This window comes from Salmo trutta, chromosome 25 (assembly GCF_901001165.1).
Source record: "Salmo trutta chromosome 25, fSalTru1.1, whole genome shotgun sequence".
NCBI lineage: Eukaryota > Metazoa > Chordata > Actinopteri > Salmoniformes > Salmonidae > Salmo > Salmo trutta.
The window spans coordinates 1-126,817 of NC_042981.1; the positions used below are offsets into that span (position 1 = coordinate 1).

The 126,817-nt window shown below is 44.0% G+C and overlaps 1 protein-coding gene and 1 long non-coding RNA gene across 3 annotated transcripts; both read right to left on the reverse strand.

The window, feature by feature from the left end:
- Positions 1 to 17,046: 17,046 nt before the first annotated feature.
- On the reverse strand, positions 17,047 to 18,326 carry LOC115161805 (uncharacterized). Its single transcript, XR_003869425.1, has 2 exons — positions 17,138 to 18,326; positions 17,047 to 17,100 (listed from the first exon to the last, which is right to left on the reverse strand). It is a non-coding gene; the product is annotated as an uncharacterized LOC115161805 (long non-coding RNA).
- A 24,064-nt stretch (positions 18,327 to 42,390) lies between these two features.
- asmt2 (acetylserotonin O-methyltransferase 2) lies at positions 42,391 to 101,383 on the reverse strand. 2 transcript variants are annotated; one of them, XM_029712580.1, is made up of 10 exons: positions 101,030 to 101,383; positions 83,901 to 83,923; positions 79,108 to 79,199; positions 78,734 to 78,908; positions 62,862 to 62,991; positions 62,528 to 62,596; positions 51,210 to 51,328; positions 49,880 to 50,017; positions 49,663 to 49,785; positions 42,391 to 43,066 (listed from the first exon to the last, which is right to left on the reverse strand). In XM_029712580.1, the coding sequence occupies exons 3-10, from the start codon at positions 79,186 to 79,188 to the stop codon at positions 42,855 to 42,857; spliced, it is 1,047 nt and encodes a 348-aa protein (XP_029568440.1). In that variant the 5' UTR covers positions 79,189 to 79,199; positions 83,901 to 83,923; positions 101,030 to 101,383; the 3' UTR covers positions 42,391 to 42,854. The 2 variants fall into 2 exon arrangements, with proteins under 2 accessions (XP_029568440.1, XP_029568439.1); XM_029712579.1 differs by lacking the exon at positions 83,901 to 83,923.
- Positions 101,384 to 126,817: the final 25,434 nt, after the last annotated feature.

Genomic DNA, 126,817 nt, shown 5'->3' on the forward strand with positions numbered 1-126,817 from the left:
CTGCTGATTATACTCCCTCTAGGTCATCAGGCTGCTGATGTACTCCCTCTAGGTCATCAGGCTGCTGATTATACTCCCTCTAGGTCATCAGACTGCTGATTATACTCCCTCTAGGTCATCAGGCTGCTGATGATCCTCCCTCTCCTCCCTCCTAGGTCACAGGCTTCTGATTATACTCCCTCTCCTGCCTCTAGGTCATCAGGCTGCTGATTATCCTCCCTCTCCGGCCTCTAGGTCATCAGACTGATGATTATCCTCCCTCTAGGTCATCAGGCTGATGATTATCCTCCCTCTCCTCCCTCTAGGTCATCAGGCTGCTGATTATTCTCCCTTTCCTCCCTCTAGGTAATCAGGCTGCTGATTTATCCTCCTCTCCTCCCTCTAGGTCATCAGACTGATGATTATCCTCCCTCTCATCCCTCTAGGTCATCAGGCTGCTGATTATTCTCCCTCTCCTCCCTCTAGGTCATCATTCTGCTGATTATCCTCCCTCTCCGGCCTCTAGGTCATCAGGCTGCTTATTATACTCCCTCTCCTCCCTCTAGGTCATCAGGCTGCTGATTATACTCCCTCTCCGGCCTCTAGGTCATCAGTCTGCTGATTATTCTCCCTCTAGGTCATCAGGCTGATGATTATACTCCCTCTCCGGTCTCTAGGTCATCAGGCTGCTGATAATACTCCCGCTAGGAAATCAGGCTGCTGATTATACTCCCTCTCCTGCCTCTAGGTCATCAGACTGCTGATTATCCTCCCTCTAGGTCATCAGGCTGCTGATTATACTCCCTCTAGGTCATCAGGCTGCTGATTATACTCCCTCTAGGTCATCAGGCTGCTGATTATACTCCCTCTAGGTCATCAGACTGCTGATTATACTCCCTCTAGGTCATCAGGCTGCTGATGATCCTCCCTCTCCTCCCTCTAGGTCATCAGGCTTCTGATTATACTCCCTCTCCTGCCTCTAGGTCATCAGGCTGCTGATTATCCTCCCTCTCCGGCCTCTAGGTCATCAGACTGATGATTATCCTCCCTCTAGGTCATCAGGCTGATGATTATCCTCCCTCTCCTCCCTCTAGGTCATCAGGCTGCTGATTATTCTCCCTTTCCTCCCTCTAGGTAATCAGGCTGCTGATTATCCTCCCTCTCCTCCCTCTAGGTCATCAGACTGATGATTATCCTCCCTCTCCTCCCTCTAGGTCATCAGGCTGCTGATTATTCTCCCTCTCCTCCCTCTAGGTCATCATTCTGCTGATTATCCTCCCTCTCCGGCCTCTAGGTCATCAGGCTGCTTATTATACTCCCTCTCCTCCCTCTAGGTCATCAGGCTGCTGATTATACTCCCTCTCCGGCCTCTAGGTCATCAGGCTGCTGATTATACTCCCTCTCCTCCCTCTAGGTCATCAGGCTGCTGATTATACTCCCTCTCCGGCCTCTAGGTCATCAGGCTGCTGATTATTCTCCCTCTAGGTCATCAGGCTGATGATTATACTCCCTCGCCGGCCTCTAGGTCATCAGGCTGCTGATTATTCTCCCTCTAGGTCATCAGGCTGCTGATTATCCTCCCTGTAGGTCATCAGGCTGATGATTATACTCCCTCTCCTGCCTCTAGGTCATCAGGCTGCTGATAAAACTCCCTCTCCGGCCTCTAGGTCATCAGGCTGCTGATTATCCTCCCTCTCCTCTTTCTAGGTCATCAGACTGATGATTATCCTCCCTCTCCTCCCTCTAGGTCATCAGGCTGCTGATTATTCTCCCTCTCCTCCCTCTAGGTCATCATTCTGCTGATTATCCTCCCTCTCCGGCCTCTAGGTCATCAGGCTGCTTATTATACTCCCTCTCCTCCCTCTAGGTCATCAGGCTGCTGATTATACTCCCTCTCCGGCCTCTAGGTCATCAGGCTGCTGATTATACTCCCTCTCCTCCCTCTAGGTCATCAGGCTGCTGATTATACTCCCTCTCCGGCCTCTAGGTCATCAGGCTGCTGATTATTCTCCCTCTAGGTCATCAGGCTGATGATTATACTCCCTCGCCGGCCTCTAGGTCATCAGGCTGCTGATTATTCTCCCTCTAGGTCATCAGGCTGCTGATTATCCTCCCTGTAGGTCATCAGGCTGATGATTATACTCCCTCTCCTGCCTCTAGGTCATCAGGCTGCTGATAAAACTCCCTCTCCGGCCTCTAGGTCATCAGGCTGCTGATTATCCTCCCTCTCCTCTTTCTAGGTCATCAGACTGATGATTATCCTCCCTCTCCTCCCTCTAGGTCATCAGGCTGCTGATTATACTCCCTCTCCTGCCTCTAGGTCATCAGGCTGCTGATTATCCTCCCTCTCCTCCCTCTAGGTCATCAGACAGATGATTATCCTCCCTCTCCTCCCTCTAGGTCATCAGGCTGCTGATTATCCTCCCTCTCCGGCCTCTAGGTCATCAGGCTGATGATTGTACTCCCTCTAGGTCATCAGGCTGCTGATTATATTCCCTCTCCGGCCTCTAGGTCATCAGGCTGCTGATTATTCTCGCTCTAGGTCATCAGGCTGATGATTATACTCCCTCTCCTGCCTCTAGGTCATCAGGCTGCTGATTATCCTCCCTCTCCGGCCTCTAGGTCATCAGGCTGATGATTATACTCCCTCTCCTCCCTCTAGGTCATCAGACTGCTGATTATACTCCCTCTCCGGCCTCTAGGTCATCAGGCTGCTGATTATTCTCCCTCTAGGTCATCAGGCTGCTGATTATACTCCCTCTAGGTCATCAGGCTGCTGATTATTCTCCCTCTAGGTCATCAGGCTGCTGATAAAACTCCCTCTCCAGCCTCTAGGTCATCAGGCTGCTGATTATCCTCCCTCTAGGTCATCAGGCTGATGATTATACTCCCTCTCCTGCCTCTAGGTCATCAGGCTGCTGATTATCCTCCCTCTCCTGCCTCTAGGTCATCAGGCTGCTGATTGTCCTCCCTCTAGGTCATCAGGCTGATGATTATACTCCCTCTCCTGCCTCTAGGTCATCAGGCTGCTGATTATACTCCCTCTAGGTCATCAGGCTGCTGATTATACTCCCTCTAGGTCATCAGGCTGCTGATTATACTCCCTCTCCTGCCTCTAGGTCATCAGGCTGCTGATTATACTCCCTCTAGGTCATCAGGCTGCTGATTATACTCCCTCTCCTCCCTCTAGGACATCAGGCTGCTGATTATACTCCCTCTCCTCCCTCTAGGTCATCAGGCTGCTGATTATACTCCCTCTAGGTCATCAGGCTGCTGATTATACTCCCTCTCCTCCCTCTAGGTCATCAGGCTGCTGATTATCCTCCCTCTCCTCCCTCTAGGTCATCAGGCTGCTGACTATACTCCCTCTCCTGCCTCTTGGTCATCAGACTGATGATTATCCTCCCTCTAGGTCATCAGGCTGCTGATTATCCTCCCTCTCCTCCCTCTAGGTCATCTGGCTGCTGATTATTCTCCCTTTCCTCCCTCTAGGTAATCAGGCTGCTGATTATCCTCCCTCTCCTGCCTCTAGGTCATCAGGCTGCTGATTATCCTCCCTCTCCGGCCTCTAGGTCATCAGGCTGCTGATTATCCTCCCTCTCCGGTCTCTAGGTCATCAGGCTGATGATTATACTCCCTCTAGGTCATCAGGCTGCTGATTATACTCCCTCTCCTCCCTCTAGGTCATCAGGCTGCTGATTATACTCCCTCTAGGTCATCAGGCTGCTGATTATACTCCCTCTAGGTCATCAGGCTGCTGATTATACTCCCTCTCCTGCCTCTAGGTCATCAGGCTGCTGATTATACTCCCTCTAGGTCATCAGGCTGCTTATAATACTCCCTCTAGGACATCAGGCTGCTGATTATACTCCCTCTCCTCCCTCTAGGTCATCAGGCTGCTGATTATACTCCCTCTCCTCCCTCTAGGACATCAGGCTGCTGATTATACTCCCTCTCCTCCCTCTAGGACATCAGGCTGCTGATTATACTCCCTCTCCTCCCTCTAGGTCATCAGGCTGCTGATTCTACTCCCTCTAGGTCATCAGACTGCGTATTATACTCCCTCTAGGTCATCAGGCTGCTGATTATACTCCCTCTAGGTCATCAGGCTGCTGATAATACTCCCGCTAGGACACCAGGCTGCTGATTATACTCCCTCTCCTCCCTCTAGGTCATCAGGCTGCTGATTATACTCCCTCTCCTGCCTCTAGGTCATCAGGCTGCTGATCATACTCCCTCTAGGTCATCAGGCTGCTGATTATACTCCCTCTAGGTCATGAGGCTGCTGATTATACTCCCTCTAGGTCATCAGGCTGCTGATTATTCTCCCTCTAGGTCATCAGGCTGCTGATTATACTCCCTCTCCTCCTTCTAGGTCATCAGACTGCTGATTATACTCCCTCTAGGTCATCAGGCTGCTGATTATCCTCCCTCTCCGGCCTCTAGGTCATCAGACTGATGATTATCCTCCCTCTAGGTCATCAGGCTGCTGATTATCCTCCCTCTCCTCCCTCTACGTCATCAGGCTGCTGATTATTCTCCCTTTCCTCCCTCTAGGTAATCAGGCTGCTGATTATCCTCCCTCTCCTCCCTCTAGGTCATCAGGCTGCTGATTATTCTCCCTCTCCTCCCTCTAGGTCATCATGCTGCTGATTATCCTCCCTCTCCGGCCTCTAGGTCATCAGGCTGCTGATTATACTCCCTCTCCGGCCTCTAGGTCATCAGGCTGCTGATTATTCTCCCTCTAGGTCATCAGGCTGATGATTATACTCCCTCTCCGGCCTCTAGGTCATCAGGCTGCTGATTATTCTCCCTCTAGGTCATCAGGCTGCTGATTATCCTCCCTGTAGGTCATCAGGCTGATGATTATACTCCCTCTCCTGCCTCTAGGTCATCAGGCTGCTGATAAAACTCCCTCTCCGGCCTCTAGGTCATCAGGCTGCTGATTATCCTCCCTCTCCTCCCTCTAGGTCATCAGACTGCTGATTATACTCCCTCTCCGGCCTCTAGGTCATCAGGCTGCTGATTATTCTCCCTCTAGGTCATCAGGCTGATGATTATACTCCCTCTCCGGACTCTAGGTCATCAGGCTGCTGATTATTCTCCCTCTAGGTCATCAGGCTGCTGATTATCCTCCCTGTAGGTCATCAGGCTGATGATTATACTCCCTCTCCTGCCTCTAGGTCATCAGGCTGCTGATAAAACTCCCTCTCCGGCCTCTAGGTCATCAGGCTGCTGATTATCCCCCCTCTCCTGCCTCTAGGTCATCAGGCTGCTGATTATCCTCCCTCTCCTCCCTCTAGGTCATCAGGCTGCTGATTATCCTCCCTCTAGGTCATCAGGCTGATGATTATACTCCCTCTCCTGCCTCTAGGTCATCAGGCTGCTGATTATTCTCCCTTTCCTCCCTCTAGGTAATCAGGCTGCTGATTATCCTCCCTCTCCTCCCTCTAGGTCATCAGACTGATGATTATCCCCCCTCTCCTCCCTCTAGGTCATCAGGCTGCTGATTATACTCCCTCTCCTGCCTGTAGGTCATCAGGCTGCGGATTATCCTCCCTTTCCTCCCTCTAGGTCATCAGACTGATGATTATCCTCCCTCTCCTCCCTCTAGGTCATCAGGCTGCTGATTATCCTCCCTCTCCGGCCTCTAGGTCATCAGGCTGATGATTGTACTCCCTCTAGGTCATCAGGCTGCTGATTATACTCCCTCTCCGGCCTCTAGGTCATCAGGCTGCTGATTATTCTCGCTCTAGGTCATCAGGCTGATGATTATACTCCCTCTCCTGCCTCTAGGTCATCAGGCTGCTGATTATCCTCCCTCTCCGGCCTCTAGGTCATCAGGCTGATGATTATACTCCCTCTCCTCCCTCTAGGTCATCAGACTGCTGATTATACTCCCTCTCCGGCCTCTAGGTCATCAGGCTGCTGATTATTCTCCCTCTAGGTCCTCAGGCTGATGATTATACTCCCTCTCCGGCCTCTAGGTCATCAGGCTGCTGATTATTCTCCCTCTAGGTCATCAGGCTGCTGATTATACTCCCTCTAGGTCATCAGGCTGCTGATTATTCTCCCTCTAGGTCATCAGACTGCTGATAAAACTCCCTCTCCAGCCTCTAGGTCATCAGGCTGCTGATTATCCTCCCTCTCCTGCCTCTAGGTCATCAGGCTGCTGATTATCCTCCCTCTAGGTCATCAGGCTGATGATTATACTCCCTCTCCTGCCTCTAGGTCATCAGGCTGCTGATTATCCTCCCTCTCCTGCCTCTAGGTCATCTGGCTGCTGATTGTCCTCCCTCTAGGTCATCAGGCTGATGATTATACTCCCTCTCCTGCCTCTAGGTCATCAGGCTGCTGATTATACTCCCTCTAGGTCATCAGGCTGCTGATTATACTCCCTATAGGTCATCAGGCTGCTGATTATACTCCCTCTCCTGCCTCTAGGTCATCAGGCTGCTGATTATACTCCCTCTAGGTCATCAGGCTGCTTATAATACTGCCTCTAGGACATCAGGCTGCTGATTATACTCCCTCTCCTCCCTCTAGGACATCAGGCTGCTGATTATACTCCCTCTCCTCCCTCTAGGTCATCAGGCTGCTGATTATACTCCCTCTAGGTCATCAGGCTGCTGATTATACTCCCTCTCCTCCCTCTAGGTCATCAGGCTGCTGATTATCCTCCCTCTCCTCCCTCTAGGTCATCAGGCTGCTGATTATACTCCCTCTCCTGCCTCTAGGTCATCAGGCTGCTGATTATCCTCCCTCTCCTCCCTCTAGGACATCAGGCTGCTGATTATACTCCCTCTCCTGCCTCTAGGTCATCAGGCTGCTGATTATCCTCCCTCTCCGGCCTCTAGGTCATCAGACTGATGATTATCCTCCCTCTAGGTCATCAGGCTGCTGATTATCCTCCCTCTCCTCCCTCTAGGTCATCAGGCTGCTGATTATTCTCCCTTTCCTCCCTCTAGGTAATCAGGCTGCTGATTATCCTCCCTCTCCTCCCTCTAGGTCATCAGACTGATGATTATCCTCCCTCTCCTCCCTCTAGGTCATCAGGCTGCTGATTATACTCCCTCTCCTGCCTCTAGGTCATCAGGCTGCTGATTATCCTCCCTCTCCTCCCTCTAGGTCATCAGACTGATGATTATCCTCCCTCTCCTCCCTCTAGGTCATCAGGCTGCTGATTATCCTCCCTCTCCGGTCTCTAGGTCATCAGGCTGATGATTATACTCCCTCTAGGTCATCAGGCTGCTGATTATCCTCCCTCTCCTCCCTCTAGGTCATCAGGCTGCTGATTATACTCCTTCTCCTCCCTCTAGGTCATCAGGCTAATGATTATACTCCCTCTCCTGCCTCTAGGTCATCAGGCTGCTGATTATCCTCCCTCTCCTGCCTCTAGGTCATCAGGCTGCTGATTATCCTCCCTCTCCGGCCTCTAGGTCATCAGGCTGCTGATTATCCTCCCTCTCCGGCCTCTAGGTCATCAGGCTGCTGATTATACTCCCTCTAGGTCATCAGGCTGCTGATTATACTCCCTCTAGGTCATCAGGCTGCTGATTATACTCCCTCTAGGTCATCAGGCTGCTGATTATACTCCTTCTCCTCCCTCTAGGTCATCAGGCTGCTGATTATACTCCTTCTCCTCCCTCTAGGTCATCAGGCTGCTGATTATACTCCCTCTAGGTCATCAGGCTGCTGATTATACTCCCTCTAGGTCATCAGGCTGCTGATTATACTCCCTCTAGGTCATCAGGCTGCTGATTATACTCCCTCTCCTGCCTCTAGGTCATCAGACTGCTGATTATACTCCCTCTAGGTCATCAGGCTGCTTATAATACTCCCTCTAGGACATCAGGCTGCTGATTATCCTCCCTCTCCTCCCTCTAGGTCATCAGGCTGCTGATTATACTCCCTCTCCTCCCTCTAGGACATCAGGCTGCTGATTATACTCCCTCTCCTCCCTCTAGGACATCAGGCTGCTGATTATACTCCCTCTCCTCCCTCTAGGTCATCAGGCTGCTGATTCTACTCCCTCTAGGTCATCAGACTGCGTATTATACTCCCTCTAGGTCATCAGGCTGCTGATTATACTCCCTCTAGGTCATCAGGCTGCTGATAATACTCCCGCTAGGACATCAGGCTGCTGATTTTACTCCCTCTCCTCCCTCTAGGTCATCAGGCTGCTGATTATACTCCCTCTCCTGCCTCTAGGTCATCAGGCTGCTGATTATATTCCCTCTAGGTCATCAGGCTGCTGATTATACTCCCTCTAGGTCATCAGGCTGCTGATTATACTCCCTCTAGGTCATCAGGCTGCTGATTATTCTCCCTCTAGGTCATCAGGCTGCTGATTATACTCCCTCTCCTCCTTCTAGGTCATCATGCTCCTAGATCTTAGTGCCGCTTTTGATACCATCGATCACCACATTCTTTTGGAGAGATTGGAAACCCAAATTGGTCTACATGGACAAGTTCTGGCCTGGTTTAGATCTTATCTGTCGGAAAGATATCAGTTTGTCTCTGTGAATGGTTCGTCCTCTGACAAATCAATTGTAAATTTCGGTGTTCCTCAAGGTTCCGTTCTAGGACCACTATTGTTTTCACTATATATTTTACCTCTTGGGGATGTCATTCGAAAACATAATGTTAAATTTCACTGCTATGCGGACGACACACAGCTGTACATTTCAATGAAACATGGTGAAGCCCCAAAATTGCTCTCGCTAGAAGCCTGTGTTTCAGACATAAGGAAGTGGATGGCTGCAAATTTTCTACTTTTAAACTCGGACAAAACAGAGATGCTTGTCCTAGGTCCCAAGAAACAAAGAGATCTTTTGTTGAATCTGACAATTAATCTGGATGGTTGTACAGTCGTCTCAAATAAAACTGTGAAGGACCTCGGCGTTACTCTGGACCCTGATCTCTCTTTTGAAGAACATATCAAGACTGCTTCAAGGACAGCTTTTTTCCATCTACGTAACATTGCAAAAATCAGAAACTTTCTGTCCAAAAATGACGCAGAAAAATTAATCCATGCTTTTGTTACTTCTAGGCTCGACTACTGCAATGCTCTACTTTCCGGCTACCCGGATAAAGCACTAAACAAACTTCAGTTAGTGCTAAATACGGCTGCTAGAATCCTGACTAGAACCAAAAAATTTGATCATATTACTCCAGTGCTAGCTTCCCTACACTGGCTTCCTGTTAAGGCAAGGGCTGATTTCAAGGTTTTACTGCTAACCTACAAAGCATTACATGGGCTTGCTCCTACCTATCTTTCCGATTTGGTCCTGCCGTACATACCTACACGTACGCTACGGTCACAAGACGCAGGCCTCCTAATTGTCCCTAGAATTTCTAAGCAAACGGCTGGAGGTAGGGCTTTCTCCTATAGAGCTCCATTTTTATGGAATGGTCTGCCTACCCATGTGAGAGACGCAGACTCAGTCTCAACCTTTAAGTCTTTACTGAAGACTTATCTCTTCAGTAGGTCCTATGATTAAGTATAGTCTGGCCCAGGAGTGTGAAGGTGAACGGAAAGGCTGGAGCAACGAACCGCCCTTGCTGTCTCTGCCTTGTCGGTTCCCCTCTTCCCACTGGGATTCTCTGCCTCTAACCCTTTTACAGGGGCTGAGTCACTGACTTACTGGTGTTCTTCCATGCCGTCCATGGGAGGGGTGCGTCACTTGAGTAGGTTGAGCCACTGACGTGGTCTTCCTGTCTGGGTTGGCGCCCCCCCCTTGGGTTGTGCCGTGGCGGACATCTTTGTGGGCTATACTCGGCCTTGTCTTCGGACGGTAAGTTGGTGGTTGTAGATATCCCTCTAGTGGTGTGGGGGCTGTGCTTTGGCAAAGTGGGTGGGGTTATATCCTGCCTGTTTGGCCCTGTCCGGGGGTATCATCGGATGGGGCCACAGTGTCTTCTGATCCCTCCTGTCTCAGCCTCCAGTATTTATGCTGCAGTAGTTTATGTGTCGGGGGGCTAGGGTCAGTCTGTTTCATCTGGAGTATTCTCTTGTCTTATCCGGTGTCCTGTGTGAATGTAAATATGCTCTCTCTAATTCTCTCTTTGTTTCTTTCTTTCTCTCGGAGGACCTGAGCCCTAGGACTACCTGGCATGATGACTCCTTGCTGTCCCCAGTCCACCTGGCCATGCTGCTGCTCCAGTTTCAACTGTTCTGCCTGCGGCTACGGAACCCTGACCTGTTCACCGGACGTGCTTCTTGCACCCTCGACAATTACTATGATTATTATTATTTGACCATGCTGGTCATTTACGAACATTTTAACATCTTGACCATGTTCTGTTATAATATCCACCCGGCACAGCCAGAAGAGGACTGGCCACCCCTCATAGCCTGGTTCCTCTCTAGGTTTCTTCCTAGGTTTTTGGCCTTTCTCAGGAGTTTTTCCTAGGGAGTTTTTCCCAGCCACCGTGCTTCTTTCACATGCATTGCTTGCTGTTTGGGGTTTTAGGCTGGGTTTCTGTACAGCACTTTGAGATTTCAGCTGATGTACGAAGGGCTATATAAATAAATTTGATTTGATTTGATTTGATCAGACTGCTGATTATACTCCCTCTAGGTCATCAGGCTGCTGATTATCCTCCCTCTCCTCCCTCTAGGTCATCAGGCTGCTGATTATACTCCCTCTCCTGCCTCTAGGTCATCAGGCTGCTGATTATCCTCCCTCTCCGGCCTCTAGGTCATCAGACTGATGATTATCCTCCCTCTAGGTCATCAGGCTGCTGATTATCCTCCCTCTAGGTCATCAGGCTGCTGATTATTCTCCCTTTCCTCCCTCTAGGTAATCAGGCTGCTGATTATCCTCCCTCTCCTCCCTCTAGGTCATCAGACTGATGATTATCCTCCCTCTCCTCCCTCTAGGTCATCAGGCTGCTGATTATACTCCCTCTCCTGCCTCTAGGTCATCAGGCTGCTGATTATCCTCCCTCTCCTCCCTCTAGGTCATCAGACTGATGATTATCCTCCCTCTCCTCCCTCTAGGTCATCAGGCTGCTGATTATCCTCCCTCTCCGGTCTCTAGGTCATCAGGCTGATGATTGTACTCCCTCTAGGTCATCAGGCTGCTGATTATCCTCCCTCTCCTCCCTCTAGGTCATCAGGCTGCTGATTATACTCCTTCTCCTCCCTCTAGGTCATCAGGCTGCTGATTATACTCCCTCTCCTGCCTCTAGGTCATCAGGCTGATGATTATACTCCTTCTCCTGCCTCTAGGTCATCAGGCTGCTGATTATACTCCCTCTAGGTCATCAGGCTGCTGATTATACTCCCTCTCCTCCCTCTAGGACATCAGGCTGCTGATTATACTCCCTCTCCTCCCTCTAGGTCATCAGGCTGCTGATTATACTCCCTCTCCTCCTTCTAGGTCATCAGGCTGCTGATTATACTCCCTCTAGGTCATCAGGCTGCTGATTATACTCCCTCTAGGTCATCAGGCTGCTGATTATTCTCCCTCTAGGTCATCAGGCTGCTGATTATACTCCCTCTAGGTCATCAGGCTGCTGATTATACTCCCTCTAGGTCATCAGGCTGCTGATTATTCTCATTCTAGGTCATCAGACTGATGATTATCCTCCCTCTCCTGCCTCTATGTCATCAGGCTGCTGATTATCCTCCCTCTCCTCCCTCTAGGTCATCAGGCTGCTGATTATCCTCCCTCTCCTGCCTCTAGGTCATCAGGCTGCTGATTTTCCTCCCTCTCCGGCCTCTAGGTCATCAGACTGATGATTATCCTCCCTCTAGGTCATCAGGCTGCTGATTATCCTCCCTCTCCTCCCTCTAGGTCATCAGGCTGCTGATTATCCTCCCTCTCCTCCCTCTAGGTCATCAGGCTGCTGATTATACTCCCTCTAGGTCATCAGGCTGCTGATTATACTCCCTCTCCTGCCTCTAGGTCATCAGGCTGCTGATTTTCCTCCCTCTCCGGCCTCTAGGTCATCAGGCTGCTGATTATTCTCCCTCTAGGTCATCAGGCTGATGATTATACTCCCTCTCCGGCCTCTAGGTCATCAGGCTGCTGTTTTTTGTCCCTCTAGGTCATCAGGCTGCTGATTAAACTCCCTCTAGGTCATCAGGCTGCTGATTATTCTCCCTCTAGGTCATCAGGCTGCTGATTATCCTCCCTCTCCTGCCTCTAGGTCATCAGGCTGCTGATTATTCTGCTCACCAGTGCCTCATGACCCTCACCTGGACTCCATCACCTCCTTGATTATCTTCCCTATATCTGTCACTCCCCTTGGTTCTCTCTTCAGGTGTTGATTCTGTTTTCGTCTTTATTTATTAAAACACTCACTCCCTCCCTGTACTTGCTTCCCGACTCTTAGTGCACTCGTTACAAATACCATAAGCACCAGGAGAGTGCCGGAATCTCCAGCTACTGTGTTTGTCATTATAGGCTTATTCTTCCCAGAATCCCACAGTGGCATCACTAGTAATTCCAATGATGTGTGTATATTTTCTATGATGTTGACATATAACCAGTCACATTTGCAAGCACATTATTTAACACTAACTGGTTGTACACATACTTTTGTGGTCATATGGGGTTATTGAAAATTAGTAGCCTAACAAGTCTCTACATGTCCTCAGTCACATTTACAACCAAATTACTTGAACCATTGCAAATACTGTTGTATGTCATTTGTAATTTAGTACTTTTTTGTACATGAAATATGACATTTGTTTCCACCACAAAGTGTATTACTTAATAGTATGCATTGTTTTCAGTATCGGCTTGTGAGCCAGCCAACCAAGTGAACGTGGTCACCATTTGATAGTCTTCCATATTGGCATTACCAGAGACGGGGAGGAATGAGTAGACTGTCCTTGTAAATAAGAATTTGTTCTTAACTGCTTCCATATATGTTATTTCATAGTTGTGATGTCTTCACTATTATTCTACAATGTAGAGGGTTCCAGAAAAATCCTGGAATGTGTAGGTGTCCAAACTTTTGACTGGTACCTGCTTAATTAATTTGATTAATGTTATGGTGTTTCTATTCCATGAAAAATGAAAAACCCTCTGGGTTTCTGTTACAATGGAACGGAAAATATGGCTCTGTACAATGTGACGCTCATAAATTCAGAGCGTTGTTAGATTGTCAGTTTGTACCTGTAGAGCCACAGAAATAGTTTCATGCATTTAGGACCATAGCAACAGACCTTGGCACTCTACAGAAATAACCAATACATGTCATCCTGCTAACTCCTCTAAAAGGGACACCCCTGTCCTGGAAAAGACCCAAGAGGTGTAACCATAGCAACAGTACATAGTTGGCCATAACAGTTCCAGGAATAACCAACAGGTGCATATCTAATGGTGTCCAATGACCTAGAGCACATATAGATTACTAGTTTTGCTGACTCCTTCTGAAATAAATAATTGCCATAGTCATACTGGAAAATTCACAATAATAGTTAATATACTGTCAAGTTTGATGTATAACTACTAACGTTAGGTAGATAGCTAACATACCGGTACATGCTGCTGTAATGATATGCTATGTGGTTCGTAAGGACAGCGTAGCTAACATACCGGTCCATACTGCTGTAATGATATGCTATGTGGTTCGTAAGGACAGCGTAGCTAACATACCGGTCCATACTGCTGTAATGATATGCTATGTGGTTCATAAGGATAGCGTAGCTAGCTAACATACCGGTCCATACTGCTGTAATGATATGCTATGTGGTTCATAAGGACAGCGTAGCTAACATACCGGTCCATACTGCTGTAATGATATGCTATGTGGTTCATAAGGACAGCGTAGCTAACATACCGGTCCATACTGCTGTAATGATATGCTATGTGGTTCATAAGGACAGCGTAGCTAACATACCGGTCCATACTGCTGTAATGATATGCTATGTGGTTCGTAAGGACAGCGTAGCTAGCTAACATACCGGTACATACTGCTGTAATGGTATGCTATGTGGTTCATAAGGACAGCGTAGCTAACATACCGGTCCATACTGCTGTAATGATATGGTATGTGGTTCGTAAGGACAGCGTAGCTAACATACCGGTCCATACTGCTGTAATGATATGCTATGTGGTTCATAAGGACAGCGTAGCTAACATACCGGTCCAAATCTGGTCTGTGATAGGACGGGGGTTTTCACATCTAGCTCGGCTATTAGACTTTTCTTTAGTGAAGGTTGAATAGTCTGTTGTTCAGCTATTAGCTCCCCTCCCCAACTTGCAACAAATGGATGTCTTTTTGTCGGGAGCAAAACTTTTTTATTTTCAATCAAAAATAATTGTTCTGAAAGCAAAAACGAGGCTTCAAAGTAAAAAAAAAATTGCAATCAAATATTTTGGAATAGATCACAAAAATGTATGCATTTTATTCCCCAAAAATATTTTCAACAAAAATGTATTTGAAAACATCAACCACTATCAACCACACTCCATTTTGGCAATTTTTTTGTGTCAGTTTGGCTACAACCAATACTGTTCAGCCTTTCTTTCCGACACAAAGGAAGTCATAGCGGACACCTACGAAGAAGGACTGTGTGATGATGTCATCTCAGGTCAGCAGTACTGGGCGTTCTTCCATCCAACACCAACGAAGAAGGACTGTGTGATGATGGTATCTCAGGTAAGCAGCACTGGGCGTTCTTCCATCCAACACCAACGAAGAAGGACTGTGTGATGATGTCATCTCAGGTAAGCAGTACTGGGCGTTCTTCCATCCAACACCAACGAAGAAGGACTGTGTGATGATGGTATCTCAGGTAAGCAGTACTGGGAGTTCTTCCATCCAACACCAACGAAGAAGGACTGTGTGATGATGGTATCTCAGGTAAGTGTCGTGGAAAATTGTCTTAAGAATAACACTTCTTACAAGAACTTGTAAATTCAATATAGACTTTAATACAGAGTAGTAAAGCCGAGTCGGTCCGCGGAAAAACAACTGCCTTCTTTTGGCCCCGGCTCTGCTTTTATGCATATACCAAACATAGGTCCATCCTTTATGCAAATGAAGTAAAACCCCCTATTCGATCTGCCATCTTTTTCTTTCCACCCAATGGACAACGCCCGTATCTTCTTTTAGCTCTAACATAGTATGGGCTAGCCTCCTCATATGGATATGAAATAATGCTTGCATTGCATGCTTACGCTTGGCATATATTTCGTCATGGTCATACATATAGCTTACCTAGCCTTTGCATGTTTTCTGTTTAGAGCAACATAACCACCTGTCACCTTCACTCAGAGCCTGCGGCCCGTCTCCTTTTCCGCTAGCCTATGTGCTTCTATTTTTTCCTCCCTCAGCAAGCCTTTCTCCCACATAATCCCTCCTCTGGGACTAAATAGTCCCACATCAAACATGATTAAACTAGAGACAATAAGGATGGACCCAAAATAATAGACACATAGAATAGTAAATGTGTTGAACGAAATGTGAACAGATAAAACATAGTCATATGCTGGACCAAACATCTCCAAAACGATAACATGGATAGGAGTAAAAGATCCAGTCACACTTATCAAATAGTGAACGAGGGTACATATAACAAATCAGTATACTATGAAGAAGTATGAACATGTAGTACATAGCCTTGCCTGTTATTTAAAACAAAGAAAATAAGAAAATCCTTATAATGTCATTCTAAATTTGACACTTAAACAAGATCCTTCCTTACAGACACCTCTGTAACAACAGTGAAATCACAAATGAAAACACCTGCTAAAGGACTAAGGACATGGTCCATGGACACTTGAAACCGGAATTTCCCCATTTCACCCACAAGTTTAAGTATACAAAATTCAGAAGTTCTAACTTAATTTATCCCTTGTCAAAGGTAGAAAGGTAATAGACAATACACTCCATAGTAAATGATTACCAGGTTATACATCTTTAATACTGCAAGAGATAGTGTTACTTGAGTTATATTAGCACATGTACCTTTGTAATCCATAATCATTCCTTTATCATCAAATTTACTAACTTCTGCAGTTTCTAACACCCAATAATTGTTAAACTAACTGTAGTGTTTCTCACATCTATCCCATTATCTCCACAGCTGTAGAAACATTCATATCTACTTTTTACCATAGTAAACCTATCATTATGAGGACCATCTAATTCAGTTCTCATGTCATATGTTGCACATTCATGTTCTTTCAACATATTTTGGTTTAATTCTCTTCTACCTTTAGTGCTACCTAATGCCAATCTGCATTCTATGTTACACAAAGGTATGTAGTATTGATTCTGAATACATTTAACATTTTCCATTTAACACATTCTTCAACAGATACAAGTTCAGGTATTAGTAAAATATCAGACAAATGTGATTTGCTAGACAAAATGCAATTGTCCATCCTATGTTTAGTTGCTTCTTACTGAGCCCACCTATACAAGCCATTTGTTATTGCTTTTCAAAATGTTTGATCAATGTTTGATTATTGGGTAGTTTCTTCATTGTAGCTACCCCAGTTGGTAACAGATGTCCAGATTTTCTGCATCAACCCACTTTCTTATGGTTTTTCTATTGTCTTAGTTGGTGTACTAGTCTCTGGTGGGAGGTAATTTTACAATTTCTTCTAGGTTTGTTGCTGTTGCTGTCAAGACCATTCTACCATTCTTCATCTATCCTGTTTCACTATCTGTTAAAAAGACCATGTGAGGACAGAGAAGTTGATAAGAAAGTCTCCTTTCCATTCTCCTGTCGTTGTTTCTCCGTCCCCTTGAACAACACCTCTATCAGGGGTATCTGCCAGAGTAGGTATGTCATCAGGAGCAACAGGCATGTCACTCCTCCCCATCCCTGGACTCTGGATATTCAGGAGAGAGTCTGTTGGCTGTTGAAAGTTGCTCCTCGATACACCTCCTCTTCGTCTCCTGCCTGGCTCCTGCCTGGCTCCTGCCTGGCTCCTGCCTGGCTCCTGCCTGGCTCCTGCCTGGCTCCTGCCTGGCTCCTGCCTGGCTCCTCCTTCCTGACGGGACTTTGGTACAGTGGTTTAGATGGTACCACGTGTTGCTTCCTTTCACCTGGATGGTAGTTAATATTTGTAGGGACCCTCCCTCCTTGGCTCATTCCTTTCTTCCGGAACACTCGGACCTGGTTTCTTGGATCATCAGACGTGGAACCTCTGGTCCTGGTTCCTTGGCTCACCAGACGTGGAACCTCTGGTCCTGGTTCAGGTTTCTGCCTTCTTTCTGTGAGGCATTCAAACTTAGAGACTTATGGCCTCTGTTTTATGATCACACCATACATCCACTTATTTCCATCACTCATCATACACCAACTAACATTCCAGCTGAAGCTGGCGACTCCTCTCCTTCTGGTTCCTAAGCATAAGACTTGGAAAGTGGAAAACAAAAACACAACAGTATTGACAATGTGATATGTCATGCATAAATATATTCATGGAAACTGAAATCTGAGACCATGACAATTCCCACTCTCTCTTCACCTGACTCTATGCCTCCAGGATACTTTTCTGCTGGGATCCACAAAAATAAAAGCACTAAAAAGCTTCCTCGTGCTTTCACCCAGTCTTCCCCTTTCGGCTCCAGGTTCTGAGAAGTGTTCCCAAATCATGTCATTTTCACTTTGTTTCCCATCTACTCCATTTCAACTGATAGGCATATCCCTAATAAACATCATATCTTCTTGAAGTAATTCAATACTGTATATGCTTTCACATTAATGCCTTCAACATGTTGTTTAGAGCACAATTACCCTAACATCTGTCCTTTTTTCATATGATGCATTAACCAATAAAATAAGTAGCTCCCAAACCCAACAACTGTATGTCTACAGTGGAATCTAGTCTCTCTCTCTCCGCGTCCTCTGTCATGGTGCTTTCAAGCTCACCCATTGTTCAGCTAGACCTTACTTCTTGTGAGAATTATGTGCCCACCGAAGAGAGACATGATGATCTTTACCACTGCAGGTGCTGTAAGAAGTATACCCCCAGCCTGGTGTATCTTGATGTACACTCAATCCTGAGGACATACACACTAACACATGGGTTATTTCCTGACAACAGATATATGCTTTCACATGTCAAGATCACTACCTTGTAATATTTAAATAACAGCCCTATTTAAACAGTGTCTCAATTACCTCGCCTCCTACCACAGATATTCTTATACATAATGATAGCCAAATTATGGTCCCTACAGCAACTGCTGTTGGAATAACATGTAATCAGTCAAGTGTCTTCCAGTTGGAAGACTATCCAACCTCTTAAAACTCCAAGTCATAACTCTCTTAAACACTTTTATTCTTCCCATAATCTAGGTATGTGTAATGTTCAATTTACTCAGAATTGTCCCTATGTTGTGCATTCCTATATATATATATATATATATATATATAGATATTTTTTATTTTATTTTTTTTTCTAAATATTTTTCACAGCCAGCTGTCCTTTCTCTTCTGTGAGTTCTCTCTTCTATTAATATACATAGTCTCTAGAAATAACACCCCTCTACTACCATTACCTTCATTTATGAGCCCCCTCAGATCCCCAATGCAGTCATAGTTTTTCTAACCCATAACACATAATTTACTACTAATTTCCTTCCACAGTTTGATACATACTTAAACATTCTCAAATCAATTTTAGTCAATTTATATCATTCCCTCCTCAGGAACAATAAACACACTTATGTTCCTTAAAACAAAAATAAATTGACCAGACAAGAAAAGAGCAAAATAAATTACAATAACTGCATATTTGTAATAAGTGACCACTACTCATAATGTATCTAAATCACTACTCATAATGTTGGTCTCCACCTTCATTCTTGTGTGTATCGCAAAACAGACTATAAACTTTTTATGCAATCAATTATATCAATACAGTTTAACATTACATTTCTAATGACATAATAAAACAAAAGAAACAAAAACCTTTAATATTCTGTAAGTTCTGTCAACCTCCCTGTCTCAGGATCTAGTTTCCAGAGCTTCCCTAGGCCTAGTAAATTTAAACAGTTCTATGTCCAAATCATAACTAAAACGTTTTATAAATTGTCCAACCCAAATCAGAATTCAGTTCTTAGTGCTTCATTCCCTTAAAAATTTACATTTATACTAAACTTGTAATACCAATACTATCTATTCATGTTACAACCCCCATTGCCTCTGTTTTTCTGTCATGAGAGGCCTGGTAATGAAAGGTCAGTAACCTATTCCCCTTTTAGTCTTCCTCCTCCAGCACATATCATTCCAGCATGTCTATTTCAGATACAGTTCACAGGTCATCAGACGCAGTTGTCCCTCACTCTTCCGCTGGTTAGGGAGAGTTCGAGCTTCACACACACTTGTTGTAAAAATATCTCTCCCATGCATTCTGACATCACCTTCCATTATAACTCCCTTATTCTACTGGTGATCTCTCAGACAAGTTACAGATAATTTAACAACATAACCTCTCGCAAACCTCAATATCCCAATGTTGCAAATGTTGTATTGAAACAAAAACACACAATGAAATCATCTTTACTTATATCATAATCTATTTGGAGTGGCTGTCATTCCTTGTTAACAGATATTTCCTTTCTATATGCAGACTGAACAAAGCACATGTGTATATTTACCCAAAGACAATAACCCCATGGAACTGCTCATTTTCCCTCTGAACACATGATTCAACAACAACATGTTAAATCAAAAAATACAATTATTTGAGTAACTAGTCAATTTAAGATTACAACTCTTCATCATTTTCATATGGAAATAATAGAATTTCAAAGTAAATGTACACTCTGAATAGAGACTGGTGTTTCTTATTCATTTTATATTTAAATCCCACCTGTTCCAATAATTTCTAGTGAAGTTGATCAGTCTTCACGGGAAATTATTAGGATTCAGGCCATTTGACACCATTAATTGTTTCCTCTCCCTTCTCTGTCCCTGTCCTTCAGAACCCATTTGGATATATTTCAAAACATTTCCATCTTCCTGTATACCCAGTTTAAAACTGAATTGAAAAAGGTCCATCCAAATTAAATCCCAGAGGTCCTTTCCAGTAATCTTATCATTTTAACCTGTGTCGTTAGTTCAGTATAATACAAAACCATTGGTTAACCACTGTAGAACCTTCAAGAAGTTGATGTTGTCTTATCATCTTGTTAGTCAATACGTCACATGGTTCTCAAACCCCCAAATATGTTGTAATGAACAGAGTTGAACCAAACTTTCTGAATCATTACTTCCTATTATTTTTCCCTATGACAGTCAAACACCCAAGCTAACGTTTAACTGTGCTGCTTGCAATCATTCTAATTACGTTTTTTCCCTGACATTTACTGACACCGGCAATATTCAATCAGACTTCAAGCATTTGTAAACTAATCCGTTGTTCTGCACTCTGGTATATCCATGCTAGTGCTTTTGGCATCCCACCAAAATAGCCTGAACAACATTTCCAAGCATCCCATTTTACACTATCTCTTTTCTAAATAAATCCACTAACGCATATTCTTTCCCGGTATGGTGTGTACTTGCTGGTATGTCAAGAACACACAGGAACCGGGCTTATCCGGAACTCCATTTATAGCCTAATCCAGATACTTTTACTCTTAAAACAGCCGACTATTACTGACTGCTTTTTTCCTTTTAAGTCTTGCTTTTAGAAATTGAAAACCTCAAATATTTTAAACTTTGCTTTGCCTGTTCCTCCAACTAATTTACTAAGGTGGTGATTTCTCATATAAGTTTATTTTCCGTTGTTTGACGCTAATAACAAATCATCCTCGTATTTTATCACCACAGAAACGATTGTTTCAAAGCAAAATGATACCAAGTGGAACCATTTGTAAATCCCTTCGGTGCTCTGATAACAGTCAGGCAGAACGTGATCTAACACGTCTTTCATCACATAGAAACTGTAATCTCTATTAATCACTCATTGATCGAACGGAGACCATACACCGCTATGTGAAAGTTCCATTCTTACTAACCTCAAAACGATTAGTTGTTGCTCTATTGAAAAGGATGCACACTCTTGTAAGCTGCATTTCCTGCCACTGCACCAGGCTTCAGTGTCTCCCTACTCACATTCTTCCCATAGTCCCATATCTAAAACAGGGAGCTATCTTCTTACGTTTTGATATTTTATGGCTTTTATGGCTCTACTCACCCCTCGCATGTCTGCGAGGCGAGCAGAGTCATATCTGGCCCCCATCGTAATGTATTTTCTGATGATAGAATGCTGATTTCAAAACAATGGTAAGTTGAGCTTCTTATTCTGGTTTTATTTGATTCTATTTATCCAGTTTACCGGGTAATGTTGCCCTACATTATCCAGTTTGCTCTTTCACATTCAAACCAAATTGGTGGAATTATTATGCGCTTCTCTCAGCGACTCCATGGCTTTACTAAATTCCATTACTTTAACTTTATTACATCCTATTTATCACACTTTCCCGTCTAATTCAGCTGTTGTTTATATCTACACTCTCTTATCTCTTTATATTTATTCACTTATGATATTCTATCCTACTGTTTCTTATATTCCTAATTTATCCTACCTATTTTCTATACTTGTAGAGTCTCTCCAGACCCACTCTGTCTCTCCTATATCATATATCAAGCGGCTGTCACAGCGGAGCCACACAGTTCCTTCTATGTCCCAAAATAGCGCACACACACACACACAATATTTCTCCTTCTTGCTCCACTCTTCTGGCTCGCTCTGATATACTTCCTCAACCTAGAGAAACTTTCACTCATTCAGTCTTTTATGGTACGACGGAAGTCCTGCCTAATCTGGTCAGTTTCCCTTCCTCTCCCATTTTCGTTCATACACAATATGACGGAAGTCCTGCCTAATCGAGTCAGTTTCCCTTCCTCTCCCATTTACGTTCATACACTCTTTATTCACATTCGTCCATTCACACCTCGCCTTTCCTAAAGCGACCTATAAACCTCAGTCTCTTCCTGATGCACTTTCTCAACACAGGATAACTTTGTATTCATAGGATTTTTGTAGTATGTCGGAAATTCTGCTTAATCGAGTCAGCTTCCCTTCACACCCTGTTCGCCCCCCCCCCCCCCTCGTACTGTTCTCTGTTCCTCAGAGCAGCTACGCGGTGCGCCTACTGATCTTCCGACCCCGTTAGCTAAGCGGAGCGTCATTATCTGTAGGGCTAGGTTTTCGCAGTTCACCATTCGTATATTTGGGGTTGAATCTCTCCTGCGTCCTAAATTACATTTTTGCAGTTGCTCTTAAAACTTGTCAAATCAATTTCTTCTGTATCCTAAATAAGTTTTTTTACAGTTACTCTTTAAACTTGTCAAATCAATTTCTCCTGTATCCTAAATAAGGTTTTTTACAGTTACTCTTTAAACTTGTCAAATCAATTTCTCCTGTATCCTAAATAAGGTTTTTTACAGTTACTCTTTAAATTTGTCAAATCAATTTCTCCTGTATCCTAAATAAGGTTTTTTACAGTTACTCTTTAAATTTGTCAAATCAATTTCTCCTGTATCCTAAATAAGTTTTTTTTTTTACAGTTACTCTTTAAATTTGTCAAATCAATTTCTCCTGTATCCTAAATAAGGTTTTTTACAGTTACTCTTTAAATTTGTCAAATCAATTTCTCCTGTATCCTAAATAAGGTTTTTTACAGTTACTCTTTAAATTTGTCAAATCAATTTCTCCTGTATCCTAAATAAGGTTTTTTACAGTTACTCTTTAAATTTGTCAAATCAATTTCTCCTGTATTTTAAATAGGTTTTTTACAGTTACTCTTTAAATTTGTCAAATCAATTTCTCCTGTATCCTAAATAAGGTTTTTTACAGTTACTCTTTAAATTTGTCAAATCAATTTCTCCTGTATCCTAAATAAGGTTTTTTACAGTTACTCTTTAAATTTGTCAAATCAATTTCTCCTGTATTTTAAATAGGTTTTTTACAGTTACTCTTTAAATTTGTCAAATCAATTTCTCCTGTATCCTAAATAAGGTTTTTTACAGTTACTCTTTAAATTTGTCAAATCAATTTCTCCTGTATTTTAAATAGGTTTTTTACAGTTACTCTTCAAATTTGTCAAATCAATTTCTCCTGTATCCTAAATAAGGTTTTTTACAGTTACTCTTTAAATTTGTCAAATCAATTTCTCCTGTATTTTAAATAGGTTTTTTACAGTTACTCTTTAAATTTGTCAAATCAATTTCTCCTGTATCCTAAATAAGGTTTTTTACAGTTACTCTTTAAATTTGTCAAATCAATTTCTCCTGTATCCTAAATAAGGTTTTTTACAGTTACTCTTTAAATTTGTCAAATCAATTTCTCCTGTATTTTAAATAGGTTTTTTACAGTTACTCTTTAAATTTGTCAAATCAATTTCTCCTGTATCCTAAATAAGGTTTTTTACAGTTACTCTTTAAATTTGTCAAATCAATTTCTCCTGTATCCTAAATAAGGTTTTTTACAGTTACTCTTTAAATTTGTCAAATCAATTTCTCCTGTATTTTAAATAGGTTTTTTACAGTTACTCTTTAAATTTGTCAAATCAATTTCTCCTGTATCCTAAATAAGGTTTTTTACAGTTACTCTTTAAATTTGTCAAATCAATTTCTCCTGTATTTTAAATAGGTTTTTTACAGTTACTCTTCAAATTTGTCAAATCAATTTCTCCTGTATCCTAAATAAGGTTTTTTACAGTTACTCTTTAAATTTGTCAAATCAATTTCTCCTGTATTTTAAATAGGTTTTTTACAGTTACTCTTTAAATTTGTCAAATCAATTTCTCCTGTATCCTAAATAAGGTTTTTTTTTTTTTTTTTTTTTTTTCCCAGTTACCATTAAAACCTGTCAGATCAATTTCTCCTGGCAAACCTTAATTGTTCACTGCATATAGATCCTCGTTCCTCGAGCGATATCGTGAGCAGCCCACCTAATCACGCCTTCTACTTTCCTCCTAGGCGCGATTGTGTAAGAATTCTATCTATTTATTTATTTGTTCTGATCACACGCGCGCAGTAGCGAATTTACTACGCATGTGATCCCAACAAAATGTCCACATATTATTTTTAACAATCCCCAATGCATGCATGCGTGCAGTTTTATTGAATTCAAAAGTTCTTTCAGTACTACTAGATTTTTAGGAGTTCTTAAATAGAGAGACCTACGTGGCGTCTTCTTTGTTGAGGCTGAATCTCTGAAGCAATCTACACAAACATTTCAACTATTGTAAGAACAAGCTTACCTTATTTATAGTTGGGTGGCCATTTGTTTGTGAGATTGTCCAGAGAAACCATCACCAACCAAAAAACGCCGTTATTTGAGGTCCCTGCAACTCCTGGCATGCTCGCCAAATATGTCGTGGAAAATTGTCTTAAGAATAACACTTCTTACAAGAACTTGTAAATTCAATATAGACTTTAATACAGAGTAGTAAAGCCGAGTCGGTCCGCGGAAAAACAACTGCCTTCTTTTGGCCCCGGCTCTGCTTTTATGCATATACCAAACATAGGTCCATCCTTTATGCAAATGAAGTAAAACCCCCTATTCGATCTGCCATCTTTTTCTTTCCACCCAATGGACAACGCCCGTATCTTCTTTTAGCTCTAACATAGTATGGGCTAGCCTCCTCATATGGATATGAAATAATGCTTGCATTGCATGCTTACGCTTGGCATATATTTCGTCATGGTCATACATATAGCTTACCTAGCCTTTGCATGTTTTCTGTTTAGAGCAACATAACCACCTGTCACCTTCACTCAGAGCCTGCGGCCCGTCTCCTTTTCCGCTAGCCTATGTGCTTCTATTTTTTCCTCCCTCAGCAAGCCTTTCTCCCACATAATCAGCACTGGGAGTTCTTCCATCCAACACCAACGAAGAAGGACTGTGTGATGATGGTATCTCAGGTAAGCAGCACTGGGCGTTCTTCCATCCAACACCAACGAAGAAGGACTGTGTGATGATGGTATCTCAGGTAAGCAGCACTGGGCGTTCTTCCATCCAACACCAACGAAGAAGGACTGTGTGATGATGTCATCTCAGGTCAGCAGCACTGGGCTTTCTTCCATCTAACACCAACGAAGAAGGACTGTGTGATGATGTCATCTCAGGTCAGCAGCACTGGGCGTTCTTCCATCCAACTTTTACATAGCTAGTAGTTAGCTACTACGATTCAGTGTCGGTTCATAACATTCTACTATATTACATACATACATACCGTAGAATGATAAATCATGCAATTATTATTCTCAAGCTAACCAAAAGCATTTAGCTACGAACGCCTGTTCTCGCCATTTTCAGTTGAATTAATCTAACTTTCTTTCATGGTAACTCATAAGCAGGCCACGTCCTATTTGTTTCATAGTCGATATATAATCATATTTCATGGCAACTCATAAGCAGGCCATGTCCTATTAGTTTCATAGTGGATATATAATCATATTTCATGGCAACTCATAAGCAGGCCATGTCCTATTAGTTTCATAGTGGATATATAATCATATTTCATGGCAACTCATAAGCAGGCCATGTCCTATTAGTTTCATAGTGGATATATAGTCATATTTCATGACAGTGTAACGGTTATCCTTTTTTACAGAAGGATGAAAGAACACAATATGTCTGTCAGGGAATGTTATTCTGATATGTCAGATGAAGAGTTAGACCAGAAAGTCAGCGCCAGTAAGACAAGGATGCCCCCATGCGGGCTTTAGAATGGTCAAAGGAAGTCTCAGAACAATGGGCAATCATGTACAATGGTGAAGAGTTAGGGAGTCTGCAGTGTTTAGATGGTGAAGAGTTAGGGAGTCTGCAGCGCTTAGATGGTGAAGAGTTAGGGAGTCTGCAGCGTTTAGATGGTGAAGAGTTAGGGAGTCTGCAGCGTTTAGATGGTGAAGAGTTAGGGAGTCTGCAGCGTTTAGATGGTGAAGAGTTAGGGAGTCTGCAGCGTTTAGATGGTGAAGAGTTAGGGAGTCTGCAGCGTTTAGATGGTGAAGAGTTAGGGAGTCTGCAGCGTTTAGATGGTGAAGAGTTAGGGAGTCTGCAGCGTTTAGATGGTGAAGAGTTAGGGAGTCTGCAGCGTTTAGATGGTGAAGAGTTAGGGAGTCTGCAGCGTTTAGATGGTGAAGAGTTAGGGAGTCTGCAGCGTTTAGATGGTGAAGAGTTAGGGAGTCTGCAGCGTTTAGATGGTGAAGAGTTAGGGAGTCTGCAGCGTTTAGATGGTGAAGAGTTAGGGAGTCTTTGCAGCGTTTAGATGGTGAAGAGTTAGGGAGTCTGCAGCGTTTAGATGGTGAAGAGTTAGGGAGTCTGCAGCGTTTAGATGGTGAAGAGTTAGGGAGTCTGCAGCGTTTAGATGCTACAGGTATCATTGCCAGAATGATCCAGCTTCGTTGCATTGCTCTGCAAAAATACTCTGTTCCTGCTCCCCTGTCTCTCATCCACATTGATACAAATCATAAATTGATAAGGTACTAAGATGTATAATGTCTCCATCAAATCTGATAAGTTATTTTTACTTTTTTTATTCTTACTTATTCCTAGACAAATGTTCAATGATGTATGAAATGGGAGTTGTTCTTCAACTGGTAATACATAAATAATGAAGCAGGTTAATAGGTTAAACATTTCACTTTTAATTACAATACTTTTTTTCAAGATACAACAGGTAAGTATATTATTTTGTATACATATTGCATATTTCCCTTCACTTAATGAACAACCACAATACCAGTCTGGTGTTAAGCTTTCTGTGCTGTATTGATGTATCCTGAAAATGACATCTGCTGCTTTAGATTGAACAGTCATATCTCAGTTATTGTTTTCATATCTACAAAAAAGAAGCTATTTTCTTTACTTTCCGAGTGCGAGCTGATCAAGAGGTCAAAAATGTAGATATTGCCAGATGTTCACTGTCCGAGGAACAGGCCGTGGAAGCTTCATTGCTGGCAAAAGTGTCCATAACCAGAGATAATTAAACTGTTCTGTGTTCTTTTTTCTCTCTTCCTCTCTGCCTGTCTTGTTGTACATAGAACCTGTCTCACATGCACCGTTTGGAGGAAGAGGAGACCTTGACCTGTCGAATTCTATCCACCTCTTCTGTGTGGGATATGTGTTCCTACCTCATCTGCGGGCAGATCTGCATCATTTCAGAGAGTTGGAATAATCACCCTTTAAGTACAGAGGCGAACCTGACACCTCACCAGCTGTTGCCTTAGCACTACACAATGGATTCAAATTATCAGGCTTCAAGTGGTATTTATGTATTCATTTGTGATCTGGTAATGTAAAAGTCTAATAATGACTGTCTTCTATTGTTTGTCCTCATGTGTCTGTTTTTCAGCATAAAGTACTCTGTAGCCACCTGGATACCAGGTGAGACCACACACAAAATAAGTCTCTCTCCTTCACTTCATCCCTCTCCCCCTTAATACCCCAGATTATATATATACACATTTTCTTACCTTTATTTAACTAGGCAAGTCAGTTAAGAACAAATTCTCATTTTCAATTACAGCCTAGGAACAGTGGGTTAACTACCTTGTTCAGAACGACAGATTTGTACCTTGTCAGCTTGGGGATTAGATTTTGCAACCTTTCGGTTACTAGTCTGACGCTCTAACTACTAGGCTACACTGCCACCCCATGTAAGCTGTGAACCCCTCCCGCACCTGAACTGGCTGACACAGAGGGCACAGCATGATCATAGGTGAGAGGTCACTTGGTCGGGCCAACAGGAAGAATTATTAAAGAGATGCTTTACATTGAAATACAGACAGAGATGTAGTTGGTCCCAGAGTTAATGATCCAAGGTCAGTTTATATTATACAGGAAGTATTATTAAAAGATGCTTTACATTGAAATACAGACAGCGATGTAGTTAGTCCCAGAGTTAATGATCCAAGGTCAGTTTATATTATACAGGAAGTATTATTAAAGAGATGCTTTACATTGAAATACAGACAGAGATGTAGTTAGTCCCAGAGTTAATGATCCAAGGTCAGTTTATATTATACAGGAAGTATTATTAAAGAGATGCTTTACATTGAAATACAGACAGAGATGTAGTTAGTCCCAGAGTTAATGATCCAAGGTCAGTTTATATTATACAGGAAGTATTATTAAAAGATGCTTTACATTGAAATACAGACAGAGATGTAGTAGTCCCAGAGTTAATGATCCGAGGTCAGTTTATATTATACAGGAAGTATTATTAAAAGATGCTTTACATTGAAATACAGACGGAGATGTAGTAGTCCCAGAGTTAATGATCCAAGGTCAGTTTATATTATACAGGAAGTATTATTAAAAGATGCTTTACATTGAAATACAGACAGAGATGTAGTTAGTCCCAGAGTTAATGATCCAAGGTCAGTTTATATTATACAGGAAGTATTATTAAAGAGATGCTTTACATTGAAATACAGACAGAGATGTAGTTAGTCCCAGAGTTAATGATCCAAGGTCAGTTTATATTATACAGGAAGTATTATTAAAGAGATGCTTTACATTGAAATACAGACAGAGATGTAGTTAGTCCCAGAGTTAATGATCCAAGGTCAGTTTATATTATACAGGAAGTATTATTAAAGAGATGCTTTACATTGAAATACAGACAGAGATGTAGTAGTCCCAGAGTTAATGATCCAAGGTCAGTTTATATTATACAGGAAGTATTATTAAAATATGCTTTACATTGAAATACAGACGGAGATGTAGTAGTCCCAGAGTTAATGATCCAAGGTCAGTTTATATTATACAGGAAGTATTATTAAAAGATGCTTTACATTGAAATACAGACAGAGATGTAGTAGTCCCAGAGTTAATGATCCGAGGTCAGTTTATATTATACAGGAAGTATTATTAAAGAGATGCTTTACATTGAAATACAGACAGAGATGTAGTTAGTCCCAGAGTTAATGATCCAAGGTCAGTTTATATTATACAGGAAGTATTATTAAAGAGATGCTTTACATTGAAATACAGTCAGAGATGTAGTAGTCCCAGAGTTAATGATCCGAGGTCAGTTTATATTATACAGGAAGTATTATTAAAGAGATGCTTTACATTGAAATACAGACAGAGATGTAGTTAGTCCCAGAGTTAATGATCCAAGGTCAGTTTATATTATACAGGAAGTATTATTAAAAGATGCTTTACATTGAAATACAGACAGAGATGTAGTTAGTCCCAGAGTTAATGATCCAAGGTCAGTTTATATTATACAGGAAGTATTATTAAAGAGATGCTTTACATTGAAATACAGACAGAGATGTAGTTAGTCCCAGAGTTAATGATCCAAGGTCAGTTTATATTATACAGGAAGTATTATTAAAGAGATGCTTTACATTGAAATACAGACAGAGATGTAGTTAGTCCCAGAGTTAATGATCCAAGGTCAGTTTATATTATACCGGAAGTATTATTAAAAGATGCTTTACATTGAAATACAGATATAGATGTAGTAGTCCCAGAGTTAATGATCCAAGGTCAGTTTATATTATACAGGAAGTATTATTAAAAGATGCTTTACATTGAAATACAGACAGAGATGTAGTTAGTCCCAGAGTTAATGATCCAAGGTCAGTTTATATTATACAGGAAGTATTATTAAAGAGATGCTTTACATTGAAATACAGACAGAGATGTAGTTAGTCCCAGAGTTAATGATCCAAGGTCAGTTTATATTATACAGGAAGTATTATTAAAGAGATGCTTTACATTGAAATACAGACAGAGATGTAGTAGTCCCAGAGTTAATGATCCGAGGTCAGTTTATATTATACAGGAAGTATTATTAAAGAGATGCTTTACATTGAAATACAGACAGAGATGTAGTTAGTCCCAGAGTTAATGATCCAAGGTCAGTTTATATTATACAGGAAGTATTATTAAAGAGATGCTTTACATTGAAATACAGACAGAGATGTAGTTAGTCCCAGAGTTAATGATCCAAGGTCAGTTTATATTATACAGGAAGTATTATTAAAGAGATGCTTTACATTGAAATACAGACAGAGATGTAGTTAGTCCCAGAGTTAATGATCCAAGGTCAGTTTATATTATACCGGAAGTATTATTAAAAGATGCTTTACATTGAAATACAGATATAGATGTAGTAGTCCCAGAGTTAATGATCCAAGGTCAGTTTTGCATTTCACCTCCTGATGATTATGATGATTGACCGTGTTAGAATAAAAAAACCACTTCATCATGCTCTCTCTCTATCCATGTATGTTCTGATGTGAGAGAGGAAGCCAGTCCCGTCATCGCCACCTCACGCGCTCTTAACATAAACTTCGGGCCAACTGGGGGCCCAAGGCTGGTTAGGAGACATCGCTAGAGACACTGTAATTGTGATGAACTGAGAGAATATTAGGGTAGGACTGTAATTCATTAATCATATGCTGTCTGCCTCTGTTCTTACCTCTTTCCCTTTCTGTCTTCTACACCTCTCTCCCCACCTCATCTTTCTTCCTCGTTTTATAATGCACACCATATGTGCATTGAAGTACAGATTGAACTTGTATTTATAATATAACATTACAATTATCATAATTATAGTGCATGCATTATGTATTTCTAACATTCGGATAATGAACTTCTTTCAAGAAAGCGTTTCACATTCTCCACTGGTTGAAATGAAGTATCTCATTGAAATACTATCCTGTGTCCTCAGATTAATGCAGATGAAGGGAGTTAGATATGCATAGGTTTTTTATTCTGTATATATGAATTACAAATCAGCCTTTACTTAAATCATGTTTCTAGTCTATTGCATAGTTACAATGTGTAATCATTGATGTCCCAGGAGCAGGAGTGGTAAACATAATTGTAATACATACATGCAGACACAGCATCATTCAAATAATGGAGTTTGATATTATTGAAAAAGAATGTCTCAGAGATTCATACCTGAACCTCACCTTTATTTGCATTTACATTTACATTTACGTCATTTAGCAGACACTCTTATCCAGAGCGACTTACAAATTGGTGCATTCACCTTATAATATCCAGTGGAACAACCACTTTACAATAGTACATCTATATATATTTTTTGGGGGGGGGGGGTTAGAAGGATTACTTTATCCTATCCCAGGTATTCCTTAAAGAGGTGGGGTTTCAGGTGTCTCCGGAAGGTGGTGATTGACTCCGCTGTCCTGGCGTCGTGAGGGAGCTTGTTCCACCATTGGAGTGCCAGAGCAGTGAACAGTTTTGACTGGGCTCAGCGGGAACTGTGCTTCCACAGAGGTAGGGGGGCCAGCAGGCCAGAGGTGGATGAACGTAGTGCCCTTGTTTGGGTGTAGGGACTCATCAGAGCCTGAAGGTACGGAGGTGCCGTTCCCCTCACAGCTCCATAGGCAAGCACCATGGTCTTGTAGCGGATGCGAGCTTCAACTGGAAGCCAGTGGAGTGTGCGGAGGAGCGGGGTGACGGGAGAGAACTTGGGAAGGTTGAACACCAGACGGGCTGCGGCATTCTGGATGAGTTGTAGGGGTTTAATGGCACAGGCAGGGAGCCCAGCCAACAGCGAGTTGCAGTAATCCAGACGTGAGATGACAAGTGCCTGGATTAGGATCTGCGCCGCGTCCTGTGTAAGGCAGGGTCATACTCTGCGAATGTTGTAGAGCATGAACCTACACGATCGGGTCACCGCCTTGATGTTAGTGGAGAACGACAGGGTGTTGTCCTGGGTCACGCAAAGGCTCTTAGCACTCTGGGAGGAGGACACAATGGAGTTTTCAACCGTGATGGCGAGATCATGGAACGGGCAGTCCTTCCCCGGGAGAAAGAGCAGCTCCGTCTTGCCGAGGTTCAGTTTGAGGTGGTGATCTGTCATCCACACTGATATGTCTGCCAGACATGCAGAGATGCGATTCGCCACCTGGTTATCAGAAGGGGGAAAGGAGAAGATGAATTGTGTGTCGTCTGCGTAGCAATGATAGGAGAGAGCATGTGAGGATATGACAGAGCCAAGTGACTTGGTGTATAGCGAGAATAGGAGAGGGCCTAGAACTGAGCCCTGGGGGACACCAGTGGTGAGAGCACGTGGTGCGGAGACAGATTCTTGCCACGCCACCTCGTAGGAGCGACCTGTCAGGTAGGACGCAATCCAAGAGTGAGCCGCGCCGGAGATGCCCAACTTGGAGAGGGTGGAGAGGAGGATCTGATAGTTCACAGTATCAAAGGCAGCAGATAGGTCTAGAAGGATGAGAGCAGAGGAGAGAGAGTTAGCTTTAGCAGTGCGGAGAGCCTCCGTAACACAGAGAAGAGCAGTCTCAGTTGAATGACCAGTCTTGAAACCTGACTGATTCTGAGAGCGATAGCAAGAGAGCTGGCCAAGGACGGCACGCTCAAGAGTTTTGGAGAGAAAAGAAAGAAGGGATACTGGTCTGTAGTTGTTGACATCGGAGGGATCGAGTGTAGGTTTTTTGAGAAGGGGTGCAACTCTCGCTCTCTTGAAGACGGAAGGGACGTAGCCAGCGGTCAAGGATGAGTTGATGAGCGAGGTGAGGTAAGGGAGAAGGTCTCCGGAAATGGTCTGGAGAAGGGAGGAGGGGATAGGGTCAAGCGGGCAGGTTGTTGGGCGGCCGGCCGTCACAAGTCACAAGATTTCATCTGGAGAGAGAGGGGAGAAAGAGGTCAAAGCATAGGGTAGGGCAATGTGAGCAGGACCAGCGGTGTCATTTGACTTAACACACGAGGATCGGATGTCGTCAACCTTCTTTTCAAAATGGTTGACGAAGTCATCCGCAGAGAGGGAGGAGGGGTGGGGGAGGATTCAGGAGGGAGGAGAAGGTGGCAAAGAGCTTCCTAGGGTTAGAGGCAGATGCTTGGAATTTAGAGTGGTAGAAAGTGGCTTTAGCAGCAGAAACAGAGGAAGAAAATGTAGAGAGGAGGGAGTGAAAAGATGCCAGGTCCGCAGGGAGGCTAGTTCTCCTCCATTTCCGCTCGGCTACCCGGAGCCCTGTTCTGTGAGCTCGCAATGAGTCGTCAAGCCACGGAGCAGGAGGCGAGGACTGAGCCGGCCGGGAGGATAGGGGACATAGAGAGTCAAAGGTTGCAGAAAGGGAGGAGAGGAGGGTTGAGGAGGCAGAATCAGGAGATAGGTTGGAGAAGGATTGAGCAGAGGGAAGAGATGATAGGATGGAAGAGGAGAGAGTAGCGGGAGAGAGAGAGCGAAGGTTGCGACGGCGCAATACCATCTGAGTAGGGGCAGAGTGAGTGGTGTTGGAGGAGAGCGAGAGGGAAAAGGATACAAGGTAGTGGGCGGAGACTTGGAGGGGAGTTGCAGTGAGATTAGTAGAAGAACAGCATCTAGTAAAGATGAGGTCAAGCGTATTGCCTGCCTTATGAGTAGGGGGGGACGGTGAGAGGGTGAGGTTAAAAGAGGAGAGGAGTGGAAAGAAGGAGGCAGAGAGAAATGAGTCAAAGGTAGACGTAGGGAGGTTAAAGTCACCAAGTCACCTGAGCCATCCTCAGGAAAGGAACTTATCAAGGCGTCAAGCTCATTGATGAACTCTCCAAGGGAACCTGGAGGTCGATAAATGATAAGGATGTTAAGCTTGAATTGGCTAGTGACTGTGACAGCATGGAATTCAAAGGAGGAGATAGACACATGGGTTAAGGGAGAAAGAGAGAATGTGCACTTGGGAGAGATGAGGATTCCAGTGCCACCACCCCGCTGACCAGATGCTCTCGGGGTGTGCAAGAACACGTGGTCAGACAAGGAGAGAGCAGTAGGAGTAGCAGTGTTTTCTGTGGTAATCCATGTGTCCGTCAGCGCCAAGAAGTCGAGGGACTGGAGGGTAGCATAGGCTGAGATGAACTGTGCCTTGAGACCTGGAACTCCACGTGGGTCGTCCCCCCTTGGACCACCAGGTTAGAGTGGCAGCAGCCACGCGGTGTGAAGCGTTTGTATGGCCTGTGCAGAGAGGAGAGAACAGGGATAGACAGACACATAGTTGACAGGCTACAGAAAAGGCTACGCTAATACAAAGGAGATTGGAATGAAAATTAACTAAACAACTGGGGAAGCGAGAGAGCAGGGCCTCCCTCACTAACCATTCACTGAAACACTCAGATATAACTCTTCCAACTTCCACTTTAGAAATGATAATTGATGTAAACTACAGTGGTTCAATGTTTCCAGGAATAGGCTCAAACTTAGTTTATTCAGCTAGATAACTTGGTACAGTATTCTTCCGTGAAACCCACCCAGTGCCCCGTATCCTATGACGCCGTAGCTAACTAGCATGCTAGCATCCAATAACACACGGTTAGCACCAATACTTGGTTACAACAAACTATTAATGGATCATACGTGTCCGTGTCTAGTTCCTTTCATAACGCAGAAGTAATTAAACATTGGCTAGCTAACACAAAGTCAGTCCTGCTGGCTACACAAGTGGACTACACATCTCGAAAGTTCAGAAAGTTAAGCTTACGTTGCAAAAATCTTATTGACTAAAATGATACAGTACTGCTCGCTGGTAGAGTTGGCTAGCTAGCAGTGGCTGCGTTGTTGACTTTGTTTGAAAATGTAGCTGGCTAGCTAACCTCGATAGTTTCTCTGTACTACACCTTTATCTTGATACAAAGACAACTATGTAGCTAGCTAACATTACACTAATCAAATCGTTCCGTTGTAATGTATTTAGTTTCTACAGTACTGCTAGTTGGTAAAGTTGGCTAGCTAGCAGTGGCTGTGGTGTTGACTTTGTTTGGAAAACGGCGTCGCCACGAACGAATATAGCTGGCTAGCTAACCTTGTTAGTTTCTCTAAACTACACCTTTATCTTTGATAGAAAGACAGCAAAGACAACTATGTAGCTAGCTAACATTACAATAATGAAATCGTTCTATTGTAATGTATTAAGTTTCTACAGTACTGCTAGTTGGTAAAGTTGGCTAGCTAGCAGTGGCTGTGGTGTTGACTTTGTTGACTTTGTTTTGGAAAACTGTGTCGCTGCGAACGAATATAGCTGGCTAGCTAACCTCGATAGTTACTCTAAACTATACATTTATCTTTGATACGAAGACAGCAAAGACAACTATGTAGCTAGCTAACATTACACTAATCAAATCGTTCCATTGTAATGTAATGTAATGTAATATTACCTGCGGAGCGAAGTACAGCACGACTACTCACTCCAGCTCCAGCACGCTCTTGGCATTTGCCAAGGAAGAGTATATGATCAGTGAATATATTCAATGTACAGGCTACAATGTGGGGATCTCATGCGTGGTAATAACTACAGTACATGTGTATATAGGACTTGCATCCTTGGCACAATAAAGTTATTATATTCTACTCTATCCATAGGCTTCATTAATGCCATTCAGACTTGAAGTTGATACAACAACTATGATAGCTGAGGTTCATAGATTGGTATCAAATCAAATCAAATGTATTTATATAGCCCTTCTTACATCAGCTGATATCTCAAAGTGCTGTACAGAAACCCAGCCTAAAACCCCAAACAGCAAGCAATGCAGGTGTAGAAGCACAGTGGCTAGGAAAGACTCCCTAGAAAGGCCAAAACCTAGGAAGAAACCTAGAGAGGAACCAGGCTATGAGGGGTGGCCAGTCCTCTTCTGGCTGTGCCGGGTGGAGATTATAACAGAACATGGCCAAGATGTTCAAATGTTCATAAATGACCAGCATGGTCAAATAATAATAATCACAGTTGTAGAGGGTACAACAAGTCAGCACCTCAAGAGTAAATGTCAGTTGTCTTTTCATAGCCAGTCATTGAGAGTATATCTACCGCTCCTGCTGTCTCTAGAGAGTTGAAAACAGCAGGTCTGGGACAGGTAGCACGTCCGGTGAACAGGTCCGGGTTCCATAGTCGCAGGCAGAACAGTTGAAACTGGAGCAGCATCACGGCCATGTGGACTGGGGACATGGATATTAGTATGAATATTAGTTCAGAACCTAACGTTTTAGGGTCCATACACAGATCGGCTACATACTGTGGCTAGCTACACATCCATAGGCATACAGTTATTTTTATCCTCCACTACACAATAAGGAAGTAAATAGTTAGCTAGCTATGTTACTTCAGCTATGTTACTTCAGCTTCAATCCTCAGGTTGTTTTTGTCATAAATAATCAATAATATTTCAACCAGACAAAAGCTTCATCAAAAGAAAAGGAGAAACAAGAAAGGTGCGCTCCCGGTCACACGCTGACTTCATGTCTGGAAATGTCCACTGTCCACTCATTGAAAGTGCTGTTTATCCCTCATTTTTCAGAGTAAAAGCCTGAAACAATGCCTTAAGACTGGCCACATGTTGTAGAAGGCATAGAGATCATGAACTGCGTCATAAGTCTTTGTATGGTGGATAGGCTTTCAATGGAAAAACAGGCATTTCAAAATAAAGGCACTTCTTGGATGGATTTTCCTCAGGTTTTCACCTGCCATATCAGTTCTGTTATACTCACAGACTCACAGTTTTGGAAACAATTTTAGAGTGTTTTCTATCCAAATATACCAATTATATGCATATCCTAGCTTCTGGACCTAAGTAGCAGGCAGTTATTTGACTTTGGGCATGCTTTTCATCCAAAATTCCGAATGCTGCCCCCTACCCTAGTGAGGATAACAGCCTTCACTCTCTTGGGTAGGCTTTCCACTAGATGTTTGTACATTACTGCAGGGACTTACTTCCATTCAGCCACAAGAGCATTAGTGAGGTCGGGCGTTGATGTTGGGCGATTAGGCCTGGCTCGCAGTCTGTGTTCCAATTCATCCCAAATGTGTTCGATGGGGTTGTGGTCAGGACGCTGTCAGTCAAGTTCTTCCACACCGACCTCGACAAACCATTTCTGTATGGACCTCGGTTTTTAGCACGGGGTATTGTCATGCTGAAACAGGAAAGGGCTTTCCCTAAACGGTTGCCACAAAGTTGGAAGCACAGAATCGTCTACAAAGTCAATGTATGCTGTAGCGTTAGTTCCAGTGAAGCAAAATCTTAAGGGGCCTAGTCCGAACCATGAAAAACAGCCCCAGACCAATATTCCTCCTCCACTTTACAGTTGGGACTTTACATTCGGGCAGGTAGCGTTCTCCTGGCATCCAGCAAACCCAGATTCGTCCATCGGACTGCCAGATGGTGAAGCGGGATTCATCACTCCAGAGAACACGTTTCCACTGCTCCAGAGTCCAATGGCGGCAAGCTTTACACCACTCCAGCCGACGCTTGGCATTGCACATGGTGATCTTAGGCTTGTGTGCGGCTGCTCGGCCATGGAAACCCATTTCAGGAAGCTCCCGATAAACAGTTATTGTGCTGATGTTGCTTTCAGGGGCAGTTTGGAACTTGGTAATGAGTGTTGCAACCGAGGACAGACAATTTATACTCACTTCAGCACTCGGTGGTCCCATTCTGTGTAATTGTGTGGCCTACCACTTCATGGCTGAGCCATTGTTTCTCCTAGATGTTTCCACTTCACAATGACAGCAGTTACAGTTGACTGGGGCAGCTCTAGCAGGGCAGAAATTTGGTAAAATGACTTGTTGGAAAGGTAGCATCCTATAACAGTGCCAAGTTGAAAGTCACTGAGCTCTTCATTAAGGCCATTCTACTGCCAATGTTTGTCTATGGAGATTGCATGGCTGTGTGCTTAATTTTATACACCTGTCAGCAACGGGTGTGACTGAAATAGTCGAATTCAGTAATTTGAAGGGGTGTCCACATACTGCTGTATATATAGTGTATGTCACCTTTAGGCCTAGTAAATGTACCATTAATCCCTCTTCATTTGGTTACATACATTTCTGTTAATGCATGTATTAATTTCAGTCATTTACCATTCTCTTTCTCAGAGTGGAAATGTTGTTTGTAGAGTTCACAACCTGCTACACTTGTGAGAGACAAGTTGTTGTTTATTTCATAACCAGCAATGAGAATGTGTCTGGTTTCTCCTGATAACATTGTGGGCGCATGCGCACATAAGCACACATAGAAGTAGCCCTACCAGGCCTGCTGCATGCAAATGTAGGAAAGTGCCCATTTGGCAATGTCTGATTTCTGATTGTCTTAACTCAACACGTCCACCACTAATAAGCTGAGCTTCTCAGGATTTTTTTCTTTACCTCACAAAGTTTGTTTTTTTAACATCCATTGCGAATGATAGTTCTATAGTATTTGAAAAATCTTTCCAACACACTTGGCTTTGAGAATCACCAAGCATCGGTGTGAAAGAGCAAACTATCATGATCTTATGATCCCATATATCCAGTGGAAACGTCATCAGTGGAAACGTCATCCCAAGCTCACTGGCACAGGAAACTTTAGGGCCTGGAATAAGCTAGTTGATACAATGTTGCAAGTTTGCTAGCAAGAGGTCAAGTCAATATATATAGAAAGGGAGATAGACAGGCGGAGCAGAGAGATGAATGTCATTGAAAGAATCATAATTTATCAGGATATTTTCTACTGTTTTTATTTGTCGGCTTTAGGCCTATGTATTTTACTTTGTTGACGATGGAAGTTATAGGCTTACTGCTGCATTGGCCTATAGGCTATCTCTGAGTTCTATGGAAGTTATAGACCTACTGCTGCATTGGCCCATAGGCTATCTCTGAGTTCTATGAAAATTATAGGCTTACTGCTGCATTGACCTATAAGCTATCTCTGAGTTCTATGGAAATTCTAGGTCTACTGCTGCATTGGCCTATAGGCTATCTCTGAGTTATATGCTCTCATTTCTTTAGCAGCCAATGGATCACAGTGTATAACTGTGTCCATATGCAGAGGCTCTCGCATTAGTTTCATTTAAACGTTTAGATTTTCATAATTTTACTTCAGATTTTTATGATTAACCACGTGACAATGATTTTGTCTCAGCCTTCGTCGCCGCATGCATGGTGTGTGCACAAAGCAAGACTCCGCGGCAAGCTCCATCTGGCCTCCTACAGCCACTCCCTGTCCCTCATCGCCCCTGGTCCCATATTTCCCTGGATTTTGTCACTGGGCTTTCTCCATCAGATGGCAACACCACCATCCTGACAGTGGTTGACAGATTCTCCATCCCTCTCCGAAGTTACCTTCAGACCAGGAGACGGCCCAGCTCATGGTGCAGCACATCTTCCGAATCCATGGACTTCCGGTCGACATTGTCTCAGATCGGGGTCCTCAGTTCTCGTCCCAATTCTGGAATGCGTTCTGCACTCTTATTGGGTCGTCAGCCAGCCTGTCCTCTGGGTTTCATCCCCAATCTAACGGCCAGTCGGAGCGAGTCAATCAAGATATGGAGACGGCACTCCGGTGTCTTGTTGCCAGTAACCCCACCACCTGGAGTCAGCAACTGGTCTGGATGGAATAAGCCAGGAACACTCTCCCCTGCTCGGCTACTGGACTATCCCCCTTCATATGCCCCATGGGGTATCAGCCCCCACTCTTTCCAGAGCAAGAAGTGGAGACAACATACTTTCAGCCCAGATGTTTGTGCGCCGCTGTCGGCATACCTGGAGAAGAACTCGGGTGGTTCTTCTCAAGACCACCTCCAGGTATCGTCAACAAGCTGAATGCCACCGGACTCTGGCTCCTCGCTATCGGGTCGGACAGAGGGTATGGTTGTCCACTCGGGACCTACTCCTCCGGGTAGAATCCCGTAAACTTTCCCCCCGTTGCATTGGTCCTTTCCCCATTTCTAAAGTCATTAGTCCCACTGCTGTCCGTCTGTGGTTGCCCCATACCCTCCGTGTTCACCCCACTTTTCATGTGTCCAGGATTAAGCCCTTGTCTCACAATCCTCTGTCTTCGGTTTCTAGGTCCATATTCTCACTCTCTCCCAGTTTTGACACTTGCCTGTTTTCTGGACTCTGTACCTGCCTGCCTGACCAGTCTGCCTGCCCTGACCTCGAACCTGCCTGCCGCTCTGTACCTCCTGAACTCTGATCTGGTATTGACCTTCTGCCTGTCCACCACTATTCTCTTGCCTACCCCTTTTGGAACTAATAAATATCAAACACTCAAACCATCTGCATCTGGGTCTGGCCCTGAGCTCTTATAGAAGGAGTGAGCCCATTCCAGGACCTGAGGCCAGGCCGAATCAGGAACGAACATCCGGTTAGCCGGGCCCCCCCAAGAAAGGAGAAATTGGGCATCTTTGTTTAATTCCACGTCTAATGTCGAATCTGTGAAGTTCTATGGGATAATTTAACAGAGCTGTTACTATTATTGTAAAGTGTCTTAATTACACTTTGAAAATATTGACCAAAACCAAAAAATCAAAGTCTCAAAAATAAAATAATATATAACTAGTAAATATATAGTTATTTTCTAGAAACATAGCTACAGTCCACTTAGCTAGCTAGCTAGCTAGCTTGCTACTTTATCAAATCAGATAGATAGCTAGCAAGAACATTTGTTTTCCACTTGCATCTAAAGCTGCCTGATATAGTTTGCTAGTAAAGTAGGATGGTTAGGTCAGAAGCCAGCTAGCAATGCCACGTTCATGCTTTTTACCCCGCAAAAAACATGCACACACAGTGGAGTAAAGTACTTAACTAGTACTTTAAAGTATTTTTACCTAAGAGAAAATCCCTGGTCATCCCTACTGCATCTGAACTGGAGGACTCACTAAACACAAGTGTTTTGTTTGTAAATTGTGTTGAAGTGTATCCCTGGCAATCTGTAAATTTAAAAAACAAGACAATCATGCCGCCTGGTTTGCTTAATATAAGGAATTTGAAATGATTCATCCAATCAAATCAAATTTATTTATAAAGCCTTTCTTACATCAGCTGATATCTCAAAGTGCTGTACAGAAACCCAGCCTAAAACCCCGAACAGCAAGCAATGCAGGTGTAGAAGCACAGTGTCTAGGAAAAAACTCCCTAGAAAGGCCAGAACCTAGGAAGAAACCTAGAGAGGAACCAGGCTATGAGGGGTGGCCAGTCCTCTTCTGGCTGTGCCAGGTGGAGATTATAACAGAACATGGCCAAGATGTTCAAATGTTCATAGATGACCAGCAGGGTCAAATAATAATAATCCCAGTGGCTGTAGAGCGTGCAACCGGTCAGCACCTCAGGAGTAAATGTCAGTTGGCTTTTCATAGCCGATCATTGAGAGTATCTCTACCGCTCCTGCTGTCTCTAGAGAGTTGAAAACAGCAGGTCTGGGACAGGTAGCACGCCCCAGACCTGGGACTTGCATTGATAGTTTTACTTTTGATACTTAAGTATATTTAAAGCCAAATACTTTTACTTTTACTCAAGTAGTATTTTACTGGGTGAAGTAAAGAAGAGTATCTGATTTTCACTTGAGTCATTTTCTATTATGTTATCTTTACTTTTTCTCAAGTATGAAAATTGGTTACAGGCTGAATCCCAGGGATGTTGTCCCCTTCAGCTCCAGAGTCTTCACCTGAACGAACGTCACAGGCTGAATCCCAGGGATGTTGTCCCCATCAGCTCCAGAGTCTTCACCTGAACGAACGTCACAGGCTGCATCCCAGGGATGTTGTCCCTCGTCAGCTCCAGAGTCTTCACCTGAACGAACGTCACAGGCTGCATCCCAGGGATGTTGTCCCTCGTCAGCTCCAGAGTCTTCACCTGAACGAACGTCACAGGCTGCATCCCAGGGATGTTGTCCCCCATCAGCTCCAGAGTCTTCACCTGAACGAACGTCACAGGCTGAATCACACACTTGAGGGGGTGTTGCTTACTAGCGCACATGCTTCACACGTTTTTCTCAAGCAACCTGAGGGGAAAATGAACTTTTTACGTTTTTTTATTGCCATCTGCAAGTGCTGTATATTCTATTTTTATTGGCAAATTTTACTTGCACTGGTGTATCAATCTAATTAACAGAATGAAAAAATGACCATCAAAATCTGTCAGTTTAAGCTAAAGATGTTTTTTTGCAAAGGCTGCATCTCAATCCACCGCATCCGTCTATAGCAGCCTTCCACATCTGCTGTGGAAGGAGGCCGAGCTACAGCTGAGTTGGTCAGAGCATGAGACATCACGAAAATCAGTCTTCTCACGAATATGGCTGTAGCGTCCGAACGGTTTGGCCAACAAACTACTCTCATGAACACGAGACTCTCACTACGACCCCCACAAGTGTCACCGGTTTAAAAAATCTATGGAAGTATGGAGGTAGTTTTGTGCCTACACAAAAAAAGGGGTTAGATATGGGTCCCAGAAAATATCTTTCTTAACTTGCAAAAACGCCTTCTCTTCTCCCTGGACATTGAACAGCAACCTACTTCAATAATTGTTCTTCAGGAATCGATGCACAGATGTGACACTAGATAGAGCAGGAGAGCTCTAACAGCAGAGACTGCCCACACACTGGTTGAATCAACGTTGTTTCCACAAAATTATGTTGAACCAACATGGAATAGACATTAAACTGACACCTGTGTCTAGTGTGTATCAGACCTCTGGTACCAGTGTACTCACTGTTTCCTGTAGAAACATAACTGTACGATGGGTTGTTGGTGAGAAAACTCCTTTAATAGGAAATTACTAACAGGTATAATATTACCAAGTTTAAAATGTAAGTTTACAGTTATGCCAACATTTTTCCTCGTATTTGAAGTGAGAATAACATCACTATGCCATAACATCTCAGATAATATACAGACTATATGCACGGAAAAAAAAAATATTTGCATTTGAGGGAGAAGACATGACCCTGAAAAAAATAGTAAAAACAATAACACTGTGATGTCATCTTAGCAAGCCAAAAACACTGTGATGTCATCTTAGCTAGCCAATAACAGAGTCACCAGGAGACTATCGGGTCCGCTGCATCTGAAGGGTGAGGTTCATGCAGACAGACTGCTAACAAGGAGGCTTCACACAAGATAGATACTTCCTAAGATATCCAGTCTGAACCATAGAGATTTCATTGTCTAAACCATAGAGATTTCATGGTCTAAACAGCCTGACAGGTTCATTTGATGGCCAGGATGGCATCGTAGGACTTCCCTGTCCGACAGACCTGGACGTTGTGGAAGCCAGCGAAGGAGAGCATGTTAGAGTACTGAGAGGGAGGATGCTCCTTCCCCTCCGTCTGGACCAACATGTTGAGGGAGAAGATCTGAGCCATGACCGGACCTCGACGGTTCTCAAACAGTAGAGCCTCCACTAACAGAACCCCACCACCTAGAGAGAGAGAGAGAGAGAGAGAGAGAGAGAGAGAGAGAGACATCTCACCTTCAGCCCTGAATGGAGGTTGCTGTGTTTACATACAGACCTTTTTGATTAACATTGCTACCTGCTGTGCATTTTTTTGTTTTGATTGTTGTGCGCTCTGTCAACAACTTGTGGTGCCTCCCCCATCTCATGCACAATTGGGAGCATACTGATATCTGATGTGAATCTGATATCTGAGGTCTGATGTGAATCTCTGCTTTGTCCCCATTTGTAAATTAAGTAATTTTTGTAGGTGGATCCTTAATTGCAGTTAATTATTGGATGTTTACTTCAGGTTCTTTGAATGCTCAAATTGACTTGTATAAAGAAACTAATCTACCCTCCACCCCATCACCTGGAGTGACCTGGGAGGCTCTAAAGGTCTTCATGAGGGGCCACATAACCCAACATGCCTCACACAAAAAGAAGGAGAGAGCTGCCAAACAAATGGAATTTATGAAGCAGATACAAATCAAATCAAACTAAACTTTATCAAATTAAACTTTATTTGTCACATGTGCCGAATACAACATGTGTAGACCTTACCGTGAAATGCTTACTTACCAACAGTGCAGTTCAAGAGAGTTAAGAAAATATTTACCAAATAAACTAAAATGACAATAATGAGGGTATATACAGGGGTTCCGCTACCGAGTCAATGTGTGGGGGTACAGGTTAGTGGAGGTCATTTGTACATGTAGGTAGGGGTGAAGTGACTATACATAGATAATAAACAGCGTAGCAGCAGTGTAAAAAAACGAATGGGGGTGGGGGGATGTCAATGTAAATAGTCCGTTGGCCATTTGATTAATTGTTCAGCAGTCTTATGGCTTAGGGGTAGAAGCTGTTAAGGAGCCTTTTGGCCTTACAGTCAGACGATGATCAGCTCCTTTGTATTGAACACATTAAGGGAGAGGTTGTTGTCCTGGCACCACACTGCCAGTTCTCTGACCTCCTCCCGATAGGCTGTCTCATCGTTGTCGGTGATCAGGCCTATTGTGTCATCAGCAAACTTAATGATGGTGTTGGAGTCGTGTTTGGCCATGCAGTCGTGGGTGAACAGGGAGTAGAAAAGGGGACTAAGCACACACCACTGAGGGGCCCCAGTATTGAAGATCAGCGTGGCAGATGTGTTGTTGCCTACCCTTTCCACCTGGGGGCGGCCTGTCAGGAAGTCCAGGATCCAGTTGCAGAGGGAGGTGCTTTTTTCCAGGGTCTTTAGCTTAGTGATGAGGTTTGTGGGCACTATGATGTTGAATACGGAGCTGTAGTCAATGAACATCATTCTCACATAGGTGTTCCTTTTGTCCAGGTGGGAAAGGGCAGTGTGGAGTGTGATTGAGATTGTGTCATCTGTGGATCTGTATGCAAATTGGGTACCCGCGAAGATGCTGTTGATGTGAGACATTACATTTACATTTACATTTACGTCATTTAGCAGACGCTCTTATCCAGAGCGACTTACAAATTAGTGCATTCACCTTATGATATCCAGTGGAACAACCACTTTACAATAGTACATCTATATATATTTTTTTTGGGGGGGGGGGGTTAGAAGGATTACTTTATCCTATCCCAGGTATTCCTTAAAGAGGTGGGGTTTCAGGTGTCTCTGGAAGGTGGTGATTGACTCCGCTGTCCTGGCGTCGTGAGGGAGCTTTTTCCACCATAGGGGTGCCAGAGCAGCGAACAGTTTTGGCTGGGCTGAGCGGGAACTGTGCTTCCGCAGAGGTAGGGGGGCCAACAGGCCAGAGGTGGATGAACGCAGTGCCCTTCTTTGGGTGTAGGGACTGATCAGAGCCTGAAGGTACGGAGGTTCCGTTCCCCTCACAGCTCCGTAGGCAAGCTGCGAGCTTCAACTGGAAGCCAGTGGAGTGTGCGGAGGAGCGGGGTGACTTGAGAGAACTTGGGAAGGTTGAACACCAGACGGGCTGCGGCTTTCTGGATGAGTTGTAGGGGTTTAACTTCTTTGGGATAGGGGGCAGTATTTTCACGGCTGGATAAAAAAACGTACCCGAATTAATCTGGTTACTACTCCTGCCCAGAAACAGGCCAAAACCTGAGAAGATTCCATGCAGGAAGTGCCCTGTCTGACAATTTGTTGTCCTTCTGTTACATCTCTATCAAAATTACAGCATCTGTGCTGTTACGTGACACTTTCTAAGGCTTCCATTGGCTCTCTAAAGCGTTCAGAAAGTGGAATGACGTGTCTCCTGTCTCTGGGCAAAGTACAGCAGCAGAGTTTGTAAGTGGCCTGCCTGGGGACAGTGAGACTGAGAGGCGCATTCACGAGACTTCTCCATTTTTTTCTTTCACTCTTTGAATGAATACAACGTTGTCCGGTTGGAATATTATCGTTATTTTACGAGACAAATAGCATAAAAATAGATTTTAAACAGCGTTTGACATGCTTCTAAGTACGGTAATGGAATATTTTGACATTTTTTGTCACGAAATGCGCTCGCGCGTTACCCTTTGGATAGTGACCTGAACGCACGAACAAAACGGAGGTATTTGGATATAACTATGGATTATTTGGAACCAAAACAACATTTGTTGTTGAAGTAGAAGTCCTGGGAGTGCATTCTGACGAAGAACAGCAAAGGTAATCCAATTTTTCTAATAGTAATTCTGAGTTTAGGTTGGCCCAAACTTGGTGGGTGTCAAATTAGCTAGCCTGTGATGGCCGAGCTATGTGCTCAGAATATTGCAAAATGTGCTTTCGCCAAAAAACAATTTTAAAATCTGACATAGCGTTTGCATAAAAGAGTTCTGTATCTATAATTCTTAAAATAATTGTTATGTATTTTGTCTACGTTTATCATGAGTAATTTAGTAAATATACCGGAAGTTTTCGGTGGGTATGCTAGTTCTGAACATCACATGCTAATGTAAAAAGCTGTTTTTTGATATAAATATGAACTTGATTGAACAAAACATGCATGTATTGTATAACATAATATCCTAGGAGTGTCATCTGATGAAGATCATCAAAGGTTAGTGCTGCATTTAGCTGTGGTTTTGGTTTTTGTGACATATATGCTTGCTTTGAAAATGGCTGTGTGATTATTTTGGGCTGGGTACGCTCCTGACATAATCAAATGTTTTGCTTTCGCTGTAAAGCCTTTTTGAAATCGGACAACGTGGTTGGATTAACGAGAGTCTTATCTTTAAAATGGTGTAAAATAGTCATATGTTTGAGAAATCTAAGTTATAGCATTTTTGAGGTATTTGTATTTCGCGCCACGCGATTTCACTGGCTGTTGAATAGAGTGGGACGCTAACGTCCCACTGGCCCAGAGAGGTTAACAAAGCAAATTTGAGAACAAGGCTACCAAAATTCTAACAGCATATTGATTGCACTACGCGCAGGGGTAATACACTGGACCACTGCTACTCTAACTTCCGCGATGCATACAAAGCCCTCCCCCACACTCCCTTCGGCAAATCCAACCACGACTCCATCTTGCTCCTACCGTCTTATAGGCAGAAACTCAAACAGGATGTACCAGTGACTAGAACCATTCAACGCTGGTCTGACCAATTGGAATCCACGCTTCAAGATTGTTTTGATCACGCGGACTGGGATATGTTCCGGTCAGCCTCAGAGAATAACATTGACCTATACGCTGACTCGGTGAGTGAATTTATAAGGAAGTGCATTGGAGATGTTGTACCCACTATGACTATTAAAACCAACCCTAACCAGAAACCGTGGATGGATGGCGGCATTCGCGCAAAACTGAATGCGTGAACCACCACATTCAACCATGGAAAGAGGTCTGAGAATATGGCTGAATATAAACAGTGTAGTTATTCCCTCTGCAAGGCAATCAAACAAGCAAAATGCCGGTACAGGGACAAAGTGGAGGCGCAATTCAACGGCTCAGACACGAGGCGCATGTTGCAGGGCCTACAGGAAATCATGGACTACAAAAAGAGAACCAGCCACATCACGGACACCTTCCTTGCCCGCTTTGAGGATAATACAGTGCCACCGTCGCAGCCGGCTAACAAGAACTGGGCCCCCCCTCTCTCCTTCTCGTCACCAACATGAGTAAAACATTTAAACGTGTTAACCCTCGCAAGGCTGCTGGCCCAGACGGCATACCTAGCTGCAACATCAGAGCATGCGCAGACCAGCTGGCTGGTGTGTTTACGGACATATTCAATCGCTCCCTATCCCAGTCTGCTGTCCCCACATGCTTCAAGATGACCACCATTGTTCCTGTACACAAGAAGGCAAAGATAACTGAACTAAATGACTCACTTCTGTCATCATTAAGTGCATTGAGAGACTAGACAAGGATCATATCACCTCCACCTTACCGGCCACCCTAGACCCACTTCAGTTTGCATCCTGCCCTAACAGGTCCACAGACGATGCAATACTTGTAAGAATGCTGTTCATTGACTACAGCTCAGCATTCAACACCATAGTACCCTCCAAGCTCATCATCAAGCTGGAGGCCCTGGACCTCAACCCCGCCCTGTGAAATTGGGTCCTGGACTTTCTGACGGGCCGCCCCCAGGTGGTGAAGGTAGGAAACAACATCTCCACCTCGCTGACCCTCAACACTGGGTCTCCACAAGGGTGCCTTCCAGCCCTCTCCTGTACTCCCTGTTCACCCATGACTGCGTGGCCATGCACGCCTCCGATTCAATCATCAAGTTTGCAGACAACACAACAGAAGGGGGCTTGATTACCAACAACAACGAGTCAGACTACAGGGAGGAGGTGAGGGCATTCGGAGTGTTGGGTCAGGAAAACAACCTCTCACTCAATGTCACCAAAACAAAGGACATGATTGTGGACTTCAGGAAACAGCAGAGGGAGCACCACCCTATCCACATCGATGGGACAGTAGTGGAGAAGGTGGAAAGTATTAAGTTCCTTGGCGTATACATCAATGACTAACTGAAATGGTCCACCCACACAGACCTCAGGAGGCTGAAGAAATTTGGCTTGTCACCCAAAACCCTGACTAACTTCTAGAGATCCACAATCGAGAGCATCCTGTTGGGCTGTATCACCGCCTGGTACAGTAACTGCTCCGCCCTCAACCGCAAGGCTCTCCAGAGAGTAGTGAGGTCTGCACAACGCATCACCGGGGGAAAACTACCTGCCCTCCATGACACCTATAGCACCCGATGTCACAGGAAGGCAAAAAAGATCATCAAGGATAACAACCACTCGAACCACTGCCTGTTCACAGCACTATCATCCAGAAGGCGAGGTCAGTACAGGTGCATCAAAGCTGGGACCGAGAGACTGAAAAACAGCTTCCATCTGAAGGCCATCAGACTGTTAAACAGCCATCACTAACTCAGAGAGACTGCTGCCAACATGGAGACCCAATCACTGGCCACTTTAATAAATGGATCACTAGTCACTTTAAATAATGCCACTTTAATAATGTTTACATATCTTACATTACTCATTTCATATGTATATACTGTATTTTATACCATCTAGTTGCACCTTGCCTATGCCTCTCGACCATCGCTCATCCATATATTTATATGTACATATTCTCATTCACCCCTTTAGATGTATGTATTAGGTAGTTGTTGGGGAATTGTTGTGAGATATTACTGCGCTGTCGGAACCAAAAGCACAAGCATTTCGCTACACTCGCATTAACATCTGCTAAACATGTGTATGTGACCAATACAATTTGATCTGAATTTGATTTGATTTGAACATGGAACTCACCTGGTTGACATTATGGAACACTTACCTGGTTGACATTATGGAACACTCACCTGGTTGACAACATGGAACACTCACCTGGTTGACAACATGGAACACTCACCTGGTTGACAACATGGAACACTCACCTGGTTGACATTATGGAACACTCACCTGGTTGACAACATGGAACACTCACCTGGTTGACAACATGGAACACTCACCTGGTTGACATTATGGAACACTCACCTGGTTGACATTATGGAACACTTACCTGGTTGACAACATGGAACACTCACCTGGTTGACATTATGGAACACTCACCTGGTTGACAACATGGAACACTCACCTGGTTGACATTATGGAACACTCACCTGGTTGACATTATGGAACACTCACCTGGTTGACAACATGGAACACTCACCTGGTTGACAACATAGAACACTCACCTGGTTGACAACATGGAACACTCACCTGGTTGACAACATGGAACACTCACCTGGTTGACAACATGGAACACTCACCTGGTTGACATTATGGAACACTCACCTGGTTGACATTATGGAACACTCACCTGGTTGACATTATGGAACACTCACCTGGTTGACATTATGGAACACTCACCTGGTTGACAACATGAAACACTCACCTGGTTGACATTATGGAACACTCACCTGGTTGACATTATGGAACACTCACCTGGTTGGCAACATAAATCACTCACCTGGTTGACAACATGGAACACTCACCTGGTTGACATTATGGAACACTCACCTGGTTGACATTATGGAACACTCACCTGGTTGGCAACATAAAACACTCACCTGGTTGGCAACATAAAACACTCACCTGGTTGACATTATGAAACACTCACCTGGTTGGCAACGTGCATGGATCTTCTTCAGCAGCTGAACACATTTCTCTTCCTTCCAGTCATGGAGGATTCTGGCCAAGATGTACAGATCAGCTGGAGGGATGTCTCCGTCAAAGAAGTCTCCTACAAAACAACATTCCTTTATACAGACTGATCATCTGAGGTGTAAAGTTTAGATGGTTGAGGTGTTGAGGTTCTGATGGTTAACGATGCTCACCCTCCTGAAACACGATGGTGTCGTCCTGTTCAGAGAAGTGCTGTCTGGCTGTCTGGATGACTGTAGGAAGGTCCAGCACCGTGACGGAGGAGGAGGGGTAGGCCTTGGACAGCTCCCTGGCCAGAGCACCCGAACAACCTGCAAAAGGCCAACACCACCACCACACATTATCACCACCACACATTATCACCACCACACATTATCACCACCACACAATATCACCACCACACAATATCACCACCACACATTATCACCACCACACATTATCACCACCACACAATATCACCACCACACAATATCACCACCACACATTATCACCACCACACAATATCACCACACATTATCACCACCACACATTATCACCACCACACATTATCACCACCACACAATATCACCACCACACAATATCACCACCACCACACATTATCACCACCACACATTATCACCACCACACAATATCACCACCACACATTATCACCACCACACATTATCACCACCACACATTATCACCACCACACAATATCACCACCACACAATATCACCACCACACAATATCACCACCACACATTATCACCACCACACAATATCACCACCACACAATATCACCACCACACATTATCACCACCACACATTATCACCACCACACATTATCACCACCACACAATATCACCACCACACAATATCACCACCACCACACATTATCACCACCACACATTATCACCACCACACAATATCACCACCACACAATATCACCACCACACATTATCACCACCACACATTATCACCACCACACATTATCACCACCACACAATATCCCCACCACAACGCAATATCAGTATGACAACTGAATATCACCATGACAACTAACAGGCAAAAAATATTACTATCATTATGTTTTGTTGTGAGTGCTGCTGCAGAAGGCTTCATATAGATTATAATAACCTTGCTTATAAATGGAAAATAATCAATTGACCTACCACCGAGGGTCAGGGTAAAGTTCAGGATTAGGGTTAGGGTCAGGGTTAGGTTCAGGGTTTGGTTTAGGGTCAGGGTTAGGGTTAGGGTCAGGGTCAGGGTCAGGGTTAGGGTTAGGGTCAGGGTTAGGGTCAGGGTTTGGTTTAGGGTTAGGGTCAGGGTCAGGGTTAGGGTCAGGGTTTGGGTTAGGGTTAGGGTCAGGGTTAGGGTCAGGGTCAGGGTTAGGGTCAGGGTTAGGTTCAGGGTTTGGTTTAGGGTCAGGGTTAGGGTCAGGGTTTGGGTTAGGGTCAGGGTTAGGGTCAGGGTTAGGGTTAGGGTCAGGGTTAGGTTCAGGGTTTGGTTTAGGGCCACCTACCTCCAAGGTCCACCATGGCCTTAAAGCAGGAGAGGTTGAAGGCTGTGACGATATCGTGTCCATCCAGGATCCATGTTGAGTTCATCAGACCCATAAACTTCAGCATCTCCTCCTCTGACCTGAAACAGCAGACAGCTGCCTTCACAAACCCCCACAAGGTACTGATGGACTGCAAGAATATCCTCTTTACCAGGGGTTTGAGCTGCTCCCCTCAGGGTGACGTTACAGGGTACCGGGGGACAAAAGAAATAGGGCCAAACGATCCTTTGTCCCAGCAGCAGTAAGGCTCCTGAATGTTTAAACCACCAGGAGGACCAGTGGGCCTACAGCTAACATTGTAGTTAAACCCCCAGGAGGACCAGTGGGACTACAGCTAACATTGTAGTTAAACCAACAGGAGGACCAGTGTCCTGGACTACAGCTAACATTGTAGTTAAACCACCAGGAGGACCAGTGTTCTGGACTACAGCTAACATTGTAGTTAAACCACCAGGAGGACCAGTGGGACTACAGCTAACATTGTAGTTAAACCCCCAGGAGGACCAGTGTTCTAGCCTACAGCTAACATTGTAGTTAAACCACCAGGAGGACCAGTGGGCCTACAGCTAACATTGTAGTTAAACCAACAGGAGGACCAGTGGGACTACAGCTAACATTGTAGTTAAACCCCCAGGAGGACCAGTGTTCTAGCCTACAGCTAACATTGTAGTTAAACCCCCAGGAGGACCAGTGTTCTAGCCTACAGCTAACATTGTAGTTAAACCCCCAGGAGGACCAGTGTTCTAGCCTACAGCTAACATTGTAGTTAAATCACCAGGAGGACCAGTGGGACTACAGCTAACATTGTAGTTAAACCACCAGGAGGACCAGTGTTCTAGCCTACAGCTAACATTGTAGTTAAACCACCAGGAGGACCAGTGTTCTAGCCTACAGCTAACATTGTATTTAAACCCCCAGGAGGACCAGTGTTCTAGCCTACAGCTAACATTGTAGTTAAACCACCAGGAGGACCAGTGGGACTACAGCTAACATTGTAGTTAAACCACCAGGAGGACCAGTGTTCTGGACTACAGCTAACATTGTAGTTAAACCCCCAGGAGGACCAGTGGGACTACAGCTAACATTGTAGTTAAACCACCAAGAGGACCAGTGTTCTGGCCTACAGCTAACATTGTAGTTAAACCCCCAGGAGGACCAGTGTTCTAGCCTACAGCTAACATTGTAGTTAAACCACCAGGAGGACCAGTGTTCTGGACTACAGCTAACATTGTAGTTAAACCCCCAGGAGGACCAGTGGGACTACAGCTACATCTTCCATTGTGTATGTCTGGAACCATAATGGTCCTCTACTATAGATCTATATAGATACTGTCTCTGACTGAGGCCCTGTCTGGAACCATAATGGTCCTCTACTATAGATCTATATAGATACTGTCTATACTCGCATGGTTTTACAATGATACTATCCTCACTAGAACCTGTTGCAATATATAGTACATGTTTCCAAATGTAATTATAATGAATGCAAACTATTCAATTATTTATTGAGGGGGAAAACTGAATTTATAACATTCTATTGTATTATGTGCTAATGTTTAGGTCAGTGAATAAATATTGATGCTCCTTCTATCTGTAACACAGAATGAACTGGCAGTGAGGGAGACTTTCAGAGCACAGAACCCTCAGATATAAACACTAAACCCTTCGAGCCAAATTGTTAACCCTAACCACCAAACCCCTCAAGGCAAAATGTTAACCCTAACCCCAAACCCCTCAAGGCAAATTGTTAACCCTAACCCTAAGCCCAACCCCAAACCCCGCAAGGCAAATTGTTAACCCTAACCCTAACCCCAAACCCCTCAAGGCAAAATGTTAACCCTTACCCCAACCCTAAACCCCTCAAGGCAAATTGTTAACCCTTACCCTTACCCCAACCCTAAAGCCCTCAAGGCAAAATGTTCAATGGAGCTTTATCTGATTTAAAGCACAAAAAGGAGATGAATGTCTTGGCCTCCCGTGCTAACCCTAACACATCCTAACCTTAACCCATCCCAACCCATACTAACCCTAACCCAACCTAACCCTAACCCATCCTAACCCATACTAACGCTAACCCAACCTAACCCTAACACATCCTAACTCTAACCCAACCTAACCCTAACCCATCCTAACTCTAACCCAACCTAATTCTAACCCATCCTAACTCTAACCCAACCTAACCCTAACCCATCCTAACTCTAACCCAACCTAACCCTAACCCATCCTAACTCTAACCCAACCTAACTCTAACACATCCTAACTCTAACCCAACCTAACCCTAACACATCCTAACCTTAACCCATCCTAACCCATACTAACCCTAACCCAACCTAACCCTAACCCATCCTAACCCATACTAACGCTAACCCAACCTAACCCTAACCCATACTAACTCTAACCCAACCTCACCTTAACCCATCCCAACCCAACCTAACCCTAACCCATCCTAACCCTAACCCAACCTAACCCTAACCCAACCTAACCCTAACCCATCCCAACCCATACTAACCCTAACCCAACCTAACTCTAACCCATCCTAACCCATACTAACCCTAACCCAACCTAACTCTAACCCATCCTAACCCATACTAACCCTAACCCAACCTAACTCTAACCCATCCTAACCCATACTAACCCTAACCCAACCTAACTCTAACCCATCCTAACCCATCCTAACCTTAACCCATCCCAACCCATACTAACCCTAACCCAACCTAACTCTAAACCATCCTAACCTTAACCCATCCCAACCCATACTAACCTTAACCCAACCTAACCCTAACCCATCCTAACCCATACTAACTCTAACCCAACCTAACCCTAACCAAACCTAACCTTAACCCATCCCAACCCAACCTAACCCTAACCCAACCTAACTCTAACCCATCCTAACCCATACTAACTCTAACCCAAACTAACTCTAACCCATCCTAACCCATACTAACCCTAACCCAACCTAACCCTAACCCATCCTAACCCATACTAACTCAAGATGGCGCCGGAAGAGATGGCCGCCGTTTTACGGTCTCCTAACCAATTGTGCTATTATGTGTTTTTTTCGCAATATTTGTAAATTATTTTGAACATAATGTTTCTGCAACCGTATCTTACGGCAGAAAAGAGCTTCTGGATATCTGGACAGCGATCACTTACCTCGGATTAGACAAAGATTTTTCAACAACAACAACAACAAGCAGGACTCACACGATATTCTCCAAACACCCCACAGGGCAGACATCCCAATTATTTGCAAAAGGAAGCGACGCAGAGGACGAAGAGCCGGATACCTCGTCCGGACTCGCAGAAGGCAACTAGGAAAGCTGCCGTTACCATCAACGTAACGAGGGCAATCATTGGACAATAAACTAGACGAGGTACGATCACGAATATCCTACCAACGGGACATCAAATACTGTAATATCCTATGTTTTACGGAATCGTGGCTGAATGATGACATGGATATTCAGCTAGTGGGATATACGCTGCACCGGCAGGATAGAACAGCACACTCCGGTAAGACGAGGGGGGGCGGTCTGTGCAAATTTGGAAACAACAGCTGGTGCACGAAATCTAAGGAAGTCTCTAGATTTTGCTCGCCTGAAGTAAAGTATATTGTGATAAATTGCAGGCCACACTACTTGCCAAGAGAGTTCTCAGCTATACTTTTGTGGCTGTTTATTTACCACCACAAACAGATGCTGGCACTAAGACCGCACTCAGTCAGCTGTATAAGGAAATAAGCAAACAGGAAACCGCTCACCAAGAGGTGGTGCTCCTAGAGGCCGGAGACTTTAATGCAGGGAAACTTGAATCAGTTCTACCAAATCTCTACCAACATGTTAAATGTGCAACCAGAGGGAAAAAAATTCTAGATCCCCTGTACTCGACACACAGAGACGCGTACAAAGCTCTCCCTCGCCCTCCATTTGGTAAATCTGACCACAACTCTATCCCCTGATTCCTGCTTACAAGCAAAAATTAAAGCAGGAAGCACCAGTGACTCGGTCTATAAAAAAATGGTCAGATGAAGCAGATGCTAAACTACAGGACTGTTTTGCTATCACAGACTGGAACATGTTCCGGGATTCTTCCGATGACATTGAGGAAAACACCACATCAGTCACTGGCTTTATCAATAAGTGCATTGAGGACGTCGTCCCCATAGTGACTGTACGTACATACCCCAACCAGAAGCCATGGATTACAGGCAACATTCGCACTGAGCTAAAGGGTAGAGCTGCCGCTTTCAAGGTGCGGAACTCTAACCCGGAATTCTACAAGAAATCCCGCTATGCCCTGCGACGAACCATCAAACAGGCAAAGCGTCAATACAGGGCGAAGATTGAATCATACTACACCGGCTCCGACGCTCGTCGGATGTGGCAGGGCTTGCAAACTATTACAGACTACAAAGGGAAGCACAGCCGTGAGCTGCCCAGTGACATGAGCCTACCAGACGAGCTAAATCACTTCGAGGCAAGCAACACTGAGGAATGCATGAGAGCATCAGCTGTTCTGGACGACTGTGTGATCACGCTCTCTGTAGCCGATGTGAGTAAGACCTTTAAACAGGTCAACATACACAAGGCTGCGGGGCCAGACGGATTACCAGGACGTGTGCTCCGGGCATGTGCTGACCAACTGGCACGTGTCTTCACTGACATTTTCAACATGTGTCTGATTGAGTCTGTAATACCAACATGCTTCAAGCAGACCACCATAGTCCCTGTGCCCAAGAACACAAAGGCAACCTGCCTAAATGACTACAGACCCGTAGCACTCACATCTGTAGCCATGAAGTGCTTTGAAAGGCTGGTAATGGCTCACATCAACACCATTATCCTGGAAACCCTAGACCCACTCCAATTTGCATACCGCCCAAACAGATCCACAGATGATGCAGTCTATTTCACTCCACACTGCCCTTTCCCACCTCGACAAAAGGAACACCTATGTGAGAATGCTATTTATTGACTACAGCTCAGCGTTCAACACCATAGTACACTCAAAGCTCATCACTAAGCTAAGGAACCTGGGACTAAACACCTCCCTCTGCAACTGGATCCTGGAATTCCTGACGGGCCGCCCCCAGGTGGTGAGGGTAGGTAGCAACACATCTGCCATGCTGATCTTCAACACTGGAGCTCCCCAGGGGTGCATGCTCAGTCCCCTCCTGCACTCCCTGTTCACCCACGACTGCATGGCCATGCACGACTCCGACACCATCATTAAGTTTGCTGATGACACAAATGTGGTAGGCCTGATAACCGACAACGACTAGACAGCCTATATGGAGGAGGTCAGAGACCTGGCCGGGTGGTGCCAGAATAACCTATCCCTCAACGTAACCAAGACTAAGGAGATGATTGTGGACTACAGGAAAAGGAGCACCGAGCACGTCCCCATTCTCATCGACGGGGCTGTAGAGGAGCAGGTTGAGAGCTTCAAATTCCTTGGTGTCCACATCAACAACAAACTAGAACGGTCCAAACACACCAAGACAGTCGTGAAGAGGGCACGACAAAGCCTATTCCCCCTCAGGAAACTAAAAAGATTTGGCATGTGTCCTGAGATCCTCAAAAGGTTCTACAGCTGCAACATCGAGAGCATCCTGACCGGTTGCATCACTGCCTGGTATGGCAATTGCTCGGCCTCCGACCGCAAGGCACTTCAGAGGGTAGTGCGTACGGCCCAGTACATCACTGGGGCAAAGCTGCCTGCCATCCAGGACCTATACACCAGGCGGTGTCAGAGGAAGGCCCTAAAAATTGTCAAAGACCCAAGCCACCCCAGTCATAGACTGTTCTCTCTACTACCGCATGGCAAGCGTTGCCGGAGTCCCAAGTCTAGGACAAAAACGCTTCTCAACAGTTTTTACCCCCAAGCCATAAGACTCCTGAACAGGTAACCAAATGGTTTCCCGGACTATTTGCATTGTGTGCCCCACCAACCCCTCTTTTACGCTGCTGCTACTCTCTGTTTATCTTATATGCATAGTCACTTTAACTATATATTCATGTACATACTACCTCAATTGGGCCGACCAACCAGTGCTCCCGCACATTGGCTAACCGGACTATCTGCATTGTGTCCCACCATACGCCAACCCACCTTTTTACACTACTGCTACTCTCTGTTCATCATATATGCATAGTCAATTTAACCATATCGACATGTACATACTACCTCAATCAGCCTGACTAACCGGTGTCTGTATATAGCCTTGCTACTCTTATTTTCAAATGTATTTTTACTGTTGTTTTATTTCTTTACTTACCTACACACACACACACACACACACACACACACACACACACACACACACACACTTTTTTTTGCACTATTGGTTAGAGCCTGTAAGTAAGCATTTCACTGTAAGGTCTACACTGGTTGTATTCGGCGCACGTGACAAATAAACTTTGATTTGATTTAACCCAACCTGACCCTAACCCATCCTAACCTTAACCCATCAAAACCCTATCCCATCCTAACCTTAACCCATCCAAACCCTAACCCATACTAACTCTAACCCATACTAACCCTAACCCATCCTAACCCAACCTAACCATAACCCATCTTAACCCTAACCCATCCAAACCCTAACCCATCCAAAACCTAACCCATAGTAACCCTAACCCATCCAAACCCTAACCCATACTAACCCTAACCCATACTAACCCAACCTAACCCTAACCAATAGTAACTCTAACCCATCCTAACCCTAACCCATCCTAACCCTAACCCATAGTAACTCTAACCCATCCTAACCCTAACCCATCCCAACCCATACTAACCCTAACCCAACCTAACTCTAACCCATCCTTTTCCCGAAGCGGATCCTCTGTTTGGTCCACCATCCAGGACAATGGATTGGATCCCAGCTGGCGACCCAAAACAATGTTGCCGCAGAAGGGGCTGACGGAGCGGTCATCTAGTCGGGCTCCGTAGACGGGCACATCGCTCACCGCTCTCCAGCATAATACTCGCCAATGTCCAGTCTCTTGACAACAAGGTAGACGAAATCCGAGCAAGGGTTGCTTTCCAGAGAGACATCGGAGATTGTAATGTTCTTTGTTTCAAGGAAACATGGTTCACTCGGGATACGTCATCAGAGTCGGTACAGTCAGCTGGTTTCTTCACGCATCGCGCCGACAGAAACAAGCATCTCTCTGGTAAGAAGAAGGGCGGGGGTGTATGCCTTATGATTAACGAAACGTGGTGTGATCATAACAACATACAGGAACTCAAGTCCTTTTGTTCACCTGACCTAGAATTCCTTACAATCAAATGCCGACCGCATTATCTACCAAGAGAATTCTCTTCGACCATACCACAGTCGTCTATATCCCCCCAAGCAGACACATCGACGGCCCTGAAAGAACTTAATTTGACACTATAAACTGAAAACCACATATCCTGAGGCTGCATTTATTGTAGCTGGGGATTTTAGCAAGGCTAATCTGAAAACAAGGCTCCCTAAATTTTATCAGCATATCGAATGCGTGACCCGGGCTGGCAAAACCCTGGATCATTGTTATTCTGACTTTCGTGATTCATATAAAGCCCTCCCCCGCACTCCTTTCGGAAAATCTGACCACGACTCCATTTTGCTGCACACTGCCCTAACCCATCTGGACAAGAGGAATACCTATGTAATAATGCTGTTCATCGACTACAGCTCAGCATTTAACAACATAGTACCCTCCAAACTCGTCATTAAGTTCGAGACCCTGGGTCTCAACCCCGTCCTGTGCAACTGGGTCCTGGACTTCCTGACGGACCGCCCCCAGGTGGTGAGGGTAGGAAATAACATCTCCACCCCACTGATCCTCAACACTGGGGCCCCACAAGGGTGCGTTCTCAGCCCTCTCCTGTACTCCCTGTTCACCCATGACTGCGTGGCCATGCACGCCTCTAACTCAATCATCAAGTTTGTAGACGACACTACAGTGGTAGGCCTGATTACCAACAACGACGAGACGGCCTACAGGGAGGAGGTGAGGGCCCTCGGAGTGTGGTGTCAGGAAAATAACCTCACACTCAATGTCAACAAAACAAAGGAGATGATCGTGGACTTCAGGAAACAGCAGAGGGAGCAGCCCCCTATCCACATCGACGGGACAGTAGTGGAGAAGGTGGAAAGTTTTAAGTTCCTCGGCGTACACATCACAGACAAACTGAAATGGTCCACCCAGACAGACAGGGTGGTGAAGAAGGCGCAGCAGTGCCTCTTCAACCTCAGGAGGCTGAAGAAATTTGGCTTGTCACCAAAAACACTCACAAACTTTTACAGATGCACAATTGAGAGCATCCTGTTGGGCTGTATCATCGCCTGGTATGGCAACTGCTCCGCCGACAACCGTAAGGCTCTCCAGAGAGTAGTGAGGTCTGCACAACGCATCACCGGGGGCAAACTACCTGCCCTCCAGGGCAACTACACCACCCGATGTCACAGGAAGGCCAAAAAGATCATCAAGGACAACAACCACCCGAGCCACTGCCTGTTCACCCCGCTATCATCCAGAAGGCGAGGTCAGTACAGGTGCATCAAAGCTGGGACAGAGAGACTGAAAAACAGCTTCTATCTCAAGGCCATCAGACTGTTAAACAGCTTCTATCTCAAGGCCATCAGACGGTTAAACAGCCATCACTAACATTGAATGGCTGCTGCCAACATACTGACTCATCTCTAGCCACTTTAATAATGAAAAAATTGGATGTAATAAATGTATCACTAGCCACTTTAAACAATGCCACTTTATATAATGTTTACATACCCTACATTACTCATCTCATATGTATATACTGTACTCTATACCATCTACTGCATTTGTCTATGCCGTTTGGCCATCGCTCATTCATATATTTGTATGTCCATATTCGTATTCATTCTTTTACACTTGTTTGTATAAGATAGTTGTTGTGAAATTGATAGATTACTTGTTAGATATTACTGCATGGTCGGAATTAGAAGCACAAGCATTTCGCTACACTCGCAATAACATCTGCTAACCACGTGTATGTGACAAATAATACACTGCTCAATAAAATAAAGGGAACACTTAAACAACACAATGTAACTCCAAGTCAATCACACTTCTGTGAAATCAAACTGTCCGCTTAGGAAGCAACACTGATTGACAATAAATTTCACATGCTGTTGTGCAAATGGAATAGACAACAGGTGGAAATTATAGGCAATTAGCAAGACACCCCCAATAAAGGAGTGGTTCTGCAGGTGGGGACCACAGACCACGTCTCAGTTCCTATGCTTCCTGGCTGATGTTTTGGTCACTTTTGAATGCTGGCAGTGCTTTCACTCTAATGGTAGCATGAGACAGAGTGTACAACCCACACAAGTGGCTCAGGTAGTGCAGCTCATCCAGGATGGCACATCAATGCGAGCTGTGGCAAGAAGGTTTGCTGTGTCTGTCAGCGTAGTGTCCAGAGCATGGAGGCGCTACCAGGAGACAGGCCAGTGCATCAGGAGACGTGGAGGAGGCCGTAGGAGGGCAACAACCCAGCAGCAGGACCGCTACCTCCGCCTTTGTGCAAGGAGGAGCAGGAGGAGCACTGCCAGAACCCTGCAAAATGATCTCCAGCAGGCCACAAATGTGCATGTGTCTGCTCAAACGGTCAGAAACAGACTCCATGAGGGTGGTATGAGGGCCCGACGTCCACAGGTGGGGGTTGTGCTTACAGCCCAACACCGTGCAGGACGTTTGGCATTTGCCAGGGAACACCAAGATTGGCAAATTCGCCACTGGCGCCCTGTGCTCTTCACAGATGAAAGCAGGTTCACACTGAGCACGTGACAGACGTGACAGAGTCTGGAGACGCAGTGGAGAACGTTCTGCTGCCTGCAACATCCTCCAGCATGACCGGTTTGGCGGTGGGTCAGTCATGGTGTGGGGTGGCATTTCTTTGTGGGGCCGCACAGCCCTCCATGTGCTCGCCAGAGGTAGCCTGACTGCCATTAGGTACTGAGATGAGATCCTCAGACCCCTTGTGAGACCATATGCTGGTGCGGTTGGCCCTGGGTTCCTCCTAATGCAAGACAATGCTAGACCTCATGTGGCTGGAGTGTGTCAGCAGTTCCTGCAAGAGGAAGGCATTGATGCTATGGACTGACCCGCCCGTTCCCCTGACCTGAATCCAATTGAGCACATCTGGGACATCATGTCTCACTCCATCCACCAACGCCACATTGCACCACAGACTGTCCAGGAGTTGGCGGATGCTTTAGTCCAGGTCTGGGAAGAGATCCCTCAGGAGACCATCTGCCACCTCATCAGGAGCATGCCCAGGCATTGTAGGGAGGTCATACAGGCACGTGGAGGCCACACACACTACTGAGCCTCATTTAGGCTTGTTTTAAGGACATTACATCAAAGTTGGATCAGCCTGTAGTGTGGTTTTCCACTTTAATTTTGAGTGTGACTCCAAATCCTGACCTCCATGGGTTGATAAATTGGATTTCCATTGATTATTTTTGTGTGATTTTGTTGTCAGCACATTCAACTATGTAAAGAAAAAAGTATTTAATAAGATTATTTCTTTCATTTAGATCTAGGATGTGTTGTTTAAGACTCCATGAGGGCCCTCATACCACCCTCATGGAGTCTGTTTCTGACCGTTTGAGCAGACACATGCACATTTGTGGCCTGCTGGAGGTCATTTTGCAGGGTTCTGGCAGTGCTCCTCCTGCTCCTCCTTGCATAAAGGCGGAGGTAGCGGTCCTGCTGCTGGGTTGTTGCCCTCCTACGGCCTCCTCCACGTCTCCTGATGTACTGGCCTGTCTCCTGGTAGCGCCTCCATGCTCTGGACACTACGCTGACAGACACAGCAAACCTTCTTGCCACAGCTCGCATTGATGTGCCATCCTGGATGAGCTGCACTACCTGAGCCACTTGTGTGGGTTGTAGACTCCGTCTCATGCTACCACTAGAGTGAAAGCACCGCCAGCATTCAAAAGTGACCAAAACATCAGCCAGGAAACATAGGAACTGAGAAGTGGTCTGTGGTCCCCACCTGCAGAACCACTCCTTTATTGGGGGTGTCTTGCTAATTGCCTATAATTTCCACCTGTTGTCTATTCCATTTGCACAACAGCATGTGAAATTTATTGTCAATCAGTGTTGCTTCCTAAGTGGACAGTTTGATTTCACAGAAGTGTGATTGACTTGGAGTTACATTGTGTTGTTTAAGTGTTCCCTTTATTTTTTTGAGCAGTGTAATTCCCCTACTTCCTTGATAATGATGATACAAAGTCCACCTACCTGTAGATGGTTTGGAAGATGTCTTCAGGTGAGATGCCAAATGTTTTTTCATTTTGGTTTTTCCCCTCTCTGTAAGACATCAAACACAATGTCCGTCAGCTGAGAAGCATATGAAAACATAACCCTGCTTAACTGATGCAATGTAACTGTTTGTGCGAGGTAGATGAACATGAAATTCTTCTTTTATAACATAACCCTGATAAACTGTCGTAATGTAACGGTTTATGTGAGGTAGATGAACATGAAATTCTTCATTTCTATTTTCTCTACAACTAGTATTCAGTTGGGAGTACATCTTCATGCAGCGTCTGTTGTTGTATTGTTGTTTAGCCACCTGACAGCGTGGACCATGTTGTTCCACAGAGGGTAGATGGTCTGTGATTGGTAGATGATCATGTCATGAAGAGACTTGGCGCTGCCCTTGGCCAGGTAGAGGTTGGCCACATCAGTACTGCTGTAACAGGCTAGAACCAAGAGAAAAGTAAAAACATTACTGCTATAACATGCTGAACTAAGATAACATTACTGCTGGAACACTCTAGAACCAAGAGAACTGTACTGCTGTAACAGGCTACAACCAAGAGAACACTACTGCTAGAACACACTAGTACCAATTGAACAATACTGCTGTAACACTCTAGAACCAAGAGAACACTACTGCTGTAACAGGCTAGAACCAAGAGAACAGTAAAAACATTACTGCTGTAACACTCTAGAACCAAGAAAACATTACTGCTGTAACACTCTAGGATCAAGAGAACATTACTGCTGTCACACTCTAGAACCAAGAGAACATTGCTGCTGTAACACTCTAGAACCAAGAGACCACTATTGCTATAACAGGCTAGAACCAAGAGAACAGTAAAAAAATGACTGCTGTAACACTCTAGAACATAGAGAACATTACTGCTGTAACACTCTAGAACCAAGACAACATTACTTCTGTAATGATCTAGAACCAAGAGAACATTACTGCTGTAACACTCTAGAACCAAGAGAACATTACTGCTGTAATGATCTAGAACCAAGAGAACATTACTGCTGTAACATGCTAGAACTAAAAGAACAGTACTGCTGTAACAGGCTAGAACCAAGAGAACAGTACTGCTGTAATAATCTAGAACCAAGACAACAGTACTTCTGTAACACCCTAGAACCAAGAGAACACTACTGCTTTTATACACTAGAATAGTACTGCTGTAACATGTAAGAACCATGAGAACAGTACTGCTGTAATAATCCAGAACTAAGACAACAGTACTTCTGTAACACCCTAGAACCAAGAGAACACTATGGCTTTTATACACTAGAATAGTACTGCTGTAACATGCTAGAACCAAAATAACTGTACTGCTGTAACACAATAACCAAAATACAGTACATTACTGCAGTAACACTCTAGAACCAAGAGAACAGTACTGTGGTAACTATAACCAAGATAGCAGTACTGCTGTAACATGCTAAAACCAAGACAACAGAACTGCTGTAACAAGCTAGAATCAAGAGAACAGTACTGCTGTAACATGCTAGAACCAAGAGAACAGTACTGCTGTAACATGCTAGAACCAAGATAACAGTACTGCTGTAACATGCTAGAACCAAGTTAACATTACTGCTGTAACATGCTAGAACTAAAAGAACAGTACTGCTGTAACACTAGAACCAAGACAAAAGTACTGAACCAAGAGAACCAAGAGAACAGAAACACAAAATAACCAAAAGTAAAGTAACGGTTTATTTTTTAGAACCAAGAGGACAGTGCTGCTGTAACACTACAGAACAGTGCTGCTGTAAAATGCTAGAAAGAAGAGAACAGTACTGCTGTAAGATGCTAGAACCAAGGGAGTATTTATACTGTAACACAATAGAACCAAGAGAAAAGTACTACTGTAACATGATAGAACCATGAGAACAGTACTGCTGTAAGATGCTAGAAACAAGAGAACAGAAACAAGCAAGAACCAAGAGAACAGAACTGCTGTAATAATCTAGAACAAATAGAACAGTACTGCTGTAATACTAGAACAAAGACGAAAATACTTCAGTAACACGCTAGAACCAACAGAACAGTACTGCTGGAACACTAGAGCAGCAGTGCTGTAAAACTAGAACCAAGACAGCTGTACTGCTGTAACACTAGAACCAATAGAACTGTACTGCTGTAACAGCCTAGAACCAAGAGAACAGTACCACTGCAACACTAGAACCAAGAGAACTGTACTGCTGTAACAGCCTAGAACCAGGACAACTGTACTGCTGTAACAGTCTAGAACCAGGACAACTGTATTGCTGTAACACTAGAATCAAGAGAACTGTACTGCAGTAACAGTCTACAACCAGGACAACTGTACTGCTGTAACACTAGAACCAAGAGAACTGTACTGCTGTAACAGTCTAGAACCAGGACAACAGTACTGCTGTAACACTAGAACCAAGAGAACAGTACATTACTGCTGTAATGCAAAACCAAAAGAACAGTACATTACTGCTGTAACACTAGAACCAAGAGAACAGTACATTACTGCTGTAACACTAGAACCAAGAGAACAGTACATTACTGCTGTAACACTAGAACCAAGAGAACAGTACATTACTGCTGTAACACTAGAACCAAGAGAACAGTACTGCTGGAACACTAGAACCAAGAGAACAGTACAGTACTGCTGTAACACTAAAACCAAGAGAACAGTACTGCTGTAACACTAGAACCAAGAGAACAGTACATTACTGCTGTAATGCAAAACCAAAAGAACAGTACATTACTGCTGTAACACTAGAACCAAGAGAACAGTACATTACTGCTGTAACACAATAACCAAAATAACAGTACATTACTGCTGGAACACTAGAACCAAGAGAACAGTACTGCTGTAACACAATAACCAAAATAACAGTACATTACTGCTGTAACAAGATAAAACCAAGAGAAGAGTACTGTTTTAACATTCTAAAACAAAGTGAACAGTACTGGTGTAACACTAGAATGAAGAGAACAGAACCACTGGAACACTAGAACCAACAGCACAGTACTGCTGTAACACTAGAACGAAGAGAACAGAACTACTGGAACACTAGAACCAACAGCACAGTACTGCTGTAACACTAGAACAAAGAGAACAGAACTACTGGAACACTAGAACCAACAGCACAGTACTGCTGCAACACTAGAACAAATAGAACAGAACTGCTGTAAAAGTAGAACCAAGAGAACAGCAATGCTGTAACACTAGACCAAAGAGAACAGTAGATTACTGCTGTAACACTCTAGAACCAAGTGAACAGTTCTGCTGTAACACAAGAACCAAAATAACAGTACATTACTGCTGTAACAAGATAAAACCAAGAGAAGAGTACTGTTTTAACATTCTAAAACAAAGTGAACAGTACTGGTGTAACACTAGAACAAATGGATCAGTACTGCTGTAACACTAGAACGAAGGGAACAGAACTACTGAAAAAGTAGAACCAAGAGATCAACACATTACTGCTGTAACACTATAGAACAGTACTGCTGTAACACTCTAGAACCAAGACAAAAGTACTGCTGAACAATGCTACAACCAAAAGAACAGTACTGCTGAAAGACTAGAACCAATACATTGCCGCTGTAAAATTAGAACCAAGATAAAAGTACTGCTGTAACACTAGAACCAAGAAAACAAAACCGCTGTAAGACTAGAACCAAGTGGACATTACTGCTGTAAAACGAGAACCAAGAGAACAGCACTAATGTAACACTAGAACCAAGAGAACAGCACTTATGTAACACTAGAACTAAGAGAACAGTACATTACTGCTGAAACACTATAGAACAAAGACAACAGTATTGACATAACAGTCTAGAACCAAGACCCAAATCCAGATGTTCTGTAAGAGCTGCAAAATCTGGACCCCTACAAATCAGCAGGACTAGACAATCTGGACCCTCTCTTCCTAAAATTATCCGCCGAAATTGTTGCAACCCCTATTACTAGCTTGTTCAACCTCTCTTTCGAATCGTCTGAGATTCCCAAAGATTGGAAAGCTGCTGTGGTCATCCCCCTCTTTAAAGGGGGAGACACTCTAGACCCAAACTGCTACAGACCTATATCTATCCAACCCTGCCTTTCTAAGGTCTTCGAAAGCCAAGTTAACAACCAGATCACCGACCATTTCGAATCCCACCGTACCTTCTCCGCTATGCAATCTGGCTTCCGAGCTGGTCATGGGTGCACCTCAGCCATGCTCAAGGTCCTAAATGATATCATAACCACCATCGATAAGAGACAACACTGTGCAGCTGTATTCATCGACCTGGCCAGGGCTTTCGACTCTCAATCACCACATTCATATCGGCAGACTCAACAGCCTTGGTTTCTCAAATGATTGCCTCGCCTGTTTCACCAACTACTTCTCAGACAGAGTTCAGTGTGTCAAATCAGAGGGCCTGTTGTCTGGACATCTGGTAGTCTCTATGGGGGTACAACAGGGTTCAATCTTGGGACCGACTCTTTTCTCTGTATACATCAGTGATGTCGCTCTTGCTGCTGGTGATTCTCTGATCCACCTCTATGCAGACGACACCATTCTGTATACTTCTGGCCCTCTTTGGACACTGTGTTAACAACCCTCCAGACGAGCTTCAATGCCATACAACTCTCCTTCCGTGGCCTCCAACTGCTCTTAAATGCAAGTAAAACTAAATGCATGCTCTTCAACCGATCGCTGCCCGCACCTACCCACCCGTCCAGCATCACTACTCTCGACGGTTCTGACTTAGAATATGTGGACAACTACAAATACCTAGGTGCCTGGTTAGACTGTAAACTCTCCTTCCAGACCCACATTAAGCATCTCCAATCCAAAATTAAATCTAGAATCAGCTTCCTATCTCGCAACAAAGCATCCTTCACTCATGCTGCCAAACATACCCTTGTAAAACTGACTATCCTACCGATCCTTGACTTCGGCGATGTCATTTACAAAATAGCCTCCAACACTCTACACAGCAAATTGGATGCAGTCTATCACAGGTCCATCCGTTTTGTCACCAAAGCCCCATATACTACCCACCACTGCGACCTGTATGCTCTCGTTGGCTGGCCCTCGCTTCATATCCGTCGCCAAACCAACTGGCTACATGTCATCTATAAGTCGTTGCGAGGTAAAGCCCAGCCTTATCTCAGCTCACTGGTCACCATAGCAGCAACCACCCATAGCACGCGCTCCAGAAGGTATATTTCACTGGTCATCCCCAAAGCCAATTCCCCCTTTGGCCGCCTTTCCTTCCTGTTCTCTGCTGCCAATGACTGGAACGAACTGCAAAAATCACTGAAGCCGGAGACTCATATCTCCCTCACTAGCTTTAAGCACCAGCTGTCAGAGCAGCTCCCAGATCACTGCACCTGTACATAGCCAATCTGTAAATAGCCCATCCAACTACCTCATCACCATATTGTTATTTATTTTGCTCCTTTGCACCCCAGCATCGCTACTTGCACACTCATCTTCTGCACATCTATCACCCCAGTGTTTAATTTGCCATACTGTAATAATTTCGCCATTATGGCCGATTTATTACATCATCCCTTTTATCCTACCTCATTTGCACACACTGTATATAGACTTTCTCTATTGTATTATTGACTGTATGTTTGTTTATTCCATGTGTTGTTGTTTGTGAAGCACTGCTTTGCTTTATCTTGGCCAGGTCGCAGTTGTAAATGAGAAGTTGTTCTCAACTAGCCTACCTGGTTAAATAAAGGTGAAATAAAAAATAAATAATAAAAAAGACAAAATTACTGCTGTAACATGCTACAACCAAAAGAACAGTACTGCTGTAACACAAGAGTAACACAAGAATGAAAAGAACAGTACATTACTGATGTAGCACTCTAGAACCAAGAGAACAGTACTGCTGTAAAACGTGAACAAAGAGAACAGTACTGCTGTAAAACGTGAACAAAGAGAACAGTACTGCTGTAACAGTAGAACCAAGAGAACAGTACTGCTGTAACACTAGAACCAAGAGGACATTACTGCTGTAACAGTAGAACAAAATTAACAGTACTGCTGTAACATGCTAAAACCAAGAGAACAATAGTGCTGTAAGACTACAACCAATACAGTACTGCTGTAACAATTGAACCAAGAGAACAGTACTACGGTAACGCGCAAGAACCAAGAGAACAAGAGAACAGAACTGCTGTAACTTAAAACCAAAAGAACAGTACTGCTGTAACACTAAATCCAAAAGAACAGTACATTACTGCTGTAACGTTAAACCAAGAGAACAGTACTGTTGTAACACTAGAACCAAGAGAACAGTACATTACTGCTGTAACACTAGAACCAAGAGAACAGTACTGCTGTAACACTAGAACCAAGAGAACAGTACATTACTGCTGTAACACTAGAACCAAGAGAACAGTACTGCTATAGCACGAGAACCAAGAGAACAGTACATTACTGCTGTAACGTTAAACCAAGAGAACAGTACTGCTGTAACACTAGAACCAAGAGAACAGTACTGCTGTAACACTAGAACCAAGAGAACAGTACATTACTGCTGTAACACTAGAACCAAGAGAACAGTACTGCTGTAACACTAGAACCAAGAGAACAGTACATTACTGCTGTAACACTAGAACCAAGAGAACAGTACTGCTGTAACACTAGAACCAAGAGAACAGTACATTACTGCTGTAACACTAGAACCAAGAGAACAGTACATTACTGCTGTAACGTTAAACCAAGAGAACAGTACTGCTGTAACACTAGAACCAAGAGAACAGTACATTACTGCTGTAACACTAGAACCAAGAGAACAGTACTGCTGTAACACTAGAACCAAGAGAACAGTACTGCTGTAACACTAGAACCAAGAGAACAGTACATTACTGCTGTAACACTAGAACCAAGAGAACAGTACTGCTGTAACACTAGAACCAAGAGAACAGTACATTACTGCTGTAACGTTAAACCAAGAGAACAGTACTGCTGTAACACTAGAACCAAGAGAACAGTACTGCTGTAACACTAGAACCAAGAGAACAGTACATTACTGCTGTAACACTAGAACCAAGAGAACAGTACTGCTGTAACACTAGAACCAAGAGAACAGTACATTACTGCTGTAAAACTAGAACCAAGAGAACAGTACTGCTGTAACACTAGAACCAAGAGAACAGTACTGCTGTAACACTAAATCCAAAAGAACAGTACATTACTGCTGTAACGTTAAACCAAGAGAACAGTACTGCTGTAACACTAGAACCAAGAGAACAGTACATTACTGCTGTAACACTAGAACCAAGAGAACAGTACATTAGTGCTGTAACACTAGAACCAAGAGAACAGTACATTACTGCTGTAACACTAGAACCAAGAGAACAGTACTGCTGTAACACTAGAACCAAGAGAACAGTACATTACTGCTGTAACACTAGAACCAAGAGAACAGTACTGCTGTAACACTAGAACCAAGAGAACAGTACATTACTGCTGTAACACTAGAACCAAGAGAACAGTACATTACTGCTGTAACACTAGAACCAAGAGAACAGTACTGCTGTAACACTAGAACCAAGAGAACAGTACTGCTGTAATACTAGATCCAAAATAACAATATATTACTGCTGTAACACGGTAGAACCAAGATAACGGTACTGCTGTAATACACTAGAACCAAGAGAACAGTACTCCTGTAACACTAGAACCAAGAGAACAATAACACTTCAGAACCCATCTAACTAATAGTAATGATGATGACTGAGAAAACAAGGGGACAGGATCAGAGTGGTAAAGTCAATACAGTTTAGTGGGTTCACATGTCCTAGTTTTAAGTGGTAAGGTTAAAGGTAAGTGTTAGGGTGAAGGTTAGGGTAGAGTTTAGGGGTCAGGGGTTAGGTCACCTGTCCCATCTATATGTTCCTCTATGTAAAGCAATTTTAAGGAGTTGGTGGTAAGGGTCTATTTGTTTTTGTTATGGATCCCAATTAGTTCATGTGTAACGGTCCTATGTGTAGCTGGTGTAGAGAGTCAGGCGCAGGACAGCAGATATACATAATCAAATCAAATCAAATTTATTTATATAGCCCTTCGTACATCAGCTGAAATCTCAAAGTGCTGTACAGAAACCCAGCCTAAAACCCCAAACAGCAAGCAATGCATGTGAAAGAAGCACGGTGGCTGGGAAAAACTCCCTAGGAAAAACTCCTGAGAAAGGCCAAAAACCTAGGAAGAAACCTAGAGAGGAACCAGGCTATGAGGGGTGGCCAGTCCTCTTCTGGCTGTGCCGGGTGGATATTATAACAGAACATGGTCAAGATGTTAAAATGTTCGTAAATGACCAGCATGGTCAAATAATAATAATCATAGTAATTGTCGAGGGTGCAACAAGCACGTCCGGTGAACAGGTCAGGGTTCCGTAGCCGCAGGCAGAACAGTTGAAACTGGAGCAGCAGCATGGCCAGGTGGACTGGGGACAGCAAGGAGTCATCATGCCAGGTAGTCCTGAGGCATGGTCCTAGGGCTCAGGTCCTCCGAGAGAAAGAAAGAAAGAGAGAAAGAGAGAATTAGAGAGAGCATATTTACATTCACACAGGACACCGGATAAGACAAGAGAATACTCCAGATGTAACAGACTGACCCTAGCCCCCCGACACATAAACTACTGCAGCATAAATACTGGAGGCTGAGACAGGAGGGATCAGAAGACACTGTGGCCCCATCCGATGATACCCCCGGACAGGGCCAAACAGGCAGGATATAACCCCACCCACTTTGCCAAAGCACAGCCCCCACACCACTAGAGGGATATCTACAACCACCAACTTACCGTCCGAAGACAAGGCCGAGTATAGCCCACAAAGATGTCCGCCACGGCACAACCCAAGGGGGGGGGGGGCGCCAACCCAGACAGGAAGACCACGTCAGTGGCTCAACCTACTCAAGTGACGCACCCCTCCCATGGACGGCATGGAAGAACACCAGTAAGTCAGTGACTCAGCCCCTGTAAAAGGGTTAGAGGCAGAGAATCCCAGTGGGAAGAGGGGAACCGACAAGGCAGAGACAGCAAGGGCGGTTCGTTGCTCCAGCCTTTCCGTTCACCTTCACACTCCTGGGCCAGACTATACTTAATCATAGGACCTACTGAAGAGATAAGTCTTCAGTAAAGACTTAAAGGTTGAGACTGAGTCTGCGTCTCTCACATGGGTAGGCAGACCATTCCATAAAAATGGAGCTCTATAGGAGAAAGCCCTACCTCCAGCCGTTTGCTTAGAAATTCTAGGGACAGTTAGGAGGCCTACGTCTTGTGACCGTAGCGTACGTGTAGGTATGTACGGCAGGACCAAATCGGAAAGATAGGTAGGAGCAAGCCCATGTAATGCTTTGTAGGTTAGCAGTAAAACCTTGAAATCAGCCCTTGCCTTAACAGGAAGCCAGTGTAGGGAGGCTAGCACTGGAGTAATATGATCAAATTTTTTGGTTCTAGTCAGGATTCTAGCAGCCGTATTTAGCACTAACTGAAGTTTGTTTAGTGCTTTATCCGGGTAGCCGGAAAGTAGAGCATTGCAGTAGTCGAGCCTAGAAGTAACAATAGCATGGATAAATTTTTCTGCGTCATTTTTGGACAGAAAGTTTCTGATTTTTGCAATGTTACGTAGATGGAAAAAAGCTGTCCTTGAAGCAGTCTTGATATGTTCTTCAAAAGAGAGATCAGGGTCCAGAGTAACGCCGAGGTCCTTCACAGTTTTATTTGAGACGACTGTACAACCATCCAGATTAATTGTCAGATTCAACAGAAGATCTCTTTGTTTCTTGGGACCTAGGACAAGCATCTCTGTTTTGTCCGAGTTTAAAAGTAGAAAATTTGCAGCCATCCACTTCCTTATGTCTGAAACACAGGCTTCTAGCGAGGGCAATTTTGGGGCTTCACCATGTTTCATTGAAATGTACAGCTGTGTGTCGTCCGCATAGCAGTGAAATTTAACATTATGTTTTCGAATGACATCCCCAAGAGGTAAAATATATAGTGAAAACAATAGTGGTCCTAGAACGGAACCTTGAGGAACACCGAAATTTACAATTGATTTGTCAGAGGACGAACCATTCACAGAGACAAACTGATATCTTTCCGACAGATAAGATCTAAACCAGGCCAGAACTTGTCCATGTAGACCAATTTGGGTTTCCAATCTCTCCAAAAGAATGTGGTGATCGATGGTATCAAAAGCGGCACTAAGATCTAGGAGCATGAGGACAGATGCAGAGCCTCGGTCTGACGTCATTAAAAGGTCATTTACCACCTTCACAAGTGCAGTCTCAGTGCTATGATGGGGTCTAAAACCAGACTGAAGCGTTTCGTATACATTGTTTGTCTTCAGGAAGGCAGTGAGTTGCTGCGCAACAACTTTTTCAAAATTTTTTGAGAGGAATGGAAGATTCGATATAGGCCGATAGTTTTTTATAATTTCTGGGTCAAGATTCGGCTTTTTCAAGAGAGGCTTTATTACTGCCACTTTTAGTGAGCTTGGTACACATCCGGTGGATAGAGAGCCGTTTATTATGTTCAACATAGGAGGGCCAAGCACAGGAAGCAGCTCTTTCAGTAGTTTAGTTGGAATAGGGTCCAGTATGCAGCTTGAGGGTTTGGAGGCCATGATTATTTTCATCATTATGTCAAGAGATATAGTACTAAAACACTTTAGTATCTCCCTTGATCCTAGGTCCTGGCAGAGTTGTGCAGACTCTGGACAATGAAGCCCTGGAGGAATACCCAGATTTAAAGAGGAGTCCGTAATTTGCTTTCTAATGATCATGATCTTTTCCTCAAAGAAGTTCATAAATTTATTACTGCTGAAGTGAAAGCCATCCTCCATTTGCGAATGCTGCTTTTTAGTTAGCTTTGCGACAGTGTCAAAAAGATATTTCGGATTGTTCTTATTTTCCTCAATTAAGTTGGAAAAATAGGATGATCGTGCAGCAGTGAGGGCTCTTCGATACTGCGCGGTACTGTCTTTCCAAGCTAGTCGGAAGACTTCCAGTTTAGTGTGGCGCCATTTCCGTTCCAATTTTCTGGAAGCTTGCTTCAGAGCTCGTGTATTTTCTGTATACCAGGGAGCTAGTTTCTTATGACAGATGTTTTTCATTTTTAGGGGTGCAACTGCATCTAGGGTATTGCGCAAGGTTGAATTGAGTTCCTCGGTTAGGTGGTTAACTGATTCTTGTCCTCTGATGTCCTTGGGTAGGCAGAGGGAGTCTGGAAGGGCATCAAGGAATCTTTGGGTTGTCTGAGAATTTATAGCACGACTTTTAATCTTCCTTGGTTGGGGTCTGAGCAGATTATTTGTTGCAATTGTAAACGCAATAAAATGGTGGTCCGATAATCCAGGATTATGAGGAAAAACATTAAGATCCACAACATTTATTCCATGGGACAAAACTAGGTCCAGAGTATGACTGTGGCAGTGAGTAGGTCCAGAGACATGTTGGACAAAACCCACTGAGTCGATGATGGCTCCGAGAGCCTTTTGGAGTGGGTCTGTGGACTTTTCCATGTGAATGTTAAAGTCACCAAAAATTAGAATATTATCTGCTATGACTACAAGATCCGATAGGAATTCAGGGAACTCAGTAAGGAACACTGCATATGGCCCAGGAGGCCTGTAAACAGTAGCTATAAAAAGCGATTGAGTAGGCTGCATAGATTTCATGACTAGAAGCTCAAAAGACGAAAACGTCATTGTTTTTTTTTTTGTAAATTGAAATTTGCTATCGTAAATGTTAGCAACACCTCCGCCTTTGCCGGATGCACGGGGGGTTTGGTCACTAGTGTAACCAGGGGGTGAGGCCTCATTTAACACAGCAAATTCATCAGGCTTAAGCCATGTTTCAGTCAGGCCAATCACATCAAGATTATGATCAGTGATTAGTTCATTGACTATAACTGCCTTGGAAGTGAGGGATCTAACATTAAGTAACCCAATTTTGAGATGTGAAGTATCACAATCTCTTTCAATAATGGCAGGAATGGAGGAGGTCTTTATACTAGTAAGATTACTGAAGCGAACACCGCCATTTTTAATTTTGCCCAACCAAGATCGAGGCACAGACACGGTCTCAATGGGGAAGGCTGAGCTGACTACGCTAACTGTGCTAGTGGCAGACTCCACTAAGCTGGCAGGCTGGCTAACAGCCTGTTGCCTGGCCTGCACCCTATTTCATTGTGGAGCTAGAGGAGTTAGAGCCCTGTCTATGTTCGTAGATAAGATGAGAGCACCCCTCCAGCTAGGATGGAGTCCGTCACTCCTCAGCAGGCCAGGCTTGGTCCTGTTTGTGGGTGAATCCCAGAAAGAGGGCCAGTTATCTACAAATTCTATCTTTTGGGAGGGGCAGAAAACAGTTTTCATCCAGCGATTGAGTTGGGAGACTCTGCTGTAGAGCTCATCACTCCCCCTAACTGGGAGGGGGCCAGAGACAATTAATCGATGCCGACACATCTTTCTAGCTGATTTACATGCTGAAGCTATGTTGCGCTTGGTGACCTCTGACTGTTTCATCCTAACATCGTTGGTGCCGACGTGGATAACAATATCTCTATACTCTCTACACTCGCCAGTTTTAGCTTTAGCCAGCACCGTCTTTAGATTAGCCTTAACGTCGGTAGCCCTGCCCCCTGGTAAACAGTGTATGATCGCTGGATGATTAGTTTTAAGTCTAATACTGCGGGTAATGGAGTCGCCAATGACTAGGGTTTTCAATTTGTCAGAGCTAATGGTGGGAGCCGTCGGCGTCTCAGACCCCACAACGGGAGGAGCAGAGACCAGAGAAGTCTCGGCCTCCGACTCCGACTCGCTTAATGGGGAGAACCGGTTGAAAGTTTCTGTCGGCTGAATAAGCGACACCGGTTGAGCATTCCTACAGCGTTTCCCTCCAGAAGCCATGAGAAAGATGTCCGGCTGCGGGGACCGTGCGAGGGGGTTTATACTAACGTTACTATCTGTACTTGCTGGTGGCACAGACGCTGTTTCATCCTTTCCTACACTGAAATGACCCTTGCCTAACGATTGCGTCTGAAGCTGGGCTTGCAGCACAGCTATCCTTGCCGTAAGGCGATCGTTCTCCTGTATATTATGAGTACAACGACTGCAATTAGAAGGCATCATGTTAATGTTACTTAGCTTCGGCTGTTTGAAGTCCTGACGAACCATGTCCAGATAAAACCTCCGGGGTAGGAAAGTTGAAGGAAAAAAAAAAAAAAAGTTGAGTGAGGGAAAAAGTAAAAATATACGGTAATGAAAAAGTAAAAACCGTCAGGTAGCAAAGTAAAAACGGCAACAAAAACGCACAGCAGCGTAAACAAGTCTGCAAGTTGTGACCGGAAGCAGCTCTGATTGGAGGGCAGCCCAAAATTCAAAGTTCTTTACTCAAAAAGACAAATATACAAAGTAAATCACGAGCCCACAAAGACGGACCAAATTACAACAACAATCACTCACAAACACAACATGGGGAACAGAGGGTTAAATAATAAACAAGTAATTTGTTGAGTGAAGCCAGGTGTGTAAGACAAAGACAGAAAAAATGGAAAATAAAAAATGGATCGGTGGCGGCTAGAAAGCCGGTGACGTCGACCGCCGATACTCTTCCTGGGATTTATTATGGATCCCCATTAGTTCCTGTCAAGGCAGCAGCTACTCTTCCTGGGGTTTATTATGGATCCCCATTAGTTCCTGTCAAGGCAGCGGCTACTCTTCCTGGGGTTTATTATGGATCCCCATTAGTTCCTGTCAAGGCAGCGGCTACTCTTCCTGGGGTTTATTATGGATCCCCATTAGTTCCTGCCAAGGCAGCGGCTACTCTTCCTGGGGTTTATTATGGATCCCCATTAGTTCCTGCCAAGGCAGCGGCTACTCTTCCTGGGGTTTATTATGGATCCCCATTAGTTCCTGCCAAGGCAGCGGCTACTCTTCCTGGGGTTTATTATGGATCCCCATTAGTTCCTGCCAAGGCAGCAGCTACTCTTCCTGGAGTTTGTTATGGATCCCCATTAGTTCCTGCCAAGGCAGCAGCTACTCTTCCTGGGGTTTATTATGGATCCCCATAAGTTCATGCCAAGACAGCAGCTACTCTTCCTGGGGTTTATTATGGGTCCCCATTAGTTCATGCGAAGACAGCAGCTACTCTTCCTGGGGTTTATTATGGATCCCCATAAGTTCATGCCAAGACAGCAGCTACTCTTCCTGGGGTTTATTATGGATCCCCATTAGTTCCTGACAAGGCAGCAGCTACTCTTCCTGGGGTTTATTATGGATCCCCATTAGTTCCTGCCAAGACAGCAGCTACTCTTCCTGGGGTTTATTATGGATCCCCATTAGTTCATGCCAAGGTAGCAGCTACTCTTCCTAGGGTTTATTATGGATCCCCATTAGTTCATGCCAAGGCAGCAGCTACTCTTCCTGGGGTTTATTATGGATCCCCATTAGCCAAGGCAGCAGCTACTCATCCTGCGGTTTCTTATGGATCCCAATTAGTTCCTGTCAAGGCAGAAGCTACTCTTCCTGGGGTTTATTATGGATCCCCATTAGTTCCTGTCAAGGCAGCAGCTACTCTTCCTGGGGTTTATTATGGATCCCCATTAGTTCCTGCCAAGGCAGCAGCTACTCTTCCTGGGGTTTATTATGGATCCCCATTAGTTCATGCCAAGGCAGAAGCTACTCTTCCTGGGGTTTATTATGGATCCCCATTTGCCAAGGCAGCAGCTACTCTTCCTGGGGTTTATTATGGATCCCCATTAGTTCATGCCAAGACAGCAGCTACTCTTCCTGGGGTTTATTATGGATCCCCATTAGTTCCTGCCAAGACAGCAGCTACTCTTCCTGGGGTTTATTATGGATCCCCATTAGTTCCTGACAAGGCAGCAGCTACTCTTCAAAGTTAAGGCAGTTCTAAACAATTAAAAACATGACATTACATTCACAATAGATTTCACAACAAATTAAGTGTGTGCCCTCAGGTCACTACTCTACAACCACATATTTGCAATACAAAATCCATGTGTACATGTGTGTAATGATGCAGAAAAACTAATCCATGCTTTTGTCACTTCTAGATTAGACTACTGCAATGCTCTACTCTCCGGCTACCCGGATAAAGTACTAAATAAACTTCAGTTAGTGCTAAACACGGCTGCTAGAATCTTGACTAGAACCCCAAAATTTGATCATATTACTCCAGTGCTGGCCTCTCTACACTGACTTCCTGTTAAGGCTAGGGCTGATTTACAGCTAACCTACAAAGCATTACATGGGCTCGCTGCTACCTATCTCTCCGATTTAGTTTTGCGCCCCCTCATGTTCGTGCGGTGGAAATCTTCGTGGGCTATACTCAGCCTTGTCTCAGGGTAGTAAGTTGGACTGTTGATATCCCTCTAGTGGTGTGGGGTCTATACTCAGCCTTGTCTCAGGGTAGTAAGTTGGTGGTCTGTTGATATCCCTCTAGTGGTGTGGGGGCTGTGCTTTGGCAAAGTGGGTGGGGTTATATCCTATATCTCCCTCTCACCCTCCCAGAGGACCTGAGCCCTAGGACCATGCCTCAGGACAACTTGCCCTAATGACTCCTAGCTGTCCCCAGTCCACCTGATCGTGATGCTGCTCCAGTTTCAACTGTTCTGCCTGCGGCTATGGAACCCTGACCTGTTCACCAGATGTGCTACCTTGTCCAGGAACTGCTGTTTTCGACTCTCTCGCTCTCTCTCTCAACTGCACCTGCTGTCTCGACCTCTGAATGCTCGGCTATGAAAAGCCAACTGACATTTACTCCGAGGTACTGACCTGTTGCACCGTCTACAGCTCTGCAGGTAATCAATGAACGTTTGAACATCTTGAAGAACAATCTGGCGTTAATGGCCATGTGCTGTTATAATCTCCACCCGGCACAGCCAGAAGAGGACTGGCCACCCCTCATAGCCTGGTTCCTCTCTAGGTTTCTTCCTAGGTTTTGGCCTTTCTAGGGAGTTTTTCCTAGCCACAGTGCTTCTACACCTGCATTGCTTGCTGTTTGTGGTTTTAGGCTGTGTTTCTGTACAGCACTTTGTGACATCTGCTGATGTAAAAAGGGCTTTATAAAATACATTTGATTGATTGATTAAATGTGATTGTATAGTGTGAATGTTATAATGTATGTATGCGTGTCTGTGTTAGTGGTAAGGTGTAAGCGGTTCACCTGTCCCGTCTATCTGCTCCACCTCCAGGATGTCGACTCCCACCAGTACGTCCAGAAGGCGCTCAATCCCATCCACGCTGGCGCCCAGCTCCTGGGCTACGAGCTCCGCAGATAGAGGCTTCTGGGACAGCAGCAGGAGGTCAAACACCCCCAACTCACAGGCTGAGAAGATAACCTGATAGGAGGGGCAACAGTCAGGGTCAGGGGTCAGAGGACTCTTGCAGTCTGACAGCATCTTTTGGTGTTTACATAATGTCATTTTGTCAGCTCTAAACTACATATCTGTACATTACGTTGTAAATATTTCCAGTGGTTTTGTACCATAGGTCAGGGGATGTCAATCTACATGATAAAAAAATATTCTAAAGTCCAACCTTTGAGACTCTGAATCCATTGAAATACTCCAGCAGTTTAAAGGGGTAGTCCAGTTCGCTCTGGGACAGATGTTCTGCCATGATATTGAGTCCTGATGGGGGAGGAGAGGAGAGTGGGATGGAGGGGGATAGGAGAGAGGAAGGCATCACAGTGGGAGATAGGAGAGAGAAAGGCATCACAGTGGAGGATAGGAGAGAAGAAGGCATTGCAGTGGGGGATAGGAGAGAGGAAGGCATTACAGTGGGGGATAGGAGAGAGAAAGGCATTGCAGTGGGGGATAGGAGAGAGGAAGGCATTACAGTGGGTGATAGGAGAGAGAAAGGCATTGCAGTGGAGGATAGGAGAGAAGAAGGCATTGCAGTGGGGGATAGGAGAGAGAAAGGCATTGCAGTGGGGGATAGGAGAGAGAAAGGCATTGCAGTGGGGGATAGGAGAGAGGAAGGCATTACAGTGGGGGATAGGAGAGAGGAAGGCATTATAGTGGGCGACAGGAGAGAGAAAGGCATTACAGTGGGGGATAGGAGAGAGAAAGGCATCGCAGTGGGGGATAGGAGAGAGAAAGGCATCACAGTGGGGGATAGGAGAGAGAAAGGCATCGCAGTGGGGGATAGGAGAGAGAAAGGCATCACAGTGGGGGATAGGAGAGAGAAAGGCATCACAGTGGGGGATAGGAGAGAGAAAGGCATTACAGTGGGGGATAGGAGAGAGAAAGGCATCACAGTGGGGGATAGGAGAGAGAAAGGCATTGCAGTGGGGGATAGGAGAGAGAAAGGCATTGCAGTGGGGGATAGGAGAGAGAAAGGCATTGCAGTGGGGGATAGGAAGAGAAGAGTCAGTGGGCAAAACAGAAAAACAGCTCAGCAGTAAGTTGAATTGAATGCAATGTTGATTTGAGGGACGCAACAAGGAACTTTAGTTATGTTCGAGTGTTTGCTTGTCTGTTAGTTAGCCTATCGGAAAGCCAGACAGTGGCCTACAGGTTCTTCATAATAAAGCAACCTGGACTCAGAGGAAAGACGTAACATTGTAAATGTAAATCTGTCTCCCTCCATTTAGTATGATATGTTACGTTTCGTATGGTATGTGTTAATTTGTGGATGTCCATCATCCATTTCGTATGATATGTTATGAATTGCAATTTGTTGTGGCTAACGTTAGCTGGGCTAGGGATTAGGGGTTAAGGTTAGGTTAAAGAGTTAAGGTTAGAATTAGGGGAATGGTCAGCTATAATGCTACGTAGCTGCAAAGTAGCTAAAAAGTAGTAAGTAGTTGCGAAGTTGCTGTTTGGCTAAAATACTGAAGTTGTCCGTGATGAGATTCGAACATGCAACCTTTGGGTTTCTAGACCCAAAGGCTACCTAGGCTGCCTGGGGCATCAGTTAGCCTGGTGGTTAGAGTATTGGACTAGTTACTGAAAGGTTGCAAGATCAAATCCCTGACCTGACAAGGTAAAATTATGTTGTTCTACTCCTGAACAAGGCAGTTAACTCACTTTTTTAGGCTGTCATTGAAAATAAGAATTTGTTATTAACTGACTTGCCTAGTTAAATTAAGGTTAAAAAAAAAGATGTTCATTCACTTTTTCCTTAACCCAGGTAGCACAAACATCTGGCCCGGGTCTGGCAACCGGATCAGGCATGAGTCCGAAATGAATGACTGTACAGACTAGCCCAGAGTCATTCGGCCCAGATCTGGCAACCTGAACTGAGCCAAAGCTGCCATTTTAGGGCCAGAATCAGCCCAGCAATGGCCCAAATTCTCTCGATTCTGAATGTGCATGCATATAATAACGATAATGAACTGGAACAAATACAACCGGATTTCAATAGCTTCGCTTCTTGAACCCCTAATAACCAACGGCAACAATACAACAGGGTTTCGCCAGCACGCAGCTTGAACCCCTGATTATATTGGATATTATGTGTTTAAATCTACTTGTATATATGCATTAAAAACCTAAAATGACCTCTTTCAGCACCATGCTTTTCAAGCCTTGCTTGTTTCCCCATGACCCATCGGTTTCCCCATGACCCTCCAGACAATTACTTTTAAGGAAATGCCTTCAGACATTCCAGGAAAATGTATCTGTTGAAGTGTTGGGAGGTCGTCTAGTGGGTCACCAGGGGTCATCTAGTGGGTCACCAGGGGTCATCTAGTGGGTCACCAGGGGTCATCTAGTGGGTCACCAGGGGTCATCTACTGGGTCACCAGGGGTCGTCTAGTGGGTCACCAGAGGTCGTCTAGTGGGTCACCAGGGGTCATCTAGTGGGTCACCAGAGGTCATCTAGTGGGTCACCAGGGGTCATCTAGTGGGTCACCAGAGGTCATCTAGTGGGTCACCAGAGGTCATCTACTGGGTCACCAGGGGTCGTCTACTGGGTCACCAGGGGTCGTCTAGTGGATGGGTCACCAGAGGTCATCGCGTGGGTCACCAGGGGTCGTCTACTGGGTCACCAGGGGTCGTCTAGTGGATGGGTCAAGAGAGGTCATCCAGTGGGTCACCAGGGGTCATTTAGTGAGTCACCAGGGGTCATCTAGTGGGTCACCAGGGGTCGTCTAGTGGGTCACCAGGGGTCATCTAGTGGGTCACCAGAGGTCATCTAGTGGGTCACCAGAGGTTGTCTAGTGAGTCACCAGGGGTCGTCTAGTGAGTCACCAGGGGTCGTCTAGTGGGTCACCAGGGGTCGTCTAGTGGGTCACCAGAGGTCGTCTAGTGGATGGGTCACCAGGGGTCGTCTAGTGGGTCACCAGGGGTCGTCTAGTGGGTCCCAGAGGTCGTCTAGTGGATGGGTCACCAAGGGTCGTCTAGTGGGTCACCAGGGGACGTCAAGTGGGTCACCAGAGGTCATCTAGTGGATGGGTCACCAGGGGTCGTCTAGTGGGTCACCAGAGGTCGTCTAGTGGGTCACCAGAGGTCATCTAGTGGGTCACCAGAGGTCATCTAGTGGGTCACCAGATGTTGTATAGTGGGTCACCAGAGGTCATCTAGTGGGTCACCAGAGGTCGTCTAGTGGGTCACCAGGGGTCATCTAGTGGGTCACCAGAGGTCGTCTAGCGGGTCACCAGAGGTCATCTAGTGGGTCACCAGAGGTCATCTAGTGGATGGGTCACCAGAGGTCATCTAGTGGGTCACCAGAGGTCGTCTAGTGGGTCACCAGAGGTCGTCTAGTGGGTCACCAGGGGTCGTCCAGTGGGTCACCAGGGGTCGTCAAGTGGGTCACCAGAGGTCATCTAGTGGATGGGTCACCAGGGGTCATCTAGTGGGTCACCAGAGGTCGTCTAGTGGGTCACCAGAGGTCATCTAGTGGGTCACCAGAGGTCATCTAGTGGGTCACCAGAGGTCATCTAGTGGGTCACCAGATGTTGTATAGTGGGTCACCAGAGGTCATCTAGTGGGTCACCAGAGGTCGTCTAGTGGGTCACCAGGGGTCATCTAGTGGGTCACCAGAGGTCGTCTAGCGGGTCACCAGAGGTCATCTAGTGGGTCACCAGAGGTCATCTAGTGGATGGGTCACCAGAGGTCATCTAGTGGGTCACCAGAGGTCGTCTAGTGGGTCACCAGAGGTCGTCTAGTGGGTCACCAGGGGTCGTCCAGTGGGTCACCAGAGTCTTCTGGTGGAGGGTCGTTGTTCTGCCCCAGTCTCTGTTCATGTTTTGAAGTTGGGCAAATTTGTCCTTGTTCTGTTCTCTCAGGATCATCAGAAGGGTCACCATTTTCCTCAGTACAGCGGTGAACAACTGTGTATCACAAGATTAGGGGTGTAAATACATGTAGGCCTATTGCTATTTGTAAAATGGGAGTGTCATACTTTAAATCATCCGGGGGCAATTTACAGTTAAAACATTAACAAAACAGTCCCCCCTACACTGTTTTGGTAAAGGGTTGAGGAATGGGGCTAGAGAAATGTAACTCAAATTCATAGAGCTATCGATGCAAGGACTGGCCATCCATTAAATTAACATTATAGTTTTGACCATTTACAGTGTTTGTTTTCAGTTAAACAGGCCTCTATTTTTCACATTTACATTTTAGTCATTTAGCAGACGCTCTTATCAAGACCGACTTAAAGTTAGCGCATTCATCTTCAGATAGCTAGGTGAGACAACCAAATATCACAGGTATAGGAAGTACACTTTTCCTCAATAATAATTTATTTGATTTTGATTTGATTTAATGTAGTTATCAGCAAAGTCAGAGCTAGAAAGAGGAGGGGTTCTGATGAGGAAGAACAGTTATAAAATATCTAAAAAGGGATTCAATTGGAATTTCTACCCCACTTATCTACATTACTTATAATCCTCCCATTACATTCTGCCTCCTGATATTCTCTAGTGTAAGACGCAGGGGCTCTCTCAGCGGAACATGGGGCCCTCTACGAAGGGATGCAGGGTCGGGGCCCTCTACGAAGGGATGCAGGGTCGGGGCCCTCTACAAAGGGATGCAGGACAGAGGCCATGTCTGGACTGTAAGAGGTAGGTAGGCTGTTGGGGATGAAGAACAGAGGTCATGTCTGGACTGTAAGAGGTAGGTAGGCTGTTGGGGATGCAGGACAGAGGTCATGTCTGGACTGTAAGAGGTAGGTAGGCTGTTGGGTAGAGTGGCTTTCAGTCTTGGGTAACAGTTTCTCTCTTTGCTGTTCAGGGTAGGTCTTTGAGGAGGGCCAAAGGTAGAACTACTCTGGAGGGCAAAAGGTAGAACTACTCTGGAGGTTAGTAGAAGCTGGTGGTGAAATAAATAAAGCTACTTTCCCCTGCCGTCCTGCTCTCCTGTCATCAGCCTCTTCATCCTCACCTGAGGTCAACTTCCTTGCTCCTCTAATGGAGGAAGACATGCAAAGTTGAATAGAAATGCAAAGTTTACAGATGTTTGAAGTCACAGAATTAAAAACAAGTTATTCACATAATAAGAGATGATTAGTATATGATGATAAATATAAAACACTTGTAAAAGGTCAAGTTCTATCGGTGTTGAGAAACTCTGCCCATGTCAGTAATATATAACGGTTCTTTCACTCTGGTTATCATCATACATTTGCTTTTGGATTGAAAGAATTGTGTTCACGCCTGGTTCAGCTCTGACTGCTGGGGGTTTTGGATTGAAAGAAGCGTGTCCACGCCTGGTTCAGCTCTGACTGATGGGGGTTTTGGATTGAAAGAAGCGTGTTCACTTCTGGTTCAGCTCTGACTGCTGGGGGTTTTGGATTGAAAGAAGCGTGTCCACGCCTGGTTCAGCTCTGACTGATGGGGGTTTTGGATTGAAAGAAGCGTGTTCACGCCTGGTTCAGCTCTGACTGATGGGGGTTTTGGATTGAAAGAATTGTGTTCACGCCTGGTTCAGCTCTGACTGATGGGGGTTTTGGATTGAAAGAAGCGTGTCCACGCCTGGTTCAGCTCTGACTGATGGGGGTTTTGGATTGAAAGAAGCGTGTCCACGCCTGGTTCAGCTCTGACTAATGGGGGTTTTGGATTGAAAGAAGCGTGTCCACGCCTGGTTCAGCTCTGACTGATGGGGGTTTTGGATTGAAAGAAGCGTGTCCACGCCTGGTTCAGCTCTGACTGATGGGGGTTTTGGATTGAAAGAATTGTGTTCACGCCTGGTTCAGCTCTGACTGATGGCGGTTTTGGATTGAAAGAAGCGTGTCCACGCCTGGTTCAGCTCTGACTGATGGGGGTTTTGGATTGAAAGAAGCGTGTCCACGCCTGGTTCAGCTCTGACTGATGGGGGTTTTGGATTGAAAGAATTGTGTTCACGCCTGGTTCAGCTCTGACTGATGGGGGTTTTGGATTGAAAGAATTGTGTTCACGCCTGGTTCAGCTCTGACTGATGGGGGTTTTGGATTGAAAGAATTGTGTTCACGCCTGGTTCAGCTCTGACTGATGGGGTTTTTGGATTGAAAGAATTGTGTTCACGCCTGGTTCAGCTCTGACTGATGGGGGTTTTGGATTGAAAGAAGCGTGTTCACGCCTGGTTCAGCTCTGACTGATGGGGGTTTTGGATTGAAAGAATTGTGTTCACGCCTGGTTCAGCTCTGACTGATGGGGGTTTTGGATTGAAAGAATTGTGTTCACGCCTGGTTCAGCTCTGACTGATGGGGGTTTTGGATTGAAAGAAGCGTGTCCACGCCTGGTTCAGCTCTGACTGATGGAGGTTTTGCTTTTGATTAGCTTTACAGATTAGATTTATAGCACAAAGTAGCAAGGCTGTATGATTAATTGAATTCAGATCAAAATTGTGATATTGATATGTGAAATATCCGTATTGCAAGAGACTGTTGTTTGACCCCCTTTAGACTTCTCAACTGCCTGGTAGTGCACTGTAATTTCCTAAATAAACATCAAGCTGAAAAAACAATTACTATTTGAGTTGTTAGTAAAGTATAAACATTTTGGGGGAATTAAAAAAAACACAATCTACCTGCAGTGAAGCCGCTCAACATTGACATTACATTCAGTCATCCCGTGTGGCTCAGTTGGTAGAGCATGGTGTTTGCAACGCCAGGGTTGTGGGTTTGATTCCCACGGGGGACCAGTATGGGGGAAAAATGTATGAAATGTATGCATTCACTACTGTAAGTCGCTCTGGATAAGAGCGTCTGCTAAATGACTAAAATGTAAATGTAAATGCAGACACGCCCATGCAGACCGACCCACAGGAGCAACCAGGGTCAAGAGCACAATTACAGATCCCCCACCCAGTCGAATTGGGGACCAGTGACCTCTCGGCCACCGGTTCAAGCTCACAACCGTCAGGCCAACAAGCATCCAAGACCCCCCACAGGGACTTTATTTCTTGTCAAAAGAGTTTTGAAACTGTTTACAGTGCATTTGGAAAGTATTCAAACCCCTTGACTTTATCCATATTTTGTTACGTAACAACCTTATTCTAAAATGTATTAAATTGTTTTTCCCCCTCATCAATCTACACACAATATCCAATAATGACGAAGAAAAAAACAGACATTTTTGCAAATGTATATAAATTAAAAAAATATGAAATATCACATTTACATAAGTATTCAGACCCTTTACTCAGTACTCTGTTGAAGCACCTTTGGCAGCGATTACAGCCTCGAGTCTCCTTGGGTATGACGCTACAAGCTTGGCACACCTGTATTTGGGGAGTTTCTCCCATTCTTCTCTGCAGATTCTATCAAGCTCTGTCAGGTTGGATGGGGAGCGTTGCTGCTCAGCTATTTTCAGGTCTCTCCTGAGATGTTCAATCGGGTTGAAGTCCGGGCTCTGGCTGGGACACTCAAGGACATTCAGACTTGTCCCAAAGCCACTCCTCCGTTGTCTTGGCTGTGTGCTTAGAGTCATTGTCCTGTTGGAAGGTGAACCTTTGCCCCAGTCTGAGGTCCTGTGCGCTCATCAAGGATCTCTGTACTTTGCTCGGTTCATCTTTCCTTCGATCCTGACTAGTCTCCCAGTCTCTGCCGCTGAAAAACACAGCATGATGCTGCCACCTCCATGCTTCCCTGTAGGGATGGTGGCAGGTTTCCTCCAGACATCTTGCTTGGCATTCAGGCCAAAGAGTTCAATCTTGGTTTCATCAGACAAGAGAGTCTTGTTTCTTATGGTCAGAGTGCTTTAGGTGTCTTTGGCAAACTCCAAGCGGGCTGTCATGTGCATTTTATTGAGGAGTGGCTTCCGTCTGGCCACTCTACTATAAAGGTCTGATTGGTGGAGTGCTGCAGAGATGGATGTCCTTCTGGAAGGTTCTCCCATCTCCACAGAGGAACTCTGGAACTCTGTCAGAGTGACCATCAGGTTCTTGGTCCCCTCCCTGACCAAGGCCCTTCTCCCCTGATTGCTCAGTTTGGCCGGGCGGCCAGCTCTAGGAAGAGTCTTGGTGGTTCCAAACTTCTTCCATTTAAGAATGATGGAGGCCACTGTGTTCTTGGGGGCCTTCAATGCTGCAGAAGATTTTTGGTTCCCTTCCCCAGATCTGTGCCTCAACGCAATCCTGTCTCAGAGCTCTACGGGCAATTCCTTCAATGTCTTGGCTTGGTTTTTACTCTGACATGCACTTTCAACTGTGGGACCTTATATAGACAAGTGCGTGCCTTTCCAAATCATGTCTAATCAATGTAATTTATCACAGGCGGACTCCATTCAAGTTGTAGAAACATCTCAAGGATGACCAATGGGAAAAAGATGCACCTGAGCTCAATTTAGAGTCTCATAGCAAACGGTCTGAATACTTACGTAAATAAGTTATTTCAGTTCATTTTTTTATACATTTGCAAACATTTCTAAAAACCTGTTTTCGCTTTGTCATTATGGGGTATTGTGTGTAGATGGATGAAAAAAAATAAAGGCTGTAACGTAACAAAATGTGGAAAAATTCAAGGGGTCTGAATACTTTCTGAATGCACTGTACAACTAATCTCGTTCTCAGACACTTCCGCCCAAATGCGTGGAAGGTCTGGTGGACCAACACATCAAACTTGGTTTAAAATCACATTTTAAAAAGAGAAATTATAGAAATGATTTCCATAATTTCCCTCTCTTCCCCCCACCAGTTTATGACCCCCATAAATACCTTTCCCCCTTCCCTCTCCATTCTACAAAAATGGACTTTGGAAAATCCGTTGTTACCACAGAGGGAGACTTTGCAATACAGTAACATCAAAAGGTTGGGAATGGAACAGTATTTCTGTAATCCAACCAGTTGAAAGTATCCGTTGGTATATAATGTCAGATCATCATCATCAACAGATCAGTTGTTGTCTGGGACATTATTACTGATGACAGGACAATATGAATTGTATCTTGGAAAGTCTACACATTCTAGTTATCAGATTCACATGGAATTGTTGCGCAATTTTAATGTTTGAATATGAAACCACTTGTGAAAAGATTAAATGTAATTTTAGCTTCTAAATGAGAGAATTGTTTTCATAAGTAAACTATGCTTACTCAGTGGCCACGCCCAAGTAAACAGACATTGGTTGAGAACTATGAAACACGCCCTTCTCTCCCCCAATACAAAAGCCCGTTGACGGAAGTCAACCTCAGTTCCCGACAACGTGAGGACTGGAGTCCATGCTTTTAAAAGGGCTAATTTCAACGTGGAGGTGACAATCACCATGCTGGAAGGATGAATTTCAACTAGACTAGCTAGAATACAGCACGAGATGAGTATGGCAACCTGGTATGAACTTTGAACTCTTATTCACTAAAGAAGTAATACATCCTAGACGTTGAGTTATCAGCTGCAGCTTTAAAAGTACGTAGCCTAGGAAAGGACAGACAATCTCCTGAGAAGACAGGGTACTTCAACGTATCCCCTCTACAACACTACGACCAGAAAGATTCTACAAAGGACAAGGGCTGGGCAAACCAGTCTTCCATCCTCGACCCATCTATCGAAGCGCACCTCAGTGTAAATATACAGTTGAAGTCAGAAGTTTACATACACTTACAGGCTGATTACACCGCTCGCATCGCGTGCGCAAGCGTTGCAAAATACATTTTGAAATCTATATTATTCAATTATTGCGCCAACGAGCGTCTGCGTTGCCAAGGGCTAAAATAGAAGTCAGTTCTATTTGTGACGCAGATCGCGCATCAAGTCCTGCCTCTCCCATCTCCTCATTGGTTTATAGAAGCAGGTACCCACGTGCCATCTCCTCGTTGGTTATACCCACGTGGGTGTCTGAAAGACGAGGTCGGTGGCGGTAATGCACCTAATTTATGAAAGTTGCCAATCGCAACATAAAGTCCAGAGAAGAAAAAGCATGGAAGGAGATGACTAGAAACGATTTGGTTGACCGTTTTATGTGTGGATTAATTGTCAGAGTATAGTACCTTGTGCATTTCAGGTAAAATAACAACTCAATGTTTATATCCCAGGACAAATTAGCTAGCAACAGTAAGGCAAAAAAAAATGGCCAGAAACAAAGCACTTTCTTCTGAAACTCGTCAGTCTATTCTTGTTCTGAGAAATGAAGGCTATTCCATGCGAGAAGAAGATCTCGTACAACGCTGTGTACAACTCCCTTCACAGAACAGCGCAAACTGGCTCTAACCAGAATAGAAAGAGGAGTGGAAGGCCTCAGTGCACAACTGAACATTAGAGTGTCTAGTTTGAGAAACAGACGCCTCACAAGTCCTCAACTGGAAGCTTCATTAAATAGTACCCGCAAAACACCAGTCTCAACGTCAACAGTGAAGAGGCGACTCCGGGATGCTGGCCTTCTAGGCAGAGTTCCTCTGTCCAGTGTCTGTGTTATTTTTCCCATCTTAATCTTTTCTTTCTATTGGCGAGTCTGAGATATGGCTTTTTCTTTGCAACTCCGGAGTCACCCCTTCACTGTTGACGTTGAGACTGGTGTTTTGCGGGTACTATTTAATGAATAGTCATTTTCTTTTCTCTCCAAAACTCTTGAACGTGCCGTCCTTGGCCAGCTCTCCTGCTATCTCTCTCAGAATGACCTTCTTGATCCTAATCAGTCAGGTTTCAAGACTGGGCATTCAACTGAGACTGCTCTTCTCTGTGTCACGGAGGCTCTCCGCACTGCTAAAGCTAACTCTCTCTCCTCTGCTCACATCCTTCTAGACCTATCTGCTGCCTTTGATACCGTGAACCATCAGATCCTCCTCTCCACCCTCTCTGAGCTGGGCATCTCCGGCGCGGCCCACGCTTGGATTGCGTCCTACCTGACAGGTCGCTCCTACCAGGTGGCGTGGCGAGAATCTGTCTCCGCACCACGTGCTCTCACCACTGGTGTCCCCCAGGGCTCTGTTCTAGGCCCTCTCCTATTCTCACTATACACCAAGTCACTTGGCTCGGTCATATCCTCACATGGTCTCTCCTATCATTGCTACGCAGACGACACACAATTAATCTTCTCCTTTCCCCCTTCTGATAACCAGGTGGTGAATCGCATCTCTGCATGTCTGGCAGACATATCAGTGTGGATGACGGCTCACCACCTCAAGCTGAACCTCGGCAAGACAGAGCTGCTCCTCCTCCCGGGGAAGGACTGCCCGTTCCATGATCTCACCATCATGGTTGACAACTCCCTTGTGTCCTCCTCCCAGAGTGCTAAGAACCTTGGCGTGACCCTGGACAACACCCTGTCGTTCTCCACTAACATCAAGGCGGTGACCCGATCCTGTAGGTTCATGCTCTACAACATTCGCAGAGTACGACCCTGCCTCACACAGGAAGCGGCGCAGGTCCTAGTCCAGGCACTTGTCATCTCCCGTCTGGATTACTGCAACTCGCTGTTGGCTGGGCTCCCTGCCTGTGCCATTAAACCCCTACAACTTATCCAGAACGCCGCAGCCCGTCTGGTGTTCAACCTTCCCAAGTTCTCTCACGTCACCCCCGCTCCTCCGCTCTCTCCACTGGCTTCCAGTTGAAGCTCGCATCCGCTACAAGTCCATGGTGCTTGCCTACGGAGCTGTGAGGGGAACGGCACCTCCGTACCTTCAGGCTCTGATCAGGCCCTACACCCAAACAAGGGCACTGCGTTCATCCACCTCTGGCCTGCTCGCCTCCCTACCTCTGAGGAAGCACAGTTCCCGCTCAGCCCAGTCAAAACTGTTCGCTGCTCTGGCACCCCAATGGTGGAACAAGCTCCCTCACGACGCCAGGACAGCGGAGTCAATCACCACCTTCCGGAGACACCTGAAACCCCACCTCTTTAAGGAATACCTGGGATAGGATAAAGTAATCCTTCTAACCCCCCCCCCCCCAAAAGATTTAGATGCACTATTGTAAAGTGGTTGTTCCACTGGATATCTTAAGGTGAATGCACCAATTTGTAAGTCGCTCTGGATAAGAGCGTCTGCTAAATGACTTAAATGTAAATGTAAATGTAAACATTAACAATGTCTTCACTGTATTTCTGATCAATTTGATGTTATTTCAATGGACAAAAAATGTGCTTTTCTTTCATAAACATGGACATTTCTAATTGACCCCAAACTTTAGAATGGTAGTGTATATATTTTTAAAAAATGTTTATTGTACGTGTTACTGTAATTCAGCTTTTACCTGCCATAGTACACATGAAACAAATAAAATAAACCATCATCATCATCAACACCATTGAATCTTGGAGCGCTCTTTACCATTTTTGCTCGAGACCAGTTGCGCTTCCTCGAATACTTTGTGACTCACTGGGCATAGCTAGCTAGCTAGCCTAGCTAACTGTGACTGCTTGCTAACTAGCTATGTTAACTGAGTGCTGTCTTGCCTAGTCTTAGCTAGATTGCCAATGTTTTACAAACAAAACAATAGCTAGCTCAATTAGCTACCTAATATCACATAGGCTAGACCCTAAACGTATTGACTTACCTCTGCTCTAACAGTTATCAAAGATAGATCACTAGCTAGCCTGTTAGGGCTAGGGGGCAGTATTTGCACGGCCGGATAAAAAACGTACCCGATTTAATCTGGTTACTACTCCTGCCCAGTAACTAGAATATGCATATAATTGTTTGATTTGGATAGAAAACACCCTAACGTTTCTAAAACTGTTTGAATGGTGTCTGTGAGTATAACAGAACTCATATGGCAGTCAAAACCCTGAGACAAATCCTGACAGGAAACTGAAATCTGATGTGTGGATATCACTTCAAACATTTGCCATTGAAACACACAGGGGCTTGTGAATCATTTAGCACTTCCTATGGCTTCCACTAGATGTCCCCAGTCTTTACAAAGTGGTTTGAGTCTCCTATGGTAGTAACTGACCCAAAGAGAGGCTGTGGCACTTGGTCACAGGGGATGGGCCATTACCATTGTGACGTCGGCGCCCATGACTACTCTCCCTTTTCGAAACGTTCTGAAAAACAATGCAACCGTCCCAATGGAATATTATTGAAGCCCTGGTTGAAAAAGCCCCTAAAGATTTATGTTATACAACGTTTGGCATGTTTGAACGAACTTAAAAATATTTTTTTTGCTCATTCCTGACGACAAGTCAGACTCACACGGTACATTTTCACTAGCCTTCGGAGCGCGCTAACACTATTGGGACATAAATTATTAACTTTTTTGAACAAAACTAAATTTGTTATGGACCTGGGATTCCTAGAAGTGCCTTCTGATAAAGATAATCAAAGGTAAGGTATTATTTACAATAGTATTTTTGATGGTTGATCGTTCCAAGTTGGCTCCAACATGTATAGCCTAGACTTTTTTTCTGGGCATACCACGTCGTTTATTGCAAAGTGTGATTTCCCAGTAAAGTTATTTTTAAATCTGGCAAAGCGATGGCATTCAAGACATGTTAATCTATAAGTCTTTGAATGACAATATTACATTTTAACAATGTTTTCGAATAGTAATTTTGTAAATTGTAGCGCTAATAAACCGGAAGCATTTGAGGGAAAAGATTTTCTGAACGTCATGCGCCGATGTAAAATGCTGTTTTTATATATAAATATGAACTTTATCGAACGAAAAATGCATGTATTGTGTAACATGATGTCCTAGGAGTGTCATCTGATGAAGGTTGTCAAAGGTTAGTGCTGCATTTAGCTGTGTTTTGGGTATTTGTGATGCATGCTAGTTGCTTTGAAAATGGCTGTGTGATTATTTCTGGCTGGGTACTCTGCAGACATAATCTAATGTTTTGCTTTTGCTTTAAAGCCTTTTTGAAATCGGACAACTTGGTTCGATTCAGGAGAGGTGTATCTTTAAAACGGTGTAAAATAGTCATATGTTTGAGAAATTGAAGTTATAGCATTTATGAGGTTTTGCATTTAGCGCGACGCGATTCCACTGGCTGTTGATTAGGGTGGGACGCAAGCGTCCCACTGGCCCAGACAGGCTAGCTAATGTTAGCTAGCTAACATTAACGTTAGCTGACAATGATGGAGAAACTTTGACAACAACCATGACCAGTACAGAAATGAAGCTAGCTACAATGTCAAACTACAATTAGCGACTGAGACTAAATAGCTACAATGACCTTTAGTATTTTGAACTTTTTTATATATTTTCTGGCTGGCCTCGACTGTTAACCAACTGACTGACTCTCACAACGACTGTTGGAAAGTCAGGCGCGGAGGCCGGCTCAAGCTGCGAGGATCATGTGTATATGGTTCTCCTAGAAGTAATGGTAGCTCCCTATTAAGGACACTTCAGCAAGCATTCATATTGGCAATTGACAATACATTTACGCTGCTATTTGTCATCTTAAAAATGACAATCACAGATTTGTAAAATAGACAGGAAATAGTAGCCTATTAACTTGGTGATGTGTGATGTCTCATTCTTGAAATAAACTCGGTCTATGTTCAGGTTCAGCATAGTTTTAGCATGCAACCTTGGGTTATTATTTCTTTTTTATCCCAGGTCCCCATCCCCACAGGAGGCCTTTTGACTTTTGGTAGGCTGTCATTGTAAATAAGAATTTGTTCTTAACTGACTTGCCTAGTTAAATAAAGGTTCAATAAAATAAAATAAAACTATGACAACACAGTGCCTTCAGAAAGTATTCACACCACTTCCGGTGGTCTTTTGACAGAGATGCACGTGTAGTTCTGAGTACCGTCTCAAAAGTCCAAAATCCGTAATAAATTCCTGGCAACTGGCCTCTGAACCTTCAAAATGCTTAATAACATGGACCTACATGACCGAGGAAACGCAACTAAGGCACAGGGAAGTCTAAAAGCGTCCCAAACAAAGAAAGACACCGAGCCAACTATGACCAGCGAGGATAGATCCAACTCCGCCATATTGAAGGCTCTGAATCAACAACAAACTTCGATGCAGGCAATGGTCAAACAAGCAGCTAAGGAAGCCCTGGAGGAACTGCTTTCTGGAGAAATTACATCACTTAAATATATGGTGGAAGCCTCCAACACGTCTATCTTAAATCTCTCAAATGACATAGCCAGCCAATCTGTCACATGCAAGTCTCTGCAGCGGCGCTGTGATGAGATGCAGGTTAGCACCAGGGCTAATACAGACGACATAGCCACCTGCCGAGATGCAGTGAAGCAACTGAGGGAGAAAATTACATCGCTTGAAGACAGAGAGAAGAGACTGAACATACGTCTGGTGTACCAGGACGTGTACTCCAAGCATGCGCTGACCAACTGGCAAGTGTCTTCACTGACATTTTCAACCTGTTGCTGATTGAGTCTGTAATACCAACATGTTTCAAGCAGACCACCATAGTCCCTGTGCCCAAGAACACCAAGGTAACCTGCCTAAATGACTACCGACCCGTAGCACTCATGTCCGTAGCCATGAAGTGCTTTGAAAGGCTGGTAATGGGTCACAACACCATTATCCCAGAAACACTAGACCCACTCCAATTTACATACCGCCCCAACAGATCCACAGATGAAGCAATCTCTATTGCACTCAACACTGCCCTTTCCCACCTGGACAAAAGGAACACCTATGTGAGAATGCTATTCATTGACTACAGCTCAGAGTTCAACATCATAGTGCCCTCAAAGCTCATCACTAAGCTAAGGACCCTAGTTAATAAAAATAATATAGTAGGCTAGCCTATAGAAAGCTGATGGGAGCCTCCTCTTTTTAATAGAGACCATCACTCGGTTTTCTCGAGCAATTGCCAAGGTGTAAAAAAGCAAGGTGTAATTAGAAATATTGGCAAGATGAGCTCATGGGCTCTCATGAAGTGTAGACTAGATTTTCAAAACATTTGCATTGATGTCAGAGTGATTATAGAGACAATAGAGTGCTGAGTACCAGGCAGTTAGCTAGTTCGGTAGGCTAATAAGGACCATCAGCAGCATCAGAGCTTGGAGAAGACTAATTACTGTGACTAAACGGTTACGTGAATTTGACTTCCTTCATGACTCGTGACCGCCGATGTGTCGGTAATACGGTCACTTTCTGAAGTCACTGTACACAGTTGGTGATACAATTCATAACTTACCTGGTTTAGATACGCTGTTTTATTATGAGGCCATAGCTACTATCAAAAGTTCCATGTAGGAAAATGTTCGATGTCGCACAAATATGAGGTGTGCAAAAATAAAAAATGTGACATTGAGGCAGATGCTTTTATCTAAAGCGACAGTATGCATGCATTCATTTTAAGTTTGTGGCCCCGGGAATCGAACCCACAATCATGACGTTTTGAGCGCCATGATTTTTTCCATTGACTGTCATGGACGTTATTTATTTTGCTATTTTAATAGGCTATAGACTACATTTATAACATTTGAATAGGCTATAGACTACATTTATAACATTTTAATAGGCTATAGACTACATTTATAACATTTGAATAGGCTATAGACTACATTTATAACATTTGAATAGGCTATAGACTACATTTATAACATTTGAATAGGCTATAGACTACATTTATAACATTTGAATAGGCTATAGACTACATTTATAACATTTGAATAGGCTATAGACTACATTTATAACATTTGAATAGGCTATAGACTACATTTATAACATTTGAATAGGCTATAGACTACATTTATAACATTTTAATAGGCTATAGACTACATTTATAACATTTGAATAGGCTATAGACTACATTTCTAACAGTTGAATAGGCTATATACTAGAGGTTGACCGATTATGGTTTTTCAACGCCGATACCGATTATTGGAGGACCCAAAAAAAGCCGATACCGATTAATCTGCCGTTCTTTAAAAAAAAATGTAATTACATTTTTTTATATATTTGTAATAATGACAATTACAACAATACTGAATGAACACTTTTATTTTAACTGGCTCTTTCAATGGGGAATGTCACATTCTGACCAGTAAAGGGGTTATTTGTTATTGTAGTTTGGTCAGGACGTGGCAGGGGGGTGTTTGTTTTATGTGGTTCGGGGTTTGTTGGGCTATGTTTCTATGTAAGAGGGGTGTTTGTTTAGAGTGTTTCGGGGTTTGTTGGGCTATGTTCTTGTTTGTTTATTTCTATGTTAGTTCTAGTCTTTCTATTTCTATGTTTAGTTAATGGGGTTGACCTTCAATTGGAAGCAGCTGCTCCTCGTTGCTTCTAATTGAAGGTCTTATTTAAGAGGGGTGTTTTTGTAATGGTATTTGTGGGTAGTTGTCTCCTGTTTAGTGTCTGTGCACCTGACAGGACTGTTAGTGTCGTTTGTTTGTTTTTGTATACGTGATTTGTTTGTTTTTCCTTCTTCACATTAAAAAGAAGATGAGTATACACGTTCCCGCTGCGTTTTGGTCTGATCCTTACGACACACGTTACAGGGAAAGAAATTGCTTGTGCCAAGAGAGAGAAAGAATATGACATCATAAAGGGAATAATGGATTATACAAAAAAAAAGTGAACTAACTAATCAGGAATTACTGGAGCTATCATCATTGCAAATGCAGTTAGACTGTATCTACGAGGAAAAGGCTCGGGGAGCGTTTGTAAGATCAAGACGAAAATGGATGGAAGAGGGAGAGAAAAATACAAAATATTTATTTCATTTAGAAAAAAAGGGCAGGCGAAAAGACTTCCATATGTACATAATTGATTAATAATACTCCCAATGAAAATCCAAAAGAAATCTCTCAGCATGTTGCCCAGTTTTATCAGAATCTGTATACATCAGCCCAGCCAACTTCCAAAATGAATCTTTTCTTAGACAATGTAGCAAACATTGCTAAGAAGATAGATAATGATTTCAGGGATTTTTGTGATGATGAGTTATCTGAAATTGAGATAGAAGACTGTATTAAAAGCTTTAAGGACAATAGGTGCCCTGAAAATGATGGTTTAATAAGTGAGTTTTATAAAGCATTCAATGATAAATTGATTCCTTTCATTCTTGCTATGTTTCAAGAATCAATAGAAAAGGGGGAGTTACCAGCTTCCTTAATTAAAGCAAGGTGTAATTAATTTGATTCCCAAACCTAATAAGGATACTCTTTATATAGACAACTGGAGACCCATTAGCCTGTTGAATAATGATGGGAAATTATTTGCCCTTGTATTTGCTAAGAGGTTGAAACAAGGCTTTGCATCATATAATTGATGAAGAATAATCTGGTTTTATGCATGGTCGACACATTAGTAATAACATCAGGTTGATCTTAGATATGATTGACTATAATGACCTCATCCTTGATGATAGTTTTCTTATGTTTGTTGATTTTTATAAAGCTTTTGACACTGTAGAACATGAGTTTATGTTCAAAGCAATACGTTTTTCGGGTTTGCTGACGTTTTTCGAAAGCAGTCCAAACGTTATATAGTGGTTGTTCTAGCTCTGTAAAATTAGCTCGCGGGACATCCCAAAGATTTGATATTGGCCGTGGCATTAGGCAGGGCTGCCCAATTAGTCCATTTTTATTTTTATTGGTTACTCAAATTATGGCTCTTCATATTAAGAAAGGGAATTTAAGGTGTTTCATCACTTGGCAATGAATTTAAACTATGTCAACTGGCTGATGATACCACAATATTTTTAAGAGACAGGAATGAGGTTTCTAAAGCAGTTTCCTGTATTGAAAACTTTTCCTTAGTTTCGGGTTTGAAAATTAATATCAATAAGTCAGTCTTATTTCCACTCAAGGATTGTGTTTTACAGGAAGTATATGGTATCCCAATTAAAGATAAGGTTATTTATCTTGGAATTGTTATATGCAAGAATGAATAACAAAGGAGTGAATTGAACTTGAACCCCATTATTGAGAAAACAAAGAAGAAATTGAACCTTTGGTTGATGAGAGATATTTCGTTATACGGTTGGGTTTTATTATCCAAAGCTGAAGGGTTATCCAGATCGGTTTATGTCTCGTTATCACTTGACTTACCCCCTAAAATTGTAAAGGACTTAGATAAGATTCTTTATAATTTTATTTGGAGGAACATGCCTCACTATCTGCGAAAATATATTCTCACTAATACCCAAGAACAAGGAGGTCTTAAGGTTTTAGATTTCAATACTCTAAATAATACTTTTAAAATAAATTGGATTCTGAAGTATGTTAAGAACCAGAACAGTATTTGGAATGTCTTCCCTAAGTATTTATTTGACTCTGTTGGTGGTTTAGAATTTTTGCTTCGATGTAATTTTGATATTGATAAAATCCCAGTAAAGTTGGCCAAATTCCATAAGCAGGCAATTTTAGCGTGGATGTTAGCGTATAAACACAATTCTTCCCATCACAGATACTTTTTATGGAACAACAAAGATATACGATTTAAAAAGAAGTCTCTTTTTTTTCGTAACTGGTTTGAGAATAAAATGATTTTGGTTGGTCAGTTACTGAATAAGGATGGATATCTACTCTCATATGGGGAATTTCTTGATAAGTTTAAAATTCAAATAACCCTGAAAGAATATGCAGTTGTTTTTGATGTGATTCCAAGGGAGGTTGTATCTCTTTTAAATTCCTCTGTGGTTGATGTAATTAACATAGATTTACATGAAAATATATTCATTGGCAATAGTAACATCAAAGATAAATGTAGTAATAAACAGATTAGGAATATTGTTTGTGATACTACATTTCCCTCAGCAAGATTATTTTGGTCAAATATCTATGGTGATATACAATGGGGGAAAGCATGGAAAATTGCTAACAAATATTGTATCAGTAACAAAGTAAAGGAAGTTTCATTTAAAATGTTACATAGAATTTATCCTGTGAAACATGTTTTGGAAAGATTCAAGCTGAATATTGAATATAACTGTGATTTCTGTAGAATGGAGAAGGAGACCATTTTGCATGTGTTTTTTACCTGTATTTATAGCAGAATATTTTGGATTGACTACATATGTTACAAAACAATAGGACCTGTTGTACTATTTAATGGTTTTGATATGATTTATTTCAGAAATTCTGACATAGATAAAGATGTAGTATATTTAATTCAACTGTTAATAATACTAGGTACATTTCATATTCACAAATGCAAATGGTCTAATTCAAAATCTAACTTTTTTCACTTTATAAATGAGTTTAAACAATATGGCACCACTTTAACTAAAATGAAAAACAAAAAGGCAATTCAAACTTAATTAATGAATATGATTTGTTTGTTTAGGATTCCTGGCAATGTAAATAGTTTGTTTGTATATGACTATTCCTCTTTTTTTGTTGATATTTGTTAAAATAAAATAAACAAGAGCAAGCCTGCTTCGCTCCTATAGCATTTCCTGGGATTTCACCAGAAGAGAATAGCGGAGAGGCATTGCATAGCCTATTACGCACAGGAACAGCTTGAAGAGGTAGGCTGTAGAAATATGTAGCCGAAGTAAAAAGATAAATAAAAGCTAGATATTAGACAGTACATTAGCTAAATATTAGGGCTATACATATCTGTTAAAATACAGTAAAAAAAGTTTCCAGGTTATGAAATGACAGATATATATGTTCCTCCAGGCTGCGACTGTCCTAACTGTTTCATTAAAAATAAATGTGCCAACTCTGGTCTTGGCACGTGCGCTCTACCCAACAGCTCGCAGACACAATGCGGGTCGGCCAGTCTACATGATGAGATTATTATATATTATTTATTGGTCAAACGGCAGTCAAGCATCGATCCTCGTGTCACCAGAATCAGACCCTCAATATTTATTGGAAAGGAGCATCTAGATCACCAGGCTCTTTCACCAGCCTGTGAAGTTCATCATAAAGGATTTCATCTGTAGCCCAATAAACTGCGTGGTTTCCGGAGTTGTAGTGGGAGGACCACACACCATATCATCGCGTGACTCCAAGTGTACGTCGATATGATGGTTATTATATCAATATTTGCGTATAAAGACGTTTCCACTGCCATTTCCGCATAACACATTTAACCGACACCAAAAAATCCCACCATGTCGAACGAACAAATTCTGTCGGCATTTATCAAATTACACCGAAACTTCCTGTTTCCATCACAGCTGTCGCGATTAAAACTGTGGATGGAAACGTGGTTACTAACACTGAGATGTTTTTATTAGGAATCTTTATTTAATCAGGGGATCCCAATTGAGACCAGGGTCTCATTTTCAATGGTACCCTGAGACCGTAAAGTAAGATATATATATATATATATATTTTACAGAAACAAGTTACAATAACAGGTACAATACAACATCACTAACATCACAGCCATCATAAACAAGTTATTACATCAATCAACATAATTGCACACCTCGGTGAACTCATTTATCATCGGGGTTTTAAAATGCCTCATTAGGGTCCTTCTCAATCTACTAGCAAAATGGACTGAATTTTTGCTCGCAAATGACCTCACAAATTTGCAGGTGAAATTATTATTTTTTTTTACAAATTTTTATTCTTCCATCACCTGCCGAATAAAAACCTCATATGCCATACTTGTGAAAGAGTTAATCGGGCCAGATATGCTGAAGTGGACTCGGACGGTACCATTAGCTGGAACCCAGAGTAATATGATTCTGCCGGACTCGGGAAGAACTCAGCCGGTATGAAGGTCCCCGAGTCTCAAACGGAATAGGCCCGAGCCCGCCATGTTGACTGGGAAATAACCTGTCTTATGTAACCATACCAAACATAACATATACTAATTTGAATGTCCCGGATTTTCATGAATTATGTTACATCTAGCCTTTAGACCTGGCTGGTTGTGGTTGTGAAGGGTTAGGGTGGAGGTAGCTATATGCAGAGCTGTGCAATTCAAAGGAACTCCGTTGCATAACCCATTCTTTTCCCTGCAAAATGTGTGGGTTTCCCTGCAAAATGTGTGGGCTTAACAAGAGGATAAATGTTTAGTCGGCTACATTCAGTCCACTAGCTGTCTGTTTGAATCTCTCGCTCCAGAAAGCATCCTCACCATGAGATCTGCTCTAATATTGACCAGGGAGACAGACACATCACTGGCACTTGATGACATAATATAGTGGTAAAAACAATGTTCCGAAACGTGCAGCAGCTTAGTCCTACCTGTCTTATATACAATATGCGGTGTGAGTCTATAACATGGGGTTATTATCGTGTTGATGACATCAAAACCTGACTCACCCAATAGTTCGATGCTGTCACCTATTGACGACCGTCTGATGTGCACTGCAGGTCGGAGAGACAGATTCCGTTAGAATGGTTTAGTGCTGGATGTTTGGAAGCTTTCGGAGCAACTGGGATAAAGATCCAAAATGATCCGTGTGGTAGACCCGCTAGTTCACTGCGGTTCTCTTCTACAAGTCACTGCAAAGATTCAGATATAACAAAAAGTCTTATTTTTATATCTGGATGTTTAAAATACATCCAGATATAAAAATTATATCTGGATTTATTTATATCTGGATGTTTAAAATACATCAACACAACATGAACAGTGTAATTCTACTCTGCGCCTGTCCTGCCCGGGCGCTACTGAGCATGTCCGTCTAATCCAATGACCATGGCTCAGTCAAAGATAAGTATAACTAACCCAAGATAGTGAAAGTGTCGTTTTACAGTGGGAGTAAATGAAGTTTCATCTAGTTCCATCCTCTCCCATTACCCGCGACTGGACTTCCTCTCCCTAAAATATTTGGTGGTGAGAAAACGTTTCAGTTTTGTAGCCCGTGTGAAGTGTCTGGGTTACCGCTTCTGTCTGTGACCCGGTTTCCCGATAGTGATGGAATTTAGACTTATTTATTTTATTTAACTCTTATTTTACCAGGAAAATTGACTGAGAACACATTTTAATTCACAGCAACCACATGGGGAATAGTTACAAGGGAGAGGGGGGGAGATGAATGAGCCAATTGGATGCTGGGGATGATAAGATGGCCATGATGGTATGAGGGCCAGGACACCGGGGTTTACACCCCTACTCTTACAATAAGTGTATCTTCTCTACACCGGCAGAAGATGTAACATGCGTTTCCCAAAACAGCATGTAGAGAGAAATGTTGCTAAATGTATTCGGCGCACTTGATTTACGAACGTTGATTTAATTTGAGTGTCAACACTGATAGGCTCGAAAGGGAGTGCTGCTCTCATAAACTTTCTGCGTTCAAATCTTACATTAACATTATAATTATTTTACAATACCGATGACGGATCAGTTCCTAGAGAGCTATTACCACCTACGGCTGCAAATATTGAGGGTTAGGGTGCACAAAATAACCGATTTGGTTAGGGTGCACAGAATAACCGATTTGGTTAGGGTGCACACAATAACCGATTTGGTTAGGGTGCACAAAATAACCGATTTGGTTAGGTTGCACAAAATAACGGATTTGACACATAATTGTGCATGTTAGGCTAGCTCTGAAACTCAAGGTGGCATCCTGTCTTCTCCCTACAGCTCTCAGCCATCCTGTCTTCTCCCTACAGTTCTCAGCCATCCTGCCTTCTCCCTACAGTTCTCAGCCATCCTGTCTTCTCCCTAGATTTCTCAGCCATCCTGTCTTCTCCCGACAGTTCTCAGCCATCCTGTCTTCTCCCTACAGTTCTCAGCCTTCCTGTCTTCTCCCTACAGTTCTCAGCCATCCTGTCTTCTCCCGACAGCTCTCAGCCATCCTGTCTTCTCCCTACAGTTCTCAGCCATCCTGCCTTCTCCCTACAGTTCTCAGCCATCCTGTCTTCTCCCTACATTTCTCAGCCATCCTGTCTTCTCCCTACAGTTCTCAGCCATTCTGTCTTCTCCCTACAGTTCTCAGCCATTCTGCCTTCTCCCTACAGTTCTCAGCCATTCTGTCTTCTCCCTACAGTTCTCAGCCATTCTGTCTTCTCCCTACAGTTCTCAGCCATTCTGTCTTCTCCCTACAGTTCTCAGCCATTCTGCCTTCTCCCTACAGTTCTCTGCCATTCTGTCTTCTCCCTACAGTTCTCAGCCATTCTGTCTTCTCCCTACAGTTCTCAGCCATTCTGTCTTCTCCCTACAGCTCTCAGCCATCCTGTCTTCTCCCTACAGTTCTCAGCCATCCTGCCTTCTCCCTACAGTTCTCAGCCATCCTGTCTTCTCCCTAGATTTCTCAGCCATCCTGTCTTCTCCCGACAGTTCTCAGCCATCCTGTCTTCTCCCTACAGTTCTCAGCCATCCTGTCTTCTCCCTACAGTTCTCAGCCATCCTGTCTTCTCCCGACAGTTCTCAGCCATCCTGTTTTCTCCCTACAGTTCTCAGCCATCCTGTCTTTTCCCTATAGTTCTCAGCCATTCTGCCTTCTCCCTACAGTTCTCAGCCATCCTGTCTTCTCCCTAAAGTTCTCAGTCATTCTGTCTTCTCCCTACAGTTCTCAGCCATCCTGTCTTCTCCCTACAGTTCTCAGCCATCCTGTCTTCTCCCTACAGTTCTCAGCCATTATGTCTTCTCCGTACAGTTCTCAGCCATTCTGCCTTCTCCCTACAGTTCTCAGCCATTCTGTCTTCTCCCTACAGTTCTCAGCCATTCTGTCTTCTCCCTACAGTTCTCAGCCATTCTGTCTTCTCCCTACAGTTCTCAGCCATTCTGTCTTCTCCCTACAGTTATCAGCCATTCAGTCTTCTCCCTACAGTTCTCAGCCATTCTGTCTTCTCCCTACAGTTCTCAGCCATCCTGTCTTCTCCCTACAGTTCTCAGCCATTCTGTCTTCTCCCTACAGTTCTCAGCCATCCTGTCTTCTCCCTACAGTTCTCAGCCATTCTGTCTTCTCCGTACAGTTCTCAGCCATTCTGCCTTCTCCCTACAGTTCTCAGCCATTCTGTCTTCTCCCTACAGTTCTCAGCCATTCTGTCTTCTCCCTACAGTTCTCAGCCATTCTGTCTTCTCCCTACAGTTCTCAGCCATTCTGTCTTCTCCCTACAGTTCTCAGCTATTCTGCCTTCTCCCTACAGTTCTCAGCCATTCTGCCTTCTCCCTACAGTTCTCAGCCATTCTGTCTTCTCCCTACAGTTCTCAGCCATTCTGTCTTCTCCCTACAGTTCTCAGCCATTCTGTCTTCTCCCTACAGTTCTCAGCTATTCTGCCTTCTCCCTACAGTTCTGAGCCATTCTGTCTTCTCCCTACAGTTCTCAGCCATTCTGTCTTCTCCCTACAGTTCTCAGCCATCCTGTCTTCTCCCTACAGTTCTCAGCCATTCTGTCTTCTCCCTACAGCTCTCAGCCATCCTGTCTTCTCCCTACAGTTCTCAGCCATCCTGCCTTCTCCCTACAGTTCTCAGCCATCCTGCCTTCTCCCTACAGTTCTCAGCCATCCTGTCTTCTCCCTAGATTTCTCAGCAATCCTGTCTTCTCCCGACAGTTCTCAGCCATCCTGTTTTCTCCCTACAGTTCTCAGCCATCCTGTCTTCTCCCTATAGTTCTCAGCCATCCTGTCTTCTCCCTAGATTTCTCAGCCATCCTGTCTTCTCTCGACAGTTCTCAGCCATCCTGTCTTCTCCCTACAGTTCTCAGCCATCCTGTCTTCTCCCTACAGTTCTCAGCCATCCTGTCTTCTCCCGACAGTTCTCAGCCATCCTGCCTTCTCCCTACAGTTCTCAGCCATCCTGTCTTCTCCCTAGATTTCTCAGCCATCCTGTCTTCACCCGACAGTTCTCAGCCATCCTGTCTTCTCCCTACAGTTCTCAGCCATCCTGTCCTCTCCCTATAGTTCTCAGCCATTCTGCCTTCTCCCTACAGTTCTCAGCCATCCTGTCTTCTCCCTACAGTTCTCAGTCATTCTGTCTTCTCCCTACAGTTCTCAGCCATCCCGTCTTCTCCCTACAGTTCTCAGCCATCCTGTCTTCTCCCTACAGTTCTCAGCCATTCTGTCTTCTCCCTACAGTTCTCAGCGATCCTGTCTTCTCCCTACAGTTCTCAGCCATCCTGCCTTCTCCCTACAGTTCTCAGCCATCCTGTCTTCTCCCTAGATTTCTCAGCCATCCTGTCTTCTCCCGACAGTTGTCAGCCATCCTGTCTTCTCCCGACAGTTCTCAGCCATCCTGTCTTCTCCCGACAGTTCTCAGCCATCCTGTCCTCTCCCTATAGTTCTCAGCCATCCTGTCCTCTCCCTATAGTTCTCAGCCATTCTGCCTTCTCCCGACAGTTCTCAGCCATCCTGTCTTCTCCCTACAGTTCTCAACCATCCTGTCTTCTCCCTACAGTTCTCAGCCATCCTTTCTTCTCCCTACAGTTCTCAGCCATTCTGTCTTCTCCCTACAGTTCTCAGCCATTCTGTCTTCTCCCTACAGTTCTCAGCCATTCTGTCTTCTCCCTACAGTTCTCAGCCATCCTGTCTTCTCCCTAGATTTCTCAGCCATTCTGTCTTCTCCCTACAGTTCTCAGCCATTCTGTCTTCTCCCTACAGTTCTCAGCCATTCTGTCTTCTCCCTACAGTTCTCAGCCATTCTGTCTTCTCCCTACAGTTCTCAGCAATCCTGTCTTCTCCCTACAGTTCTCAGCCATTCTGTCTTCTCCCTACAGTTCTCAGCCATTCTGCCTTCTCCCGACAGTTCTCAGCCATCCTGTCTTCTCCCTACAGTTATCAGCCATTCTGCCTTCTCCCTACAGTTCTCAGCCATCCTGTCTTCTCCCTACAGTTCTCAGCCATCCTTTCTTCTCCCTACAGTTCTCAGCCATTCTTTCTTCTCCCTACAGTTCTCAGCCATTCTGCCTTCTCCCGACAGTTCTCAGCCATTCTGTCTTCTCCCTACAGTTCTCAGCCATTCTGTCTTCTCCCTACAGTTCTCAGCCATTCTGCCTTCTCCCAACAGTTCTCAGCCATCCTGTTTTCTCCCTACAGTTCTCAGCCATTCTGTCTTCTCCCTACAGTTCACAGCCATTCTGCCTTCTCCCAGCAGTTCTCAGCCATTCTGCCTTCTCCCTACAGTTCTCAGCCATTCTGTCTTCTCCCTACAGTTCTCAAGCCACTGGGATCTGACAACTTGGATGGAAAGTTACTGAGGAGGGAAGCAAAAGTCATTCCGCTACCCAAGAATAGTAAAGCCCCCTTCACTGGCTCAAATAGCCAACCAATAAGCCTGTTATCAACCCTTAGTAAACTTTTGGAAAAAATTGTGTTTGACCAGGTACAATGCTATTTTACAGTAAACAAATTGTCAACAGAATTTCAGCTTCCTTATAGGGAAGGACATTCAACAAGTACAGCACTGACACAAATGACTGATGATTTGCTGAGAGAAATTGATGATAAAAAGATTGTGGGGGCTGTTTTGTTAGACTTCAGTGAGGCTTTCGACATGATCGATCATACTCTGCTGCTGGAAAAACATATTATGGCTTTACACCCCCTGCTATATTGCGGATAAAGAGTTACTTGTCTAACATAATAAAGAGGGCGTTCTTTAATGGAAGACTCTCCAACATTATCCAGGTAGAATCAGGAATTCCCCAGGGCAGCTGTTTAGGCCCTTTGCTTTTTCAATCTTTACTAACGACATGCCACTGGCTTTGAGTAAAGCCAGTGTGTCTATGTATGCAGATGACTCAACACTATACACGTCAGCTACTACAGCGACTGAAATGACTGCAACACTTAACAAAGAGCTGCAGTTAGTTTCAGAATGGTTGGCAAGGAATAAGTTAGTCCTAAATATTTCCACTATTAAAAGCATTGTTTTTGGGACAAATCATTCACTAAACCCTAAACTTCAACAAATCTTGTAATAAACAATGTGGAAATGGAGCAAATTGAGGTGACTAAACTGCCTGGAGTAACCCTGGATTCTAAAATGTCATGGTAGCTAATATGGGGTGAACCATAATAAAGCGCTGCTCTGCCTTCTTAACAACACTATCAACAAGGCAGGTCCTACAGGCCCTAGTTTCTACCTTCTTAACAACACTATCAACAAGGCAGGTCCTACAGGCCCTAGTTTCTACCTTCTTAACAACACTATCAACAAGGCAGGTCCTACAGGCCCTAGTTTCTACCTTCTTAACAACACTATCAACAAGGCAGGTCCTACAGGCCCTAGTTTCTACATTCTTAACAACACTATCAACAAGGAAGGTCCTAGAAGGCCCTAGTTTTGTCGCACCTGGACTACTGTTCAGTCATGTTGTCAGGTGGCACAAAGAGGGGACTTTCAATTGGCTCAGAACAGGGCAGCACGGCTGGCCCTCAAATCTACATGGAGAGCTAACATTAATGATATACATGTCAATCTCTCATGGCTCAAAGTGGAGGAGAGATTGACTTCATCACTACTTGTATTTGTAAGATGTGTTGACAAGCTGAATGCACCAAGCTGTCTGTTTTAAAAATACTAGCACACTCGGACACCCATGCATACCCCACAAGACATTCCACCAGAGATCTCTTCACAATCCCCAAGTCCAGAACAGACTATGGGAGGCGCACAGTACTACATAGATCCATGACTACATTGAACTCTATTCCACATCAGGTAACTGATGCAAGCAGTAGAATCAGATTTAAAAGACATGTAAACTACACCTTATGGAACAGCGGAGACTGTGAAGGGGCACACAAAGGTACAGACACATGCATATGCATACATTGTGATATTGTTGTGGGGTGGTGTTATACATGAACTAATGGGGATCCATAATAAACCCCAGGAAGAGTAGCTGCTGCCTTGGCAGGAACTAATGGGGATCCATAATAAACCCCAGGAAGAGTAGCTGCTGTCCTGGCATGAACTAATGGGGATCCATAATAAACCCCAGGAAGAGTAGCTGCTGCATTGGTAGGAACTAATACGGATCCATAATAAACCCCAGGAAGAGTAGCTGCTGCCTTGGCAGGAACTAATGGGGATCCATAATAAACCCCAGGAAGAGTATCTGCTGCCTTGGCAGGAACTAATGGGGATCCATAATAAACCCCAGGAACAGTCGCTGCTGTCTTGGCAGGAACTAATGGGGATCCATAATAAACCCCAGGAAGAGTAGCTGCTGCCTTGTCAGGAACTAATGGAGATCCATAATAAACCCCAGGAAGAGTAACTTTTGTTTTGGCAGGAACTAATGGGGATCCATAATAAACTCCAGGAAGAGTAACTTTTGTTTTGGCAGGAACTAATGGGGATCCATAATAAACTCCAGGAAGAGTAACTTTTGTTTTGGCAGGAACTAATGGGGATCCATAATAAACTCCAGGAAATGTAACTTTTGTCTTGGCAGGATTTAATGGGGATCCATAATAAATACACATACAATTCTCAACCATTTGCTTCACCCATGACTACCTCATGTGAACTACAATCCCGACGATGTGTTTTAACATTTAGAAACATCAATAATTATTGCTTGCGATACGACTTTCGAAACATATGGTCCTTATCTTTCATCAGCGAGAAATAAAAAATATAAACTTACTGTAGCAGTTTAACACAGATCCATACAGCCATAGGTGCCTCCATCTGACTAAACTACACTTCCCAAGTTACGCTTACACACAGATGTTCGGAGCATGCTAGATAGCTAATTAGCACAGGTGGTGGCCTCTTGTCTTCTGTAAACAAGCGCTGTAACTGGAGATATGGCCATGTGGGAACACTAACTCTAACCCTATCAAGGTGTGTATCGAAAAAATGCTTTTATTATCTCTCGCTGCTATGAAAGATTGAGTGTCTTAACAAAACTCCCACGTACAAGGCCTCCCAAGTGGAGCAGCGGTCTAAGGCACTGCAGGCTGAGGCACCACTACAGCCTCGGGTTTGATCCCAGGCTGTGTCACAACCAGCCATTACCAGGAGTCCCATGAGGCGGCGCACAATTGGCCCAGCGCTGTCTGGGTTAGGGGATGGTTTGGCCGGAGGGATTTGCTTGTCTCATCGTGCTCTAGCGACTCTGTGGCGGGCCGGGCGCCTGCAGGCTGTCGTCAGTTGGACAGTGTTTCCTCTGACACATTGGTGCGGCTGGTTTCCTGGTTAAGCGAGCAGTGTGTTAAGAAGCGGCGCAGCTTGGCAGGTCATGTTTCGGAGGACGCATGACTCTCAACATTCGCCTCTCCCGAGTCCATTGGGGAGTTGCAGCGATGAGACACGATTGTAACTACCAATTGGATATCAGAAAAAGGGGGTGAAAAAAAAGATTATTTCATCTTGTGTGTCATTTAATGGAACTGAGAGTCGTGATTAAGGACTAACATTGGGCTACACATCATTAAATATATTGAGACAAATTACAGACAGTAGCCTACAAGTAGGAGCCTAATTACAGACAGTAGTCTTCAAGTAGGAGCCTAATTACAGACGTAGCCTAGAAGTAGAAGACTAATTACAGACGTAGCCTACAAGTAGGAGCCTAATTACAGACAGAAGTCTTCAAGTAGGAGCCTAATTACAGACGTAGCCTACAAGTAGGACACTAATTACAGACGTAGCCTACAAGTAGAAGACTAATTACAGACGTAGCCTACAAGCAGCAAAATAGAACTCAATTGATGGAACATTAAATGTATTTCAATCATATTGAAATAGGCCTATAGCCCACTGTTTATATTGTAATAAATAGGCCTATAGCCTACTGTTTATATTGTAATGAATAGGCCTATAGCCCACTGTTTATATTGTAATGAATAGGCCTATAGCCTACTGGTTATATTGTAATGAATAGGCCTATAGCCTACTGTTTATATTTTAATGAATAGGCCTATAGCCTACTGTTTATATTGTAATGAATAGGCCTTAGCCTACTGTTTATATTGTAATGAATAGGCCTATAGCCTACTGGTTATATTGTAATGAATAGGCCTATAGCCTACTGTTTATATTGTAATGAATAGGCCTATAGCCTACTGTTTATATTGTAATGAATAGGCCTATAGCCTACTGTTTACATTGTAATGAATAGGCCTATAGGCTACTGTTTATATTGTAATGAATAGGCCTATAGCCTACTGTTTATATTGTAATGAATAGGCCTATAGGCTACTGTTAATATTGTAATGAATAGGTGTAACGGCTGTCGGGAGAGAGAGTAGACCAAGGCGCAACGGAGTTAGTGTTCATCATGATTTTAACCTAACAGAAAGAACACTATACAAAACAAAACAAGAAAACCGACAGCCAAACAGTCCTGTCAGGTGCAAACCACACAACAGAAACAATTACCCACAAAACCCCAATGGAAAAACAGGCACTTATGTGTGACTGCCAATCAGCAACAACACTCTACAGCTGTGCCTGATTGGAAGCCACACTGCCAAAATCAACGAAACAAACCAACATAGAAAAATGCACATAGAACGCCCACCCAATGTAACACCCTGGCCTAACCAAAATAAAGAACAAAAACCCCTCTCTATGGCCAGGGCGTTACAATAGGCCTATAGCCCACTGTTTATATTGTAATGAATAGGCCTTTAGCCCACTGTTTATATTGTAATGAATAGGCCTATAGCCAACTGTTTATATTGTAATGAATAGGCCTAGAGCCTACTGTTTATATTGTAATAAATAGGCCTATATCCCACTGTTTATATTTTAATGCAGTCATCTCGGTTTTCATTTGAAGCATCTTTTTATACGTCGCTTGTTTTTATCGGCGGTCACATAGGGTTAGAAATCGTCCCACCTACGCAACAGCCAGTGTAATCCCGTGGCACAATACTCAAATACCTTAGAAATGCTATTACTTCAATTTCTCAAACATATGACTATTTTACACCATTTTAAAGACAAGACTCTCGTTAATCTAACCACACTGTCCGATTTCAAAAAGGCTTTACAACGAAAGCAAAACATTAGATTATGTCAGCAGAGTACCCAGCCAGAAATAATCAGACACCCATTTTTCAAGCTAGCATATAATGTCACATAAACCAAAACCACAGCTAAATGCAGCACTAACCTTTGATGATCTTCATCAGATGACAATCCTAGGACATTATGTTATACAATACATGCATGTTTTGTTCAATCAAGTTCATATTTATATCAAAAACCAGCTTTTTACATTAGCATCTGACGTTCAGAACTAGCATACCCACCGCAAACTTCCGGTGAATTTACTAAATTACTCACAATAAACGTTCACAAAAAACATAACAATTACTTTAAGAATTATAGATACAGAACTCCTTTATGCACTCGCTATGTCCGATTTTAAAATAGCTTTTCGGTGAAAGCACATTTTGCAATATTCTGAGTAGATAGCCCAGCCATCACGGGCTAGCTATTTAGACACCCACCAAGTTTAGCCCTCACCAAAGTCAGATTTACTATAAGAAAAATGTTATTACCTTTGCTGTTCTTCGTCAGAATGCACTCCCAGGACTTCCACTTCAATAACAAATGTTGGTTTGGTTCAAAATAATCCATAGTTATGTTCAAATATCCTCTGTTTTGTTTGTGCGTTCAAGACACTATCCAAAGGGTAAATAAGGGTGACGCGCCTGACGCGTTTCATGACAAATAAATTCTAAATATTCCATTACCGTACTTCGAAGCATGTCAACCGCTGTTTAAAATCTATTTTTATGCCATTTTTCTCGTAAAAAAGCGATAATATTCCAACCGGGAGTCGTTGTTTTAGTTCAAAGACAGTGAAAATAAAAACATGGGGTCGCCTCGTGCACGCGCCTCAGTCTCATTGTACTCTGATCGACCACCATCCAAATGCGCTAATGTTTTTCAGCCAGGGGCTGCAAAGACATCATTCAGCTTTTTCCCGGGTTCTGAGAGCCTATGGGAGCCGTAGGAAGTGTCATGTTACAGCAAAGATCCTCAGTTTTCAATAAAGAGAGTCAAGAAGACCAAGAAATTGTCAGACAGGCCACTTCCTGTAAGGAATCTTCTCAGGGTTTTGCCTGCCATATGAGTTCTGTTATACTCACAGACACCATTCAAACAGTTTTAGAAACTTTAGGGTGTTTTCTATCCAAAGCCAATAATTATATGCATATTCTAGTTTCTGGGCAGTAGTAATAACCAGATTAAATCGGGTACGTTTTTTATCCGGCCGTGTAAATACTGCCCCCTATCCCTAACAGGTTATGGTAACCCTAACCCTAACCCTAACCCTAACCCTTAACCCCTAACCCTAACCCTAACCCTAACCCTAACCCTAACCCTTAACCCCTAACCCTAACCCTAACACTAACCCTAACCCTAACCCCTAACCCTAACCCTAATCCTAACCCATAGGACCATATGATTCTATGTGTAGCTGACATCGTTGTGTGTGTGAGATGAAACGACGCACCTAGCCATTCTACAAGTGTTCTGAGGCAGGTGTTAGATTTAGAGCGTTTACAAGTACAAGGTTAATAACAATGGTTTTGGGAAACAGCTTGGAGATTTAATGATGCTCCTACAAAGGTTCTAACAATGAACTTATCCTTCAGATGGTTTTGGAAAACCGGGACCATAATTGTATGGTCTGATGACTTCAACTTGACCTGGGGGTGTTACCAGCCTAATGCAGGCCAGAGAATCCCCACTACAAGTGGCAAGGCCTCCACATTTTTTAGATACCCTTACACAAGGTAGAACAAAACACAACCATGTTTTTTCACATCTCTAATGTTTCCCATTTATGAAATGGATGGTTTCCCAAAGCGGATACTCTGTTTGGCCCACCACCCAGGACAATGGATTGGATCCCAGCCAGCGACCCAAAACAATGGCGCCGCAGAAGGGGCAGATGGAGCGGTCTTCTAGTCGGGCTCCGTAGACGGGCACATCGCACACCGCTCCGTTACTACTCGCCAATGTCCAGTCTCTTGACAACAAGGCAGACGAAATCTGAGCAAGGATTGCCTTCCAGAGAGACATCAGAGACTGTAATGTTCTTTGTTTCACGGAAACATGGCTCACTCGAGACACGCTATCGGAGTCGGTACAGCCACCTGGTTTCTTCACGCATCACGCCGACAGAAACAAGCATCTCTGGTAAGAAGAAGGGCGGCAGTGTATGCCTTATGATTAACGAGACGTAGTGTGATCATAACAACATACAGGAACTCAAGTCCTTTTCTTCACCTGACTTAGAATTCCTCACAATCAAATGCCGACCGCATTATCTACCAAGAGAATTGTCTTCGATCATAATCACAGTCGTGTATATTCCCCCCCAAGCAGACACATCGACGGCCCTGAGGGAACTTCATTCGACTCTATGTAAACTGGAAACCACATATCCTGAGGCTGCATTTATTGTAGCTGGGGATTTTAACAAGGTAGCTAGCTATTTTAACAAGGTAGCTAGCTAGTGTTATGACAGGACAATGAATTTATAATTTGTGCTGTTTAATGTTTTAGGGACTCCTGAGAAAACCAGCAAACCAGGCTGTCATCTTGGGAAACAGTGGATGTAAAGAATCTAGCTAGCTAAAGCATTTACTGCAAATTGAATGTACAATTGTGTAAGCTTGCCTTGCCGTGACAATGTAGCTGAAGTACATTTACATTACATTTACATTTAAGTCATTTAGCAGACGCTCTTATCCAGAGCGACTTACAAATTGGTGCATTCACCTATAATATCCAGTAGGACAACCACTTTACAATAGTGCATCTAAATATTTTAAAGGGGGGGGGGGGTTAGAAGGATTACTTTATCCTATCCCAGGTATTCCTTAAAGAGGTGGGGTTTCAGGTGTCTCCGGAAGGTGGTGATTGACTCCGCTGTCCTGGCATCGTGAGGGAGCTTGTTCCACCATTGGGGTGCCAGAGCGGCGAACAGTTTTGACTGGGCTGAGCGGGAACTGTGCTTCCTCAGAGGTAGGGAGGCGAGCAGGCCAGAGGTGGATGAACGCAGTGCCCTTGTTTGGGTGTAGGGCCTGATCAGAGCCTGAAGGTACGGAGGTGCCGTTCCCCTCACAGCTCCGTAGGCAAGCACCATGGTCTTGTAGCGGATGCGAGCTTCAACTGGAAGCCAGTGGAGAGAGCGGAGGAGCGGGGTGACGTGAGAGAACTTGGGAAGGTTGAACACCAGACGGGCTGCGGCGTTCTGGATGAGTTGTAGGGGTTTGATAGCTAGCTAACTATTTACTTGCTTATTGTGTAGTGGAGGATAAAAATAACTGTATGCCTATGGATGTGTATCTTGCTACACTATGTAGCCAATCTGTGTATGGACCCTAAAACGTTTGGTTCTGAACTAATATTCATACCAATCTATGAATCTCAGCTATCATAGTTGTTGTAGACTTCTATTCAAGTCTGAAAGGCATTAATGAAGCCTATGGATAGAGTAGAATATAATAACTTTATTGTGCCAAGGATGCAAGTCCTATATACATGTACTGTAGTTATTACCACGCATGAGATCCCCCACATTGTAGCCTGTACATTGAATATATTCACTGATCACGTACTCTTCCTTGGCAAATAAAGGTGAGGTTCAGGTATGAATCTCTGAGACATTCTTTTTCAGTCATAACAAACTGGCATCTTTTCACTCCCTCCTCTCTACATTTTCTACCTCTGTTTCTGCTGCTAAAGCCACTTTCTACCACTCTAAATTCCAAGCATCTGCCTCTAACCCTAGGAAGCTCTTTGCCACCTTCTCCTCCCTCCTGAATCCTCCCCCCCCCTCCTCCCTCTCTGCGGATGACTTCGTCAACCATTTTGAAAAGAAGGTTGACGACATCCGATCCTCGTGTGTTAAGTCAAACGACACCGCTGGTCCTGCTCACATTGCCCTACCCTATGCTTTGACCTCTTTCTCCCCTCTCTCTCCAGATGAAATCTTGTGACTTGTGACGGCCGGCCGCCCAACAACCTGCCCGCTTGACCCTATCCCCTCCTCCCTTCTCCAGACCATTTCCGGAGACCTTCTCCCTTACCTCACCTCGCTCATCAACTCATCCTTGACCGCTGGCTACGTCCCTTCCGTCTTCAAGAGAGCGAGAGTTGCACCCCTTCTCAAAAAACCTACACTCGATCCCTCCGATGTCAACAACTACAGACCAGTATCCCTTCTTTCTTTTCTCTCCAAAACTCTTGAGCGTGCCGTCCTTGGCCAGCTCTCTTGCTATCGCTCTCAGAATCAGTCAGGTTTCAAGACTGGTCATTCAACTGAGACTGCTCTTCTCTGTGTCACGGAGGCTCTCCGCACTGCTAAAGCTAACTCTCTCTCCTCTGCTCTCATCCTTCTAGACCTATCTGCTGCCTTTGATACTGTGAACTATCAGATCCTCCTCTCCACCCTCTCCAAGTTGGGCATCTCCGGCGCGGCTCACTCTTGGATTGCGTCCTACCTGACAGGTCGCTCCTACGAGGTGGCGTGGCAAGAATCTGTCTCCGCACCACGTGCTCTCACCACTGGTGTCCCCCAGGGCTCAGTTCTAGGCCCTCTCCTATTCTCGCTATACACCAAGTCACTTGGCTCTGTCATATCCTCACATGCTCTCTCCTATCATTGCTACGCAGACGACACACAATTCATCTTCTCCTTTCCCCCTTCTGATAACCAGGTGGCGAATCGCATCTCTGCATGTCTGGCAGACATATCAGTGTGGATGACAGATCACCACCTCAAGCTGAACCTCGGCAAGACGGAGCTGCTCTTTCTCCCGGGGAAGGACTGCCCGTTCCATGATCTCGCCATCACGGTTGAAAATTCCATTGTGTCCTCCTCCCAGAGTGCTAAGAGCCTTGGCGTGACCCTGGACAACACCCTGTCGTTCTCCGCTAACATCAAGGCGGTGACCCGATCGTGTAGGTTCATGCTCTACAACATTCGCAGAGTATGACCCTGCCTTACACAGGACGCGGCGCAGATCCTAATCCAGGCACTTGTCATCTCACGTCTGGATTACTGCAACTCACTGTTGGCTGGGCTCCCTGCCTGTGCCATTAAACCCCTACAACTCATCCAGAATGCCGCAGCCCGTCTGGTGTTCAACCTTCCCAAGTTCTCTCACGTCACCCCGCTCCTCCGCACACTCCACTGGCTTCCAGTTGAAGCTCGCATCCGCTACAAGACCATGGTGCTTGCCTATGGAGCTGTGAGGGGAACGGCACCTCCGTACCTTCAGGCTCTGATGAGTCCCTACACCCAAACAAGGGCACTACGTTCATCCACCTCTGGCCTGCTGGCCCCCCTACCTCTGAGGAAGCACAGTTCCCGCTGAGCCCAGTCAAAACTGTTCACTGCTCTGGCACTCCAATGGTGGAACAAGCTCCCTCACGACGCCAGGACAGCGGAGTCAATCACCACCTTCCGGAGACACCTGAAACCCCACCTCTTTAAGGAATACCTGGGATAGGATAAAGTAATCCTTCTAACCCCCCCCCAAAAAATATATATATAGATGTACTATTGTAAAGTGGTTGTTCCACTGGATATCATAAGGTGAATGCACCAATTTGTAAGTCGCTCTGGATAAGAGTGTCTGCTAAATGACGTAAATGTAAATGTAAATGCAAATAAAGGTGAGGTTCAGGTATGAATCTCTGAGACATTCTTTTTCAATAATATCAAACTCCATTATTTGAATGATGCTGTGTCTGCATGTATGTATTACAATTATGTTTACCACTCCTGCTCCTGGGACATCAATGATTACACATTGTAACTATGCAATAGACTAGAAACATGATTTAAGTAAAGGCTGATTTGTAATTCATATATACAGAATAAAAAACCTATGCATATCTAACTCCCTTCATCTGCATTAATCTGAGGACACAGGATAGTATTTCAATGAGATACTTCATTTCAACCAGTGGAGAATGTGAAACGCTTTCTTGAAAGAAGTTCATTATCCGAATGTTAGAAATACATAATGCATGCACTATAATTATGATAATTGTAATGTTATATTATAAATACAAGTTCAATCTGTACTTCAATGCACATATGGTGTGCATTATAAAACGAGGAAGAAAGACGAGGTGGGGAGAGCGGTGTAGAAGACAGAAAGGGAAAGAGGTAAGAACAGAGGCAGACAGCATATGATTAATGAATTACAGTCCTACCCTAATATTCTCTCAGTTCATCACAATTACAGTGTCTCCTAACCAGCCTTGGGCCCCCAGTCGGCCCGAAGGTTATGTTAAGAGCGGGTGAGGTGGCGCTGACGGGACTGGCTTCCTCTCTCACATCAGAACATACATGGATAGAGAGAGAGCATGATTAAGCTTTTTTTTAATATTCTAACACGGTCAGTCATCATAATCATCAGGAGGTGAAATGCAAAACTGACCTTGGATCATTAACTCTGGGACTACTACATCTCTGTCTGTATTTCAATGTAAAGCATCTCTTTAATAATACTTCCGGTATAATATAAACTGACCTTGGATTATTAACTCTGGGACTACTACATCTCTGTCTGTATTTCAATGTAAAGCATCTTTTAATAATACTTCCTGTATAATATACACTGACCTTGGATCATTAACTCTGGGACTACTACATCTCTGTCTGTATTTCAATGTAAAGCATCTTTTAATAATACTTCCTGTATAATATAAACTGACCTTGGATCATTAACTCTGGGACTACTACATCTCTGTCTGTATTTCAATGGAAAGCATATTTTAATAATACTTCCTGTATAATATAAACTGACCTTGGATCATTAACTCTGGGACTAAAGCATCTTTATCTGTATTTCAATGTAAAGCATCTCTTTACATTGGGCTATACTCGGCCTTATCTTAGGACGGTAAGTTGGTGGTTGTAGACATCCCTCTAGTGGTGTGGGGGCTGTGCTTTGGCAAAGTGGGTGGGGTTATATCCTGCCTGTTTGGCCCTGTCCGGGGGTATCATCGGATGGGGCCACAGTGTCTTCTGATCCCTCCTGTCTCAGCCTCCAGTATTTATGCTGCAGTAGTTTATGTGTCGGGGGGCTAGGGTCAGTCTGTTACATCTGGAGTATTTCTCTTGTCTTATCCGGTGTCCTGTGTGAATTTAAATATGCTCTCTCTAATTCTCTCTTTCTCTCTTTCTTTCTTTCTTTCTCTCGGAGGACCTGAGCCCTAGGACCATGCCTCAGGACTACCTGGCATGATGACTCCTTGCTGTCCCCAGTCCACCTGGCCATGCTGCTGCTCCAGTTTCAACTGTTCTGCCTGCGGCTACGGAACCCTGACCTGTTCACCGGACGTGCTCGTTGCACCCTCGACAACTACTATGATTATTATTATTTGACCATGCTGGTCATTTATGAACATTTTAACATCTTGTCCATGTTCTGTTATAATATCCACCCGGCACAGCCAGAAGAGGACTGGCCACCCCTCATAGCCTGGTTCCTCTCTAGGTTTCTTCCTAGGTTTTTGGCTTTTCTAGGGAGTTTTTCCTAGGGAGTTTTTCCTAGCCACCGTGCTTCTTTCACATGCATTGCTTGCTGTTTGGGGTTTTAGGCTGGGTTTCTGTACAGCACTTTGAGATTTCAGCTGATGTACGAAGGGCTATATAAATACATTTGATTTGATTTGATTTGATTTAATAATACTTCCTGTTGGCCCGACCAAGTGACCGCTCACCTATTTTTTTTAATTGTAATTTTTTTATTTCACCTTTATTTAACCAGGTAGGCTAGTTGAGAACAAGTTCTCACAGAGTTACACATGGAATAAACAAACATACAATCAATAATACAGTAGAAAAATCTATATACAGCATGTGCAAATGAGGTAGGATAAGAGAGGTAAGACAATAAATAGGCCATGGTGGCGAAGGAATTACAATATAGCAATTAAACGCTGGAATGGTAGGATGTGCAGAAGATGAATGTGCAAGTAGAGATACTGGGATGCAAAGGAGCAAGATAAATAAATAAATACAGTATGGGGATGAGGTAGATTGGATGGGCTATTTACAGATGAGCTATGTACAGGTGCAGTGATCTGTGAGCTGCTCTGACAGCTGGTGCTTAAAGCTAGTGGAGGAGGTAAGAGTCTCCAGCTTCAGAGATTTTTGCAGTTCTATGAAAAACCGACACATGAGGACAAACAATAGAAGATCTTGTCAATAGAAGATACTGTGTGTGACGCAGACACCTATCGGAGTATACCTGAAACATTTAAATATAGAGGGCTATGTGTCTCACCACTTGGTTATTGAAAGGCTAACCCCCAGGGAAATCATGACTTGGCAGCAACAGATAGTCCAGTGAAAATGGCTGAGTGTCTATGTGGTGTAAACTTGCAGCTGACATCTTAAGGGTTATTTAATTAATGCATATGAGACTGGTGAAAAATTGAGAAAAGAACACAGAACAGTTTAATTATCTCTGGTTATGGACACTTTTGCCAGCAATGAAGCTTCCACGGCCTGTTCCTCGGACAGTGAACATCTGGCAATATCTAAATTTTTGACCCCTTGATCAGCTCGCACTCGGAAAGTAAAGAAAACAGATTATTTTTTGTAGATATGAAAACAATAACTGAGATATGACTGCTCAATCTAAAGCAGCAGATGTCATTTTCAGGATACATCAATACAGCACAGAAAGCTTAACACCAGACTGGTATTGTGGTTGTGTAACGCCCTGGCCATAGAGATGGGTTTTGTTCTTTATTTTGGTTAGGCCAGGGTGTTACATTGGGTGGGTGTTCTATGTTCCTTTTTCTATGTTTTTGTATTTCTTTGTTTTGGGCCGAGTAGGGTTCCTAATCAGAGGCAGCTGTCTATCGTTGTCTCTGATTAGGAATCATACTTAGGCAGCCTGTTTTCCTTTGGGGTTTTGTGGGTAGTTGTTTCTGTTGTGTGGTTGGCACCGACAGAACTGTTGGCGTTTGTTTGTGTCTTATGTTCAAGTGTTTTGTATTATTAAAATTCAATATGAACACTCATCACGCTGCATCTTGGTCCCCTCTTCCAGACGATCGTTACAGGTTGTTCATTAGGTGATGGGAAATATGCAATGATACCTGCACCATCTACACGCTGAAAAGACAACCCTAACTCTTCGTGACAGATATATTGTGTTCTTTCATCCTTCTGTAAAAAAAGCTAACTGTTCCACTGTCATGAAATATGATTATATATCGACTATGAAACTAATAGGACATGGCCTGCTTATGAGTTACCATGAAATATGATTATATATCGACTATGAAACTAATAGGACATGGCCTGCTTATGAGTTACCATGAAATATGATTATATATCCACTATGAAACTAATAGGACATGGCTTATGAGTTGCCATGAAAGAAAGCTAGATTTATTCAACTGAAAATGGCGAGAACAGGCGTTCGTAGCTAAATGCTTTTGGTTAGCTTGAGAATAATAATTGCATGATTTATCATTCTACGGTATGTATGTATGTAATATAATACAATGTTATGAACCGACACTGTATCGTAGGAGCTAACTACTAGCTATGTAAAAGTTGGATGGAAGAACGCCCAGTGCTGCTGACCTAAGATGACATCATCACACAGTCCTTCTTCGTTGGTGTTGGATGGAAGAACGCCCAGTGCTGCTGACCTGAGATGACATCATCACACAGTCCTTCTTCGTTGGTGTTGGATGGAAGAACGCCCAGTGCTGCTGACCTGAGATGACATCATCACACAGTCCTTCTTCGTTGGTGTTGGATGGAAGAACGCCCAGTACTGCTGACCTGAGATGACATCATCACACAGTCCTTCTTCGTTGGTGTTGGATGGAAGAACGCCCAGTGCTGCTGACCTGAGATGACATCATCACACAGTCCTTCTTCGTAGGTGTCTGCTATGACTTCCTTTGTGTCAGAAAAAAGTTGCTTTTAAAATAATTATTTTTGATTGAAAATAAAAAAAGTTTTGCTCTCGACAAAAAGACACAAATGTACCTCCATATCATATAACAATTTGCCTGTGAATAACCACACCTTCATACAAACGTGCTGCTGTATACAGAATTCTTGACGCACAACCGAAGATGCTGCCATATCCTGCCAGCACGCCCATAAGCGAGACACTCAGGTGCAGAATGGTGACGCGTGGAACAGGGAAAGGAACGAGATGGGAACAACAACAATTTGTTGCAAGCTGGGGAGGAGAGCTAATAGCTGAACAATAGACTACTCAACCTTTACTAAAGAATTGTCTAATAGCCAAGCTAGGTGTTGAAAAAACCTCCTATCACAGACCAGATTTGCCCTAATGACCAAGGGGTAGCCTTCTACTCAATGTAATCAAGTAATGACTTTCCAAATAAGTTACCTTACACCTTATGTTGGCTGACAATTTGTTAGCTACGCTGTCCTTATGAACCACATAGCATATCATTACAGCAGTATGGACCGGTATGTTAGCTAGCTACGCTGTCCTTACGAACCACATAGCATATCATTACAGCAGTATGGACCGGTATGTTAGCTACGCTGTCCTTACGAACCACATAGCATATCATTACAGCAGTATGGACCGGTATGTTAGCTACGCTGTCGTTACGAAACACATAGCATATCATTACAGCAGTATGGACCGGTATGTTAGCTAGCTACCTAATGTTAGTAGTTATACATCAAACTTGCCAGTATATTAACTATAGGCTATCTAACTACCCAACGTTTATTGACTTGGTTATGGCCGTCATTCTTAGCTTAGCTAAATGGTATAGTCGTTGTGCGTTCTCAATGGACATTCGCTCTGGCTCTCTACTCCGATTTCAGAGCACTCTTGTCTGATTGTACCAGAGCGCTCAATACTGGTTGAATATGGCCGATGTCAGTAAAAGTCGGCAAAAAAAGCGTAATTAAATTGTTTCCAGCAGCACAGTCACCAACACTCTGGTTAACACAAAAACTGCCTAACCAGCTCTGCTAGGGTGAGTAAAATGGTCAGAGTGGTCTCATTTGTGTCTGGAAGTAGCTAGCAAGCTAGCCAACATTAGCTTCGGTGCTTGACTGCCGTTGTAAGGCCAGAACGTTCAAATCAACCCTACTCCTCAGCCCGAATGTCCAGTATGCGCTCTGAGAGCGAAACGGTCTGAATTTATAAACTGACAATCTAACAACGCTCTGACTTTCTGAGTGTCACGTTGTACAGCGCCATATTTTCTGTTCCATCTTAACGGAAACCCAGAGGGTTTTTCATTTTTCATGGAATAGAAACACCATAACATTAATCAGTACCAGACAAAAGTTTGGACACCTACTCATTCCAGGATCACAACTATGATGGGCCCCATTGTTGAGGATCAGCGTGGCAGATGTGTTGCTGCCTACCCTCACCACCTGGGGGCAGCCTGTCAGGAAGTCCAGGATCCAGTTGCAGAGGGAGGTGTTTAGTCCCAGGGTCCTTAGCTTAGTGATGAGCTTTGAGGGTACTATGGTGTTGAACGCTGAGCTGTAGTCAATGAACAGCATTCTCATGCAAGTGTTCCTTTAGTCCAGGTGGGAAAGGCAGTGTGGAGTGCGATTGAGATTGCATCATCTGTGGATCTGTTTGGGGCGGTGTGCGAATTTGAGTGGGTCTAGGGTATCCGGGATGATGGTGTTGATGTGAGCCATGACCAGCCTTTCAAAGCACTGCATGGCTACCGATGTGAGTGCTAACAGCCTCCAGCGACGCTCCCCAGTCCGGAGCCTCCAGCGACGCTCCCCAGTCCGGACAGAGACAGGAGACGCAGCCAAATAAATTAGACGCAGCCTAGAACTGAAAACAGGAAATGACACCATGCCATGGTTCCTGGGAAATTGAAGATGAAAAGACTGCTAATACAAAATTGCAAATCCTTTCAAATGTATTATATATATATATCAGATCGAATAGCACTCAATAAATGTTCTTCCCTGCTATGGGTCATATTAGTCGGCTATCCCAGGGCAAATTTTATTTTTAAAATACATTACATTAGCTTTGTAAATCACAGTTTAAAAAAGAATGCAATTACGTACCTTTGACGAAATGAAAAGGGGGTCAGAAGATCTTCTGGTTTTAGTTACAGCACAATAGAATGGTCATCATTACCACCACCAATCTATACGGGATATAATAACAGCCATGGTTGATGCTTTTAGCCTTCTTGGAAATTACCATATGAAACATTGATTTGAACCTTCTGACCAACAAGTGGGTCAGACGGCACCCCACTGTCTGATTCATATCAGATGATTTCTGATGATAGTTCTCCATTATACCGACTGATTGGTTCTGTATGGGGTGAACCAGATGATTTCTGATTGGTTCTGTATGGGGTGAACCAGATGATTTCTGACTGGTTCTGTATGGGGTGAACCAGAAGTGTTCTGATGATAGTTCTCCATTATACCAAATGATTGGTTCTGTATGGGGTGAACCAGATGATTTCTGATTGGTTCTGTATGGGGTGAACCAGATGATTTCTGATTGGTTCTGTATGGGGTGAACCAGATGATTTCTGATTGGTTCTGTATGGGGTGAACCAGATGATTTCTGATTGGTTGTGTATGGGGTGAACCAGATGATTTCTGATTGGTTCTGTATGGGGTGAACCAGATGATTTCTGATTGGTTCTGTATGGGGTGAACCAGATGATTGCTGATTGGTTCTGTATGGGGTGAACCAGATGATTTCTGATTGGTTCTGTATGGGGTGAACCAGATGATTTCTGATTGGTTCTGTATGGGGTGAACCAGAAGATTTCTGATTGGTTCTGTATGTGGTGAACCAGATGATTTCTGATTGGTTGTGTATGGGGTGAACCAGATGATTTCTGATTGGTTGTGTATGGGGTGAACCAGATGATTTCTGATTGGTTGTGTATGGGGTGAACCAGATGATTTCTGATTGGTTCTGTATGGGGTGAACCAGATGATTTCTGATTGGTTCTGTATGGGGTGAACCAGATGATTTTTGATTGGTTCTGTATGGGGTGAACCAGATGATTTATGATTGGTTCTGTATGGGGTGAACCAGATGATTTTTGATTGGTTCTGTATGGGGTGAACCAGAAGTGGTCTGGTGATAATTGTTTGTGTTTCTGCTGGTCAGTGGGAGCAGGTGCTCCACATTAAACGAATGGGAACAAGAAATGTGAATTGTTTTGCTCTCAAGAAAAGGGTGCCATTGAAAGGAGTGATTAGTGGGGTAGCGGTAAATGTGAAAGTTGAACAACTGAAGGGGAAGATTCCCGGTGTTTGTGATTATAAGGCACAAAGTGGCCGTACTATCAGGGCACAAGGCGTGGTGGAGCTGGTCCCAGTCTGCTGGGTCTGTCAGGGCCAGTTCGTACTGTAACGGCACAAGGCCAGACCCAGATGCAGACACAGGAGGCAGATGGTTGGAGTCTTAGTTGTTTATTTATATCCAAAAGGAGTAGACAAGAGAATGGTCGTGGACAGGCAAAAGGTCAAAACCAGATTCTGAGTCCAAGAGGTAAAGAGTGGCAGATAGGCTCGATGTCAGGGCAGGCAGAAAGGTCAGGCAGACGGGTACAGAGTCCAGAAAAAACAGGCAAGGGTCAAAACCGGGAAGACTAGAAAAAGAGAATAGAAAACAGGAGCACGGGAAGAACACGCTGGTTGACTTGAAAACATACAGGACGAACTGGCACAGAGATACAGGAAACACTGGGATAAATACACTGGTACAGAGAGACAGGAAACACAGGGATAAATACACTGGTACAGAGAGACAGGAAACACAGGGATAAATACACTGGTACAGAGAGACAGGAAACACAGGGATAAATACACTGGTACAGAGAGACAGGAAACACAGGGATAAATACACTGGTACAGAGAGACAGGAAACACAGGGATAAATACACTGGTACAGAGAGACAGGAAACACAGGGATAAATACACTGGTACAGAGAGACAGGAAACACAGGGATAAATACACTGGCACAAAGAGACAGGAAACACAGGGATAAATACACTGGTACAGGGAGACAGGAAACACAGGGATAAATACACTGGCACAAAGAGACAGGAAACACAGGGATAAATACACTGTGGAAAATAAGCAACACCTGGAGGAGATGACAATCCCAGGAACAGGTGAAAGATCAGGGCGTGACAGTGATGCTCGTTGTTCGATGCGACGCAGACAGGGTGGCGTGAGTGGTGAAACACGAGTGTTCTGTTCTTTTGAGTTTTGATGTTGAGTCTTTGCCCGACAAAGTGATGTTAGGATATATAAGTTATCCCACACAAGCTCTTGCGCCGAATACATTACGTTGTTACAGGTTATAAGCTTATGGGCATGTGGCAGCAGTTTGTGGGAGGGAGATTCCTAGGTGTGAGAAGTGTGCAGAAAGGCATGAGACAAAGGAATGTGTAACATTGGGGAAAGTGGTGGTAGTGTGTTAATTGGTGCCCATGGGGCTGGGGATCAGAAGTGTCGAGGGTGCGAGAGAGGCTGGTTGAGGTTTCCAGAGTTAGAGTAGTGCAGAAGTCGTCGTGTGCTGAGGCAGTGAAGAAAGTAGAGGAAGATGGGTCAAGGGAGAGGGATCCTGAGAGGAGTGGTGTAGTAGTAGATCTGTACCAGAACAGAGAGGAGTGGTGTAGTAGTAGATCTGGACCAGAACAGAGAGGAGTGGTGTAGTAGTAGATCTGGACCAGAACAGAGAGGAGTGGTGTAGTAGTAGATCTGTACCAGAACAGAGAGGAGTGGTGTAGTAGTAGATCTGTACCAGAACAGAGAGGAGTGGTGTAGTAGTAGATCTGTACCAGAACAGAGAGGAGTGGTGTAGTAGTAGATCTGTACCAGAACAGAGAGGAGTGGTGTAGTAGTAGATCTGTACCAGAACAGAGAGGAGTGGTGTAGTAGTAGATCTGTACCAGAACAGAGAGGAGTGGTGTAGTAGTAGATCTGGACCAGAACAGAGAGGAGTGGTGTAGTAGTAGATCTGTACCAGAACAGAGGGAGAGATCCTGAGAGGAGTGGTGCAGTAGTAGATCTGTACCAGAACAGAGAGAGGGATCCTGAGAGGAGTGGTGCAGTAGTAGATCTGAATCAAATCAAATCAAATCAAAATCAAATCAAATCAAATCAAATGTATTTATATAGCCCTTCGTATATCAGCTGAAATCTCAAAGTGCTGTACAGAAACCCAGCCTAAAACCCCCAAACAGCAAGCAATGCATGTGAAAGAAGCACGCACGGTGGCTAGGAAAAACTCCTTAGCAAAAACTCCCTAGAAAGGCCAAAAACCTAGGAAGAAACCTAGAGAGGAACCAGGCTATGAGGGGTGGCCAGTCCTCTTCTGGCTGTGCCGGGTGGATATTATAACAGAACATGGTCAAGATGTTAAAATGTTCATAAATGACCAGCATGGTCAAATAATAATAATGATTGTAGTTGTCGAGGGTGCAACAAGCACGTCCGGTGAACAGGTCAGGGTTCCGTAGCCGCAGGCAGAACAGTTGAAACTGGAGCAGCAGTTTCCAGTACAGCGGGAGGGCCAATAAGTTATCTATGGTTATCAACTGTACTGCAGCGATGGAATGTAAGTCGCAGAAATTTGAGGCTGTGGTGGCAGCTGCAGAGAGGTGTTACAGTGGTTGTGTCCCTTCTTGTTAAATCACATTGTATTATGTTAAGGCTGTTGGCCTGAGGTAGGACTAGTTAGTTTGAAATAGAAATGGAGAAGAGTGATGGGTTTTTAGTGAGTGTAGGGTTAGATGGTATGGTAGAGTGTAGGGTAGAGTGTAGGGTAGAGTGTAGGGTTAGATGGTATGGTAGAGTGTAGGGTTAGATGGTGTGGTAGAGTGTAGGGTTAGATGGTGTGGTAGAGTGTAGGGTAGATGGTATGGTAGAGTGTAGGGTTAGATGGTATGGTAGAGTGTAGGGTAGAGTGTAGGGTTAGATGGTATGGTAGAGTGTAGGGTAGAGTGTAGGGTAGATGGTATGGTAGAGTGTAGGGTTAGATGGTATGGTAGAGTGTAGGGTTAGATGGTATGGTAGAGTGTAGGGTTAGATGGTGTGGTAGAGTGTAGGGTTAGATGGTATGGTAGAGTGTAGGGTAGAGTGTAGGGTTAGATGGTATGGTAGAGTGTAGGGTAGAGTGGAGGGTTAGATGGTATGGTAGAGTGTAGGGTTAGATGGTAGGAGAG

Bases quoted from the DNA above. Each gene is read 5' to 3' on its own strand.
- asmt2 (XM_029712579.1), bottom strand. From the start codon at position 79,188: ATGGCAGAACATCTGTCCCAGAGCGAACTGGACTACCCCTTTAAACTG. The intron at 78,909-79,107 runs GTTGGACTTTAG...CCCTCCTATCAG, and splicing joins ATGGATTCAGAGTCTCAAAG to GTTATCTTCTCAGCCTGTGA. The intron at 49,786-49,879 runs GTGAGCATCGTT...GTTGTTTTGTAG, and splicing joins CACCATCGTGTTTCAGGAGG to GAGACTTCTTTGACGGAGAC.